General features: G+C 42.2%; 2 protein-coding genes and 1 pseudogene across 6 annotated transcripts; 1 reads left to right on the top strand and 2 right to left on the bottom strand.

Moving 5' to 3' along the window:
* The first annotated feature begins 571 nt into the window (after nucleotides 1-571).
* On the top strand, nucleotides 572-18,990 carry mkrn2 (makorin, ring finger protein, 2). 3 transcript variants are annotated; one of them, XM_070895362.1, is made up of 8 exons: nucleotides 572-697; nucleotides 2,374-2,502; nucleotides 4,576-4,754; nucleotides 8,907-9,247; nucleotides 10,555-10,769; nucleotides 12,680-12,790; nucleotides 15,711-15,855; nucleotides 16,763-18,990. In XM_070895362.1, the coding sequence occupies exons 1-8, from the start codon at nucleotides 669-671 to the stop codon at nucleotides 16,943-16,945; spliced, it is 1,332 nt and encodes a 443-aa protein (XP_070751463.1). In that variant the 5' UTR covers nucleotides 572-668; the 3' UTR covers nucleotides 16,946-18,990. The 3 variants fall into 3 exon arrangements, with proteins under 3 accessions (XP_070751463.1, XP_070751460.1, XP_070751462.1); XM_070895359.1 differs by having other exon boundaries at nucleotides 601-686; XM_070895361.1 differs by lacking the exon at nucleotides 572-697 and adding an exon at nucleotides 1,235-1,614.
* A 10,121-nt stretch (nucleotides 18,991-29,111) lies between these two features.
* LOC139277208 (RAF proto-oncogene serine/threonine-protein kinase-like) lies at nucleotides 29,112-100,979 on the bottom strand. 3 transcript variants are annotated; one of them, XM_070895356.1, is made up of 17 exons: nucleotides 100,785-100,979; nucleotides 83,906-84,131; nucleotides 76,401-76,522; nucleotides 72,151-72,253; nucleotides 71,911-72,059; nucleotides 69,779-69,904; nucleotides 69,520-69,673; nucleotides 61,321-61,348; nucleotides 59,128-59,255; nucleotides 57,555-57,672; nucleotides 51,661-51,745; nucleotides 49,217-49,432; nucleotides 43,211-43,257; nucleotides 37,659-37,777; nucleotides 34,558-34,689; nucleotides 32,611-32,745; nucleotides 29,112-29,918 (listed from the first exon to the last, which is right to left on the bottom strand). In XM_070895356.1, the coding sequence occupies exons 2-17, from the start codon at nucleotides 84,107-84,109 to the stop codon at nucleotides 29,778-29,780; spliced, it is 2,007 nt and encodes a 668-aa protein (XP_070751457.1). In that variant the 5' UTR covers nucleotides 84,110-84,131; nucleotides 100,785-100,979; the 3' UTR covers nucleotides 29,112-29,777. The 3 variants fall into 3 exon arrangements, with proteins under 3 accessions (XP_070751457.1, XP_070751459.1, XP_070751458.1); XM_070895358.1 differs by having other exon boundaries at nucleotides 49,217-49,393; XM_070895357.1 differs by lacking the exon at nucleotides 100,785-100,979 and adding an exon at nucleotides 96,600-96,722.
* On the bottom strand, nucleotides 40,811-41,049 carry LOC139277776 (U2 spliceosomal RNA; annotated as a pseudogene).
* Nucleotides 100,980-121,896: the final 20,917 nt, after the last annotated feature.

Genomic DNA, 121,896 nt, shown 5'->3' with positions numbered 1-121,896 from the left:
CCCATATGCTTTTTAAACTGATTTCTCAACCTGCCCTGCCACCTTCAATGATTTATGCACATATACCCCCAGGCCTCTCTGTTCATGCACCTCCTTTAGAATTGTAGCCTTTAGTTTATATTGCCTCTTCTCATTCTTCCTACCAAAATATATTACTTCGCACTTTTCTGCATTAAATTTCATCTGCCATGTGTCCACCCATTTCACCAGCCTGTGTATGCCTTCTTGAAGTCTATCCCTACCCTCCTCACTGTTCACTCTACTTCCTAGTTCCAAAGTAGAAGGGGATGGTAATGGGACCAGTAAAGAAACAGAAAGATGAGTCTAAAGGAGGTGTCAATGGGAATGGCAGAATCATCAACAGCTGCCATGTGCAGAAATAGGGCCAGAACTATTTTGGTGCTGGTGCCAGGTGGGCTGGGTCACGTGAGCTGGGGCCGTGACGTCAGACGACCATGACTTCCTGGTTATGAAATAAACAAGCGCCCCCACCCCGGCGCGGCCGGTACTGCAGGCGGGCTGGCTGAGCCCCGGAACCGTGTGTCAGTCCGTGCTGCGGTGGGTACGCGGGTTTAGACGGACGGACAGGAAATTGGTGGTTGGGGAGAGCGAGCGCGAGAGAGAGAGAGAGGGTGGGGGAACGAAGAGGATGTAGGACTGGCGGCGGGATGATGAGTACTAAACAGGTGACGTGCAGGTACTGAGCCTTTTAATCCTGTCCCTGCGGGCGGGCGGGTTATGGCGATCCGGGGCGATAGGGTTTCAGGGGAGCAGAGGCTGGCGGCCCTGAGCCCGGGGAGGGGGAGGCGGGAGACTGAGGGCCAGGCCTTCACCCCCCGCTTTCAGCACCCAACAAACTCCCTCAGCACAAAGGAGCGGACCGCCGGCGGCCCCGGCTCCCTGTTTGACCGTCTGCTGTCAGATTTGCGATTTTAAAACCTGTGTGTGTGTGTTGGGGATTAAATATTAAGACCTTTCATTGTTCAATCTCCTCATTCTGTTTTTTAAAAAAAACTTTTTCCTGGCTTATTGAATGTATTTTCAAACTGCTGTTACTGCCAGTTGCAGCTCAAACTCATCAACTTCTAAAGCCATCGTGGTCTTTGTTTCTGTGCTGAAGGACTTTAGGTTTTACTTGTGGGACGATTGCCTGTGTTCTGATGCGTCACGAACTTGCACCCACCGTCTTTGCCCTAGACACCTGGAATTGGATTGGCGGCAAGATCTTCCACACAAAAACCAGTTTGCAATCTCAGCGTCTCGTTCAACTCCTGAGCTGAGCTGCTGATCTGGTATCCAGTCCGCCACAAAGGCTGCCTGCTTCCACCTCCGTAACATTCGCCTACTTCTGCCCCTGTCTCAGTCCATCTGTTGCTGAAACTCTCATCCATACCTTTGTCGCCCCCAGACTCAACTATTCCAAAGTTCTTCTCTGGAATTACCCCTTTACCCCTTGTGTCTTCACTCTATTTAATCCAAGGCCCTCCTTGAAACCTATCCCTTTCACCAAACTTTGAGTCACTCCTATTATCTCCTTTGATTAGGTGTCCATCTTTTTCATCATGACACTTTGAAGCACAATTGGGACGTTGTTTTATGTTAAACTATATAAATGTAAGTTGTTTTACAATTTAGGTTATGACACACCTCTTTTGGTTCTGTGTTGTACATCCAGTGTGGTATCTTGCAGTGATGAGTATTTTGACTATATTTGTCATTGTGTTGGAGAGATCTTCATATATTTTATACAAAGTCTATGTTGGACAGCCTTTGCACAGCAGTTTTTTAAGTTTAAAAGACAACTGAAGGCCATAGGTTAAGAATACAGTACGCTGTCTCCTTTAATAACATTTGATTATCAGCTGACCTGCAGTATACAGTGGACACCCCCTAACGTTAACATTTCTGTAACAGTTTGTAGCTGTTATGGATTCCTAGTATCCCAACTAAGTATAGCTGCCAACTATTTTGTGGGGGTTGTAATCGAAGGTCAACACCTTTTTATAAAACAATATGCTTGGGGATCAATGAGTGAGAAATTTGAGACAGCATTTTATAAAATGTAAATTAACATGAGTTGGAGCAGATTACATAACATTTGTTTTTTTCATGTGTATGAATGCTTTTGTAAAATATAAAATCACACTGGTGGTTAGTGTAGTGATGTTGGCATAGCTATTTCTGGATGCCCTTTTTTGTTTTTATTTGTAGAATATTGTATATGCTTTGCTTTGTTCCCTCCTCCTTTCAGGTAATTCTATAAACAATGTTGTACAGTATAACCTATTTGATGTCTCAAACATTGTGGATGTCTTATGTGTTTATATTAACAGAAGTAAAATGGTCTAAACCCTTTTCAATAATTCTGTTTAGATATTTTATGCATGGGGTCTGTCGTGAAGGGAGCCGGTGTATGTTTTCCCATGATTTGTCTACAAGCAAGCCATCTACAATCTGTAAATTCTACCAGAAAGGACAGTGTGCCTACGGGGATCACTGCAGGTAGGGTTACAGTGATTTAGTTTTTTTCACGAATACTGTGCTACTGCTACTAAATGGTTTTGGGAAGTGAATTGTTGGGTTATACAGTTTTAAGGGACAAGCGTGTCAGACTCATGATCTCTATTGTAAATTCAAAGCTAGCCAAAATTATTTGCCTGTGAAAACAAAGATCTTGTGCACTCTTTGTTTACTCTCTTTCCCACAAAATTAATGCTTACATCTGAATACATTATATAATTTTCTGTTCGTGCATTTCCTTGCTCTGATGCGTAACCTGCTTATTTCTGCCTTCTGTTAATCCTTTTTTTGACTCAATTTTTTTCCTCATGTATTAACAACAGCAACATTCTTGGGTGATGATATGAGACTTTAGTACCAAAAACAGTGCATGTTCAGTGAGTTCCTGAATCTTTTTTGGGTTTCAATAAAAAAGTTCATAGTATTAGTTTTCTTAAGGAAGTACAAGCTGAGTTTGTTGCTGGCTAGTTGTGAGCAGTAAAACCCTATCTAGTTCCAGTTAAAGTAAACCATTACGCACACATGGCACCCAAAATCATGCCTATCTCCATTATGTCTTGTGGTTGCTGAAGGTACAAATGATCAGTTTGAGTCGAGCCTGCCTGCTCTGACAAAATGATATGAATCCTAGCTCAGTAGTGGAGGTAACCAAAACAAAAATTATGAATATAAACTATTATTTTACTTTAAAGTGTTGCAAAAAGTTCTGTGAAATGCCAGATGTTATTACTTGGTGTAGCAGACTGCAAAATCTTGTTAAATGCAAGCACATTTTAACCACCTTAATTTATTCAGCTCTTTGCAGACCCGTTAGCTGTTAGCGGAATAAAATGGCCTCACTAGTTTTGTTCTTTTGTTTGCCTTTTCTAGCAAGTATATGCTGGTGAGGCAGTTTTGTGGTGTGTGCATATAGGGGGAATTCTAACTCCTTCTACTCGGCAGAAACCAGGGGGGACACGAGTTTAAAATCCAAATGGTGGACTTACAGCTCTTTGCCATAGAGGAAGTGCAAAGAAGGTTCACCAGACTGATTCCTTAGTGGGGGGGGGGGGGGATTGACCTATGAGAAGAGATTGAGTAGATTAAGCTTATATTCTCTAGAGTTTAGAAGAATGAGGGGTAATCTCATTGAAACATATAAAATTCTTACAGGGCTTGACAGGGTAGATGCAGGGAGGTTGTTTCCTCTGGCTGGGGAGTCTAGAATCAGGGTCACAGTCTCAGAATAAGGGGTCGGCCATTTAGGACTGAGATGAGGAGCAACTTCTTCACTCAGAGGGTGGTGAATCTTTGGAATTCTCTACCCCTGCTGTGGAGGCTCAGTCTTTGAGTATATTCAAGACAGCGATCGATAGATTTTTGAATATTAAGGGAATTGAAGGATATGGAGATAGTGCAGGAAAGTGGAGTTGAGGTAGCAGTTCAGTCATGATCTTATTAAATGGCGGAGCAGGCTCGAGGGGCCGAATGGCCTACTCCTGCTCCTGATTCGTATGTTCCTGCCCCACAGCCATTTCAATGCGGCTGCTTTATTGGGTGTTTGAGGTCCCGCCCCAAACTCGGGCAGGAACCTCAAGAATAAATGTAACTCTGGGTCCGATAATATAACTTGGACTCTGTTTAAAATTTTTGACTGCATACTGAGCAGAGTGGTCCTCTGGGCCCCACAAAGAAAGTTTAGGCTGCAGCCGCCCCGGTCTGACCTGCAAAAGTCTCCCGACGCCCCCATTCCCGTCCCGACTTGCTTGACTGCTGGTCTCGGGGTCACCAAATCTTTGCAGCTCCAAAGCTGATGAACTGCCACTGGATACCCAATTCAAGCGGGGAGAGCGGCAGATGTTAATGAAAATCCGGCTGTTAAGATTGACCTGACCTCCTGCTGCAGTTTCCGGGTGGACAGTCCACCTGCCCCGCTGGCATTTTGCCTGGGAGTTAAAATTCCCCTGATATTTGGGCTGAACTTAAAAGGCTATGCTGTTCATCAGGAGGATTCATGGTGTGATGATGCATTGTGGATAGTGTCTAACTATAGTCTTTTTATTCTCCGTTGATAAGATATGACCATGTGAAACTTCCTGGATCCAGAGCAGTGGGACCAGTGATCTCTAGAGTCACGTGTACACCTGTCGTTCATGATGCAATTGCTGAGCCTACCGTTGCAGAACAGACTGTGCCCGTCAAAGTTACTGAACCTGGAAGATGTAAAAAGAAAACGCTCGAATTAAAAGACCGAGGTGTGTTAAAAATGGGGCAGTGTCTTGGCCCTGTGCCCATTTTCATTAATGAGCTTCTTGTTCCACTATGTTTTGAGATTTTCCTACCCAAAACCATACGTACCTCCCAAAATGAGATACGCACAGATGTCTTTTCTTTTTTCCTTTTGGCACATATAGTGAAATCTGAGAGGCTGTAGAAAATCTATTCCTTGTTCTCTATTCCCTCTGCTCTTTGGAAATTGCTCTTTCATCTATTACACTGGTTATTGTGTGAAACTCCATATTTTGAAAAGTTTCCTAAAGACTCTCCTCATTGACTGTATTTTCAGCTCCACCCCCATGTTGTCTTTTTAAATTTTCGGCGACAACATCCGAAAACATGATCTTGACCAACTCTACTTCACCACAGCGACTCTCGACCCCTTCAACTGCCTCTGATTTGTCAGACTGCTTGGTCCGATATCCAGTCTTGAATGAGCTGAAATTTTCTTCATTTAAACAATGAGAAGTCCGAAGACCGCCACTGATTCCATTCCCCTCCCAGGCTACTGTCTCGGGCTGAACCAGACTGTTTGTAACCTCGGTGTCCTATTTGATCCTGAGCTGAGCTTCCGACTCCATATTCTCCATCACAAAGACCACCTATATCCACCTCCGTAACATTGCTTGTCTCCGCCCCACCTCAGCTTATCTGTTGCTGAAACCTTCCATGCTTTTGCAACCTCCAGACTCAACTATTCCAATGCTCTCTCTCACCTTCCACTTTGCATAAACTTGAGCTCATCCAAAACTGCTGCCTGTATTCTAACCTGCATCAAGTCCCGTTCACCCTTCACCCCTGTGCTCACTGAACTACATTGGCTCCTGGTCCACCAATGCCTTGATTTTAACATTCTCATCCTAGTGATCAAATCCCTCCTTGGCATCATCCCTCCCTATCTCTGCAACCTCCTCCAGCCCAACAACCCTCCAAGAACTCTGGACACTTGTGCATCCCCGTCTCTTCGTCCTATCGTCGGAGGTCATTCTTTCTAGGACCTAAGCTCTAGAATTGCCTTCATAGAATGATAGAAATTTACAGCACGGAAGGAGGTCATTTCAGCCCATCGTGTCCTCGCCGGCCAACAGAGTTATCCAGCCTAATCCCACTTTCCAGCTCTTGGTCCTTCAAGTGCACATCCACGTACTTTTTAAATGTAGTGAGGATTTCTGCCTCTACTACCTTTTCAGGCAGCAACTTCCAGACACTTCCCCCCCCCCCCCCCCCCCACCCTCTGGGTGAAGAAGTTTCCCCTTCAATTCCCTCTAAACTTTCTACCAATTACTTTAAATTTATGCCCCTGGCTGTTGACCCCTTTGCTAAGGGAAATATGTCCGTCCTATCTACTCTATCTAGGCCCATCATAATTTTATACACCTCAATAAGGTCTCCCCTTAGCCTCCTCTGTTCTAAAGAAAACAACCCCAGCCTATGCAATCACATCTTTTCTGTAATGTGATGACCAGAACTGCACAGAGTATTTTAACTGTGGCCTAACTAGTATTTAATACAGCTCAAGCATATCCTCCCTGCTCTTGTATTCTATGCCTCGGCTAATAAAAGCAAGTGTTCTGTATGCCTTCTTAACCATCTTATCTACCTGGCTTGCTACCTTCAGGGATTTGATGACATGCACTCCAAGGTCCCTTTGTTCCTCCACACTTCTCAGTGTATTCCCTTGCCTTGTTAGACCTCCCCAAATACATTTCCTCACACTTCTCTGGACTGAATTCCATTTGCCACTGTGCTGCGCACCTGACCAGTTCATTGATATCTTCCTGCAGTCTACAGCTTTCTTCTTCATTATCAACCACACAGCCAATTTTAGTATCATCTGCAAACTTCTTAATCATACCCCCTACATTTGAGTCGAAATCATTGCTATATACCACAAAAAGCAAGGGACCTAGTACTGAGCCCTGCAGAACCCCACTGGAAACAGCCTTCCAGCCATCAACCAATTACCTTTTGCTTCCTGCCTCTGAGTCAATTTTGGATCCAACTTGCCACTTTGCCCTGTATCCCATGGCCTTTTACTTTCGTGACCATTCTGCCATGTGGGACCTTATCAAAAGCCTTGCTAAAATCCATATACATAGATCAAACGTACTACCCTCATTGACCTTCCTTGTTACCTCCTTCTTAAACCTCTCCATCTCTCGCCCTCTCTCCTTTAAGACCCACTTTAAAACTTGCCTCTTCAACCAAGTCACCTACCTTAATATCTCCTCCTTTGGCTTGGTATCAATTTTTGTCCTATTACATTCCTGTGAAGCAGCTTGGGACGTTTCACTACACTAAAGGTGCTGTATGAAAAAAGGGGAAGAAAAATAAAACAAAACTAGATTATTCAAACTATTTGGTCTGAATAGTGTAGTATGATACTTGACCAGTTCTAAAAATAGTAGTACATTTGCACAGTACTGCTCCAATGTATCTTGGATGATATTTAGTATTTCAGTGTTGCACTAGTTACTGCAAATTGGGCAGTTAATTGGGAATGACAGCTAGTCCTTTAGTTCCAATAGTGTAAATTTATTTTTCTGAAATTTGATTTCATGATGTAAATTTTCTGAAGTGCTTTAATGGCTGCAAGTACAAAGCAAAATCTAAGATTTTGACTAAGATTTGTTTGCCTGCAAGGGTACTGCCAACTCCAGGTTTGTTGCTGAATCTTGAAATGGGATACGTTTAGGTTGTTGCAAGACTCATTTCCATCCACTAGAGTGAGCTAGAGCTTGTGTTGGGCACCTGCATTGCTTTCTTTTTATGCATATGGAGAACTACTAACTCTTGATCATTTGTTAAAATATTCCTCTGTACTGACAAACAATATGGATATAATAACAAAATATGAAGTTGATAATACACCACTCTTCTGGACCATACGGTATCTTGGTTGTGTGCTGCACAGCTTGCATCCACCAAGAGAACGGACAAAAATGTGGGCTGAGGGTTCCTGTGCAGAGGAAATTGTGGGGGTTTCCCTGCGCTAGCTTAAGAACTTTGTGGTGCGATGCTACTACAGAACCAGTATGCATTTTATTTTATGTTTTCCATCCAATTACTCGTGTCCAGTAGTTCTCCAGTCTTCATGCAGAACCGTGTTACCGTTGCAACAAACTGTACTTGCACGAGAAAATGAAAAGCAGCACAAACAGTTCATACTTCTTCCATCCATGCAAATAGATTGTTTTTGTTTGTTATTAGCAGTGGCCGAATTTTAAATGTGCAAATTTTGTGAAAAAATGGCATAAAAGACTTTTTAAATAGTTATGAACTGGCAGAATTTATATTATTCAGAGGAAAAGTTAAATTGGAGCAACGCTGATTATTATTGCCCGTTAACTTATTGTCTACCCAATATATTCTTTATTTGTTTTATGGGGGCGATGAGACGAAGGGGGTGGGTGAGGAAATAGTTTAGCATATCTCTGAATGAGAATGCAATCGCTCTGATTTTAAAAACTGCAAAATATAAGGAATATATTTTATTTGGTGTGCTGCTTAAATCAATTTTTGTCAACTTTTGTGCCGTGACCTCTGAAAACAGAAGATGAACAGAACTATCTTCTCACCATGCAGTGAAACCATGCAAGCTTCTTTTCAGCTGTATTCGTATGCTTCCCTGTTAGTAAAATAAACTAATTTATTGACCTGTAGTGTAGCCATAGGACCTTAAGTGGGATGTGGATGGTCAATGCTGCACCTGGCTTTTGTATTTGTTCTATCCTGTGCCCCATATTCTGACTTTTCTTGCTTATAGACTATAACTTAAACTGAATGGTTACTTGCAGCTAACCCACACATATAATCTAATCCTTTGTTACCTACAGTTGTCATTCTTGCACTATTTTGCAATCCCCAGAATGCCTGCTCATCCAATTCTGCATCTCATCTGTTATTGTGCAAATCTCTTTGATCAAGGTTTCAGCTTAATCCCATTAATGTATGCCTGCAATTTGCCTTTACATTTCTTCCTTTGTTTATAAGCTCAGTTAGAGGGGTTGGGGAGGAGACCTTGAGGGTAGTGACCATTTCTATATTCCATAATGTCTGTTAAGCATGATCCTGTAACTTTTAAATGCATTTCATGCTGCAACTTTTTTTGGGCTTATTCTTCTCTTTAGACCTTTGCAACCGAACAGCAGAAAAATCTAAATTGTTTCCTTTCCCACCATCTTACTGCAACACTACAAAGACTGCATCGCCTTTCTCTGACTCAGCAAAGTTTGCTTATGAAGATGTCCAAGTGAAGCCACCGTCGTATTTGGACGCAGTTCGCAGTGGACTGGATGTTTCCGCATCAGTAGGCAGTAATCATTCTGTACAGCAGCTGTGCCCTTTTGCAGCAGCTGGTGAATGTCATTATGGTGACAGCTGTTTATACCTTCATGGGGATGTGTGTGAAGTGTGTGGACTGCAAGTACTGCATCCAACTGACCTTGAGCAACGTAAAGCACATGAGCAGGCAAGTGTAGGTCAAAGTAATGTGCCTTTCAATGGCCTGCATTTACCTTGGTACTGTTTAACCTGTTTGTATCTTACATGTTCAGTAGCTGCAGCCTGCTGCAGTTATTGCCAATTTATTTTAATTAATTCAGCTTTAAATTATGTGAAGTGATAGAATTTTCCTTTGATCTTCATCATGAAATAAAACTGCTGAAATTTCATCCTAAAGCATTGCTAAAAAATATCTTGGATTAACATTCACACCTCCCTTTTCTTAGGATTATTTTGCAGTGATTTAAAAAAAATGTTTTACTGCTTGTTTCTCATCCTAATTGATGCAAAAATGGTGTGTCTAATGAGTATTATATATATATATTGTTACATATAGCACACATTTCCTGTAATACTTTCCCCATCACAGTTTGTTGATAAGAGCTCAATTGTTAGAAAACAACATATTCACCAACCCACTGAGCAAAACCACAGAGGGTCTGCTAGTTTATTACAAATTGAGAAGAAAGAAAAAAATTGACCTCCAGACATCCCAAAGCATTTTACAGCCAATTAAATACTTTTGAAATGTAGATCTAATGCAATGCAGGGAAACACTGCAACCAATTTGCACACAGCAAGGTCCCACAAACAGCAATGAGATGACCACAAAATATGTTTTTAGTGATGTTGGTTGAGGGATAATATTGGCCAGGACATCAGGAGAACTCCTTGTTCGAATAGTGCCATAGGATCTTTTACATCCCCATAAAGGGCAGAAAGCCTCAGCTTAGCGTGCTACAGTGCAAGTGTCAGCCTAGGTTATGTGCTCAGGTTTTTGAAGTGGGACTTGATCCTTCAACCTTCTGAGTCAGAGATGAGAATGCTACCACTGAGCCTAGGCTGACACCTAAAATTGTGTTGAAATATTTATGTTTGTATACTGTAGTTAAAATGTATATTGCTTACAAAATAGTTTTTAGTTTAACCAACTTTGACTAATAATCTTGCAACACTGAGCCCATCACTGACTCATGGTTGAAAGGCTAGTGAGGTGATACCGAGTCCGGCGGTAACTTCTTCCCCCACAGTTCCCCCCTATTGTTCTCCACGTTCCTGCTTCTGCTCGATATATAGCTTTCTTGATGTTTTATTACAAATAAAATATCAATTAACACAGAGGCATGAACTCCCTGAAAATTTTGCCATATGTAGAAAACCCACTGAGCTGTCACCAGATAACAATGTTATTATGTCTTTTGTTTGAATAAATGTATCCAGTTTGCTTGGAATATGTGTCCTATAAATACTGACTGTTGTCTTTGTTTCAATCAGATGTGTCTCATTGCTTTTGAGCAAGACATGGAGAAAGCCTTTGCTGTACAAAAGAGTCAAGATAAAGTCTGTAACATTTGTATGGAGATAGTCTATGATAAAATGATACCATCCGAGAGAAGATTTGGAATTCTTTCTGACTGCATTCACCCGTATTGTCTGTCCTGCATTAGACAGTGGCGATGTGCAAAGCAGTTTGAGAATAAAATAATCAAGTGAGTGTAACTGGTTTTATGGGTCAATAAGTGACAACTTTTCAATATTGATAAATATAAATCACAATCATTTTTATGGTCTGCAAAACAAGTGGCCAGCAATGTTAATGATGCTTTTTGAACAGATACAAACATTGGTAAGGTGGAGAGTTTTTCTTGAATATGCCAAGGTATTTGGCATTTATGTTGCATGCATTTTGGGAGAGAAATCCCAGCAAAAACAGAAAAAAAAAAATCAACCTTTCTTTAAACTGGGCCAGCCTAATTTATTATGTACTGTTTACATATGAAATTGGATACCTTGCAGCGAGGCCTTTGATGACTAGCATTGCATATATGCATGTGAGAAAAGTTTCTGTTGGCCAAGTTGGATATCCATTCGAGCTCTTTTATTAAAAAAAATATAGTATTTCAGTCCATAGTTATGCATCCTAAACATTGGTCTGAGGTTATTAACCATTATTGGTGTGGAGGAAGGTTAAGTTGTTGAGGCACTGTATCAAAGAGACACTCATTTCTACCAGAGATTCTGCTTGTACTATTTGGGAAAGCATAGGCAGGTTGACATTTGCTTTGTACTGGGTAATCAATGCCCTGTACTAGCTAGTCATAATATTGGATCCATTGATATGGGAAGAACTAATTTTTTTTGAGTACAAAATGGAGAAGTTTGTTGGAGCTAATGGCGTTTCCTGTTCTTAAAAATGTAATGTTAGATGCCATGATCCATTGAAACTTTTAAACTATGTGGATGGCACATAGATGAAATTCTGCCCCCCGCCCCCCCTTCCCTTGATGATCTAATGGATAACAGTACAGCCCATGTCTAACACTAAGTGATCAGGGCCAGAAGGTTTCTGGTTTGATTACATGTCTGTATTGAGCCAGAGTATCAGTTGGTGAGCTACAATTAGCTCTAGTGCTTCTGGACTAGAGGGGGAAAGCAGCCATGGATTCAGAGTTATACAATCAAAGGGTTCCGATAAGTCTATGAAATGTGAGGTCAAAGCAGTTTATGCATATCCTCTGGACCCTGAGATTGAATTACCCTTTAATGTGCTCTAACGTGATTTGTTTGTCTCCACTGTAGAGTTTTTTTGAAAATAAATCTTTTGCTGTTCAACCTCAGAGAATGGCAACAATATATTTTGACAGGAAATTACTGATTGGTGTGTTGCGCCATAATGCAAAGGTTTCCAAACTTTCTTTTTGCTGACTTCCCCCTCCCCCCCCCTCCCCTTTTAGAGATTCATGTTCCATTCATGCCCCTCTCCCTTATTCTAAGAATCAATTTTTAGTAGTCCCCAAGAAAATGTCAGAGTTCAATATTATTGGTTTCAAAAACAGGAAAAAATTGAGACGATCAAAATGCTCACCCTGCCTCCAGTCATATAGGGACAGTGTACCTCAAATAGCCAACTACTTCAAGGATCTCTATTCTCATACAGCAGTTAGGAGATGCTCCAGAAATGTCTTTCACTGTAACTAATGTGATCAAACAGATTAGCCATGATCTTATTGAATGGTGGAGCAGGCTCGAGGGGCCAAATGGCCTACTCCTGCTCTTATTTCTTATGTTCTAATGTAGCCTTGCATAGCGAGATGAGATGCATTATGGGGAAATCTCTGCACAGAATGTTCGAGATCCCACAGACTGCTAGGAGCGGACATTGAACTAATCAGAACTGCTTCTGGCGGCCTTACAATCTCCTCAATTCAACCGTGAATAAAGCCTGTGCTATATTATGTGTATGTATGTCCAATTAGGATATTAGGAATGCATTTATAAATTGAATCTGCCAATTCCTTCAATCATCCATTTAGGTTTATGATTGATAAAGCATTTTATATGTTGCATATACCAATGTTCTATTTAAAATCTCTTAATTTAAAAAAAATCGTTGTCATAGGTCCTGCCCTGAGTGTCGAGTCGTGTCTGAATTTGTGATCCCTAGTGCTTACTGGGTGGAGGAAAAAGAGGAAAAGGACCAGCTCATTGAAGCATTCAAGCAGGGAATGAGGTGAGGAGTTCTTTATGAAATGGGTTATTAAATTACCACTAGTGGAGATTGTCTACAATCAGAATGAAGATGGTTAATGAAAAGTTAAATTAATCTAAATTAAATCCTGTTAGAGTCAAATCATTCTGTCCACCGGTTGTCTGGCAGAGTTTCGTATTTTTACAACTAGAGGGATGTGCATGTGGCTTGACATGTGACCCTTCTGTTGAACCAGCTCTTGATTTACAGAAAAAATAGGTTATAAGCACCTTTGGGTCAGAAGACATTCATTATTTTTTTTAATATCCAAACTGTACTCGCTAAGATTAGGTTTCTCTACTTTATTTTCCTTACCTAGCCAGTCCAACTTGGGGATCTTGTTGATGCTAGGCATCAGCAGTGAGAGAAAGCAAAGATTGGGAGATGGTGTTACCCCAGCATCCACATAGCAAATGGAAGCCCTCGGTTAGTTTCAACAGAGCACATTGACTTTATGCATATGCATGCTGGGAAAACCTTGCTTCAGAACTCACTGTGTCTTGCTGCAGTAGTACTGAATTCTGACACCAGTAGCAGAGCTGATGTGAACAGGCATGGAATCACTTGGAACCTGCTAAAGGTTGGAGGTGAGGGGGAACTGGGCCGCGGAGTGCACTATGAGTGGCATTGCCTAGGCTTTCATTTCCTTGGTAAATTTGGTCCATTTGCTTGAAGACTCGCTATGTAACTGAGCTTCTGCTGTAGATCATGTCCATGTTGGAAATTGTTCAAAGGAGATTTTTTTTAACATTTATGGTTAATAAATTTATCCACTCATGGGTATCTTGCTGGTGTTTAAGTGGTGTCACAAAACTTTGTTTTGCTTTTGTACAGTAAATCAAAGTTGTGCGGAAAACACAAAATGAAAGTTATCTTACTGATCTTAAATACACAAACAAAATCAACAATGGACAGATTGGTAAGAGTAGACAATGATTATTTTTTAATTAAAGCCTGGAATAGCTTCATATATGGTTTACTGATGTGTGTGGGGCTCGATATTGTGGTAACATCAGACACTTTTTGAAAATTCGTACAATTGAGTCCAGGCATAAATAAGATTGTGTAGGCAAACAACTGTGTTGAAGACGGTAAGTTCAGGTGCATGGCAAGTGTTTTGTCCTTGTCCTGATGGCATGTTAGCTTAACGCAATATCTCTTGTCCACTGCCGAGTGTAAGAGGGGCAATCCTTGTTGGAGCTAACACAAGAAATTCAGTAGTATCAAAAATCCAAAGAGGTCTCACTCATCCATCCTCCTGAATTTCTGTTGAAAGGAGGATACAAGGACACGTGCATTCATGAGGCTAAATCAGAAAGTACAAGTTTATAATTAAACGTTCAAGAAACTTGTTGAAACCAATATAGCACTTGTTCGATTTCATGCTCAATTTTCCAACAGAGTGAAGGTGAAACCAAAAATTGTAACCTTGCAGGTTTTTATTCCCACCAATTTTCTCCCCTCCTTCCTGAAGGCATTGGCTGTTTTAACCAATGGTGACTTAAATTTCATTTAGAGCTGTCGTAAAAACAGCCAAGGGAGTTTAAAAGGTGCACAAGACTGTCTATAAATAGATCTACAAAAGGTCATTGATAACTTGTGGGAAAATACACAAAGTCTATGATGTAAATTCAAACAAAGGCCGTTACAGTATATTGCTGTTTTCCCCAAAGGGGGCAAGTTTGTGACAAGTAATTTTAATTGTTAATCTCAATTGTAGAGTATGATTAGGTTTCAGTATGTGAAATTATAGATGGAATATATATTAAAAGTATTAATTTGCTCCAAATAGTTTTTTTTCTGTTTTGAATTTACATCAAGGTTTATATTTTCAGTAGAATATATTCAGACAGATAATTACCTTATATGGCATGTGAACTGTATTCTTTCTATAAAAAAAAATAAACTCCCATGTCTTTATAGTGTAATGCAACAGCAAAAATTGTTTTGTTAAAGATTTTGCACACCAACTTGTATTTTAATGAGTGTAAATTGAGGAATGATAATAAAGTGAGTGCTCTGCTTGTAACCATCTCAAATTATGAGAATGTTTGTCTGTCATGGACAGTAATGTAAAATGTTGATTAATTTTCATCATACTTCCAAGTCATTTTTCAATTTTAAGTCTAAGATACAGACCAGTGTTGTCTTATGTTTCTGTAAATACTGAAGATTTGCAATAATTTTAAAATGCTACTTTAGTTAATAAGAGGTTGGGATGAATCCAATGCTTGTGTTTATATTACATGTATTTATCTTTGGCGCACACAAACCGTATCTCTGCCCTCACCACGTCTTGTTCTAAGAATACACAGCACTTCGGGTGAAATAGCAGCTGCTCTTTTTAAAAAAACATATGGCTTTCTTGAGGCAAGTTTACTGGTCACAGCTTTCAGAGTCATTGGCTTTTTACTTCCTGTTACACTTTTGTAATGTGTATGATGGTCCCACTTTTCAAATTCTTCCTGTATCTCAGTATCCAAATAGGTCAAATTCATGAGGCAACTGTATTTACTATAACTGGCACCTCTTGCTATGCCATCTAGTGCAGCTGAAGAGGAAGTAAAAACTGTACCATAATGTTTACATGATGTATAAATTAGTATTATATTCAGATTTATATTGATCTCATACATGGGTGTCATTAAGAGTAAACATTAAATAGAACAACAGGGTGTTCAGAAATACAAAATGGTTAACAATGATAGAATAATTACTGATAATTCCACACGTGTAGAGTATTGCAAATGTCCGCTCTGGAGCCTCGAATAGTGTAGCTGGAATGAAGTGCAGTTATAAAATGTACTTTGTTTTGTCTAAAGCTGGATTATCAAATGCAGCAGTAGATGTGGATTAAAGGTATATTCTTCCTTTCTAATTTTTTTCTATTGTCACTTAACAGTAAGAAGGCTTGTAAATACTTTGACAAGGGGAAAGGGTCCTGTCCGTTTGGTGGAAAGTGCCTTTACCTTCACGCTTACCCTGATGGAACGATGGCAGAGCCTGAGCAGCCAAGAAAACAGCTCAGTTCTGAAGGCAATGTGAGGGTAAATAATCTTAAGTACCAGATATTTCATCATGATATGTTGGTTAACTATCAGTGTTCCTCCTCGGGGTGTTGAAAAGCAGCAGATGGTGAGCATTATCTGGGACCCTTGATGCCACACTGACGGTACAAATTTTGGATGTACTTATTTAAGGTAACGATTAAATTTGAATATTCTGAATGGCCACCTATAGATGGGTAGCCCACCTACCCACAGAAACAGAAAAGTGTGTCAACTTCTTAATGTTAATTTTACACTGATTTTGAAATCTCAAATTGCACGGTGCACCTGGTTTGTAGCTTTTTGATTATTTTAAAATGTAATATTCAAGTTAAATTCAAGCCTCTCTACCTCTCGTTCCTCCTTTTAAGACTCTCCTTAAAACTTACCTCTTTAACCAAACTTTTGGTCACCTCCCGTCATTTCTTCTTATGTGGCTCGGTGTCAAATTTATCTGTTTTGCCTTCTAACACTGCTGTGAAGCGCCTTGGGATGTTTTACTACGTTAAAGGTGCTATATAAATAAAAGTAGTTGTTGTTATCCTGAAAACCAGTTACATTTGCCTGCAATTGACAATGGTTGGCTATGACTCTCTGTAATTTGTGAAAGTAGCAGAATTCATTTTTTTTAACCTAATTCATTACTTTGAGAACAAATTGCATCCATTTCAGTCAAAGCAGATATTGGGCATTGTCCCTGGCAAGTTAGGATGATCCTCCAAAGATTTAGTGAACTTTGTACGATGTAATTATATGAACTTATTCCCTGGGTAAAAAAGAACTCAACACTACCTGCTTCTTAATATTTTTGCAATAAAAATAGTTCATAACTAGTCTACAATTATATATTTTAGAATAGGTTCCAGAAAAATTACAATGCTGCATTTGTTTTTTTTTAACCCTGCAGTTCCTTCACTCGGTGCGACTGTGGGATTTTATTGAAGAGCGGGAGCACAGGGATATTCCCCAGCATACAGGTGAAGATGAAATGGCAGAGCTTGGAGATCTCTTCATGCATCTTTCAGGAGCAGATGAGCGCACTGCATCCAGTGAGAGTCCGGCTGATCAGCCTGTTTCTGTAGTGTTATAAGATGCTATAAACTAAATTACAGCTTACTTCTGCTGAAACACGTAACTGATTCACCTAAACATGGAAGCTTGGTTCAAAATTATGTTTGAACTAGAACTGCTATATATTGGGAACAAATAGTACAATGAAACTGGTTGAATCAGGACTGTATTTTGCAGGGTTCACTGTATTTAATTGTAAACTTTTGATTTATTTATGAATTCTGAACACTTTTTTAAAGTCACTGCAGAGCGCACTACTCCATATACAGTTCACAGCCCTTTTTTGGTATTAGAGATTTTCTTCTAGCTGTAATTTTAAAAGGAAAAGATGTATGAAACTGTTGAGATATTACTTGTAGTTAATTGCCTTGGTAGAGTATACATTAGTAATAAAGCTTCTTCTGTACCTTGAGTCCACAACAGAAGTTGCAGAATCTATTCATTTCAGAATAAGATCCCCTCACTTTTCACTCATTCCCTAGGTTGGTGGACTATGTATCAGTGCTTCTCTGAAGTGGCCTCAGGAGAGCACTGGAATAGTCTGGGATGGATTCACCTTGTCTTCTCTCTTTCCTCCCCTCCACCACCGCCCCCCCCCCCCCCCCCCCCCAAAATGAGGTACCTAACGTCTGAGTTCTAGAATGTTGCCTGGTAACAGCGTAAGAGTATACACCCACCTCCATCAAAATGTTTATCTTTCCCTTCCCCAGAAAGCAGATGGGTAAGCTGCTGCCAGGCCACTGTTTTGGGCCATCCTTTAACCAGCTACCAGGAATTGCATGAGAGCAGCCCAAAGTGACTGAACCATGTGTTACCTCTTTCCCCGGCTCTCTCACTGATCAAGGTTGTGAATCCATCTCATTTTAAACCAAACTGCTGTGCAACAAAAGTACGTTTTGGCATTACTGCAAATGTTAGCTGTGAAAAATGTTATGAATTGTCTTTTCTTTTTAAAAATTATAATGACAGCTGGAAGAAAACTAAAATATATTATACCATAGATCATACCAAGATCCCAAAGTTGGAAGCATTTTTAAAATAAAATAGCAAACTTCTTTTTATTATTTCTATTTTACTAAGTATTTTCATTGAGCCGTGCTTGGGTGAAACTAAAATCTGAGCAACACAGCAGTCAGTCTCCCTGAATGAAAATAGATGAGAGGTTAGTGTTATCAGTAAGGTTCACTTCATGTGTTAAGATTGCTAGTTAATAAATCTGGGAAATGATGGGCTAAATTTTGTAACCACTCAGTCCCTGAAAATGCAGGACAGATGTTGTCAAAGTTGAAAAACTGTGTATTAATCATGTCAAATCTGTAAAGATGTGGTTTGGTGCAGTATGATAAAAAAAAAAATCAGTAAAAGGTATCCCGGGAATGCAAATAGAATTGTATTCACACTTACTTAGTATTATTCCAGTCACTTTTTCTTCAGTTGCTAACCAGACTATTTTGATGTGATCGGCAGCCCATCTCGAGGAGGGGACAAACCCCTAATCCTGCTTTCCCACGCTACCTACCAACTTAATACAGGGTGACTATCCTGGACACGTTCATAAACCTCCCAAAATGTGTGTTGGGAGGGAGGAGGAACAAGAGACTAAAATAATTATTCTACAAGCCAAATTTATTTGATGGTAGCATTTGTATTTTGTTGTGAAAGTGCAAACTAACTCGAGTGTCACATATGTGAACTGTAGCGGAGTCATATCAGAATAGGGACTTGTCAAACAATTGTGAATGTCTGGGTTAGTCATTAACTACACAGCTTGAATGTTACAACACAAGTCCTTTTAAGTCTGCACTGTTTTGTAAAATGCATTAAATGAAATGGGGGGAAAAATAGTATTCTAATACTGAAACTTTCACCATCTCTTACTGGTGCTATTATTTCCCCCCCAAAAAGGTATTTCAGTATCTACCATAGCAAACTCAAAATGGTTATGGATTCTGAGTTCTATTGTACCTACTAGATATTGGGTAAAGTTCAGTATTTACAACTGCTTGTCTTCTCCATTGTGTAGTAGTGCTGCTTTGAATAAAAGTTTCCTATGGTAGAGAAGAAGCGTGTCTGCTCTTTGGTTTAAGAAAGAAACATTGCATTTTTATAATGTCGGTTACAGCCGCAGGACATCCCACAGTGCTTCACAACCAATTCAATACTTTTGTAAGGAGGGAATTCTGAGACCTGCCACGGGGCAGTAAGGGTCCAGGGGAAGAATTTAACTCCCTGTTCTCGCTCACCATTTTGCCAGGGTCCTTGGAAGAGGTGGCCTGGATGACCACCTGAAGCAAGCGCATAGCTAATTTAGGTGCTTTAATTGGGGTTCTGACATCAATGGGCTCCCAAATATCATTTTAGGACTTAACTGGGCATCAGTCTGCCCACTATCAACTGGCAGTCCAGCAGAAGAGCTCAAAGGCAAGCACTCAATTACTTTTGTGCGGCCAGGAGGAGTAGGAATGCTTTCCACACGCACACACACACACCCTGCCCCACCCTTTTCCAGGCCCGGATGCTGGCTGGGTTATCCAATTTTGTAGTGTTTCGGAACCAACGGGCTGCCCCAGGTTGCTTTTTTTCTGTCGGCCCTGTGTTAACAACGCCCAGCCCTCAAAAGGGTTTGGGACTCCAGTTAGCACCATTCAGCAGGCATCCCTAAATACCAAGTCAACCAGCTGCCCAACAATGAGAGAAAATTTACCCCATTAGTCAGTTGTAGGAAAACACGGCAGCTTAGAATACGCGGCAGCTCAGCAAAGTCCCGCAATCAACAATGAGAACTGACCAGATGAGCCATTCTCACTGACATTGGTTGAGGGATAAATGTTGGGCAGGCCACTGGGTAAATTCACCAGTTCTTCAAATAGTGCCTGTATCCAAAAGACGGAACCTCTTAACTGTGCAGCACTCTCTGTGCTACACTGAAGTGCCAGCCCACATTGTGTTTGAACCCACAACTTTCCTAACTCTGGGGAAAGAATGCCATTGCTGAACCACGACTGACGCTTATTAAAAGTTAACACTAGCAAAACATTTACATGTTTCTAGTGGCATCTGCATCTCTTCCCCTCCTCCTAATGTATGGCACCAAATAAACACTCATAGAATCATAGAAATTTACAGCACGGAAGGAGGCCATTTCGGCCCATCGTGTCCGTGCCGGCCTAATCCCACTTTCCAGCTCTTGGTTCGTAGCCCTGCAGGTTATGACACTTTAGGTGCACATCTAAGTATTTTTTAAATGTGAGGGTTTCTGCCTCTTTCAGGCAGTGAGTTCTAGCCACCCACCACCCTCTGGGTGAAGACATTTCTCCTCGTATCTCCTCTTAAACCTCCCCACAATGACTTTAAATCTATGCCCCCTGGTTGTTAACCCCCTCTGCCAAGGGAAACAGGTCTATCCACTGTATCCAGGCCCCTCTTAATTTAATATACCTCAATCAGGTCTCCACTCCGCCTCTGTTCCAAAGAAAACAACCCTAGCCTATCCAATCTTTCCTCATGGCTAAAATTCTCCAGTCCAGGCAACTTCCTCGTAAGTCTTCTCTGTACCATCTCTAGTGCAATCACATCTTTCCTGTAATGTGGTGACCAGAACTGTACTGTACTCCAGCTGCAGCCTAACTAATGTTCTATGCAGTTCAAGCATAACCTCGCTTGTATTTCATGTCTTGACTAATAAAGGCAAGTATTCCATATGCCTTCTTAACCACCTTATCTACCTGGCCTGCTACCTTCAGAGATCTGTGGACCTACACTCCAAGGTCCCTTTGTTCCTCGACATTTTTCAGTGTTGTACCATTTAATGTGTATTCCATTGCCTTATTAGACCTCCCCAAATACATTACCTCACTTACCCGGTTTGCATTCCATTTGCCACTGTTCTGCCCATCTGACCAGTACATTGATATCTTCCTGCAGTCTGCAGCTTCTTTATCAACCACATAGCCTATTTTAGTGTCATTTGCAAACTTCTTAATCATACCCCCAACATTCAAGTCCAAGTCACTGATATATACCATAAAAAGCAAGAGACCCAGCACTGAGCCTTGCAGAACCCCACTGGATACAGCCTTCCAGACACACAAACACCCATCAACGATTATCCTTTGCTTCCTGCCTCCGTGCCAATTTTGGATCCAACTTGCTATTTTGCCCTGGATCCCATGGGATTTTACTTTTTTAACTAGTCTGCCATATGGGACCTTATCAAAAGCTTTGTTAAAATCCATATACACAACATATGCACTGCCTTCATCGACCTTCCTCTCAAAATTCAATCAAGTTAGTCAGGCATGGCCTTCCCTTAACAAATCCCCATGCTGACTGACCTTGTTTAATCTATGTCATTCCAAATGAAGATTTCTTCTGTCCCTCAGGATTTTTTCCAGTAATTTTCCCACCACTGAGGTTAGGCTGACTGGTCTGTAATTACCCGGTCTATCCCTTTCTCCCTTTTTAAGCAAAGGTACAACATTAGCAGTCATCCAGTCCTCTGGCACTACGCCTGTAGCCAGAGAGGATTGGAAAATGATGATCAGAGCCTCTGCTTTTCCTCTTTTCCTCCTCAACAGCCTGGGATACATTTCATCCAGGCCTGGGGATTTATCCACTTTCAAAGCTGCTAAGCCCCTTAATACTTCCTCTTTCAATGTTTATCTCATCTAATATTTCACAGCCCTCCTCACTGCAAAGCCTGCATCGCCCCTCTCGTGAAAACAGATGCAAAGTTTTCAGTAAGAATCATACCCATGACTTCTGCTGCCACACAGATTTCTTTTATGGTCTTTACTAGGTCCCACTCTTTCGCTCGTTATCCTCTTAATGTATTTATAAAACATCTTTGGGTTTCCCCTGATTTTACTTTCCAACATTCTTTTATGCTCTCTCTCTGCTTTCCTGAGCTTTTTTAATTGCACCCCTGCACTTCTTATACTCCTAGAGTTTCTATAGTATTGAGTTCTCGGTATCTGTCATAAGCTTCCCTTTTCTTTCTTACCCTGTATGTCCCTTGACATCCAGGGGGCTCTAGATTTGTTAGCCCCACCCTTTTTTTTAAAAGAGAGAACATACTTGCTCTGTACCCTCAGGCTCTCCTTGAATGCCTCCCACTACTCTGACACTAATTTACCATCAAGTAGCCATTTACATTCCACCTTGGCCAAATCTCAGCTCAGCAAAATTGCCTTTACCCCAATTGAGAACTTTTATTCTTGGTCCACCTTTGTCCTTTTCCATAACTACCCTAAATCTTACTGAATTATGATCACTGGCACCAAAATGCTCTCCCACTGATACCTCATCCACCTGCCTCTCTTCATTCCCCAAAAACAAGTCCAGAACCGCCCCCTCCTTTGTTGGGCTTGTTACATACTGGCTAAAGACGTTCTCCTGAATGCATTTTAGGAATTTCGCACCCTCTACCATTCGCACTGCTTTTTTCCCAGTTAATATTGGGGTAGTCAATATCCCCCACTATTACAGCTCTAGTTTTTGCACTTCGCAGCAATTTGCCCACTTATTAGTTCTATCTCCCTCTGACTGTTTGGGGGGGGGGGGGGGGGGTCTATAGTACACTCCCAGTAGTGTAATAGCCCCTTTTTTGTTCTTCAATTCAACCTATATGGCCTCATTTGATGACCCCTCTAACATATCATCCTTTCTCACAGCTGTAATTGTTTCTTTAATTAATACTGCGACCCACCTCCTTTTTTACCCCCCTCTCTATTCCGTCTGAAAACCCTGTAACCAGGAATGTTGAGCTGCCATACCTGCCCTTCTTTCAGTCATGTCTCAGTAATAGCTATAATATCGTACTCAAGTGTCTATCTGTGCTCTCAGCTCATCTGCCTTATTCCCTATACTCCTTGCACTGACTTATATACCATTTAGTGGTGCCAAACTCCCTTGTCTATTTTCCAGCCCTTGTTTCCTCTGTCTTCCAAGTTCACTTTCTACATTTCTGCTGCCCAATTCTAGCTTTGCTTCTCCCCACTGAATCTATTCTGCAGTTCCCATCCCTCTGACAAGCTTGTCTAAACCCTCCTCAATAGCACTAGCAAACCCTCCCATGAGGATACTGGTCCCTGCCCTGTTGAGGTGCAACCCGTCTGGCTTGTACAAGTCCCACCTCCCCTAGAAACGGTCCCAATGCCTCAGGAATCTAAAGCCCTTCCGTCTGCACCATCTCTCCCGCCATTCATTCATCTTCTCTATCCTATTTCTGTACTCACTAGCATGTGGCACCGGCAGTAACCCGGAGATTACTACCTTTTTGAGGTCCTGATTTTTAACCTCTCTCCTAGCTCCCTAAACTCTGCCTGCAGGATCTCATCCCTCTTTCTACCTATGTCATCGGTACCGATATGAACCACGACCTCTGGTTGTTCACCCTCTCCCCCCAGAATGTCTTGTAGCTGCTCTGTGACATCCTTGACCCTGGCACCATAGCACTCAACACGTTTCATCCCATGGGAGATAGGCAGGTCTCCTGCAGCATTGCTCATGGTGACTAGTGGATACTTTTTTTTTTAAATCAGGTGCGAGAAACTTAATGGAAGGGTATGGTATAGCAAAGAGTTGGTTATAGTAAGCAGAGACAGTGGCTAAGCAGATCATGTTGGAAAGTGGGTGACAGTAAGTAGATTGAGATGGAGGAAGGATAAAACTAAACAATGTTTAGGTTGGGAGGAGGCTGGCAGAGTTGCATGAACAGTGGGAAAAGAGGGAAAGGGAAGAGCAGAAGTGGGGTCTGAATGGCTGGAGAGAAACAGCAAGGAAAGTTGGTAACAAGAGAATTGGGCATTTGGTTAGAAAAGGAGTAGTTGGATATGCAGGAAGGAGATAGGAAGAGAAATGAGTGGGGAAGAAGGGAGAGCTTGGTACAATGCAGATGGTAGGAAGTAGAGTTGGAAGATATGGGAGCAGGGGGGAGAGAGGCAGCTATGTAGGGTAAATAAAGGAAACCAATATTGCCATTTGGAATGTACAAATTGTCCCATCAATTGAAAATATGTCAACACAGGAACCAAAATGACTTAGTCCAAAAAAAAGTTGGGATTCCAATCTGCAGCCTGAACAGCAATTAAACTCCCACTTCACCCAGTACATGCTGAACAGATAATACACTTTACAGACTTCAGTCTCATCTTAATGGCAGATAATACATTGGCATTACATGATATAATGCTCCTGACCTTATGAAACAGTACACAATCCAAATTAATGGCAATGACAGAGGAAATCGGCTTGTCTGTAGGTGTCACACTTTGGTGTCCATCACACACTTTCTATGCAAATATCAGTCTCAAACTGTCACCTGATTGGCACAAACTTCATAATCAGAAAAAGGACAAATAATCAGAAATCGAACTGAGGAAAATCTACCAATCCTGAACAGATTAGAAACTGATCCAATAAAGTCCTGCATTTTTCCCCATTAATTTTTTCCATCTGCTGGCATTTCACAATGTTGCCCGATCCCCTGGTTATCCAATTAAATCTCTCACCTATTATATCCTGCCAATTTGACTTATCGATGCAAACTCTTATGAATAATGATTTGCTAATAAATTGTTGACTCATTTTCCAAAGTTATGAAGGGAAAAAAAATACAGACAAATGGCTTATTTCGACTCATTGCCATCACTTCGTCTCAACAACTATTGCTGACGGGGACTTTAACAATCCTGTAGTGCAACGTGCACCTTGAGTTGGTAGACATGAAACAATATTTAAGCACATCACACATGGACTTCACTGACTAATGGTGATGAGATCCCAGGAAAAACAATGTATCCAGCCATAAATAGGATGCCTGCTAAATACACAATCATGCCCAATTTTTCCTACTCTCCACCTCACTCAAGTTTTTCCCCCATTTCTGATGATTCATCATGGGGCTCAGTATCACAGGGGCCAGCTGCCCTACAAGACTCACTATTTTTTTTGCGTACAAGGCCAGTGCAGGTCCTTCATTCTCCCATTAAAAGTAAAATAAAGCCACTCACACAAAGCTGTCCTGACGGTGCAGCTAGTTTAGACTGTGATTATTTGCACCATACAGCCCAGAAAGTTCCCAACTTTGATACCCAGTGTGGAGAACCAGCTGATCTCAGCCAGGACAGCGGTAGCAGTACAAGAATGGCTTCTGCATACCTGCAGAAAGAAGAAAGTAGGATAGGATTCCCACTCCCGATGGAATTGTGTGTATGTGGACATTGGTGAGAAATGATCAGGCTCAGCTGTAATGCCACTGCAATCGACTAGTTACTGACACTCATTGTGTCAGTTCACACATGAAGATAGGAAAAGAGTAGGCCATTCAGCCCCTCGAGCCTGTTCTGCCATTCAATGAGATCATGGTCTCATGAGATCTTAACTCCATCCACCTGCCTTGGCTCCATATCCCATAATACCCTTGGCTAGCAAAAATCTATCGATCTCAGATTTAAAATTATTAATTGAGCTAGGATCTACTACATTTTGTGGTAGAGTTCGACACTTCTACCACCTTTTGCATGAAGAAGTGTTTTCTAACTTCTCCCCTGAATGAACGGGCTCTGATTTTAAGGTTATGTCCCCTTGTCCTAGACTCTCCCATCAGTGGAAAAAGTTTCTCTCTATTTACCCCATCAATTCTTTTCAAAATCCCCAAAACCTCAATCAAATCACCCATTAACCTTCGATATTCCATTCAATACAAGCCTAGTTATCTAATGTGTCCTCAATTTAACCCTTGGAGCTGTGTTAACAATCTGGTGAATTTGCATTGCGCTCCTTCCAAGGCCAATATATCCATTCTAAGGTGTGGTGCCCAGTGCTCCAAATGGGGTCTAGCTGTAGCAAAACTTCCTCCCCTTTATATTCTAGCCCTCTAGTGATAAAGGCTAACATTCCATTATTTTTTGTATCTGGCCACTACATTTTAGTTATCTGTATACATGGACCCCTGAATCTCTTTGGACCTCCACTGTTCCTAGCTTTTCGCCATTTAACAAACAGATCTATCCTTTTTTGGTCCAAAATGGATGACTTTACACTTACCTGCATTGAAAACCATCTACCACAGTTTTGCCCACTCATTTAATCTATCAATATCTCTTTGTAATTTTATGCTCCCGTCTATACTACTTACTAAGCCACCAATCTTTGTGTCATCAGCAAACTTGGATTATATGGTTCTCTATTGTGTTATCCAACTCATTAATATAGTGTATAGATATGGCCCCAGCGCAGAGCCAATGCGATTACATACCCATTATCTCTACTTTCGATCTTCTACCGCCTAACCAATCTCCTAACCAGCTCAATAATTTACTTTCAATTCTAGCTAACAGTCTCTTATGTGGAACCTTATCAAATGTCTTCTGGAAGTCCATATAAACTGCATCCATAGACATTTCCCTATCTACAGCCTTAGTTACTTCCTCAATAGATTCTATTAGGTTCGTTAGACATGGCATGAATCTACCCGTTACAAATCCATGTTGGCTCTCTCTAATCAACTCAAATTTCTCTTAAGTGCTCAGTCACTCTGTCCTACATAAGAACTTAAGAAATAGGAACAGGAGTCTTTAATTAGATTGTAATAACTTCCCCACCACAGGTATTAGACAACTAGGTCTAACATTTTCTAGTTTCTCTCTCAAATAATGGAGCTATATTTGCAATTTTCCAATCTAAAAAGGGACAATTCCTAAATCGAGAGTTTTGGAAGATTATGGCTAAAGCATCTGCAATTTTCTCGCTTCCTTCCTTTAAAATCCTGGGGTGGAAACCATCAGGTCCTGGGGATTTGTCAGTTTTTAGTGTTATTATTTTTTCTAATTCCGTTTTCTTGCAGTTTAGTGAGTTCCAGTCCTTGATTCATTATTAGTTTCCTTGGAATACCAGATATATTACCTGCATTGTTTTTTTTAAGAAAAGGTCCCACATTACCGATGACTATCCTTTATCTTCAAATATAACTATAAAAAATGTGTTAATCTTCGCAAGTTTCTTTTTGCATTCCTTTTTGCTGCTCTTACTATCTTTTTCGACCTTTGCTGTTTGTTATATCTCTCCCAGTACCCCGGATCTACACTATTCTTTGCACTTTTGTATGCTCTTTCCTTTAGTTTTATGTAACCTCTCACCTCTTTTGTCGACCATGGCTGTTTTATTTGGTAAGCAGAGCTTTTGCCCCTTAGGGGTATATACTGGTCCTGTCTTAAGCTAAATTCTTTTTTGAACCCCTCCCACTGTATTAACCGATAACAGTTTTGTCCACTTTGCAGTGGTCAGTCTCTGTCTCATCCCGTTAAAAGTTAGCTGTAAAAAAATCTAGAATTTTAGTAGGTGGGTTACATTTCTCCTTTTCAAACCTAACATTGAATTTAATTACATTATGATCGCTGTTAAATAAATGTTCCCTTACGATTAGATTATTAACCAAGTCTGGCTCATTACTCATTACTACATCTAGTTAGCCTGCCCTCTTGTTGGTTCGAGAACATATTGCTCCAGAAAATTTTCATGAATGCACTCAAGAAATTCAATACCTTTCTGACTTGAGCTATTCTGCTCTTCCCAATCTATATGAGAATTAAAGTCTCCATTAAAACAACTCTGCTTTTGTACAAGCTTCTCTAATCTCTGAATATATTCTGCCACTTCATTGCTGCTATTAAGAGGCCTGTAGGCAACTTCCATTATAAGAGACTGACAGGTACAGAGTGAAATCCACATTCACACACTTGAATAAAACACACATTCACATAACAGCAACTGACAGGAGGAAAACCCACATACACATCCTATAGACTGACATTCACAGAATAAAACCCACACTCACATACCATAGACTGATGGATACAGAGTAAAACCCACACTCGCATACCATGGAGAGTTGTTGATGCCAGTTCATTGGATATATTCAAGAGTGAGTTAGATATGGCCCTTACGGCTAAAGGGATCAAGGGGTATGGAAAGAAAGCAGGAAAGGGGTACTGAGGTGAATGATCAGACATGATCTTATTGAATGGTGGTGCAGGCTCGAAGGGCCAAATGTTTCTATGCAAGTCCTCTCTTATTCCTCAATTCTAACCGGAGTCTCTGCTGATTGCTTTCCCTTACCTATATCCTCTCTTACTGATGTTGTAGTAGGATCTTCAAATCAATAAGGCTACCCCTCCTGCTCTTCCAGTTTATCCCTATCCTTTCTAAAGACCTTATAACCTCTGAAATATTTAACTCCCATCATGACCGGCTTGCAACCATGTCACAGTAATGGCCACGTCATACCTTCTCAGCTGTATTTGAGCCTCTAATTCACTCAATTTATTTATTGTACTCTGTGTCTTAGTATATAAAAACTCTTATTTGAGCAACAGACCATAACCTGTCCTGCCCTGATGCAGTATTCCTCAAACTGTTTAAATTAACTTTTTTTTTTAATTTGTCATTCCTGCTGTAAGAACATAAGAATTAGGAGCAGGAGCAGAGCATACGGCCTCTCGAGCCTGCTCCACCATTCAGTAAGATCGTGGCTGATCTTCCACCTCAACTCCACTTTCCCACTTGATCTCCATATCCTTTGATTCCCCTAGGGTAACTACTTTAGTTTCATTTTAAGTATTCCCTTCATCTGGAGTATCTATATCATTGTGCTGAATTCTGCTCTTACCCCTTTTTAAAAATCTTTAAACTATAATTGTTACTATTGTTTCTGACTGAGTCCTCCCCCCCCCCCCCCACAATTATTAGTTTTAATTCTTTATACCACCCCAGAATGACCATACAGGCAATCAACGGCCGTCAAACTGTGCTCCATCAAGAAGTTAACACCATTAGGAAAGGAGGGTAGGAGAGGATTTGGCACAAAGAGGAAAATCACCTGATATTTTTATAATCCATCTTACGAAATGTAAGTGAACTAACAGACATAAGTTTCAGCCTACTGGCTAAACTGGAATTGCAGAAAATGAATATAAATGATTGCAACCAGTTGCATCAGGCTTGTGGTTTCTATTGGACATTTTTATACTATTCCTTTGGAGTAATTAATAATACATCCATAGCCTTATGGCATTTTAATGCACAAGAAAATAAGCAGTTAAATTCTGTAATTACATTTTTCAATTACCTAATGTTCTGAAGTGATAGACCAATCTAAAAAACTGCATATAGTTCTGTATAAAATGCTAATTTTAAACTTATTTTATTAAAATACATGGGACTGACAACAATTCTACAGGTTTCCAATGGAATACCATGTTATCCCCACTCAATAGCAAAAAACCCCATAAAATTGAAACAATAAAACTCCCAATTATTTATAACCACTTCAACACGCTTGTTGTATCATACTGACTCACAGTTTACCTCATTAGTCCACCTTTAACCCTCACATTTACTAAGTCATGGTGCATGTTTGCTTTAGAAATGTCTTCTTTGATAAGCAAGTTGCTTGGTGATTGGATCATCATGTAGCATGCTGTATTATGGTTCTCAATAAATATCCATCTCCAATTCAGCCATTTTGCAGCAGCACACAGTCTGAAGCCTGGTGATAAGCACAGAAGGCAGGCAGCGTGGGCATAATAGGACTGCCACACAAGAGTCCAGGGCGTACAAGTCAGTTGTTTTTCCATCTCTAGAAAAGGCTTCATGAAATTTACCAGGAATCCACACATTACATGAAATGGATGCACTTTTTACCTGACTATAGTTACTACCATTAAATCTGATCAACAGCAGCTTTCAGGATTGATTGCAAGTGAACGTGTGCTGCATATTATTCACCTGCCTGCACCACCCAAAGAAACATAATTGCACAGCTTTCTCCATTGTTCTTGACTCGAGATCAGTTAGCAAGCAACCACTCTCGTTGATGTTAGGGTTAAAGGATTCAAGTCTTCAGTGTGTGCAGCTCGATGTAGAGAGGGTTCTGAGGCACTACGGTGGATTTTGGGTAATGAATGTTGCAACAGTTCAACGGAAGATAAAATCTGTAACAATTTCAGAAAGGAGGACATTTAAAATAAAAATAGGCAAAATGAAGCTAATACAAGCATTTTATGTAATTTAAATTACAAGTACGGCAATTCAAGTTATATGAAATGATGATTGGGAACTTTTATCCATTCAAATCTAATCCATAACAACAGGATTTAATTGTATTCTTTTTTGTAATAACTTTTTAAGAAAGCCTTTTGCAATATCAGAATGCTGCAGGAGTATTTTATCTATTCAATTCTTCAATAGAAATGCAGTATTCTCTTTGTAACTCAATTACAAACAAATCCTGAAAGTACATCTCTCAGTTCTATGTCTAGATGCTATTAATCATCTCCTGCATTTATTTTATTCTGCATCTAGAATTCCATATGATCACATAAACTGAAACGTGAGCCTTCAGATTCCTAATACAGTCAATCATTCCAGCCTACTATGGGAATGTAATTTACTGGTAGAAATGGGAGCCTTGTGCCTCAAGGCTAATTGTACTCATCTCCTGCAAAGCTCAGAGTGAGTTTGTTTCTCTAACATTACTTCCAAATCAAAGCCAAATCAAAATGTTCTGTACATGTAAAATTTACAGCAGATTGAACCAAAAATATAATATCCAAAAATGCGTTTTAAATTTAAATTCAACTAGTAGAGGTCCATAACTTCAAATTAAATTAGTTCATAAATGGGCATTGCAATGAGATAATTATTTTATTGCAGCACTGGTCATACAATACTATAAAATGGATAGGGTTGAGTACTCATTTTTAAAGCAGTAATCATCATTCTTCAAAAGAAGTTATATAACATTACAAGTAAAGTTATCTATATAATTGTGTGGATAGGAGGGAGAAGAATCGCAAAAGAGCCACATGACCTTAAGAGATTTCAGGCAATCAACATGCCTCACTTTATCTCATCTATTACTGTATACCACTTAATATTTTATACATCGCAATGAAATCTTCTCACTAACTTCTCTACAGACTGTAAAGCTTCAGCATATCTTGAGATGTATAGATTACTAGTAGATATCCTGAATACTATTATGATAAATGTGAGCTCAAGTGCTTTAATGTCACTAGGACCTTCATCTTCCAACTAATAAGAGAGGAATATGATTCACTAGAAATGCACACATAATAACTCAGACATTTGAGAAACCAAAGTTTTGGTTGCACCGCACTTATGATTTTGAAATCAGTCCTTCAGCACTCTTTCTAATCCTATCTGACATTTAGCCCAGTAAAGAAACAATGCAGCGGGAGGGTGCACTGAACATATGCTCAGTTTGTCAGTGCATAATCTTTAAAAAAAAGTCATGACCTCTGGCCTAAACACACAAGGTAATTCTTTCCTTCTACTTTTACGATATAAATATGTCTGGCTCCTGCAGGATCATTACAGTTAGAGGACAAGGATAGACATTGATGTGGGCAGAGTAAGGAATCTGAAGTCACTACTAGGAACCAGTGGAGGTGGATGCTGTTGGTAACTTCTTTCAAGAGTCCTGGGATCATGCATCATAAAAAGGTGTTTAGAACCCCTTTTCCAGTCCCCAAAGAAATAAGAGACCCTTGCCATGAAATCACTGGTTCCTGCAAATGCTCTGAGGACTATGTGGGAACTTGGCTATTGTTTAAAACATGGTAAGAGGAAGTCTTAACTTTGTTGCATCAAATGCTAAAAATACCACCAATGGCAGTTGAGAGGGCAAAGATACACAACCAAGTGAGTTAGCCTAAGATCACCTCAAAAGTGGACCACATTCCCACATTGCTGCCATAAGATATTTGCAATTGCAATCAAACTACCTAAAAATAACTTTATGGAGCATGTTTGCCTGATGGGTATGCAACTGGTCGTGCTAGCAAAGCACATTTTAGTGGCATTTCCCCAGTACGCCTGGTAGTTGCTATGTAAGCTTCTATAATTTGCTCATGACATGCCACACTCTTTTCCAAGTCCAGCAGCAGACTCCTACAAGATATTGAATTGCATGGGCCCTGCTCAGATGATTTCCTAATCACAAAATGAATACAGATGATAAAGACCATTCAGCTCATCTCAGTTCTTTCATTCAAAAACCTAAATTTCTCCCAAATCATGTCATCCAATAGGCTCTTGAATAACTTGTGTATACCTCCACTACTCGTTCTCGAAGTCTATTCAGAGTGTTGAACACCTTTTGCAGAACTTCTTTCTGTATTAGTCCTTCACCTGTACTCTTGTTCTACAGTCTTGGGTTACTTTGAAGTAAAGCTCTGCATTTATCTTTTTTATACCACGTAATAAACTATACTTTATAACATTTCTTTCACTAGCTTTTATTCAAGACTAAGAGATTAAATTTCTTTAATCTCATGGCTAATTTCTCAGGGCTCACTCAGTCCTGTGATTCTGGGACTCTTCTCTGAACTGCCTCCAAATGTTCCAAGTTTCTCTTGTGTCTTAGTGACCAGAACTGGACACAGTACTCAAGGTCGCACCAGAGCACCAGTTTTAATTTGTGATACGTATGCTGCTGATTTGGTGATATAGTTTAGTTTGTGAAAAGCACACACGATATCAGTTCACAACCTGTCAAGGTTGTCTCTGGAACCAATACAAAATTTTTAAAAATAACCTGCATCCCATTGCTTGGTTTATCAGCAGTAAATCAGCAGACTCCCTTACCATCTTTGATCTTACCTGAGGAAAGAGGGGTCGATCATCCTTGTTCCTGTTCAAACAGTTTGCTACAAGTCTCTTCATTGCTTTTGGGCAATTTTTGTAGAGTTTACTGAGGTCAGGTGTTAAAAAACCTCGGCCCACCATGAAAATAATCTAATCACAGAAAGACAAAGGCAAATGCTAATTTGAATGTGTTTTACAAATGGATGAAAACATGTGAAATGTTTATCAAAAGTGTAGGAAATATGCTTTTTAGTGTGTTTACATAAACTGGTGGGAGGGTGGAACCCTCTTACTGTCATTTCAATTTGCCAGCCCAAAAAAAGTGACAGTAAACAGGAAGTAACAACAGAGCTTTGTTCCAACATGATAACAGTTTACCAGAGAAATCTTTCACATAGATCACTTCAAAAATGAAATGCCCATGAACTGTCAAATACATTCAATGCAGACTGATACAATTCTGTACAGTAATTTATTTAGAGAGAATAATAATATAGAATTTACAGCTTCTGGAGTGTATAAAGCTCCTCGGGACGTTTTACTACGTTAAAGGTGCTATATAAATGCAAGTTGTTGCTTTGAAGCTCCGTCAAGTGACAGAGGTATGCAGATGCAGGAGTGACTGCCTCACACCACTGACACCCAAATAAGGCGTGTGCAGCATACATAGCAAATTGTATATATATATTACAGATTGGATTTATAGCATTACAAAATTGGAGTCTTGAATTTGGAAAATCAAAATAGTTCATATCATCACTATGAAATTAAATGTTTTCAAGTAAAAGGTAAAACAGATAGATTTCTAGTGCGTGAAACACCATGTGTAGTACTAAACCACAAAGCTTGGGAGATCCCAGTATCATTTCTCAATCTGTGCTGAGTTAGGTTATTTCAGTCAAGGCTGCAATTGGGATTCTACATTAGCCTCAATGCCCCAGGGCGGGAGCCCACTAAACCTCAGCTTCTGATCACGGTTTGTGGACTCTTGCTGGGAAATGCAGTGTTAACAGGATCAGGCTCAGCTGTGAGGCTCTCCACAATTTAGTAGTCTCCGGTTCATACATGAAGAATGGCTACGGTATGGCTGTAAAACTGTACACCCCATCACAAATAAAATAAAATCCACGACATATGCACCGCAAAGTGTAGGGCATTGTTGTTGCAGATCAACATAAGAACATAAGAATTAGGAACAGGAGTAGGCCATCGAGCCCCTCGAGCCTGCTCCGCCATTCAAAAAGATCGTGGCTGATCTGGTCGTGGACTCAGCTCCACTTATCCGCCCGCTCCCCATAACCCTTAATTCCCTTATTGGTTAAAAATCTATCTATCTGTGATTTGAATACATTCAATGAGCTAGCCTCAACTGCTTCCCTGGGCAGAGAATTCCACAGATTCACAACCCTCTGGGAGAAGAAATTCCTTCTCAACTCGGTTTTAAATTGGCTCCCCCGTATTTTGAGGCTGTGCCCCCTAGTTCTAGTCTCCCCGACCAGTGGAAACAACCTCTCTGCCTCTATCTTGTCTATCCCTTTCATTATTTTAAATGTTTCTATAAGATCACCCCTCATCCTTCTAAACTCCAACAAGTAAAGACCCAGTCTACTCAATCCCTCAAAGACCCAGTCTACTCAATCTACTCAAACCCAGATCCCTGCAGAACAATTACCCAGTTTCAGTTGGTTCATCATAAAGGTGGAACGTTGTTACTTGGGGAGAAGAGAAAGGAAAAATGAATAAATCTGCAGCCAAATCAGTCTGGACAACCACTATGCACCATCTGGTTGCACAGTAGCATTATCCGGTTACATAGTAGCATGATCAGAGGTGCAGAATAAGTCACTGGTCTGCAGTAGTGTGTGACAAAGGGAAAAATAATAGGAGGCCAAGGACGTAGTGAATACCAAGTGCTAGTTCATTTATAAAAAGTTACATACTTGGAACATATTGCCTTCTTACCTGATCTCGGTTATTTACGTGGGAGTATGGCAGCTCTCCTGTCATTAGTTCAAATAGCACAACACCATATGAATAGACATCAGATTGAAAACTATACGGATTAACTTCCTCCATTCGGATGACCTCGGGTGCCTAGAAAAACAGTTCCATACAATAAGTCACACTGCCCAGTGAAGGACTGGGCTCCCTTGCTGTTGAACTATTGAGGGTTTCATATGTTTCTGAAAAAAACAAGCTGTAGAAAATATTCTTTCATGCAAACTGTGTAAAATCATGACGTTTAAGATGGGCAGATGTGGAACCATATACAGCATGAGTCAGTGTCTTTCGAGGAGAGGAAGGAAGAAAAGGGGAAATACTACAAAAGAATCTAGGCTGTTTATGGCCTCTCTAGTCTGAACAGTAGACAAGGAATGGTCAGTCTATGGGGAGAATTCTGGCCAATCTTGTCTAGAAATGGCTAACCAGAACAGACTGACTAGCATGGTTTAAATCTTTTCCATACTCTCAACTAAAGGAGACTGTAGCTCAATCTCAATTCAGTCTCGCATTCATGCTTTCTTTCTTTAGGAATGAATCTCTGCTCTTTTCCTCTCCTCCCCCAACAACCCCCACCCATACACAGGCTGAACAAACCAGCTGGGATCAAATTACTTTTCACATCACTCAAACACACCAAGCAACATTATTGAAGGTTACGTAGAATTACTTAGAATCTCCAGCACAGTAACAGACCATTCTGCCGAACTAGCCTATGCTGGTGTTTGTACTCCACATGAACCTCCTCCCACTCTAATAACCTCTTCCCACTTTGCTCCCATATCCCTCTATTCTATTCTCCACCATGTATGCATGGAGCCTCCCCTTAAATGCATTAATGCTATCTTTCAACCATTCCAGTTGGCTGTGCGTTCCACATTCCCACCACTCTGTGTAAAAACATTCTTCCTAAATTCTTTATCTGTTTATCTTCTATTATGCCCCTTGTTCTGGACTCACCCAAAAGTAGAAAGTTTCTCCCCGTCCACCATATCAAATCCCTTCCTAATTTTAAAGACCGTGATCAGATCTCCTCTCAGTCTTCCCTTTTCCACAGAAAAGCTCCAGTCTGCTCAATCTTTCTTGATCGTTGCATCCTCACAATTATGATAATATTCTTGTAAATCTTTTCTGCACATTCTCCAGTGTTTCAATACCTCTTTTGTAGAATGGAGACCCAGATCTGCACACAGCACTGAGGTCTAATTACGGTTCGATACAAATTTAACATTACCTCCCTGCTTTTGCAACTTATTCCTCCAGAAATGACCCCAGTACTTTGCACGCCTTATCAACTTGCGATGCTACTTTTAGCAATGTATGTATGTATCTGTAATCCCAGATCGCTTTGCTCCTCAACATCTCCTACCCCATTTTACTTCTTACCTTCTAAGAAATAAGTGGCCTCCTTATACTTCTTAGCACAATAAAGTGTTCCATTTTGGTAAGAGGAAAAGGAGGCCATTTATATGGTATGCATGACGATGTTTACAAGCTGGAATATTCTATTTGAAGAGAACATAGCTGCAGAGAAAAAAAATCTAGAATGCAACATGTCAAAGAGTTTTGTTTTATATTCACTGTATAAACTGCTTCCCGTTTTAGAACAATTAACATACTTCGTTACATTTTCCATTTTTTTGTGCAACATTAACCAGCACCCCACACTCCTACTGGTGTAGGAAAGCTACATCTTTGCATTTTGAAACATCAAAATTGCCTGTGCCCGAAAATACAGAATTTTAAATAGCCCATCAGGAATGGGCAAAAATGATTAGTCTGATTAAGATTTCTGCTCATCTTATGACAACATAGTCATGTCTCAATCTCTAATGATATTTCCAAAGATATTTTGACAGTATTGTCAATTTATACTTTAATTTAGAAGTAGATTGACACTAATTGAAAGTAATTTTGAAAAAACTAGTGACCTTTGGATAAGATAGAAGCCAAGTGCAAAAGTGAATGCTCGCTATTCAGACAAATATAGCAGTGTGCATGAAAACACCAAATTAATGGAGTGCATTCTTATCAGTGCTGAACACAAGGCCAGGTGGCAGAGATCCCAGTTTCTTGGCTATTTGATCCTTTCCTAACTGGAACAGGATAGTGGCAGATATATCAGAAGAATCAGCAACAAGTATGTGCAAAAGTAAATCTATTATTTAAAACTAAATCGTACAGGTAGAAAATTTATTTTGGAAGATCATCCGACAAATTGAAAAGCCTGGGATAATATCACTCTGGTTATTTTTAAAGTGGCATTTGCTGCAGGTAACTCAGAAAAGGCAGGAACAAACAAACTGGTTTGGGGGCTGCCTGAACGGATATAGAAATGCTATAACTAAATGTTCAGTGTGAAGTCCATCTCTATTTTCAGTGCATTTAGGAAATATTAATTGAGGGAGATAAAACATCAAAGTAGATTGCAAGTAAGAGACGGGGAAAATAAACAAACAGCATCATAACTCTAAAGTCAAAGAAAGCAAATTAAGTTTATAGGATGCTAAAAGACATGTAAAAATTTTAATCACATTTCTTTGATATACACAAGTTGTTGCTATTTAAGCAGCATTTACAGCGTTCCCAATTATTCAAGGACAGAGTCAGAGGTTAGAACAAACCACAGAATAACAAAGAATCCATTTGGATACAATCACCAATAAATTGTAAATATGCAGGAATTTATCTACAAAAGTTCTACATTTAAGTCCAAGTTTGGAGACAGGCTGGTTGACTGTAGTTCAGAAACTGCTCTAAGATCATGAGTAGAGCATTTTATGATGCAGTGATTATGTATTATTGACAAGAGACAACACTTGAACCTTGTTATTCCCTTGCTTAATAGTCAAAATATTTGAGGCAGACTTGGTCTTTCACTTCCTGAATGAAGGCATACAAGTTTAGGAGTCTCAGGTTATGGATCTGTTTAATATGGCCTTTGGATAAGAATGAAGCCTATTTAACAAAACTGTACAGTTTATATTTACCTTAACTACTACAATTAAACTTAGCTTTCAAAGTTAAGCACTCTAAACAACCAAAAGTGCCCAATTCCTCACCATCCAAAGAATGGATCCTGTTGGCTGTCCTACTTGTTGGGAGCCACTCCACCGAGATTTCACAGTTGCTAAGCCAAAATCTCCAATCTTCACGGTGAGGCCTTCATGAAGAAAGATGTCTGAGCATCTGTTAAGGAGAACCTCTGTTGATTGCGGCAGTGTACTACCCCAGAAAGGAAAGCGGTTCCCAGTAACTTCTATCCAAATACTGAGAACCAGTTAAGCTTCTGTTTAAATTCCTTCTTTTACTTCACAGTGCAGCATGTTTTTTTTTCCCCAGAAGGACCGTTTAATAATAGATACTGGATTTCTACAAATTTTACATTTATCCTTCATTACAATGGAGTGTCTAAGGGGGCATCCAAAATTATTTTACACCAAAAGAAAATAATGCTCCACGTGCCCACCTTAGATAGAACGTATCTGACAAGATGATCAATTTTCAGGAATTTTTCCTGTATGTTTTTGGAGAGTGCAAGAAACACAGTGCAGCAAAGACACTTGGTTGTACAGGGCATTTATAAGGTTACCAATTGTCAAAGGAGATTCCCTTACTTTGCTTATATTCTTAGCCAACAATGTCAATGAAACAACTATAAAACAGCACAGATTTTCTTTTCTAGCCACTTAATAGCAGTGCAACATCTAAAAGCACATTTAGTCCTGTTTAAATGTTAGCTCACCATCCATTAACATCTCTCCCCCGTATTAATTAATGGTCCAATTTAGACACTGAAATGTTAACTGCCAATCAATCAGTTTAAAATGTGGCAGCCTCCATCTGATAACAAGCTGATCTTCCAGCTATATTGCTGCCAGTTGTCTGGAATGTTTCACAAAACCATACTGCAACAATAAAGTTTTGTTGTTCTTTTTCTGTAGACAGTGATTCCATTTCTTCAACAGCAAATCTAAAGCCACAAATCTGTGGCAGAGATGGGCACAACCCTGGACACCACAAAAACACAGTTGTATTTGAAATCATTTAACACCCAAAAATTAGTCACAAGAATACAAGAGCTATTGAGTTAGAAACATAGAAATCCACAATGCAGGGGGCCATTTCGGCCCATTGTGTCCATGCCGGCCGACAAAGAGTCACACAGCGCTCGGTCAGCAGCCCTGAAGGTTACATGTAAACCTATGAACAATGGCGGACAGGTAAAGAGCATCAGGCCCAACCAGTCCGCCCCACACAAATGCGACACACCTTGCATCAAAACATTCTACACACCACCACCAGAGCCATGAGATTTCCTGGGAGAGGCAAAAAAAGATAAAAACTCAGGCGAATTGGGGAAAAAAAATCTGGGAACATTTTTCTCCGACCCATCCAGGTGATCGAAACTAGTCCAGGAGCTCACCTTGGCCATATTCGATTCCCTGCAGTACTTACGATCGTATTTGTGCCAGCCAAGAGGTTATCCAGTCTAATTCCAATTACCAGCTCTAAGTCCGTAACCCTTCAGGTTACGGCACTTTAAGTGCCCATCCAAGCACCTGTTTAAAGTGGTGAGGGTTTCTGCATCCGCCACCCTTCTAGGCAGTGAGTTCCAGACCTCCACAACCCTCTGCGTGAAGAAATCTCCCCTCAAATCCCCTCTGAACCTTCCACCAACCACCTTAAAACTATGCCCCCTTGTAATAGACCCCTCCACCAAGGGAAATAGGCCCTTGCTATCCACAATATCCAAGCCCCTCAATATTTTATACAACTCAATGAGGTCTCCTCTCAACCTACTCTATTCCAAGAAGAACAAATCCAACCTAGCCAACCTGTTCTCATAGCTAAGATTTTCCATTCCAGGCAGCATCCTAGAAAATCTCCTCTGCACCCTCTCTAGTGCAATCATGTCCTTCCTATAATACGACAACCAGAACTGCATGCAGTACTCCAGCTGTGGCCTAACCAGAGTATTATACAATTTAAGCATAACCTCCCTGCTCTTGTATTCTATGCCTCGGCCAATAAAGGCAAGCATTCCGTATGCCTTCTTAACCACCTTATCCACCTGGCCTGCTACTTTCAGGGATCTGTGGACAAGCATTCCAAGGTCCCTTTGTTCATCTACACTATTAAGTGGCCTACCGCTTAATGCGTATACCCTTTCCTTATTAGCCCTCCCAAAGTGCATTACCTCACACTTCTCTGAATTAAATTCCATTTGCCACTGCTCTGCCCACCTGACCAGTTAGTAAGATTACAAGACTTTTGTACTACCTAAATAAACACCTTCCTGTCTTGAAATAAATAATTACTCTCTATGGGCTCAATTTTCCACAATTATGTGTGCCGTTTTTTTGGCGTGCACTGTTTTTTTTGGGAGTATATTAAAATCTCCAAGTTTCCCCATAGTTTCAGCGCCAGCGTAATCAGGTTCGTTTTTTTTAGGCTGCGATTTTTTTTTAACCTCATTGGGGGCGTAACCTGCCACCCACACCAATTCTGGCTATTTATGCAAGTTAGGCCAACTACGATTTTTCTTAAGACGGCGTATGTGTCCACCTTCTGGGCAGTTAACAAAATCAGCGCAGATAAGATCCAGTTCCACAGCCGGGACAGCAGCAGCAGAGAGTGAGAGAGAGAGTAATTATAACTTCTTTTACTTACGGGTTCTGTAACAATCTCCTTTTTGACTTTAATCTCGAATTACTTTAATCTGGGGCTTTTGGTCTAGCCTGTCCACCCTTTTGGCCTGGGCTAGGAGTGGCACCGGCTCTGGGGGGGAGGAGACCTTTTGGCGTGGGCTAGGAGCAGCACCAGCTCCCGGGGGAGGAGACCTTTTGGCCTGGGCTAGGAGCGGTATCGGCTGGGGGGGGGGCTTTCGGCCCAGGTTAGGAGCAGCAACGGCTTGGTGGGTGGGGGGGGCAAGAGGGGGGCCTTCCAATTCAGTTTACAGGATAGATTTTTGGCAAAAACTCTAATATTTTCATGTTGGTAAGCTGCAAGGTGCTTGTGCAGGTTGCTGTAAGCTGGCCAGATTGTCTCGTATGTTTCACTTTCCAGCCTCAACCCACAGTGTGCCCCTCGTTTTTTTTTTTGAAATTCGTAGCCAATCGTTCCAATTCTTTGTCAAATCACAAACGCCAGAGGTCACCTTGGGCCCATTCAAGGATCACTCTGCGCCAATACTCTTAGCCAAAAGGCCTAGAGCCACTGCACCGTTCCTGGAAGTACTGCAATACCAGGTTCGTGCCATGGAGGTGGATGGGTCAGGTCCCCCACACACCTCCGTGGAGGTGGATGGGTCAAGCCACCCCACCCACCTCCTATTTCCAAAAAAGCAAGCATATACCTTCCTGATCCAGGGAGAACCACCTTGGGGTTATGGTGGTTACTCCCCTGTCAGGTCAGTTACGCATGATCTTAGCCAAAAGGCCGAGAAGCGTGCCCCTCGTTACCCTGGCAACCCGATCTTTTTGGCGCACATCTTGGGCTCCACCCACAGAGCTGAAGGACAATGTGCGCCGGCCACATTCACAAGTTAAAATGGGGAAATTTTCAACTTTATATTTGGTGTAGCCGAGCCCAAAATAAACAGGCGTAACTCTTCAAATACACAAAAAAACGGCATTGGGGAAAATTGAGCCTCATATTAAAAATTTTACATCTACACACACTTCCTGTCAACTTTCCAATTTAAATTCCTATGTCCACAGCTACATTGAAAAATGCCTATGGTAACTTGAGAAGCTGTACTTACACCCTCTCTCCATTGGAGGCACTGCAGTCCTATTATTGGCTGGAGGCTGCAATTACATTGTGAAAAGTTTACATAGGTTGTTTCCATTATTTAATGTGGACATACGAGTTTATAATGGAAATCTAAAAAAGAATTCACACCTACAGTGTAGCAGAAAAATGTATCGGAGGTGAATTTTCAGGAGCTTCTCCCGATAGTTCACTGTAAATTACAAGAACAGAAAAATGATTCCATATAATACACAATGGGGGTGAATTTCTAGGGGAGTTCTTCCACTTGTCTACTGTAACCACGAAAACCCAGAGAAACAACGTAAATGCCGTTTTTCCATGGTTTCCACTGCTCATCAATAAAGGAATCTATAAAACAGGATACATCCCCAAATTATAACCCCAGCCTTCCCATTTGTGAGCACATCTGAACATGCAAACATCTTAAAACTGTTAATGAACATAAAATAGAAATCTTATTTTGAACTCGTTGTCAGCAAGGTGAGGAGAAAAATGGCGGATTAAAGATATTTGGAGATTTAACTGACTGAGTTTCTGGGTTCATAGATTCTCTTGATTCAGCATAGTTGCAGGTGAATCTGGATAGTTACATAGCTGTGACTGATACCAGAGTATGTTGCAGCAAGTGTGACAGACAGGAGCCATGAATTATTGAACCATTTTAATGTATAATAATATAGATATAGATAGAGACAATACAGTAAAAATATATAGCCTGCATCTGGCACACTCTGGATGTCACATTTTATTACAGATTCAAAGCAATCTTAAAAAGAAATAGATAGGACAACCAGGCATTTTATCATTGAGTTTTCTGATCTGTAGTCTGAAATTTACTCGTACCTGCCAAGCAACAAGTTTTCTACACCAAACAGCAATTGAACTCTAAATAACCTCAAACTGTGTTTGAATAACAGCAATCAAATGTTGCAACCTAACACAGGCCCACCTCAACAGCAGAATAATACATTATGCATCACATCATATAACATTCCTGTTCTTATAAAACAGCAATACAACCTAACTTGTGAACAATGCTATAAGAGATCCGCTAGTCTTATCTAAATCTCAAAATATTTAACCATAATTTTCTTAAGTATCCTCGTGCCTAAATGTAGCAGCATGCTGTCGTTCCATATGTTAACCAAAATTTACCCCATCCACCTTGGTGATCAACCACTGTTCCCAATAGAAATCACTCAGCTCATCATATTTTGTGCATACATGCCATGTCTCATATTTCAACCAAGCTCTGTGTAGTCTCACAAATTTAAAACAGTCATACAATCGATGCTGTCTCTACAGCACACACAACATTCATGAGCTTTCCCCCATGGAGTGAACAATGTTTCACCTATTGCCTTGCAACACACTTGAAAGGCAGGACGCAAGGTTCACTAATTATATACTGATTAGCCACTCACCATGAAACTGCTTAACTTGTCAGCACAGAGATGCAAATCAATTGCACTGGATTCCTGTAAGACAACACAGGAGCTCAGCATGCAACTTTGTTTTCACCTATAAACCATCTCAAATTGATATGGCTCTTGGAATCTGCATCTTCCTATTGGTTGGCTTAGTTGTCCACTGTGAAATGAGGAGAATGCATACCAGTGAGTTGGGTGAGAAAGCAGCACACTGCAGGAAGCTGAGCTGCAAATAAAATAAACCGATCCGTGTGGCTAGGGATGTAAATTCCATTACTTTTAGTAATCTCTATCTGGCAAATCTCATGCTTGGCACTCAGCAAAATTTGGCATTTATTTCTGCTGTGTATCATCCTGCTGAATCACTAAAAATAAACAAGGGTTAAAGATCAAATAAAAAAGGATACTGTTTGATTTCATGTCTCTATGGATAATATTCTTTGCATGTAAATAACTGTAAAAGAAGCAAACCACAGTCAGGCTATTCTGTTCAGGCTCAGTGATGTTTCTGGTCATTAATGCAGCTTTTTCTCTCTAAGCAAATACATTTAATTAAAAATCTAAACCAGTTTTGCCTTTCACATTACTACTGTGTACAGCATTGCAGGTGTCGTCTCTGGAAGAACATTCAATAACCTGACCAGATCATGCGGTACTGGTCTGCAGTCCGGGGGCAAAGAGTTGGCACTCAGTACCGCCTCGCTTTACATGGCACGAGTAACTTTCTTGGTAGGTTTCCTGCTACAGATGCTGAGCACTATGTCTCCCCTCTGCTGTGTTTCATCGAGGAGGGTTTGCAGGTTGGACTCTGAAATTGTGGCATCTTCTTCTGTGCCTTTGTGCTTGGCTCTTATCCTTTCTTTGGCTGTCTGACAGATTCTCCGGTGTTGGATATTCTTGTAAATTGCCACAAAATAATCATGAGACATACAGTTAAGCTAGCTAACAACCAAGTGACTGAGTCGAGCACAGTTCCTAACTCAGCTGCTGCTCTCTCAGCCTGCAATCTTCAGGTCGAACAGATTTTTTTTAAATAAAAGGGGTGCACTCTAATTTCCATACATCCCTGGAGATTGCTTCCATTTTACATAAGTTTGACTCCAAAAGATATGCAAATGAGCTGTCCCAGGATTTTCTGATGTAAATATCATTCTCGTCTATCCTTGGGCACAAGTCACTTTCCACTGGTGTAACAGTGTAACTCACCACATGGAATTCTTAGGCTAACTTTACCTAGGATCTGTGAAGCAATTTCAGTCACTTGAAGCAATTTCAGTTTTTAAAAAAAAGCTCAACAACTATGTGAACATTTTTAAGGGACTCGATAGATGAAGCCATTTTTTTAAACTTTAAGTACCATTCATTTAAATAAGGATTTCTAAAGATCAGGCCAATAATTACAAAGTTACAGCACAGGGCTCTTTGTTTTATCTTTTATTATAGGCACTTTTACATTTGAGTTAGGAGTCCCAGGAGAGTGAGCCATAATTCCATGCACTCTTCTCCCATATTGACCATTCTTTTGCAGTTGCTCAAAACTTTGGTTCATTTGAGCTGACAACCTGCAATTAATGAGTAGAAAACAATAGAAATCGGATTTAATGTGAGATCCAACAGCAACTTGTGAGAATGTGGGTTTCCAACATTGTCTGGTCTCTAGAGGTTCCCTGCTTTATATTAGAGGATAGCCATCAAAGGCAAGAGTACAATTGACAGCATTCATCCAATGTACAAATGCATTAACATTCACAGTTGGACTTTTTCCAGAGACACAATTTCCTTACCGACAATGACAATTAACCATTGTATTAGAGCAGATCTCCAGTCATCCTGGTTCAACCCTTGCCACTGGATAAAGGCCGAGCTCTGTCAAGCCTGTGTGGTGGCTGATGTGCAATGGTCACCACACGTTAAAAAAAATCCATGCACAGGCATCTTCCACCCCCTCAATTGGAGTTCACGACTGGAACATCGGATCCTTCATTGAAACATCTATGAACTCTTGTGGAAGCAAGTCATCCTCGTTCGAGGGAACGCCTGTGATGATGATTATTTATTCATTCAATTCCAATAATATTGAACAACAGGGCCTGTTTACCCTGTTCTGTTTCTTGAACAGTGGCAGATAGAGACTGCTATAAATGATCAGCAAAGTAGATAATTCATCTGTGTGATGAAATCTTCAGTATGAAAAACTAACATTTCGACCCATGGTTCACAAGCTGTGGCACAATTCTTTTCCAGGGGTATATGGAGAGGTTAAGAAAAAAAGTAGGCAGCTACAGGTATTAGCAATAGCAGAGTGCAGATTATGAGTATTCACACGAAAAGTGCTCTCTGCTAGCATTGATCAGTTTACGACTCTAGCGTTCTGTTTTCTTAAACCAGTGCCATTTCTTACTTGGCCCACACCATCTGTTTATATACAAAATAAAACAATTGAATCCAGAAAGGGCATAGTCTTTTACTTTCTATTGTCACAACATTTTTCAATCAGGCAACTAATTCCATGACCCCTACTCTTCTTTAAAAGTCTCACGAGCTTCCCCGGGAGCTCTCTGTTTATCTAATGAGTCATATGGAAAGGACCCAAGTTCCATCATAAACATTAGCCTCCTACTTGCTGACATAGATTTAAAAAATTCTTTAGATCAATCGTACTGGTTCTATTGTTTTCTTTTTTATTTATTCATTTACGGGATGTGGGCATCGCTGGCAAGGCCAACATTTATTGTCCACCCCTAATTGCCCTCGAGAGGGTGGTAGTGAGCTGCCTACTTGAACCGCTGCAATCCATATGTTGAAGATATTCCCACAGTGCTGTTTGGGAGGGAGTTCCAGGATTTTGACCCAGCGATGATGAAGGAATGATGATCTATTTCCAGGTCAGGATCGTGTGTGACTTGGAAGTGGTGGAGTTCCCATATGCCTGCTGCCGTTGTCCTTCTTGGTGCAAGAGGTAGTAGGTTTGGGAAGCGCTGTCGAAGAAGCCTTGGCGAGTTTCTGCAGTGCATACTGCAGACATAGTGATAGAGGGAGCTATCACAGTTGGTGATACAGGGAGTGACTGTTTAAGGTGGTGGATGGGGTGCCAATCAAGCAGGCTGTTTTGTCCTGGATAGTGTCAAGCTTCGAGAGTTATTTGGACCTGCACTCATCCACGCAATTGGAGAATATTCCATCATACACATGATTTGTGTCTTGTAGGTGGTGGACATGCTTTAGGGAGTCAGATGGTTAGTCACTCGCCGCAGAATACCCAACCTGCTCTTGTAGCCACTGTATTAAGTTTCTGGTCAACGCTGACCCGCAGGATGATGATGGTGAGGGATTCGACAATGGTAATGCCATTGAATGTCATGGGGATATGGTTAGACTCTCTCTTATTGGAGATGGTCATTGCCTGGTACTTGTATGACACGAATGTCACTTGCCACTTCTCAGTCCAAGTCTGGATGCCGTTCATGTCTTGTTGCATGTGGGCATGGACTGCTTCATTATCTGAGGAGTTGCGAATGGAACTGAACGCTGTGCAATCATCAGCGAACATCCCCACTTCTGATCTTATGTTGGAGGGAAGGTCATTGATGCATTAGCTGAAGATGGTTGGGCCTAGGACACTGAGGAACTCCTGCAGCGATGTCCTGGGGCTGAGATAATTAGCTTCCAACAACGACAATCATCTTCCTTTGTACTAGGTATGACTCCATCCAGTCAAGAGTTTGCCCCTGATTTCCATTGACTTCAATGTTTCTAGGGCTTCTTAGTGTCACTCTCAGTCAAATGCTGCCTTGAGGTCAAGGGCAGTCACTCTCACTTCACCTCTGGAATTCAGCTCTTTTGTCCATGTTTAGACCAAGGCTGTAATGATGTCTGGAATGGAGTAGTCCCAGTAATGAGGTTATTGGTGAGCTTTGGTGATGATTGAGCATAGGCTGATGGGACAGGATTAGATTTGTCCTGCTTTTTGTGGACAGAACATACATGGATAATTTTCCACTTTGTTGGGTGGATGCCAGTGTATAGCTGTACACTAGAGGCACGGCTAGTTCTGGAGCATAAGTCTTCAGCACTACAGCCGGGATGTTGTCGGGGACCATAGTCTTTGCTGCATTCAGTGCGCTCAGCCTTTTCTGAATATCACAGAGTGAATCGAATTGGCTGAAGACTGACTTCTGTGATGGGAGGGACCTCAGGAGGAGGCCATGATGGATCATCCACTCAGCATTTCTGGCTGAAGATGGTTGCGAACACTTCAGCTTTGTCTTTGCACTCACGTGCTCATCGCCATCATTGTTGAGGATGAGGATTTTCATGGAGCCTCCTCCTCCCTTAACTTGTTTAATTGTCCATTACAATTCACGACTGGATGTGGCAGAACTGCAGAGCTTTGATCTGATCTGATGGTTGTGGGATCGTTTAGTTCTGTCCATAACCTGCTGCTTCTGCTGTTTAGCATACATATAAACCTGTGTTGTACCCTGACCAGGTTGGCACCTCATTTTCAGGTACGCCTGCTGTTGCACCTGGCATGCTCTTCCACACTCCTCATTGAACCAGGGTTGGTCACCTGGCTTGATGATAATGGTAGTGTGAGCCATGAGGTTACAGATTGGTGATGGAATACAATTCTGATGGCCCACAGCACCTCATGGATGCCCGGGCTATGAGCTGTTAGATTTGTCCTGAACCTAACCCATTTAAGGATAGGTTCAGAACAGATGGAGGGAGTCCTCAATGTGAAGACGGGAGCTTGGGCCCAAGTTTCCACAAGAAAAAAAACGGGCGCCCCTCCGAGCTGGGAGCCCGTTTTTCGCGCCTAAAACGGCGCCTAAAAAAATCCTCGGTATTCTCCACCTACTTACAGGTCCTCTGGCACTCGGCGCAGCCAGCACGAGCTGTGGGGGGGGGCGGAGCCAGGTCCTGGCGCTGAAAACAGTGCCGGGACCTCTGCACATGCGCGCCACAGTCGGCACGCAAGTGCAGTAGCTCCAGGCGCCGAACTGTGTGGGAGGGGCCCGAAGCACGCAGCCCCTAGCCCCTAGCCCTGGCCCAATGGCCTCACTGGGGCTGCGTGAATGAGGCTCCTCCCACGGCCAGCTCCTGCTCCCCCCCCGGACCAGACCCGACACTCGCTCCCCCCCCCCGCCGACCCGACCCGACCAGACCCCCGCTCCCCCCCCCCCCCCGCCGACCAGACCCGACACCCGCTCCCCCCCCCGCCCCGAGACCCGCTCCCCCCCGCCCCGACCGAGACCCGACACCCGCTCCGACCCGAGACCCGCTCCCCGACCCGAGCCCCGACCAGACACCCGCTTCCCCCCCCCCGACCTGACACCCGCTCCCCCCCCCGACCCAACACCCGCTCCCCCCCTCTTTCCCCCCGACCCCCCCCCCTTCGCCCCCGACCCCTCCCCCCTCCCCCTCTTTCTCCCTCCCCCTCTCTCTCTCCCTCCCCCTCTCTCTCTCTCTCTCTCTCCCTCCCCCTCTCTCTCCCTCTCTCCCTCCCCCTCTCTCTCAGCGGCACGAACAGCTGCAGAATTCTCCCTGGCTGAAGCACTTTCACACAGGTAGGAAGATGGTTTATTTAATCTTTTCTTGGCTTATAAATGTTTATTCAGGTTGGATTTATTTGTATAATATTTGTAGAAGTATAAATAATGATTATTGTCGAATTTAATGAGTTCCCTTCCCGCCCACCTCGTTCTGGACGCCTAATTTGTAACCTGCGCCTGATTTTTTAATGTGTAGAACAGGTTTTTTCAGTTCTACAAAAATCTTCACTGGCGCCATTTTCCTTTAGTTTGGAGTACATTTTCACTGTGGAAACTTTCAAATCAGGCGTCAGTGGCCGGACACGCCCCCTTTTGAAGAAAAAATTCTGTTCTAAACTAGAACTGTTCTACCTGACTAGAACTGCAGAAAAAAAAATGTGGAGAATTGCGATTTCTAAAATAGTCCGTTCTCCACCAGTTGCTCCTAAAAATCAGGCGCGAATCATGTGGAAACTTGGGCCCTTTGTCTCCACAAGCCGCAGATTGTCTGTAAAGATCCTAAAGCGCCTGATCCAACAACCGGTATAAAAGGGATTCAAACCCGAGATCATAGACTCAAGCAGACAGGTTGCCTTGGACTCCTGCACTGCTTGCTGTCCATTCAGATCAAACTCAGTTATTACTACTTAATGCAATGCGTACAATCGGGGCTGCAGATGCCAGTACATTTTTACTCACAGGAAGAAAAAGTAGTTATAAAAGAATAGGAGAATCCTGGCTACAAGTATCATTAATTCTCTAAAGAGTTAGACGTGGATCTAAACTACAGCACAACAGAGTTTTTACTTAAATGAACACAACAGGATCAGAAGTAATGGCACTATACCACGATACTGATTTTTATGAAGTTGTACTCACTCCATTCCTTGGGCGGCCTGACGAGCAATGTCAATCAACTGAAACATCTCCAGCTTTATGTCCTGCACATGTAAGTGTTGATAGAGGCTGTTGCCTTCACACCACTGGGTGACAATAGCTAAGTTAAACTTAGTCATGTAGCCCATAAATAACAAGATATTTACATGCCGTGTCTTTCTGCAAGAAGAAAACAGATCACTATCTGAAAAGCACCTGCTGTAAAAAAAAGTGACTGATGCTGAATACATATTTTTAAACATTTTATATTTTTCTCTTCGTCAATTTCCTCCCCTCTCTCCGCTCCTGAAGGTGCTGACTAATTGCTAGGTTGAATCGGTGATAGACACCCACACACTTCACCCAAGTGAGCATACGGACATGTGAACCTTGATAGTATCTGAAGGCTACTTGATCAAAGTTTGATTCCGATATCTACACATCGCCCTTCTAGTTGGGATACTGGATAGCAATCCTAAAAGGTACAACGAGCAATGACGTGATGTGACAGCTAGAGTAAATAGGGTGTTGAGGTGCATTCATAGGACAATTCAATATAATATAAGGCATACTATTTTGTCCTTAGTCAGGCTGCACTTGGAATACTGTGTCCAGTTTTGGTCTCCTCACATGGTGGTGATATTGAGACTTTGGAAAGGGTGGAGAGGAAGGCCACGATACTGATTCCCAATATAAAGCATCATAGTTATCAAGATAGGCTAAAAGAGTTTAGATGGTGAAGGGAGTAGGTTGTGTTCCAGCTTCAAGTTTGTTCCAATTAAATAGGTTAGGGAGGACCGGGGTCACAATGTTTAAGTTGTGTAAGGTCAGATCTAGGTTAAATGTCAGGAGGTGGTTCTTTTCCCAGAGAATAGTGGACCTCGGGAACAGGCTGCTGTCTCATGCCGTGGACACAGACTCACTGAATTCCTTCAAGTGAGAGCTGAACATGTTTCTGGTTGGGGTGGACATCACCTCTTACAAAAGGTAGGTACTTCAGAGAATTCAGGGCCAGAGTGATCTCCTGGACTAGATTTAATTGCCTAGATAGGTCGGTGAGGAAATTCCAATATTCCCCCCCTCCCCATTTGGCCTGGGTTTTTTAATCTGTTTTTTTGCCTCTCCCAGGGTAGGGTGGGGTGTGTATATATTGTGATACACAGGTATCGCTATTGTGTGAGATAGGCTGGATGGACCAAAGGGTCTTTACCAATCCATCATTGTTCATATATTCATAATTTTCTCCTCCTGAACCAGTGGTGCTGAGGTCAACTGTAGCACCCATACAGTTGCGCTGGCTGAGATCGACTAAGATAATGCAGATTGCCTGAAAACTTCTTGGTCGCTATGGCTCACCGATTGACTTGGATAAACTCACTGAGCCATCAAGGACTTTTAAATATCAACAACATTAATTTATATAGTGCATTTTAACATAGAAAAACGTCACAAGACATTTCAGAGGCGTAATCAGAAAAAAATGGGCACAAACTCAAAGAAGGAGATTTTGTCCAAAAGCTTACTCAAAGAGTTTTTAGGCGGAGAAGGAGAGGGAGATGGACAGGCAGAAAGGTTTAAGGAGGGAACTGCACAGCCTGGGGCCTAGACGGCAGAAGGTATGGACATCAATGGTGAAGCGAAGGGAGGAGAGCATGTGCAAAAGGCCAAAATAAAAGGAATGGTGAGTTCGGTGGACTGGAGGAGGTATCAAGGATAGGGAGGGGAAAGGCCACAAAGAGATTTAAACATGAGAATGAGAATTTTAAATTGGTTTCATTGGGGGACTCGGAACCAATGCAGGTCCGCAAATTCAGTATTTTGGATGAGCTGAAGTTTACAGAACGTGTAAAATGGGAGGCTTGCCATCTGCCTAGGCACTACGCTCTGGAATTCCCACCCTAAACATCTCTTCCTCTCTCTCCTTCTTTAATATGTCCCTTAAAACCTACCTCTTTGACCAACCTTTGGGTTACCTGTCCTAATATCTCCTTAGGTGACGGTGTCAAATTAATCACTCCTGTGAGGCGCCTTGGGATGTTTTACCATGTTAAAGGCACTATACAAATGCATGTTGTTGTTGTTGTGGTATGTGGCAACATGGTTAGCTCCTCCTCGCTTCCATTTTTCCATCGTCGATAGGCAAAGCCCTAAACTGTTCAGTGAATAACCTACCAAGAACTATGAACCAAGTGTTTCTGTTGCAGTCTTGAAGAAAAATAAATATTTGCATTTATGTTGCGACTTATAATGTCATCAGTGCTTTGCACAATGAACCACTTGTGGAGCTCAGTGATTTTTTTATGCAAGCAAAAATGAAACCGCTCTGCGCTGGCAACATCTCATAAACAGCAATGAGACAAATGACCAGTTAATCTTCACTTCTGGTGGTACTAATCAAGGGAGGAATACTGGCCAAGATACTGGGAGAAACTCCCTACTTTTCTTACCTTAGTACCTGAACTTCATTCCGAAAGGCCTGGAGTTGTTCTGGTGTTGGATCAGTCACCTTTAGAATCTTTACAGCTACATCACCTGAAATACCAAGTTCACAAGCACTTCCATCAGTTACACAACAGAGGAGTCAGTCAGGTTGTCCTGATCTGTGGCTTGTGACTTCCATTATGTGTCATCATGATACCAGGGCTGGAGTGTGCATTAGACTAAGAGAGATCTCTCGCTTCTCCATTGGCGACTCAGCGTTACAATTTTTTCCAAATGCTTCTACTCTATCTACAGCCACCGGGCCAAAATAGTAATACCACAAATAAAGCAGCTACTGTCTTGACCAAACAATGCACATTTTAAACAAACTGATTACCCTGCCCATTACTTAGTCTCTGATTTTAAAACCTAGTCTTAAGCTACAGTGTTATTATGCCATGGCATATAATCATTACTTTAAAAGACATTGATCACCTAGATGGAAATCGTAGTACAAATCTAATACAAGACGGAGTATGTAACATTAACCTCACCTCATAGCACTTCAGCTTATTAACATTTTGTTAATAAAATCCCCTTTAGGTTCTGTAACTTCCTTGATGACAAAATAAATTGGATTAGAAATGAACAAATTGGAGAATTGATTGATCAAATTTAATTTTAAGATTTGGCATTTTTTCCCCACACCAAGGAAAGATCCACAAACAGTCAGAATAATAGTCCTGTGGAGCTATGGACAAATACAATTGTCTGAGGCTGTGTTAAGCGTTATGTAAGATAAAGAAAGAACATTAAATAAAAATCTGCAATCATTTTACTTCAACGTCAGTCCTATGATTTGAATTAAAGTATAAGAAAACTCTTCAAAAAAAAAATCAGATTTCTCTTATTTTGTGCCTTCCAGACACTGCTATATACTTTGGCTCTCCCAGTGATGTGAGCAAATCATCAAAGTGAGACTCACCCTCAGGCTCTTTAACAGTAATACATTCTGTGCCAGATCGAAAATAAAAATTTCAAGACTAGAATTGCCCATTTTCTTTAGAATCTGCTATAAACAGTCTTGGTTGCTCTTTGCTTTGTTCTCACTTATAAGAGAAGGGTTTTGGCAGAAACCATATGTATTTTCCTCAGATGCAGCTTGTAAGGAAGAGTAAATAGCCTGAATACCTCAGCAATACTGAAGAAATAGTAGAGGAAGCATCAAGAGCACAACAGCAACATTTCTGGTGACAGTAGAGGACATAACAAGTGAAATGGACTGCATAAGAATTGAGGAAGAAAATACATTCTACTTTGACACCTGCCTGTGCTGTATTTCTCTTATATTTTACAAAATAAACAGGTTAGTGGAATGGACAGACAGGTACATTTCAATGTGGATAAGTTTATGGTATGAATACATTTCGGGAGGGAAAACAATAAATAAGAGTATACGCTTAATGGAAAGATGCTGAAGGGGTTTCCTGAAACTGCGAGTTAGGTAAAGACATAAAACGTCAAACAACATTCTGGGTTTTGGAAATAGGGGCCAAGAGAACAAGAGCAAAGCGGTAACAGTAAGATTACACAAGGCAATGGCTACGCCACAGTTGGAAAACTGTGTGAAGTTTACTAAAAGAACATTAAAGCCATAGAGTGTACAAAACAGATTCATGGGATGATACCAGGGATGGGAAAAGTATAGGCTGAGATTTTTCAGGGGCAAAAAGACATTTTTGACCGTGGGTCGGGAACCTGCCGTCAAGCTGCCACCACTGGCCTTTCCCAGATTTTGGATCTGTCAGGATTGAACAGACCAGACATGCAGTGGCGGCGGATATAATTTCGGTCATTATGACCTTGTTAAGAGCCTATTAAAAGGAATTTTGAGCTGAACTTACCATTTTACCAGTTTGTCCACAGGATATACGGTGCTCGGGGATCATGTCAGGTGTAAGGACTTCGGGAGTTCTGTGACCAGGAATTCATGTCTTTCCTCAACAGCTGCAATTGTGTTATAAAAGCTCCCTTCTCGCAGCTGTTTACTTTCCAAAGATCAAAAGCTGTTGCTTTCTGCATTTGGAAGGCACTTTTGAGCTTTATGCAAGCTGCATGTGTTTGGAGCAAACTCTCTATCCAGTGTCACCTCATTGGAATAACCTCTCTCACCATTGACAGATCTCAAGTTTACCTGCCATCTATTTACTTTAGCTTCTGTGCCCTGGAAACTCTCTCACCTTGGTCCTCAGAATCCCACCATAATCAGCCCCAACACCAGCAGCACTAGGCACACCAGCAGCACCAACATTCTCCGCAATCAACTGATGCTGCACAGGACACAGGGCATCAGCACCCGACCACATTGCTGCCCTGGAGGCCAGGGATGGCCACACCATTTACTTCACTTGACACTGTACACCCTGGCTGCCACATGATGTGCCAGGCTGGCACCACCCTACAACACCATAAAACATCCCTACAATGACAAAGCCATTCCTTTCACTCTCATCACTATTGCGGAGGGTACCGTTATGTCTCACCATTCACTGCAACTCAGTAAATCACTTCCAAAGGTGCACACAAATCTGTCCAAGAAGGCAACGTGTTGAAAATAAAGATTTCAATGTTTGACAACACATTAACAGAAACGTTACATGAACATTGTCTAAAACAACCAAATGCCTACCCTTGTGTGTTGTTAGTTGGTATGAGTGGACAAGGGTGAGTGTGAGGTGTGGCTAGTGAGATGGGGAAGTGATAATGTAGACAGAGCGGGATGGGTGGAGGTACAAAGTAAGTTGGTGTAAGGATGTGCAGGAGTAGGGTCGGGAAGACAGAGTGATGGGGATGTGTTGAGTGGCATAGCAGGGTGAGGTTGAGTGTTGCTTTGCAGTAACGTTTTGAGATAATTGAAAGGTTTGCGCTACTGAAGCCTATTCCTCCTGATGATATCCCTGCGTGTGTCCTCCTGTGCAATCAGGCTGGGGAGGGCTCCTTCGCTCATTGGAAGGGAAGAGAACCTCCCTGTGTGCTGTGTCTCCCTCCATAGGAGTGCAGCTGTGTATCCTTGTGCAGTGTTTGCAGCACCTCAATGCTGTAGAACACTGACAGCACAACTGTCAAAATCAATTTGCACATGATCCCTTTAAGGAAACCGGCTGATGACACGTCATCAAATGACATCAGACCCGCTTCCTTCAATTGGCCAGCAAACACGCTTGGTGACTTAACAAGCCCAATTTGCGCAAAATCATTTCACAGAGCGGGCTGGAGCCAGCAGCGAGAACGGGACCCGCCACATTTGGGGAGTCAATGATGAGGGGATCATCAATTAAAATTGGTCACTAAGAGAAAGGATACAGAAGAATTTCTTCAGCAGAGTTGTAGCTGAAGCAGAGACCAACACATCTTTTAAGAGAATAAATATTGGAAGCAGAGCAAGGTACAAGGCTAGGGAGAGAGAGCAGGGATTGGTTTTTGATTGCTTCAGCAAGGAACCAGCACAAACATAATGGGCCAGTGGCCTTCTACCATGTTGTAAACCTCTATGGTAGCTTTTAAGCAGTTCCAATTCAAAGCCACAAATGAAACTGTGAAGCTGCAATACTGGAAGGAAGGAAGAGGAGATGCAACTCCAGTTAGCCTGGCTTTCAGTACAGTTTAGTGCCCAGCTCTAACTCTGGAGCAGTTTTTCATTTTCACATTTAAGTAAAGCTGTGTGTGACCTGCTATATTTCCATTACGACAGTTTCGCAAACTTCCTCAGCTAATCAGACTAAACAAACCATTCATTATCATCAACAGTATAAATAACCAGTCAGGAGGCAGGCCAATTCACCCACAATCTTCAACACCCACCCATTGCGGTCAGTGCAGCAATTCCAAATCATATTCTCTCCAGTAAACCACAAGCAGGGCACTGTGTGAACAGCCAATGTGCAGATCTGTTTATTTATTAAAACTGTTCAGAGGGCAATTGAGTTGAACTTTAAATACTGGTTTTATAACACCTATATAAATGCCAAAAAACATTCACCATTTTAATTAAGTTTTTCAGTTGCTTTAGGCAGTAGCACCAGGTTTTAAAAGCCAAAGTGGAGACATACAGCACACGAGTAATATATCACACAGTAAATGTGGTCTTAGGAGCTACTGAGAGGACCATTACCCAACAATTGTTACGCAGGACCCATATATGTAGCATGCAGGTTAAGGGTCAAATACGACATGAACCAGTGCCAACCTCGCTCGACTAATGGCTTCTTTAAAAAAAATACATTAATCAAGTGTAAAATTCTCACATAAACATGATTTTAAGATTCAGCTCTGGAGAGTGGCCAATTTGTTACTTAAACTAAATCTTTTAATAACTTTAATTTTCAGTATTTTTCTTCCTTAGCACAATATACCATTCACCATCACTTTCTCCCCTCAATGAGAGGATGGGAGAGACAAACAATTCTCAGGCCTCATCTACTTCCATTGGGTACCACCCAATTGGGTGCTATGATGTACAAATGAGTTTCCTGGCCTGGTATATCCTTCAGTTTCCCTGCTCTCTTTAGGAGGAAATAGTGGTGGTGAAGGAGGTGACGGCTCACCACCACCTTCTCTTGGCAACCAGGGTTGGGCAATAAATGGCAGCCATGCCAGCAAAGCCCACTTCCCGAGAGTGAGTAAAAAAAAATTATGCACCTTATTCAGAGAGGCCACAGATTGGCTTATGGAAAAAATGTGATAAAAGTCCCACTGCTGTAGTAGTGGGTGCTTTACCATGCTGGGGCTGAGGCACTTTGTTGGGCGAAAGCGGAGGGAGTTCTGCATGGTTATGCTCCAGCGGTCCTGTGCAGCCAGTGAGCTGGCTTTTGAATTGGAAAAAAAACACACATGCGCGGACTTTTCAATGGGCCCCTTTAACAGGCTGCGCAGCACAGAAAAAAATTACAGGGAACATTGCCTGAGAGTGCTTTCAGTGGCTGAAATTTTCCAACACTAATATTCTTCACTCTGATCAACACATAAAATCCAGTGGAAACAAAAATGTTAAAAAGTTATCCTTGGAAGCACTGGTTGCTTCATGAAACATTTTCCACCCAGATAATATAGCTACAGGATTGCAAATCAGATGGATTTCTTTCCAGAATTACATAAATGATAAATAAAAATTAATTCCAGCATCCAACATCAGTCCGAAGCATCGTGGATGTGCACTTGAAGTACTGTAACCTACAAGACTACAGACCAAGAGCTGGAAAGTGGGATTAGGCTGGATAGCTCTTAGTCAGCCGGCATGGACATGATGGGCCAAATGACCTCCTTCTGTGCTGTAAATTTCTATGATTCTATGATTGTTACTGGACTAGTAATCCAGAGGCCTGGACTAATGATCCAAAGACACGAGTTCAAATCCCACCACGGCAGCTGGGGCATTGAAATTCAGTTAATTAATAAAAATGGAATAAAAAGTTAGTATCAGTAATAGTGACCATGAAATAGTGACCGGATTGTTGTAAAAGCCTATCAGGTTCACTAATGTCCTTTAGGGAAGGGAACCTGCTGTCCTTACCTGGTCTAGTCTACATGTGACTTCAGACCCACAGCAATGTAGTTGACTCTTAAATGCACTCTGAAATAGCTTAGCAAATCACTCAGTTGTACAAGGAAGCAGTTCAAGAAGACAGCACCTTCTCAAGGGCAATTAGGGATGGGCAATCAATGCTGGCCTTGCCAACGATGCCCACATCCCATGAACGAATAAAAACAAAATTAATCACTATTCAAGGCAGTTCAATTTGGGTCACTTATTACATTTTCCTGCTACCTGTACTCAACAATGCAGGCTTTTTTTAAGGAAAAAAACTACATTACATTTAGATAGTGGATGGAAATAAATAAATAAAATAAATCAGCTTCTTACCATGCCATTTTCCTTTAAATACAGTTCCAAAGGATCCAGAGCCTATTCTCTTCAATAATACAACTTCCTCCCCTTTTATTTCCCAGTAGTAACTGGAATCTCTTTGAACACGTGCTCGCTGTAACAGACAGTATAGTGTTCAAATCAACTGTACAACTCTTAGAAGATATCAACATGTTTAAACATTCTGAAAAATATTAATTTTAGAAATATTAATCATTCAAGCCTCTAAAATCTTCCTGATGGAAATGACTAATTTATCACAAATCTTACTCCACTAACTCTTTGGAATGCATTTAGGGCTCAATTCTCCGAGCTGCTCGAATACAATTCAGTAAGCAAAGTAATGGGCAACAGGTTTTTTGTTAAGGGCTCCCTCCCCCATGCAATTCCACATCCAATCTGCTGAGTTAGCAGTTCTCAGCTGGGGTGCCAGAGTTGAGCTGGACAATTGGCCTCAGCATTCCTGGGTTAAGGAAAAGAAGCAAGGATTCTCACTTCTGGTTACTCCCCAGAGATTACTGCTGGAGTGTGAATGTGAGTGCGTGCATTAGGGTTGGGTTTAGCTGCGATGCCCCTCATGATCAAGCCGCCTGCAAACTTTCACTGCCGAAGCTCACACATGAATAACAGCCACTTGGGTAAAATAAGAGGGTGATCATGGAACCATACTCCGGGAAGAGGTAACATTTTCAACAGGAGATGCAGGGGAAAGATCAAATTTAACAGGAAAAACAATTAAAAATCAAGTATATTATTACACATCATCTATGTTTAAAAAAAAAGCTATTCTCTCGTCTCTTAGATGCCCCACCACCAACCTCCACTCACTGGTTGAGATAACAAGCAATCTCCTCCCAAGCCTTTGCCTATGCTGCCCTGTGTGTGAAAGTTGTTATTTCCTCTGGTTTCCTGTCCCACCGTGAGGGAATATGTTTAACACCTCCCTGGTTGTTGAAACAGATTTCCAGTTAGGGGAGGTAGATTTGCCCTGGCTTTGTGTTCACTTCATCTTTCCACAGGAGACATGGAGAACACATTGCAATACATAGCATCTTCTTTTTATTAAATTAATAAAATGCCAATTTAAAAAAAAATAGGATTAAAAGCATTTTCCAATCCAATGATGTCAGTAATACAATTATAAACACAAATTATAAATTTTCCTCCTCCCAGATTGGTCACCAAAGACTAGTAAGATGTGCTCCAAGCAATGTTTTTCATATAATTGACTCTATACATTATGCAATGAGAATAAAAAGATCTGTGACTGATAATGACGGCCTAGATTCAGGATGACAGGTGAAGAAATGAATTCAAATACAAATTTGGAGAGGGTATTTTTTGGATTTACAGGGAGAAGGTCTTTTGAAGTACCTGTACTAAAAAAAACTTTTATTAAAAAAAGTGCAGCTTTTCGACACTTCTATTCTGGTGAATTATGTCAATTGAAATGCAGTCACCTATATACATTATGCTACAAGCACTGTGAAAGGGCTCCAAATCCAGAATCTTAAGCAGTATGGTTCTGCATACGGTAAAACTTAGGTTTCACCAGTTTACTTCTACTTACAATCTTCTTTATTCCTTCATTTGTCGCTGATGGTCTTCTATCTCTGGGAGTTTGAACTGGAGACTTTTGCTTAGATTCACGTGTTGGACTCAAGCTGGGTGGACTATTCGACAGTGTTGATGAAGGAGCTAAATAAAATAACGTAGCGTCAGTTTACTGTTACTATTGGGCTTCAGTTTTTAGAAACAGTTTTCAACTGACCCAAAAGTTATTTTGAATTTGTGTTCTTGAAAGTTTGAAGTACTGTAAAATCTGCTATAAAAACAGCTGAAATTTGTATGCCAGGTGGCAATGTGCACATGAGTGTATTAGTGCATCAGTTCTCAAACCCACACTCGTCAGTTGTCTAATAACCAATTACTGATTAAACTACTTGTAGGGGAGAGGATAATTGGGTCTCTCTGGGGTCCAGTTGACGCAAAGATGACATGCTGATGATGGGAAATTAGAACTGAGTCAAGCCTCTTTAGCAAACTCAGCCACTCAATACCTGAACCAGACAAGTGCACAGTAGTCCAGGGCACTGATGTTTGATTAGATACTCTGGCCCATTGACGACTTGGAAGAAGGGACCGAGTGTAACGTAACCAAGTTTGCTGACGATACAAAGACGGGAGGAAAATCAATGTATGTGGAGGATACACAAAATCTGCAAAAGGACATAGACAGGCTAAGTGAGTGGGCAAAAATTTGGCAGATGGAGTATAATGTTGGAAAGTGTGAGGTCATGCACTTTGGCAGAAAAAAAATCAAAGAGCAAGTTATTGTTTAAATGGAGAAAGATTGCAAAGTGCTGCAGTACAGTGGGACCTGGGGGTAATTGTGCATGAAACACAAAAGGTTAGTATGCAGGTACAGCAAGTGATCAGGAAGGCCAATGGTATCTTGGCCTTTATTGCAAAGGGGATGGAGTAGAAAAGCAGAGAAGTCTTGCTACAGTTGTACAGGGTATTGGTGAGGCCATACCTGGAATACTGCGTGCAGTTTCGGTTTCCATATTTACAAAAGAATATTCTTGCTTTGGAAGCAGTTCAGAGAAGGTTCACAAGGTTGATTCCAGAGATGAGGGGGTTGACTTATGAGGAAAGGTTGAGTAGGTTGGGCCTCTTCTCATTGAAATTCAGAAGAATGAGAGGTGATCTTATCGAAACGTATAAGATTATGAGGGGGCTTGACAAGGTGGATGCAGAGAGGATGTTTCCACTGATAGGGGAGACTAGAACTAGAGGGCAAAATCTTAGAATAAGGGGCCACCCATTAAAAACAGAGATGAGGAGAAATTTCTTCTCAGAGAGTTGTGGATCTGTGGAATTCACTGCCTCAGACAGCTGTGAAAGCTGGGACAGTGAATAAATTTAAGACAGAAATAGACAGTTTCTTAAGCAATAAGGGAATAAGGGGTTATAGAGAGCGGGCAGGGAAGTGGACCGGAGTCCATGATCGGATCAGCCATCATCGTATTGAATGGCGGAGCAGGCTCGAGGGGCCGTATGGCCTTCGCTTGTTCCTATTTCTTATGTTTTTATATATTAATGGAACCTCGAAAGGTCAGACCTGTCAGATGGGGGCTGAGTTTCACCTCATTTGGATCCAAATAACCCTATATATCAATGCTCCAACAGTGGGGTGGCCCTATACAGGAAGAAATAGGAACTTTTTCAGTTAAACTACAGGAGTACCCCTGTGCATACATGGGGGTCCTTAAGCCTTAGCCATTTCCAATGTGCACCTAAACTCTCTGGATTTAACAAAGTCAGGTGTGTCACTACAGGGAGACAGTGCACACTTAAATGACAGGCAACCAGAAACTTTACCCAAGAATGTTTCAGTAGCTTGGTTTGGAGACTATGCACAGAGATGATTTCCATTTATGTCAGACACCCAGCTGACCAAAATTTTAAAATTACAACTGATATAAATCTGAATTAAGGTAAAAATGCACTGAATAGTATAATACATAAATGGAAATGGTACATCAATTAACAGTCAGCAAGCACAATGATGGTGCAATAAACTAGCATAACACATCGTATGTGACTAGTTTAGCACTCTTGCTGGGGGGGTGGGGGCGGAGTCTGTGTCACTCTTGCATGTCTCCTAACAGCATGTTGCCATAGGGTCACTTGCCCTCCAACCTTGCTGGAAATCAGACAGTATGTTATCAGGAAGAATAAAAAACAATAATCAAATTACCTCTTGAAGTGTAACTTCTTATTGCACCCTGCAAAAGTAAATAAATATATATATTATTTCTGAATATCCATCACCACAAATATATAATGAATTGGGGAAACTTGATTAATCAGCGCCATTTGTTTATGAGAGCAGGTAAAGTGGCAGTAGCTATCTTCATTCAAATGAAGAAAAATCAGATGTAGTTATTTCAAGCCACAGCGGATAAAAATGGAGGGATGGAGCAACATAATAAGCTAAATTAGTAAATCTACAATTTGTCTTAAATTGGGGGAAACTCGAAAGGAAGAAGCAGGCTGCAGCAGTGAGGATTCTGAAAATGTGTCAGCCAAACCAAAACTTCTCCAAGTGAACTAGTGGGTTATAATTATTGCCATTCTCAGTTGCCAACCAAGAATGTAACAAAGCAGATATTACAGTTCTGAACTGATACAGGTTGAACCTTCCTTATCCAGAACTCCCTTATCCAGAACCACCCCTCGTCCAGAACCATTCCTGGCCACCGGGTGGAGCATGCGCAGGACTCCGACATGAACAAATTGAAGTCCTTTCTCGTTGCTGACTCCCGCAATTGCTGGCCTGACCCAGTGATCCACTGCCCCCCCACCATGATCTCTCTGCCGCACTCCCAGCCCCAAGCCAGCCAGCCAGCCCAGATATCCCCTTGCTCAGTACCTGTACCATCCAATTTAATGTGACCACCCCTCGTCCGGAAAAATCCCGTTTCCAGGCCAGGTCTGAGGATTCTGGGTAAGGGAGGTTCAACCTGTACAAGACTTCATTCTGAAAACATGAAGCACAATGAGACCATCTACTAAACACTAACATTCAATCAGATGTTGCTCTCACTATTCAATCAACATTGGGGAAGGATTGTGCTGGTCACTGAGTGCAGCAACATAGGAATGCATTCACAAAATGTGTTTACACTGTTACAATACTGATCTAACCACATTGTGTATATTTTCTACTGAGTATGAACTGCTTGTTAATAGCAACGTTGTAGTGCATCTCATTACAGTTCCCATCCTTTAAATAGCAGTGCTGACCTTGGTATCTTCCTGTTCCTCAAAAATCTTTATCAGCATCCATGGCATTCACCAAATTCTCTCCAGGTGGCATTTGAAGTAGGATATCCACATCACCCGACACTGCCTCTTTGATTAATAACATTGTTTTGCTAGGATACTGTCCACGTCACATTCAACAGCTGTGGCAGGGATGGGTACCAGATGTGGAATCAGACTGGATTGAGATCAAGTCCAAAGGACTAGGCACAAGTATCTTGAAGATTAATATGTAAAATACCGAATGAGCTTTCTGCTGGTGTTACTTCTGGCTTATATGTTGCTGGGTTACATAACATTAAGTACACTAACTTACTCAATTACTTATTTTGAACGTTCTTAGAACATGAACTGCAAACTGAAGGTGGCTTTAAGTACTAACAACTGATCCTATTAAATAAATGCCACACAGTGGGGATCTCCTGTTTGTTCAGTGTTCCCATTATTCTTGAGTTAGAATAGTGGGATCTTTAGTGGTAAAAGATAGTCTCCAAATCCTCCACACAATCAGTTATAGTGTCACCTGGATTCAAAAGCGTTAAACTCATCACATAAGAGGTGTCCAAATGATGTGTGCTGCTGACAACTATTCTTTTTCTGACACACCAAATGGTTTTACCACCTATGCTTGTGAAAGGTGATGCTGTTACAAAATCAATTGTTGCTTGGTCCCAACTGTTCATAGGCAGCAGAATCAGATGTAGCATCCAGCTAGCAACATAGAAACTTGCTTGGTATGCTTGTCAATATCATAACGGTTAATCCCGGTGAAATCATTAAACCTTTTTTGAAACAGTGTTGCAGTTCTTGGGATAGTGTAGGTTTGTACAGATTGCCTCTGTCACCTCACTCCATACTGCCTGAATCACCAAGAGAAACTGAACAAAAATTCAATTTTTGTCACAACATAGAAAGGGCATCCACCATGCATTAGTTGCCTCTTCCCAATTTTCAACTACCTACTGCTCTGTGCCAGTATCGAGCCACTCTAAAAATTAAAAAGACAGTTACACTGAACTGTAAATTTTCTAGAAATATATTTTCATTCATGGGATGTGGGGAAATCGCTGGCATGGTCAGCATTTTATTGCCCAACCCTAATTGCTCTCGAGACGATGGTGTGAGCTGCCTTCTTGAACAGCTGCAGTCCACGTGGTGAAGGTACTCCCACAGTGCTGTTAGGTAGAGAGTTCCTATGCTTCAAAAAGACAATGTTGTTACAAAACACTATAGTTTTGACCGAGCAACGATGAAGGAACGATATATTTCAAGATCAGGTGGGCTGTTTTGTCCTAGATGATGTCGAGCTCCTTGAGTGTTGTTGGAGCTGCACTCATCCAGGCAAGTGGAGAGTATTCCATCACACTCCTGACTTGTGCCGTGTAGGTGGAGGAAAGGTTTTGGGGGAATCAGGAGGTGAGACACCCGTCGCAGAATATCCTGCCTCTGATCCGCTCTTGTAGCCACAGCATTTATGTGGCTGGTCCAGTTAAGTTGCTGGTCAATGGTGACCCCCAAGATGTTGATACTGGGAAATTCAACGATGGTCATGACATTGAATGTCAAGGTGAGGCGGTCAGACTCTTGTTGGAGATGGTCTTGCCTGGCACTTATTTGCCGTGAATGTTACTTGGCACTTATCAGCCCAAGCCTGAATATTGTCCAGGTCTTGCTGCATGTGGGCACGGACAGTTTCATTATCTGAGGAATTGCGAATGGTGCAATCAGCGAACATCCCCACTCATTGATGAAGCAGTTGAAGATAGTTGGGCCGAGGTCACTGCCCTGAGGAACTCCTGCAGCAATGTTCTGGGACTGTGATTATGGTCCTCCAACAACCAAAACCATCTTTGTTTGTGCTAGGTATGACTTCAGTCAGCGTTTTCTCCTGATCCCCATTGATTTCAATTTTACTAGGGCTCCTTGGTGCCACACTCGGTCAAATGCAGGCTTAATGTCAAGGGCAGTCACTCTCACCTCAGCTCTGGAATGCATCTCTTTTGTCCAGGTTTGGACCAAGGCTGTAATGAAGTCTGTAGCCGAGTGATCCTGCGGAATCCAAGCTGGGCATCGGTGACCATTATTGGTAAGTGTTGTGTGACAGCACTGTTGACAACCTTCCATCATTTACTGATGTTTGAGAGTAGGCTGATGGGGCGGTAATTGGCTGGATTGGATTTGTCCTGATTTTTGTGGACAGGATATATCTGGGCAATTTTCCACATCATCAGGTAGATGTCAGCGTTGTAGCTGTACTAGAACAGCTTGGCTAGAGGTACGGCTAGTTCTGGAGCACCAGCCTTCAGCACTACAGCTGGGATGTTGTCGGGACCATCGTCTTTGCTGTATCCAGTGCACTCAGACATTTCGTGATATCACGTGGAGTGAATCAAATTGGCTGAATCATCCACTCGGCACTTCTGGCTGAAGATGATTGCGAATACTTCAGCCTTCTCTTTTACATTCACATGCTGAGCTCCACGATCATTGAGGATGGGGATGTTCATGGAGCCTCTTCCTTCCGTTCGTTATTTAATTGTCGCCCACTATTCACGACTAGATGTGGCAGGACTGCAGGGCTTTGATCTGGTCTGTTGGTTGTGGGATCGCTTAGCTCTGTCTATAACATGCTGCTTCCTCTGTTTAGCATGCATGTAGTCCTATGTGTATAACTTCAACAGGTTGCCACCTCATTTTTAGGTACGCCTGGTACTGCTTGCGGCATGCTCTTCTACACTCTTCATTGAACTAGGGCGGATTGCCTGGCTTGATGGTAATGGTAGAATGAGTGATATGCTGGGCCATGAGGTTACAGATTGTGGTGGAATACAATTCTGCTGCTGCTGATGGCCCACAGCGCCTCATGGATGCGAGTTTTGAGCTGCTAGATCTGTTCTGAATCTATCCCATTTAGTATAGTGGTAGTGCCACACAACACGATAGAGGGTGTGCTCAGTGTGAAGACGGGAATTTGTCTCCACAAGGACTGTGCGGTGGTCATCCCTACAAATACTGTTATGGACAGCTGCATCTGGGATGGGTAGAATGGGGAGATAAGGTCAAATAAGTTTTTCCTTTGTGTTGATTCTCTCACCACCTGCTGCTGGCCCAGTCTGGCAGCTATGTCCTTCAGGACTTGACCAGCTCAGTCAGTGGTGGTGCTACCGAGCCACTCTTGGTGATGGACATTGAAGTCCCCCACCCAGAGTACATTCTGTACCCTTGCTACCCACAGTGCTTCTGCAATATGGGCCTGACTTTGTGGGTTCTTTGTCAAAAGATAGTAACACAGTACATTAGTAATATTAACTTGTTCATGTGGTTTATGTTTGCAACTCAAAATTGAATGAGCATCTTAGCTAAAAATGGGACCTATGACAACACCATAAATGGCAAATCTAAACACTAGACAGGAGCAATGAACAATCTGTTTGTTTGAGCTCCTATAATTTTGAAAGCACATCTTGTGAGCAGTCCGCAACAAATTTCCTGGAATAACTTGCAAGTTCGGAGAAGGTTTTGGTGAGTGCTAGCCAGCCACAAAACAATCTAATTTTATCCTCCTTCACTGGCATCTCCTTCATTGAAACCACAAACCTTGAAAACAGAACACTATTTTTGTCAAAATTCCCACTTCTCAAATTTTCCATAGAATGTTAGCTCTCAGAATTTCAGGACGACTATTGGGTGCCAATTGTGGTCTTTCATTATTTTACTCTACAATAAAATTGCAGACAAGTACAGAACACCAGGAACCACTAATTATCAAATTCAAGTGGCAGATAAATCTGTATCAAACATGACGATCATAAATTTGTAGAATCCATAGTAATGAGAACGGTTATGAAAACATTCTCTGAACAACAGCTAACATCACAGATCATTTTTCAAGACAATTTTAACTCCATGTAATCAATTAACTAAACAATCTAAAGGAATACCAAGATAAATATTATTTTAGTGGTAATTTTATTTAATTCCTTACCTACATCCAGAACAATTTCTCTTTTCTCTTCACAAACAAGACTGAACTAGAAATGGAGGTTCTTTGGCCCCAAGTTTCCACATGATTTGCTCCTGATTTTTAGGAGCAACTGGTGGAGAACGGAGTATCTTAGAAATCGCAATTCTCCACATTTAAGTTTTCTGCAGTTCTAGTCATGTAAAACAGTTTCACTTTCGAACAGAATATTTTTTTCAAAAGGGGGCGTGTCCAGCCACTGACGTCTGATTTGAAAGTTTCCACAGTGAAAACGTACTCCAAACTAACTTAGAATGGAGCAAGTGAAGATTTTTGTAGGCCTGAAAAAACCTTGTCTACACATTAAAAAATCAGGCGCAGGTTACAAATTAGGCGTCCAGAACAAGGTGGGAGGGGGGAAGGGAAGTCATTACATTCTACAATAAATCCTTAGTTATACTTATACAAATATTATACAAATAATTCCAACCTGAATAAAAATTTATAAGCAAAGAAAAGATTAAATAAACCATGTTCCTACCTGTGTGAAAGTGCTTCAGGCAGTGAGAAGGCTGCAGGAAGCCTCACAAGTTGAGGCAGCCGTTCCCGACGGCAGCGGGGGGGGAGGCAGTGAGGAGGCAGCCGTTCCCGACGGCAGGGGGCGGGGGGAGGGGGGAGGAGGCAGGGAGAAGGCTGCAGGAAGCCTCACAAGTTGAGGCAGCCATTCCCGACGGCAGCGGGGGGGGAGGCAGTGAGGAGGCAGCCGTTCCCGACGGCAGGGGGCGGGGGGAGGGGGGAGGAGGCAGTGAGAAGGCTGCAGGAAGCCTCAGAAGTTGAGGCAGCCATTTCCGACGGCAGGGGGGGGCTGCCTCAACTTCTGAGGCTTCCTGCAGCCTTCTCACTGCTGCAAGAAGCCTCAGTGCTGATCATGGAAGGGCAATGTGCTTTTATTAAAAAATGTTAAAAATTGAACAGCTACAAAGAACTACAAAAATGGCCGAGTGCCAATGTTTCCTTCACACTGCGCGTGCGCGAACACTCCAACGCGCACGCGCAGGGTTGCCGGCACGAAAAAAACTCATTTAAATGGTACCCGCCCCCTACTACTTACAAAATCGGCGCGAGTGGTAGGCTCCGCCCCCTGGGCACTGCGCCAAGCTGACATCGAGCTGCAAAGTGCTCGAGAATAGCGCGTTTTTTTTCAGGCGCCGTTTTCGGCGCGAAAAACGGGCACCCAGCTCGGAAGGGCGCCTGTTTTGCCGCGTGTGGAAACTTGGGGCCATAGTTTCTGGTCATCAGGGAGACCTGATGCATAGCCTCAGTATCTTCTTAACTTTACCAAAAAGAAAACTGAAACAATCTCCAGGAATTATTTTGCTGAAATGGCTTGGTGATTGTGAATGAACGAAACAGGATAATCTTTGCCCAAAGAATGGCGGATCTACCGCAGATGGCAATATGCCACGACAATCAAAAATAAAATTGCTATAAAAATTATTTTGTGCTACTGCAATTTTGTTATGCTGCACAAGGTGTTCAAAACATCTCATCTGATCAGGGTCACAATGCAAACATTTTATGTAAATACTAAAGAACGACTTGTATTTATATAGCACCTTTCACAACCACCGGACATCTCAAAGCTCTTTACAATGTACTTTTGGAATGTAGCCACTGTTGAAGTATGGGAAACGTGGCAGCCAATTTATGCACAGTAATCTCCCACAAACAGCAATGTGATAATGACCAGATAATCTGTTTTTGTTATATTGATTGAGGAATAAATATTAGCCAGGACAACGGGGCTAACTCCCCTGCACTTCTTCAAAATAGTGTCATGGGATCTTTTACGTCCACTTGAGAGAGGAGATGGGGCCTCGTTTTAACATCCCATCTGAAAGACGGCACCTCCTGGAGTGGGACTTGAACCCACAACCTTCTGACTCAGAGGCGACTGTGACCCACTGAGCCACAGCTGACACATACTGATAGGGGGGGGGGATTATTTTGGCCAAGGGATGAAAACAGATGCTAAATCGGTGCTGTGTTCATAAGAAATACCTGTTTGAAAATTCGGATTCAGCACGCAATATTTGGGCTAATTGATGATCATGATTTGAACATGTCTGCAGTCGCTAACCAGATACCTGCAGGTTTAGCACTCAAGTGCTGAGTAGACACAATTTTCGTTGAGCAGTATATGTGGGCTCTTCGCACCCATTTCCACTGAAGATGCAGAGTGCTCTGGCTGGCACATAACAGCAAGTTGCAGGTTGGCACAGGCACCGAGGGAGAGCGCGCGCAGGTTATCGGTTGCGGCACTGGAGGTCCTGGTGGAGGAGGTCCAAATCAAGGGGGGCCCGTAGCAAGGTGCCAATGACCAAACTCTCCCTTTCTCCTGGTGACTCATAAGGTGTCGAATAAGGTGGAGTACCACTGCATTTACTCTTTTTAGGTGGTCCTCAGTGAATTTCCAGAATAAATGTTGCTCGAGTCTTGATAAAGTGTCCCAGAAAGTCGCCCGAGGTGTTTCAGAGGTCCTCTTCACAGCTCCAGCAGCAATGACCATGAAATGGTGAGTTTATCCCTTTAAGTAGAGCTTGAAATCAACATCGACGCCGTATTTACTCCCAAACAACTGATTGCTGTTAAGAAAGGGCGTTAGTTGAAGCACTACCCATGAAAATGTTGTGCAGCCTCTTTGATGAGTGCGAGTAGCCATTTTAAATGGTAATCAGCTGTTTAGCTAGCCTTGGGGCGGCTGTTCCCAGCGCTGGCTTCAACTTCTTTACCAAGATGGCGCCTTGTGTGAAACCAGTGTTTCAGCTCAAGACCCCACCTTGACCACCTCTTTATCGCCTAAAGTATTCAGTGAAACTCAGCGCAAACATTCAAAATGTGACAGTACAGTGTGCAAAATTTACCAAAAAAAAATAGGGATAGCAATTTAAAAAAATAAAGTGGATTCTATAGAAAAAAGCATAACTATAATGAAAGTACTAATATATGATGTGTGCAAAACTATCGAAAATGGCAAATAAAAATTAAATCCACTAGCCACAGCCAAAAGTAGCCAACAAATGTCTGTGCGTTCTGAGCAGCTGCACGCTCTTAAGCACATACAAGTTCAGGGGTTTCTGTCAAAGCAACTGAGAACAAGCATCATTTTACCTCGATAATGCTATTATCAATCGGCATGTTGGTGCTGGACATGTGAACATTGGGAGTAGATGAAGACCTTTGCCGCTGGCAGAGCTGACCTTCTGTGGACGAGAAAGGCGTGGGACAGTTGAAGGCATGAGAGGTGGAATGCCTGTACTGCAAGCTGAAAAGAAGAGGGAAAAAAGCACAGGCCATGAATAGTGAAAGAAGCAGACAACAAACTGTTATGGAAATTCTTCTTCGAAATTAGTTTATGCTTCCAACTTACCTCTCAGGAAGTCGTGAAAAAGACTCACGTACACGGCGTGTAGTCATTTGCGTAATAGATGCCACTACCCCATCACTGTTAGAAGGTGAGAACAGTCTGGAGTATGGCGTGGCTGCGTGATAAGCTCTGACAGAAAATGGAAAAGGAAATGAGCTAGCATGTTGAATATTCAGTGCAAAAATTACTTAAAATTTCTCATTTATGTACTGAAATTATTTTGCAAAATAAAAAAGCATCCTTGAACATAGAATAAATAACAAAATTACCATCTATTTTGGGGGGGGAAATCATTTTCTTATTTCAAATGAAACAAAACAAAGTATTTCCAACAAGGAGAGAAGATGAGTTAAAAATAGCAGCCTTTTGAGATAAAGTCATGTCATGAACTGGAAGGGACCAAAGCAGTGGGTAGTAAAGCACTTTTATTTGGAACATGAGTTTGCAGTATGTTTAAAAACTAATCGAAATCTGCAACCTCAACTCTTCCATCTCTCTTCTATGGTTAAAGAGTACATTGGTCAGCTGCAGGAGGATTAGGGGTGGGATAATCACTCAAGTGTCAACCAAAGTGTTGTGTTGACAGGCTGTGTGGTATAGGCTGTTCCTTTCCACCCTTCCGCCAAATGGGAGCTGTACAAGGCAACCAATTGGGAAAGAAAAGACTTGTATTTCTTTAGCACTTTTCATGACCTCAGAACATACCAAATGCTTTACAGCCAATTAAGTACTTTTGAAGTGCAGTCATTTTTGTAATGTAGGAAACAGGCAGCCAATTTGCACATAGCAATTTCCCACAAACAACAATATGATGATGACCAAATAATCTGTTTTTTTATGCTGTTGAATGAGGGATAAATATTGGACAGGACACCGGGGATAAATCCCCTGCACTTCTTCAAAATAGTGCCATGGTATCTTTTACGTCCACCAAAGAGCAGACGGGGCATCAGTTTAAGGTCTCATCTGAAAGACGGCACCTCCAACAGGGCAGCACTCCCTCAGTACTGCACTGGAGTATCAGCCTGGATTTTTGTGCTCAAGTCTCCGGAGTTGTATTTGAACCCACAACTTGCTGACTCCGAGGCGAGAGTGCAACCCACTGAGCCACAGCTGACACAGGGAAGAGAAGGAGCAGACAAAAAGGGGAAAAAAAATTACGATAAATCATTCTAATACAACTGGTACCATAGTGACTTGCTAACCTCACCAGCCAAAAATAATTTATATTATTCAAATAGCTAACCAGTTACTGTACTATGACAAAGATCAACAAGTTAGTAAATTAAATTTACAGGACCACAGAATACATGAAACCTGAACACCCTTCCGAAATGTCCTGAATTCAGGTACCAATGGCTCAGTAAGTGTGCAGTTGAACCATGGAGACTAGAATGTCCCAGGTTTCATCCCCAATCTGTGCTGATCTAAGCCTGAACAATCCTGTTGGGTTATTATTCGCTTCATTGACTCTAGGATAGGAAGAGGGAAAATGGTCAAGGTTTCTTCTCCTGCTTGTTATTCAGAGACCCCCCCACTGAAAGTGCATATGTGTGCATATTGGGTGACGACAGAATTGAGTTCAGCTATAATGTCCCCACCATCTAATAGCCTGGGACACTTATCGTCAAAGCTCAAACATGAATAATCACTACTTGGCCAAGGTACTGGAGGATAATCGATTCCCACTAAACTGTACCCTGACAGCGAATCAGAACCTTCAGAAGGAGGAGAAGGGAAAGGAGGGTAGGGGAGAATATTTGTGAACGGGTGAAAGAAATGTTCTGTTCACAACTCAGCTGTAATGGCAGAAGATTTCAATGGGAACTAACAAGTTCAAGCAGCTGGACAGCTGCCTTTAGCAAACATTCTAGCTCAACCGGGAGTAGTAACTTAAGGGTTTTGTCCTGTAAAGCTCTTTAATGGTCATAATGAATAAACTCTACCACTATAATACACTTTTAAATCAATTATTACCATTGAGATTATACCGTGGTCTCAAGCACAGTCTACATCCAGAGACATGACCAATGCCACCATCCCCCTACGTGTGCTTTCAAAATGCTCAATAGCATTCCTGCTATTCTTTCAAATTCAAAACCAACTAAACATATTACAAAAGTTCTCGAAAGTACCTAACGTTACTCCAGTCGATACACATGGTAGGGACTTTGGTGCTACAGTGCTCATGGAACTTGTAGCCGCAGGTCTGACACCGAAAGCCATTCAAAAGAAACTTCTGACAGATATCACAGAACGCCAACTTCAAAAAGGTTTTGCGAACCTTTGAATGAGATAACATGAGAATGGTTTAAAAATGGTAAATCTATTAAAGGGTGTGCAAACTGAATTCAAAAGTAAGCCAAAGTACTTACAAAATTGTGAGTAGTTAGGGGGAGGTGGTCCAGAACCTCAACCACCAGCTCTTCACCAATCAACGAGGTAGCATCTGTGGTCCAATCTATACGGTACTTTGGGCTACAGATGGAACAAGGGATATCAAATTTAATTTTTTTTTTAAATTGAGGTGGAACTCCCTCTTTCTCAGATATTTTTCTTCCCTACCCACACACCTTCAGCAGCGGAGTGAGCATGTGCACAGCTGACCTACTCCTAAACCTTCAATAATGTTACCGCAGGTTTCTGTGCTGGGGCCCCAGCTGTTTACACTGTACATTAATGATTTAGACGAGGGGATTAAATGTAGTATCTCCAAATTTGCGGATGACACTAAGTTGGGTGGCAGTGTGAGCTGCGAGGAGGATGCTATGAGGCTGCAGAGTGACTTGGATAGGTTAGGTGAGTGGGCAAATGCATGGCAGATGAAGTATAATGTGGATAAATGTGAGATTATCCACTTTGGTGGTAAAAACAGAGAGACAGACTATTATCTGAATGGTGACAGATTAGGAAAAGGGGAGGTGCAACGGGACCTGGGTGTCATAGTACATCATTCATTGAAGGATGGCATGCAGGTACAGCAGGCGGTTAAGAAAGCAAATGGCATGTTGGCCTTCATAGCGAGGGGATTTGACTACAGGAGCAGGGAGGTGTTACTACAGTTGTACAGGGCCTTGATGAGGTCACACCTAGAGTATTGTGTACAGTTTTGGTTTAGACAGGTTAGATGCAGGAAGAATGTTCCCGATGTTGGGGAAGTCCAGAACCAGAGGTCACAGTCTAAGGATAAGGGGTAAGCCATTTAGGACCGAGATGAGGAGAAACTTCTTCACCCAGAGAGTGGTGAACCTGTGGAATTCTCTACCACAAAGTTGTTGAGGCCAATTCACTAACTATATTCAAAAAGGAGTTAGATGTAGTCCTTACTACTAGGGGATCAAGGGGTATGGCAAGAGAGCAGGAATGGGGTACTGAAGTTGCATGTTCAGCCATGAACTCATTGAATGGCGGTGCAGGCTTGAAGGGTCGAATGGCCTACTCCTGCACCTATTTTCTATGTTTCTATGTAAACCAGCCGCCAGGAGCTGCAGAGATCTCGCTGGCTCTCCCTTCTGCATTTCACTCCTTTTGTTGGAAAATGCTCGCCATCTACAAGTCATGGAGCACTAAATGTACAAACCCACAGCTCACCATTTTGTAGCACTGTGCATTAATGTTCCAACACACTGCACCACCATCTACAATATCAAAAAGAACTACTGAAAGCATTATACCATGGAGCAGAAGGTCGCTGTGGAAAACCTAAATCTTTTGATGTCAAGAATTCTTAAGTCATTTCCATGGTAAAACTTTGAAAATGGATTTTCCATAAGTTTCTGCACTTGGTTGAACACAATTTAAAAGTCTGACTCTCGTATTATACAAGGCTCCCAGGAGGATCCTGGATTATCCCTGTGCCGCAGGGGAAAAACCCAATGGCAACTCTCCAAATAGACAATGAAGGAGTGCAGTCAGGAAGCCCACTCATCGAGGATGAGAACTGGCAACGGTGAACTGGCAACTTCCTTGATATGTCAGGAGAATTGTAAGGCAGGATTTTACCTTTGTGAGCTGTGCTGAATGCGTATCACGAAGCCTCATTGCTTAAATCCATGTTCCCATTAACTCGCACAATTTTAGGGTTACGATTTAAGGATTTATCTACCAATGAAGCAGCAGTACCTACTAAAAGCAACCCTTTCCAAACTTTCAGGCTCACAAAATTGACATAGGACAAACCACCAAAGAAGAAATAAGTACAAATAGGACAGAGCTGCTGGGCTTCAAAGACAGGATTGCCAGGGTTTGGAGGTTGCATGTAGCCCTTTTGTAAGGTATAGAATAGGTATCCAGGAAATTAATCTCTGCTAGCTTTCTGCAAAAATAAATCATTTGCTGATCTCCAGAAAGTCAGTACCAGTGAGTGGTCAATAATCTTGAATATACTATTTATTGTCGGAGGTGTCTCAGTTTTTAATCACAATGCTGGTGGTAAAATTGTGCTTTTTTAAAAATCGGCATTTTAATCATATATTAATTTCTAGCATGCATTTCCATCATGCTTCTTGCTTATAGTCAAGTATGGGCAAATTTCTTGCATCTACTGGCTCATTCACAACTTATTTATTTTAAATGAACAGTAGCAAACAGGAATCACAGCTATGCTTGACGCTATGTTACAATTAATCTTTACTGTTTATTATTTGACCATCTTCTTTAAAGCTTCTGTGCAAGACTGATCTCCCCTGCAGTTCCCATCAGTTGTTCACCACTAAGTCATCATCATAGGCAGTCCCTCGGAATCGAGGAAGACTTGCTTTCAATGTGTGCACACCTCACTTCCAGTAATCTGCCCACGTTATGCTCTTGTGGACTACACAACTTCAAATCCCTGCTCTTAGCCGTTTCAGCCTCCGTTGCTTCCCACTCTACTCCGTGTGTTTATCCCTCATCTGCCGCTCACCCAACACTAGTATTTCACTCTGCCATCCCACTTCAACCTCTGCCATTGTCACTTCCTGCTCCACAATTAATTAAATACACAGCAGATAAATCTGGCAGATGGACGGTTTCTGGTAATACGATGCCAAGTTATGCAAGTAACTAATTTGCACTGAACTGAATTGCAGATTAGTTACAAATCACAACCCTTTAGTACAAAAGTTTAACTTTCTGCATTTTCTCCTAGTTCAAAATCAATGTACACCAGTACAAAATAAATTACTTCAATTCTGAATTAATTTAGCTTTTCCTTGTCAACCTTAAACATCATATGCTCTACTGCCTTCATTACATAATACAATGTGTGTTACATGAATTTGCTCCTTCCATTATGAAACCACATATCCTTCAACTAGCACTAATTGCATACATAAACATACAATCTGTCAAATAGATAACAAGTCACTAACCAGTTTCTTAATTAATATGAGAGATCAACACATCATAGAAAAAATTATCTATTTGTCTATCACTTGATTTAACTTAGAGCAGTGGTTGTTTCTACAAATTATGACATTTAAATATACCCAGGCTCCGGGTTGCAAATACTACTGATATTACAGTAGATTCTTCAGGAACATTATAGAACAGCACAAGTGTCTTTCATTTTTAGCATAATGAAAAATTTTGTTTCTTAGAATCGGCATACAATTGTCCTGTCGAGAGCAGGAAACGGCCAGAACTAGTGTTCCTCAAGGGGAAGCAAGTCAGGAATGAAGAAAATACCTGTACATTATATATAGCACTTTCTGGGCTCAGAATGAGCATAATTGATATTACTGAGAATCCTTCCCCCTTCCCAATCAGTAATTCTCTCCATCCCCCTTCTGCCCGCCCCACCACACCCTCAATAAGGCCCAACCTTCCCATTTAACACAATGCTGCAGGCCCACCAGATTCTCCAATTCCCTCAAAACAGCAAGATGCCCATCAGTTTTCACACAGGCAGCTTGCCAATTAAATTAAAATGAGGCCTCATTATCAAAATGATTCAGGCTTCTTGCCAATAACCAGTCTAAAATAGGGGGCCATATTTTTAGTGGCATGCTACCAGTCAAATACATTCATGGTAGAAATCTACTGCATATGACAGCAAGTAATTGCAATTCATGTCATTTAAAAACACTTCTGTCAACATTTTTTGCAGAATTATTTGATATTAAAGACCTCTATAAAACATGCAGCTTTTTGCCTTACTGTAGTGGAATCCTTTTACATTCATTCCTCAGGCTGGGATCAAGAACTACACAGCTATGTTTATTACAGGAAGAAAAAATTGGAACTGAATATTGGCACCCTTAATATGCTATCAATGTATAATGTAGATTTCATTGTACTATTGAAGAACATAACAAACCAGTCAGCTATTATTCATACAAAAGCAAAATACTGCGGATGCAGGTAATCTGAAATAAAAACCGAAAATGCTAGAAACACTCAGCAGGTCAGGCAGCATCTGTGGAGAGAAAGAGAGTTAACATTTCAGGTCAATAACCTTTCGTCAGAACTGGTCATAGAGTTAACATTTCAGATCGATGACCAGTTCTGACGAAAGGTCATTGACCTGAAATGTTAACTCTATTTCTCTAACCACAGACGCTGCCTAACCTGCTGAATATTTCCAGCATTTGCTGTTTTTACTTCAGCTATTATTCATGGTAACTGAACAGACAAATGTTCTTACCATCCTTGTGGTAGCCATCCTTGTGGCAGCCTGAAGACTGCACAGCAATCTGGCTGAAGACCTCGGACTTTCAGAGCCTTTTTGAGACTGTCCTGTACAGTCATGCCTGGTCGCACACTCACCTGCAGTAGCACATAAAGGACAACAGGTCAGGTATGCAGAGTGCTGCGTTTACATATTAACTTATGCCAGCTATTTTTAAAGAATATTTTTCACTTAAGGTTGATTATGTAATTTGTACTTAACTGTCCTTACTGGAGCAAAAAGTGGGTTGGGGGCAGGGAATCTAATGTCACCAGCCCACAAAATTTGCAACACCCAAATGCTATTGGCCATTTTACCTGCACTTCCCCGTTCAGGGAATTTTGTATTTTAGTTTTTCCTGTTCATCCACACCTTCTAGAATTAGTTACAATTTTGCTTCAGACGTTTCTCCCCACTGCCCCCCCCCCACCAACTTGACAAGTGTTGCGAAGTATTCAAGAGAAACCTAAAGAATATATATATATTTAAATGGACAATAAGATAGTCAGTATATTTTATTCAGTCTGCCGTAAAGAGTCTTACTCATTAATATGGGCGTCGATCTGGGTGTGGCTCACAAAACTAGTTACTGGCCTGGTGCATGAATAGAGCATTCGGAAGCAATTAACTGTTCCGAAAGGATTAAGTACAAGCTCTCATAAATCACCTTCTGCAAATGCATAAAATTTAAATTATTCTTTTATCCACCAATAAGAGTCTGTATAACTCTCTAGCAGCCAGGTCTGGACAGAACTTTCTGAATACCAAATACCATAGCAACATGAATGTACTTGCTTCCATTCTCATTTGAAGCAATACCAAGCATGCAGGACAAGCATACAAAGATTAAACTGTTGTCATAGTGACTATCAGACAGCCCTGTTGCCATTGTCACTGCTTCAATGACAGAATATTTATTGCAGCCAATTACAATCAAAATAACGATTCCTTATTAGGAACTCGTAAGCAGTGCAATGTATGTGTTTACTCATGTTAAATACATTTTTGCTTAGATTAGAGACTTGCCAACTTTCACACTCCTCTATTGACTGACTTTTCAGTTATGTGATTTCTTGCACGCCTGTCGTTGTACCAAAGGTGTGCCTGAACTATAAAGTCTGTCATGAATTTTTATTGCTTTAGCTGTAATTTGCTCAGTTGTTGGAAGCATTGGGTGTCTGGGCAAATCGGGCTGAAAAGGTGTGAAAAAAAACACTACTGAGCAAAAAAAAACGTAATCAATAAACAGTTACAATTATTCTGTAAACAGACACTAGATATAAAATGGTTTAGAAGCTTGATTTCCAGTCACAATTGTGTGAAATTCACTCCAATATGAAGTTGACTGTACTATAGATCATGTGCCACTGGCTACACAAGTGGTCTATGTAACATAATGGCTTGACAGTCATAATCAAAACAGCATTAAAGAATGTTTCTTTGGGGAGTAAAGGGAAAACAGACCAAACAATCTGTTTCTAGCACTACTTCATATCTTGCTCACATCCTAAAAGGGACTCGAAGGCAATTCATAAAAATACCTATTTTTGAACTAAAGAGGAAAGTGTACCCAACAAATCACAATCCACTTGCAATGCATTTTTTCCTCCAAGTAGCTTACTTTATTTTAATTTAGAGCTCTGTTATTATCAATTTTAAATTCAATCCATTCTCCCTCAATGACAATATTGTTTGAAGAAAAATGAAATAATCCCATTGCACCTTGCCAAATCTGTCATTGCCAGGTGTGGGACGTGTTCTGATGTAATCTACCGTCTTGGAAAATTGCTAGACTGCTTCTATACTATGCATGCCAAATGTCAAATAACAAATTTCCACACTTGGGCCAGTAATCAAACTATGACTCTTAGCAAATATAACATGCAACAGAAGCATTACTTTCAAATAATTTTGTCCTCCTAAATTTACCAAATAAATCATTGATATTTAGATTTTCTAGAGGCAAGTTACTCAAACAGTGAACTGGAAGAGCAATTAAAAATTAAACTGAGATTCAGATTAATTTGACCTTTGCTATGCAGTTTTAATGATAGGAACAGTTAAGTGTTTTCAACAGCGTATTTCTGCCACGATGAACCTATATTGACTCAAGTAAATGAAAAAGACAAAGCAATAAAGTCAGTGATGAACAGCTAATCATGAATACATCTACTTACAGTAAAAGGAAATCCAGCACTGTACTGGATTCTGTTAAATGCCTCATTAAAAATGAATCTCTGAATGCTTACTCATTTTCTCTCTTAAAGGTGCGAAGTCATCCTTGTGTGATACTCGAGCTTAGAGAAGAAAAATCTCTTGATGAAGTAATTTTTCCTCCGGGCTGCCTTCAAAGTCATTCAAAGATCAAATAATCAGTGGTACAATTACATTCTACGTTCCACCATTTTTGTTTATGCCCTATTCTTTAATAAGTTGCATGTCCATGAGATGGGATACCTGTTATATATGTAAATCTGTAAATACCTTGTTTAACCACCAGAGGGCTCATCCCCTGGAGTCCCAAGGGATCCCACAATCCCTTGGGAGCACCTGTACATAAGGAGGCCTCACAAGCTGGAGAGGCACTCTGGAGACCTGTAATAAAGGACTACGGTCACACTTTACTTTGAGCTCACAGTATCTGGTCAGACTCTTTATTCAACACATAACAACTGGCGATGAGATACAGATGACGAACCCCACCACAACGATGCAGAAGACAGTGGGCATCCTGGAGAAATTTTCGGAGGGAGATGATTGGGAAACCTTCGTGGAGCGACTCGACCAATACTTCGTGGCCAACGAGCTGGAAGGAGAAGCGAACACTGCCAAACGAAGGGCGATTCTCCTCACCGTTTGCGGGGCATTAACGTATGGCCTCATGAAAAATCTGCTTGCTCCAGCGAAGCCCACAGAGAAGTCATATGATGATTTGTGCACACTGGTCCGGGAGCATCTAAACCCGAAGGAAAGCGTTCTGATGGCGAGGTACCGGTTATACACGTACAAAAGGGCTGAAGGCCAGGAAGTGGCGAGCTATGTCGCCGAGCTAAGGCACCTTGCAGGACATTGTGAATTTGAAGGACATTTGGAGCACATGCTCAGGGACTTCTTTGTACTTGGCATTGGCCATGAAGTAATACTTCGCGAACTTTTGACTGTAGAGACCCCAACCTTGAGTAAAGCCATAATGATAGCCCAGGCGTTCATCGCCACAAGTGACAATACCAAACAAATCTCTCAGCACACGAGTGCTGCTACAAGTACTGTGAACAAAATAATGTTGTTTTCCAATCGTAAAGTACAGGGCAGACCTCACATGCCTGCAGCTGCACGTCCGCAGATGTCTCAGAGTCCACCATCAAGGGTGGTGAATGCAAGGCCATTAACACCTTGTTGGCGCTGCGGGGGTGATCATCGTTTCCATTCATGCCGCTTCAAAGGATACGTTTGCAAGGGCTGTGGAACAATGGGATACCTCCAACGTATGTGCAGGCGAGCCACAAACCCTGCTAATCCTGCAAACCACCATGTTGCAGAGGAGAACAGATCCACGGCGGATCACGACAAACCAGAGCCTCAGACCGAGGTATATGGGGTGCACACATTCACCACAAAGTGTCCCCCATAATGCTGAAGGTTGAATTAAATGGACCCCTGGTCTCAATGGAGCTGGACACGGGCGTGAGCCAGTCCATTATGAGCAAAAAGACTTTCGATAAATTGTGGTGCAGCAAGGCCTCAAGGCCAGTCCTGACTCCCATTCGCACCAAACTGAGAACTTACACAAAGGAACTGATTCCTGTAATCGGCAGTGCTACCGTAAAGGTCTCCCACGATGGAGCGGTGCACAAGTTACCACTCTGAGTGGTACCGGGCGATGGCCCCACGCTGCTCGGCAGGAGCTGGCTGGGGAAGATACGCTGGAACGGGGACGACGTCCGAGCGCTCTCATTCGTCGACGACACTTCGTGTGCCCAAGTCCTAAATAAGTTCCCCTCGCAGTTCGAACCAGGCATCGGGAAGTTCCAAGGAGCAAAAGTGCAGATCCACCTGATTCCGGGGGCGCGACCCATCCATCACAAGGCGAGAGCAGTACCATACATGATGAGCGAGAGGGTGGAGATCGAGCTGGACCGGCTGCAACAAGAGGGCATCATTTTGCTGATCGAATTCAATGAGTGGGCCAGTCCGATTGTTCCAGTCCTCAAGGAAGACAGCACCGTCAGAATCTGTGGTGATTACAAAGTAACTATCAATCGTTTCTCACTGCAGGATCAATACCCACTACCAAAGGCAGATGACCTATTTGTGACGCTGGCGGGAGGAAAAATGTTCATGAAGCTGGATTTGACCTCGGCCTACATGACGCGTGAGCTGGAGGAATCACCGAAAGGCCTCACCTGCATCAACACGCAAAAAGGTCTCTTAATTTACAACAGATGCCCGTTTGGGATTCGATCAGCCGCGGCGATATTCCAGAGAAACATGGGAAGCTTACTGAAGTTGGTCCCGCACACCGTGGTCTTCCAGAACAACATCTTGGTTACAGGTCGGGGCACCGTCGAGCATCTGCAGAACCTGGAGGAGGTTCTTAGTCGGCTTAATCGTGTGGGGCTCAGGTTAAAACGCTCGAAGTGCGTTTTCCTGGCGCCTGAAGTGGAGTTCCTGGGGAGAAGAATCGCGGCGGATGGCACTGATTCGAAGACGGAGGCAATCGGGAACGCACCAAGACCACAGAAGGTGACGGAGCTGCGGTCATTTCTAGGACTCCTGAACTACTTTGGTAACTTCTTACCGGATCTCAGCACACTGTTATAGCCAGTACATGCTTTACTGCGTAAAGACGACGAATGGGTATGGGATAAAAGCCAAGAAAATGCCATTGTAAAAGCTAGAAAACTGTTATGCTCAAACAAATTGCTTGTATTGTATGATCCATGTAAGCATTTGGTACTAGCATGTGACGCGTCGTCTTCTGGTGTCGGTTGTGTATTGCAACAAGCTAATAAATCTGGGAAATTACAACCGATTGCTTATGCATCCAGAAGACTGTCGAAGGCTGAGAGGGCCTACAGCATGATCGAAAAAGAAGCGTTAGCGTGTGTTTACGGGGTAAAGAAAATGCATCAATATCTGTTTGGGCTCAAATTTGAATTGGAAACCGAGCATAAGCCGCTTATATCCCTTTTTTCTGACAGTAAGGGGATAAATACCAATGCATCGGCCCGCATCCAGAGATGGGCGCTCACGTTGTCTGCATACAACTACGCCATCCGCCACAGGCCAGGCATAGAAAACTGTGCCGATGCTCTCAGTAGGCTGCCATTGCCCACCACAGGGGTGGAGATGGCACAGCCCGCAGATTTAGTTATGGTAATGAAAGCATTCGAGAGTGAGCAATCACCTGTTACCGCCCAAGCCAGGACCCCTTACTGTCCTTAGTAAAAAACTGTGTGCTCCACGGGAGTTGGTCCAATGTCCCATTAGAAATGCAGGAAGAAATAAAGCCGTACCAGCGGCGCAAAGATGAAATGTCTATACAGGCTGTCTGCCTTCTGTGGGGTAATCAGGTCGTGGTGCCCAAAAAGGGCAGGGACACTTTCATTAGTGACCTCCACAGTACCCACCCAGGCATCGTAATGATGAAAGCGATAGCCAGATCCCACGTGTGGTGGCCCGGTATCGATGCAGACTTAAGAGTCCTGCATGCACAAATGTAATACATGTTCCCAGTTAAGCAATGCACCCAGGGAGGTGCCATTAAGTTTATGGTCTTGGCCCTCCAAACCATGATCTAGGGTCCATGTCGATTATGCAGGCCTGTTCTTGGGAAAAATGTTCCTAGTGGTTGTAGATGCGTACTCCAAATGGATTGAGTGCGATATAATGTCGGCAAGCACGTCAGATGCCACCACTGAAAGCCTGCGAGCCATGTTTGCCACGCACGGCCTGCCTGATGTCCTTGTGAGTGACAATGGGCAGTGCTTCACCAGTGCTGAGTTCAAAGAGTTCATGACCCGTAATGGGATCAAACATGTCACATCTGCCCCGTTTAAACCAGCATCTAATGGTCAGGCAGAGAGTGCAAACAATCAAGCGGAGCTTGAAAAGGGTAACTGAAGGCTCACTGCAGAGTCGCCTATCCCGAGTCCTGCTTAGTTACCGCATGGGACCCCACTCGCTCACTGGGATCCCCCCCCCCCCCCCCCGCTGAACTGCTCATGAAAAGGACACTTAAGACAAGACTCTCGTTAGTCCACCCTGATCTATACGAACAGGTAGAGAGCAGGCGGCTTCAACAGAATACATATCATGATCGCGCAAATGTCACGCGAAATTGAGATTAATGATCCTGTATTTTTGTTGAACTATGGACAAGGTCCCAAGTGGCTTCCCGGCACTGTCTTGGCCAAAGAGGGGAGTAGGGTGTTTCTGGTCAAACTTTCAAATGGACTCACCTACCGGAAACACTTGGATCAAACCAAACTCAGATTCACAGAGTATCCAGAGCAATCCACAATAGACTCTATCTTTTTTGACCCTCCAACACACACACACACACACACGTGGCAACCGACCCAGCGGTTGACCTACCGGAAACACTTGGATCAAACCAAACTCAGATTCACAGAGTATCCTGAGCAATCCACAATAGACTCTACCTTTTTTGACCCTCCAACACACACACACACGTGGCAACCGACCCAGCGGTTGACCACGAAGCAGAACCCATCACCCGCAGCAGCCCGGCAGGACTCATCACGCCAGGCTGCACAGCAGCCCAGCGAGGGCCCAACAAACGACTCACCAAAACCAGCATTTGCACCGAGACAATCAACCAGGGAAAGGAAGGCCCCAGATATCGACTCACATTGTAAATAGTTACACTATTGACTTTGGGGGGGGGGGGGGGCGGGGGGGCGGAGTGTCGTTATATATGTAAACACCTTGTTTAACCACCAGAGGGCTCATCCCTGGAGTCCCAAGGGATCCCACAATCCCTTGGGAGCACCTGTGCATAAGGAGGACTCACAGGCTGAAGAGGCACTGTGGAGACCTGTAATAAAGGACTAAAGTCACAGTTTACTTTGAGCTCACAGTATCTGGTCAGACTCTTTATTCAATACAGAACAATACCCATCTACCGGTCCTGAGTTCAACCTTCATACTAAATCTAGTACCACTCTGGCCACGAGCCAAGTAGTCAGCAGCTTGAGCTACGCATTCACATTTTAATTTTCCAAGACAAGTACTAAATGAAAGCATTTGTGTAACACTATCCAATCCTCATCTTCCCAGCACTGCGAGATCATATTACTTTGCGGATACTTTGATGAAAAGGTACTACAGAAGTTGCACCACATACAAAATAAAAAAGTTACTTAAAAACAATTACCTCTTTACAGAAAACCTAAAATTCAAAAGGAAGCAAAACTTTTCATGTTATTTGGCTTTGCAGTAATGGAACATAAATTTACCACTGTACGCTGCTTGTTTGGCAAGTAAACTCGAATAGTGCCCCCTGCTTTGTAAGCATCTGCCAATTTCCCATCCTCAGATTCCCGACGATATGCAAAGTGATGGGCAAAGGTGGGGGAAACAGATGTAGAAACATCATGGAAAACATCTTGTGGACTGAAACCATTACTGATGGACTTCCAGAATCCCAGATTATACTCCATTTTGATCAGACAGGGAGGAGATCTGCAAGCAAAGCAAACACAAATTAAACACAGAGTGATTCTCTGATTCTATACAGGCTTGCCTCAGTATTCAACATTCATCAAACATCTGAACACACCCACAACAATGAGGTTTGACATAGTGATGCAACAAAGAACTAGAGCCTGCGAGCTTCAATTGTTCCAGTTGGCTTTAGAGCAAGAATGACTGTTTTGAAGTCCTGATTCCAAATTCTGCCAACCCACAGATATTGATTTTCCAGATTCTTCTGAAAATGGCTCCCCCAACTTACTAAAGCCTCACAGCCTACAATCACAAAATGGGAGTCAAACTGCAGGCACTGCAGTACTCCAGAACTAGTTCGAGGCTGCGAAATACATGTCAGTTTTAAATTCTGCTTGCTCAGTGCCTTTGGCAACTAGTGAACCCTTTGATCTAGCTGGCACCAAGCTACATATAGCATAGAAATGAAAACAAATCTTTAAAAAAACCAAAGCAAATCAACCACAACATTCACAGCAAGCATCATGAAAGTTTACAGAAAACTGCAGAGATTTTGAACTACAGTGTGGTTGCTGCTGCAGTATTCATTGACCTTGATCAGACATAGCGTGCTGTTCTCAATCAAGTTCTTTTAGCAGATTACGATGATTCGAGGCAATGTACTGAATTCACTCAACAGAATTTTTTTCTTAAAAATAGTAAAACACGCACACTAACCACTGCATATTGTACCAGCTCTCCCCTACCTGTAACCATAAACTACCTAACAGATGAAGATTAGATCACGGACATCAGTATACAGTTTGGTTCAATGCCAGCCATTATGTTGAAGGAAATTATCCATCTCAATGTCAGAAGCTACATTGCTTTGCTTTAATGCAAAGGCAATTCTTGTCATACAGCCAGCATGTCCATGGAAGTACCTTATACAAGAGTGCCACAAGATGTACTGCAAGATTTCTCTGAATAACATTACAGTGAAACATTTTCTTGACAGGCAGTGCTACTTAAACAATTCATTTCAGCTCTTTGATGGCTTAGTTTTCAGTGTAGAACTAAGGCACAAAAAGCATGGAAGGTCCCAAATCCAATTCCCATTCTATGCTGAATTAGCTGATCACTTCCGGAGTCTGTGGTGGAGGTCCTACAATATTCCTCAACATTCCTGGGTTAGGAAGGGGGCGGAGGGAATCAGTCCCCTCCTAGTCACAATCCACTATTGGAAAATGTATAATTGTGGACACTGGTTAAGGACAGTATCAGACTGTGGCGCTCCTCACAGTGGAACACCTCACGGATGAAGAATGGTCACTTGGGTGAGAAACCATTAGCTGCTCGGTACTTGTGGTTCTGTACCCATTGGGAGACAACATCTTATAACAGGATTTAAAAAAATATAAACTTTACACTGTTAGCTGAGCTGTGCCAGGCAAGAAAAAATATTTGCCCCCAATTCCTTTGTACTCGACAAGAGAAAAGCTACCAGGCTCCCACCCCTGATTGCATAGGGATCCCTAGCGAGAGTGTGCACATGTTGACAGGATTGGGCTAAGTTGTGATAGCTTCCACAATAAAATAGCCCACATGAGAACAGTACCCAAGACCCAATCTCCAGTCGTCTTGGTTAACCCTTGCCGCTGGATCAAGACCTAGCTCTGTCAAGCCCGTGTGCAATGGCCACCCTACGTTAAAAGAATCCACACACGGGCATCTTCCACCCTTCAATATGTGGTTCGGGACCTGCAATATTAGGTCCCTCATTGAAACACCTGTGAACTCATCCCTTTTTGGTATGGAAACGGGTCATCCTCGATACGAGGGACTGCCTAATACTAATACCCAAGACACAACACTAGTATACAGTATTCAATGATCCAAGCACATACTTATCCTCCCTGAGTAACATCATTAACCCTAAAGCATCAGTCAAAGCACTTATCACAATAATCACTATCTTGACATTCTGGTTTATTTCGCGAGGGCAGCAGTGAGCTCAGAAACAGGTGTTTGTTTACAGGGATTTGTACAACATTGACTTGATTTCGATGGCAGCAGGACATCAAAAAAAGTTTATTTTTGGCTCCAGATCAAGCAGACTGAAAGAATGTGAAAGCGGCTTCAACCTGGTCCACAACTCCATGCTTACATTCAAGTTAAAATGACAGGGATAAGCAATAAATGCTGGCCTTGCCAGTGATGCGCACGTCCTGTGAATGAACAAATAAAAATAAGTTTATTTTTTCTCTCTTTGATGCTTGATCACTACAGAATCAATTGCGATTTAAAGCCCAGTTTACCCATAGAAACACAGGAACAATAGGCCAATCAAACCCTGAAGCATGTTCCACCATTCAATGAGATCATGGCTGTTCTGTGCCTGTACTCCATTTATGGACCTTTTCTTCATATCCCTTGATATCCTTAGCGAACAAAAACCTATTGATCTGGAAGATTTTAATTTACCCACTATCCACAGTCTTTCAGGGGGAGAGTTACAGATTTTTATTACCCTTTGTGTGTGAAAAAGTGCTTCTTGATTTCACTCCTAAATGGCCTAGCTCTAATTTGAAAATCATGCCCTGTTGTTCTGGACACCCAGGCCAGAGAAAATATCCTATAGAATCCCTTAAACATTTTAAGCACATTCATTCGATCACCTTCTAAATTCAAGGGAATAGTAACCAACTTTATAGAACCTGTCTTTATAACTTAATCCTTTAAGACCTGGCACCAATTTGGCAAATTTGCACTGCATCCCCACCAAGGCCTGAGGTTCTGTGCCCGAACCAGAAAGCAATACTCCAGATGGGGTGTGATTATAGTTTTGTAGAACTGAAGCATCACTTCCTTGCTTTTGAATTCCAAACCATCAAGATAAAGGCCAACAGTCCATTAGCCAGTTGGATTACTTTTTGCACCTGTGCACTAGCTTTGAGTGATTTGTGTACATGGACACCTCAATCCCTTTGTTCCTCCACAGCTCCTAATCTCTCACCATTTAGAACATATTCTGACTTGTCTTTCTCTGATCCAAAATGGATAACCTCACACTTCCCGGCATTGAACTCCATCTGCCAGCCGTCGGCCATGGCTCAGTGATTGCAATCTCGCCTGAGTCTGTGGCTTCAAGTCCCACTCCAGAGACTGGAGCATAAAATCTAGGCTGACACTCATTGCAGTACTGAGGAAGTGCTGTACTGTCAAAGGTGCCATCTTTCGGATGAGATGTTAAACCGAGGCCCTGACTGACGTTTCGGGTGACATAAAAGAACTCATCATTCTTTTCAAAGATGAACAGGGGAGTTCTCTCTGGTATCCTGGCCATAATTATCCTACAACCAACATCAGTAAAACTATTATTTAGATAGGATTACATAGGATAGCTGGTCATTATTACACTGCTGTTTGTGGGACCAGTGTATGTGCAAATTGAGTGCCACGTTTCCTACATTACAACAGTGACTAGATTACAAAAATACTTCATTGGTTATAAAGCACTTTGGGATGTCCCGAGTTTGTGAAAGACAAAATATAAATGGAAGTTCTTTATTTTGCTATAGTTTTGTCTCCTGCTCCCAACCACACAACTTATTGTGCTTCTACAGACTTGTCATCCACAAACTTGGATATATAAATCTCCATTCCTTCATCCAAGTCATTAATATACATGGTGAAAAGCCGAGGTCTCATTACATATCCCTGGAGAACACACTTGTTATATCCTGCCAATCAGAGTACATTCCTTTTATCACTACTCGGTCTCCTACCAATTACCAATCATGTCACAAAGGTTACCACCAATTCTGTGCGCTTTCATATGGGATAATGATCTCTTGTGCAGAACCTTATCAAGTACCTTCATATTTCTTCATTGCTTATCCAAACTTTATTTAAATGCTGGTGGCAGTCTATTAAAAAAAACTAAGTTAACAAAACAAAGTTAACCAGTTTCCCAATATCATCTTTAAGTTTACATGATACAACTACTGTACAACAAAAAATGACATTTCTCCAAGCAGCAGACAGCATAATCACTGAAACATTCCTCTCCCCCATGTTTTCCCCCTTCTCTCCTGAAGGGTACAATTCCAACAATCCTGCAGACCTTGCCTTTCATGCATGTCTAGGCACAGTTGGTCAGCTATTCAAGTTAGGGGCTCATTATACCCAAGCTTTAACTTTTCTTTATCGGCTGTCTACAAATGTAATCCAAGGCAGTTGACTGCTATGTTGTTACCCCACTAGCAAATGTACATGTATAGTCATTGGGTGAGGACAGGAGTGACCAAAAATCTGATGCCCTTCACAGTCGAGCAGCCTGGCTGACAGACTTGTACCCCAGCAAAGGTCAGTGCTCCAGAAGGTGAGAAAATATGTATTTACATTTAAGGAATTATTATTAAAACACATAAGTATAATTTCTAATTGTGCCAATTTCACTCCAGATTATCTTTCAGAAAACACTTCATTAAAGAGTTCAATTCCATTTTAAAAGTACTTGTTGTAGAGTGTCAGATGTGACTCAGTGGGTGGAACTCTTGCCGGAGTTTGAAAGTTGTGGGTTCAAGTCCCATTCCAAAGAATTGAGCACGAAAATCTAGGCTGACACTCCAGTGCGTGCAGAGGGAGTGCTGCACTGTCAGAGATACTGTCTTTCGGATGAGATGTTCAACTGATGCTCCCTCGGGTGGACTGAAAAGATCCCATGGCACTATTTCGAAGAAGAGCAGGGAAGTTATCCCCAGTATCCTAGCTAAGATTTATCCTTCAATCAAAATCACAAAAAAAAACAGATTATCCGGTCATTATCACATTAATGTTTGTAGAAGCTTGCTGTGTGCAAATTGGGGCCACATTTCCTACATTACAACAATGACTACAAAAGTACTTAATTGGCTGTAATTGGCTTTGGGACGTCCGGTGGTCGTGAAAGGCACTATATAAACGCAAGTCTTTCTTTCTTTCAGAGGGGTGGCATGCTTTAAATGATGCAGAGAATTTTATTTATCTCGAATAGCTGAGAGCTAGACAATCCCATTCATAAAAGCCAAGAGGGGAACTGGTTTATAAAACTAATATCAACACTAACTAATCCCAGAACACTTGATGTTGACACTGGGTTAGGAAACAATGTTCCATTGCTTTATACAACATAGTCACTAAATAAATACGGTTTTACTTATTCAAGATCAATATTGTATAAATTGTGTATGCAAGGCTTAATGATGTAAAGGTGCAAATACTGGTTTCAAAGCTGTATTTCCAAGCATTTTTTTAAAGAAATTGACTGACTCACCCATATAAGAGACATCCAAAACAAAGCACAGTTGATGCACATTTAGTTTTTAAAGCAGCAAAATGGAAAAAGAAAGCAATTGTTTTTTTTACTTCTGGGCTTCTTGCACCCTGGTCTTTGAACCAAAACAAGTGAACATCAGAAAAAACTGTTCTTTTTAGTAAGTGACACAGGACAGATTACATGTCCTGGACTACATCTGTAATCAGTGTGGGCTAGATCGCACAGCTTTAGTGGGAACATTTGTTTCTGTAAAGTCAGCAGAGTGCAACTGCAAACGTAGGATAATAGTAGATATTTTTCTTGTTTGATAGGAAGATTTGTTTTAAGCAAAACAAAAATGTGGGTGTAGTGAATGTAGCTTTAACAAACACATCAGTGTATGCAGTAATCCGTTCTAGTAGATCCATGTCTATGATGGAATGCATGTAATATTAAAACATCTGGAAAAAATGACAAGAGTTTTAAAACCAAGCTTATTTATTTTTTAAATCGAAGGACTGAGTTTATCATGTTTTATGCTCATCTCTTAATTTACAGGACTGCTTCATGTCATCTGCATTTAATATGGCTATGAAAGCTGAACAGATGTAACATTTAAACAGTTTACATTCCTTAGATTGTAGATGTCTCTTTAGCGTGCTATCAAGCAATTTCCCAAATTCATCAGTGTGCTTACATTACCGGCACTGCACAGTTCTAATCCATTAAGAGGTCAGAAGCTCTCGTGTTGGAGCATTTATTGAATCCTAAGCTAATTTGTGCATTTTGTTTTATTTATGCAACAACAAAATTCCAAAATCTGAATTTCCAAACAGGAATTACAAAAAACACAAAGCATTTTGATGATTGTGTAGTTCAAGTAGTTATAAGAGCATCTGTATTTATGCCAGTGTATATTTGCTATTTTAAGAAAATTCTAAAATTTGGGTAAAAAGAACATTGGATAATGATGGGTAGTCTGTATGGTGAAACATGGAAAAATATATCATCAATTGTTAACTGACAATGTAAATTCTTCTCACCTCCTAATCTAACTGCATCACACTCAATAAAATGTCATGATATCACATTCTCAAAAATGAGAGATTTGTTTCAAAGACTAGACAACATGACCAGTTAGTTCTCTATGATTGAATGAGATCAACTATTAGCTGCAATCAGTCAACACAGATTGGCCAATGTAAGCCTACCTTACAGAATTAGGGAAATTGCAGCTCTGATGACATTGGAGCAAAATTACCTAACCAGTCAAATACAAATAAAATAAAAAGAATGCACTATTTTCACCCATGATTTGTTTGAAATACATCATGTGACATTTAATATAAAGATCACAAACAGGAGTGCTTTTCTTCTTTATAACAATCTTAAAAATTTCTTTGCAGAAATAAAAATTGCAGTTGTTTTTTTTGGAGCCAAAGCAAAGGATTCCATACTTAACTGTGACCCTTTGTTGTTTTCAAAATATACATATTTAGTAACATACTCTATGAAATTATTTTCCTGCAAAAAAATTTTATAATCTTAATGATAAACAATTAAAGTTGCACTGCAAACCATATTCTTGCAACAACAAAAAATGCATCTCGATTTTAACTTGCAAAACATACATATGCCTACAGTTACCATGAGGTTAAAATGGGCTGTAGGTAATTCAAATGCCAAAATCCTCTTCCAAAACAAACACAAAAGAAATGAATGTGTTAAAGCTAATCTGTGGCACCATTCAGCGTCCATAAAAGTACACTGTACAGTGTGGGCTTAAGACAGGCATTCAGTTTCATTTTGTCCCAAGATTACTGCAATACATTTAAAATGAAAAAATATGGCAAGTGGAACTTGGCCTACTCTAGGGCTGTATTAGTCCCCCCCCCCCCGCAATGATAGCCATTTATAGAAACACTGAATACACAACCAAAATATTTTATTTAGATGTGCAAGAAGACTTCACTTCATGGTGCTCTTACGTCAGAGAACCATACATTAAAATATATAGTGTTTAGTTAGTCTAGAATTAGTTTTAGACTCTGAGGATTACTTCATACAGTAAAACTACAGTACTGTTTTTGGAACCATGTTAAAAGTGCTGACTGTAACAAAAACTGGGTTGTATTACGTGCCCTGCTCCTGGCAATGTGGTCTCTTGGAATCATGCCAAGGACATTCCCCTGTTGAAAGTCTGGTCGGCACTGTACTAACAGGGCTTGTGCAAAATGGTACACCGACAGATTATATTCATTAAGTAAACAGTTCAAACTAATTTATAACTTAAGAATAGATTGTATCCACACTCTGGAGCCATGGTTATATACTATTCAGTAATCTATTAATTTTAAATTAAGACAAAATTAGGACTAGAGGATATATGTTTAAAATCAATCAGTGAAAAGTACATTTAAAAGTTATACAAGGAAGAACTTCTTTACTCAAAGAGTGATAACTAGTCTAGGTAGTAAAGATAAAAATATTAGGGATGTTTAAATCAAAGCTGTAATGGAAGAGTTAAGATTACCAAGCTTCAATGGGCAAGTTTTCTCATCCTTGGGCTTAAAGTTCTTAGACTGATTTTTTAAATTTAACTAATTAAATGAAAGTGTGAAGTGATGCATTTTGGTAGAAAGAATGAGGAAAGGACATATAAACTAAATGGTACAATCCTAAAGGTGGTGCACAAACAGAGAGACCTGGGGGTATGCATGCATAAATCATTGAAGGTGGCAGGGCAGGTTGATAAAGCAGTTAAAAAGGCTTACAGAATCCCAGGCTTCATAAATAGAGGCATAGAGTACAAAAGTGTGGAAATTGTGATAAACCTGTAGAAAACACTGGTTCGGCCTCAACTGGAGTATGTGTTCAATTCTGGGCACCACATTTTAGGAAGTATGTGAAGGCCTTAGAGAAGGTGCAGAAAAGATTTATGAGAATGATTCCAGGAATGAGGGACTTCGGTTAGGTTGGTAGACTGGAGAAGCTGGGGTTATTCTCCTTGGAGCAGAGAAGGTTGGGCAGAGATTTGATAGAGGTGTTCGAAATCATGAGGTGTCTGGACAGAGTAGATAGAGAGAAACTGTTTCCACTGGCAGAAGGGTCGGGAACCAGAGGACACAGATTTAAGGTGACTGGCAAAAGAACCAAAGGCGATATAAGAAAAAACTTTTTTTTAAACACAGCGAGTGTTTATGATCTGGAATGCCCTGCCTGAAAGGGTGGTGGAGGCAGACTCAATTTTATCTTTCAAAAGGGAGTTGGATAAGTATCTGAAGGAAAAAAAAATCACAAGGCTATGGGGAAAGGGCAGGGGGTGGAACTAGCTGAGGGTCGGCGTGGGCTTGATGGGCCGAATGGCCTTCTTCCGTGCTGTAACCATTCTATGATTCTATGATAGTGAACGATTGCTTACATTGATCCAATGCCTAAAGCAAGGACTGCACACAAACTTCAACTTCATCTAATCCTGGAAAGAAATGTTCCCAACAATATCTTCTAGCAAACAGTTTATGAATGATTGATTACAAGGCACAAGATATTTCAGATTTATGAAATACCAGTTCTCCCGTTAAGTGATTCATTCACCCGCAATAATTATCACATTTCATGTGAATTCAGAGCAATGAAAAAAAATGTTATACCATATGGGGTATGTAACTGAAGGCTAATGGGTCCATGAATCAAATGTTTGTTGGTATTGGCAAGATTGTCAGTTTAGGATATTTTCTACCCTTCTTTATTCAAGAGATTGGGTAGGTGAACTGCTCCCAGAGTTCTGCTCAGTGCCTCATCACAACAACATTGCGGAGATCAGTCATAGAGTTATCTTTTAAAACTTTTGTAAAGTTAGGACCATTTCAATTGAGGTTAAAGTTTGGAGTGACCAAAATATTTTTTCTACAAAATAATCTGGATTTAGAAGTCAATTGAATGTCTGGCAGTGCAAACGAACTTATATTAACTTGCGGGCGAGTCACTATCAAAAAAAGTGTAGTTTTTCGATCTGCTCAATGGAGCTCTTTCTTGGTACAACGTCAACTTTAAACATTTCCATTTTCAGTTGATATTAGAATTTAACATGAGCCAAATCAATTCTCAACAGGGCTCTGCATGGTATTCAATGCCAGTTAATCTAATGTAGGGATTGCTCTGGCCATTCTCCAATTTGCAAATTACTAATGCTGGGCTTTATGTGGCTAAATATATTTACAAATGGATAAAAAGCTGGTGAAAAAAAGCACTGTGTCACAACATCACAGTACTATGACATCTGAACTTCAAATGTAATACCTTCACTGACCATCTAGTTTTATGGCCTATTAATATTTTTTTCAGGTAGCTGTTGCTCAGTAATGGGTAGTCATCCTATATACGCTGTGATCTAGTTCTCCAAATTTAAAAAAGAACCTGATCTTCGTCTTCATCTGCAAATCAATGCCTACAATTTTTTTAAAGCTGATCAATCTTTTAAATCCTTCAAGATGCAAATATTTGAAAATCATAACATATATTCTGCTGAAAAATTTCTAATGCTAGTTGTAATTTTGAATTACCTGCATATAAATGTCTGGAACTGCAGGATCTCTCTTAATTTACTGAACTATATGAATTAACTCCAAATAACTCAGCAGAAAAATATAAGTAGTGCTTCATCATCTTTCTCAACCCTAGCACTGACTGTCGTCAGATTGCTTGTCCGACATCCAGTCCTGGATGAGCTGAAATTTCCTCCAATTAAGATTGGGAACACCAAAGTCATTGTCGTCCTCATGTTCAAATCCCTCCATGACCTTGCCGCTTCCCAGTCCTGTAACCTCCTCCAGACCTATAATCCTGCGAGAACTCGGTGTTCCTCCAATTCTGGCCTCTTGTCTTGGCAGTCATGCTTTCAGCTATCTAGGCTCTAAGCTCTGGAATTCCCTCCCTAAACCTCTCCTCCTTTCAAAACCTTCTTAAAACCTACTTCTTTGGCCAAGCTTTTTGTCACCTATCCTAATGTTTCCTTCTTTGGCTCCGTGTCAATTTTTGTCTGATAATGTTCGCATGAAAAGCCTTGGGTCGTTTACTAAGTTAAAGGCACTATATTAATGCAAGTTGTTATTAAGTTCCACAGAAGGTTTAGGTTTGATACTTTGTACTGAGTAGCCAATCTCAGGGTGGCAGTGGTGGTGAGTAGCATCCCAGGCTAGGTAAGTGGGGGAAAAAAGCCAAGCTGAGCTTCTGTTGGAAATTTGAGTGTCATTATAATTTGATAGTCAAGTAATTTACCATCAGTATTTATTGGTTAAGCTCACATATCAAGAATAGCCACTTGGGCAAAGTACTAGAGTCACCGCTTTCAAGAAAGAAAGGATAAGAGGTGAGAAAAAATATGAATAAATGTCCTATTTTGATGCATAAATATTAATTCAGTTCTAGGGGTAATCTACATCTCAGCTTTCATTATAATTATGATCCCTCCCTTAGTGTCTCAACAAATGTATCCAGTAAGTAACTGAACCACACAGACCACAAAAGTCTAAGGTTCGAACCTGGAACTATGCCAAGTTAGCTGATCTCAATCAGGGTGATGGTTGGAGGAGGGGGCTACAACTGCCCTCAGCACTCCTGGGTTAGGGAAGGGAAATGAACCATAGCACCCACTCTGAAATTTGTGTGCACATGTTTGGAGTGGATTACAGTAAATACAGCTTCAGGCTCAGTTGTGATGTCCCCAGAGTTGAGGAGCCTACTAATAGTCACTGCTGAGGCTCATGTGAATAATGGTAGGGAATGTGCAACATTCTTGTTAAATTTAGAAAGTAAATTTCAAGTGAAGTATTCCCGATACCTTGGTAGAACTACCATTTTTAGTGTTGCCGAGCTGCAGCTGAATGTGCCAACCCATTTGCAGTCTGACCCAGTTTCAAGGGCTCACCATCATGTCTGTTATTCTAGCTGGCTAGGTTGAAGTGCATGTGATAAACGGTAAACAAAAACAAACTTAAAATAAACCTTCTATAATAGAAACCTTCCACTCTTTTAAAGAGGTACAAAAATTACACAGTATAATTCAGTGAAAACGATAGAGATAATGCTGAACAGTCAACTTCACTTGGCACAAGTCATTGAAAACATGTAACAAAACATTTCCAATCTTATCCTGCAACCATGCTTTACCTCCTCTGCATGTGCTTTTAGAGAATCTTTCTGTTCTTGTATCAGTATTACAAGAAAAGGCTGCAAATGTACTCAGCAAAAAACAAATTCAGAACAACACAAAATGAAATGTTAGGAAGCTTACTTCTTTAGCAATGTTCTATATACGTCATCTTCATCTACAGAGAATAAAAATCATAGAATCTTACAGCACAGAAGGAGGTCATTCAGCCAGTCATGCCTGTGCCGGCTCTTTGAAAGAGCCATCCAATTTAGTCCCACATCCTAGCATTTTCCCCATAATCTTTCAAACTAGTTCTCTTCAAGTACATGTCCAACTGCCTTTTGAATCTTCCGATGGAATCTGATTCCACCACCTTTTCAGGTAGTGTGTTCCAGATCTTAACAATCCTCCATGTGAAAAGATTTCTCCTCACTTGCCCTCTAGTTTTTTTGCCAATTATTTTAAATCCATGACCTCTGATTATCAACCCACTTTCCAGAGAAAACCGTTTCTCCCTATTTGCTCAATCAAAACCCCTCAGAAGCATTCTACAATTAGCAAAAATGCCTATTGTCCAATGGGCTGTTTGTACAAACACATTAAATAAATCGGAACAGCTCATCATTAGAAGATACACCTACATATGAGGGAAATCTATTCTTGGTAATTGGATTTTTAACAGTACTGACATCTACTCTCAAGGTAGCTCATCCGAAGCCAAAATTCAGCCAGTAAACAGCAATTTAAGTTAGATGATTAATAAACAGAACAGTGCAATAAAAAGTTAGGAAATTTAAACAAACAATGCTGAGGTTTAAAACAGACTTCATAAACATATATCCAGGACTTTAAAACAGGAGGTTTTTAATTTCAATTGTATCCCATCTAAATCAAGAATCAAAACCTCACTTTTTCAGCAATGCTTTTTTTCCTCCCTTATCCCCAAGGTAGTTTCCTTTGTCCCCAAGCTGAACATTGAAAGTGTTGAAAAACTGTAGTTATCTTCACAACTTCCACAAGCTGCATTTGGACTGTTTGAGTAAAAAGGAAAACTTACATTTATATAGCCCCTTTCATGACCCCAGGACATCCCAAACTGTTTTACAGCCAATGAAGTACTTTTGAAGTGTAGCCACTGTTCTAATGCAAGTACAGCGTGAGCAACAACCTCTGGTGATTGTGGCACCGCTTCTGCCTCGTCTCCCAGCACAAATGGACACACACAAACACACACACACACACAATCAGATGGGCAATGCCTTCGTGTACTGGTAATATGCAATCTTGAAAGAACTCGTTCTTAGCACTCATGGTTCCATTAGAGTTACAACAAGTATCCTCTCATCCTGTCCCCAATCTTCCCTACACACAACACATACTTAAATTTATAAAGCATTAACAAAATAAAAAACTGTTCACTTTTATTTCTATGCAACAACCAGGGCAGGAACAATATGCACAAGTTCAACAACAACTTGCATTTGGTACATTTAACATAGTAAAACATTCCAAGGCACTTCACAGGAGCATAATCAGACAAACACTGACACTGAGCAAAATAATGTATCAGGACAGGTGACAAAAACCTTGGTCAAAGAAGTAGGTTTTAAGGAGGGTCTTAAAGGAGGAGAGAGGTGTGGCGAGGCGGAGAGGTTTAGGGAGGGAATTCCAAAGTTTAGGGCCTAAAGGTACGGCCGCCAATAGTGGGGTCAAGGAAGTAGGGATGGACAAGAGGCCTGAGTTGGAGTAACCCAGGAGTTCTCAGAGGGTTATAAGGCTGGACGAGGTTAGAGATAGAGAACGGTGAGGCAATGGAAGGATTTGAGCATGAGAATGAGAATTTTAAAACGGAGGTGTTTGGGGACAGGGAGCCAATGTAGGTAAGTGAACACAGGGGTGATGGTGAACGGGACTTAGTGCGAGTTAGGATACGAGAAGCAGAGTTTTGGATGAGCTTAAGTTTGAGGGTGGAAGATGGGAGCATGTAACTTGGAAACTGCAGATTCGTTACTGTAATTTCAGAATCACCTCAAAACACCCTTAGCGTGATAATTACATACAAAGGAGCAGAAGTGAAAAAAAGAACTTCTCTCTGAAAACAGAACTTCGCAACACAGTGGTGGTTGAAAGTCACTATATTATACACAATATGCTTTGAACTATTGACATGTGACACCATATACTGTACAGCACTAAAAATATACCACCATCACATGCCAAACTGGTCAAGCAATACCGACAGAACCATTACTTTTACTATCAGTTATAAATGGAAATAAAATGACTTAACAACATAGAGTTCAAATTTGGTAAGAATCACAATCATGTGCTACATTTCCCATTGTGCTCCCTGTAAAAATGTACTGATAGTCAATCCTGAAATCCTATGTTAAATGCACTCTGATTTCAGCAGAGCCTGGCAATCATGATCTTAAGTTATTCACTAAATTATTTACTACAGATCTATATTGCTTATATACACTCAATCTCGGATGCAGCACCCAGAGCCCATTTTCCCACCTGCGTTAAGGCCAAATTTCCGAAGAATTAATTTTACGACTTTCATCCTCCTCTTCAAATTCTTAAGTAACTTAGCTGCTCCTTTCCTCTGATCTCCTCCAGCAGCTAATCCCTGCGCATACCCTCTGCTACTTGTCTATTTATTCTTCCCCACCATTGCTCGCTGCTCCTTCAGCCACTATGGCCTTGCCCTCTGAAACTCCCTCCATTGCTACTTCTCTTCCTCCCTTAAAACATTCCTTTTTGTGTTTCTTTTACCTCTTGACTTCCATCTCTTTCTCCCTTCTGCTTGGTGTCCTCTTGATTATTCACCACCCAATAAAATGCTCCAAGATGCTTCCCTGTGTATAAGTGCTATTTAAATCTAAGCTGTTGTTGGTCTATAGCTAGAATCACAATTAGGCGACTAACAAATTTAGACAGGCGACAACACAGCCTACTAGCCTAAAAGATGAATTTACACATTGGAGTATTTTTTGAACTTACAGAATGCTATTTGTTTTGAATATGCAGTAGTTACTATACATGGTAAAAGAAACACTTCCACAAAATTCCAAATTCCAGCATTGCTTACTTATGTGTCAGTACCTAGATAACAGTCTCTCCCAGTACGATCTTATTTCTGTATAGACAAATGACCTACCCAAGGCTATAACAACACAAACAGTGACTGCTGTTCACAATCGTTATTCACAGAACAGTTGCTGAATGCAAATTTGTGTAACTCCTATTCATAAGGTTACACAAAGAAATGCCAGTCTTTGTGCAGTTCCATTCGCACATATTTAAGCAAGGATAGCATCAGGATTTTAGTCAGTTGCAAAAATATGCATAACAGCCTGCTTGCCCAGATCAACTGTACAAAAGACACTAGATCTTCTTTATAAGGTTCTCTAATATTTCCTGGTCTGATATAGAATGGTTGTTTATAGTTCAATCACAAGTAAAATATCCCATTTACAAAATGCTTCTTTGTACAATTCCATAGAGTGTTGGGAGGGGGAGGGGTAGGTCCATTGTATATACAATATTCCCACCCCCATTTAGAAAAGTGCCCTCTGGGGATCATTACAGGCAAAAACTGGAATCTTCAATGGGATAGTCACATGACACCATATTTTTCAGTGCTACCTCCTGGGTGAGTCACTAGACAGATACATGCATCAACAGATACCCTATATAATTCCAAAAACTGACGGCCAAGGACACTTTAGGGTCATTGCTGGAAGATCTGTATTTTAGCATTTCCAGTATTCAAAAAAGTTTTTTTCCCCTCAATCCAAGGCTTTGTCAGTAAAATCCACCTACTCCTATGCATGTTTCAATTAATATTTTTGCTGTACTACCTTCACACCGATAGTTTACATCTTCAGTTGTTTTACAGTCCATACACAAATATAAATGTGTGCCGATTGGAAGCAGATGTTCTGCAAGTACTAGTTGCCAGTTATCAACACACCACCTTAAAGCATGAATATATTTACATGTTATTTTAAAGGAAAACATACTAAGATGGCTGCAGCAGTAAATAGCAATGATTCAAAAATATTTTGCTTTAAATTGTCATTGCTGACAGGGAACGAATTATAGCAATGCTTTCATTGGTAGAGAGATCTATAAATCACCAACATATGAGTTACAGAGGGCTTTTACACAAATAGAAAGTCAACTGTAACCCTTTCACTGGTGTGTTTTGCTTATTCTATGGGCCTGGCTGAATTATAAAAACATCCTTCAATGAAACTTAGAAATGCTTCGGTTGTTTCAAGGCGGTCTGGCTCCTCCTGCGATAACATCAAAAGTATTATACCGTACTGCCTCTATCATATCTGTGTGATCCAGGAAAGATCACTAGTTAATTATTAATCACTATGAAAGGATCTGTACTTCTCGAACTTGTTGCCAAAATGGATGTTTGCACTTTTAGAAACCTCATGCCATCTCTAGCCTAAAGACTTGGGTGGAGATTCACGACTCCCAAGCTCCTCGCCCGTGTGATTTCGGACACGCGTGACTGCTTCTTGAGTCGCACACGTGTGAATTCTCAATCTTCTGCGACCACTCAAACAACTAGCCACAAAACAGATAGTGATCGGCTCCCCACAGTGTCAACCATGGAGCGCAGTCACTGGCGGGTTTTGAGCCGAATCAAGCTCGGGTAAAATGTGTTGACGGTATTACTGATATCAACACATCGATCGGTTCCACTCAAACCCAGTATTTTTCTCCCCTCAAACAAACATTCTCATTTTAGTCCCACCGCATTGAACTTGAATAAAGAAAATTCCGTCTGAGGAATTAGCAACATCACAGACCAGGACACTTCTGCGAGTTTGAGAGAGAGAATGAAGGATAAAGAAGCCAAACCCTCTGCGTTATAGGAGGCTGCACGGCCGCTTGGATTCTCGGATGTGTGCACTATTTTTACAAGGCTCCAATATAATGGTCGCTGCGAGTGCCGCCAAGGGAGAAATGGCCTGACGCCACTGATCCTTTCGGGTCTGCAGAAATTCGGGGGGAGGGAGGGTTGGTGGAAGAAAACAAAAAGATACTAAAGGCACCAACCTACCGAGATTTAAAACTCGACGCATCGGGCCCTTCTGCCGCGGCAACAAAAAAAAGCCCTCGAACAGGGACACACAACACACACACACAAAAATAAATAACACAAGATGAACAAACTGCAGCTTTAATCCTTTCCCAATCCACAAATGGCACTCACGCTTTCAACGAAAGCAGTCCGCTCGCTGCCCCTTTAACCCGCGACAAAACCGGGTAAATGTTTTTTTTTAGCGCAGATCCATTGCGCCCGGTTGGAAATCCGAAAGTTGGCCAAGTAACTTTCTAAAGTTGACCTCCGCCATAACTAGGCGAAAAAGTTGTCGCCCGGTGACATCATCATATTCCCCACTTGAACTGCTCACACACACTGCCAACTGTTGCGATCGCAACTCTTTCACATTGCACTCTGCATGGGATGCTGGGAGAAAATGTTAGTGATTCAAACTTATTTTTCAAATATCTATATTTAAAAAGAAAATGCTCATTTCGAACCGTTTGTGTGAATTGCTGCGATTGCACGATGCACAGTCGCCTTTCTGCATTCGGTGCAAATACCTGCACCGACACACACACACACACACAAGAATTCGAATCACACGAAGCCTTGAGCTTTTTCAACATTGCAAGAAGCTGCTGATCTTTATGCTAGTGGTGTTCACAGGCCATGGGAATTATGCATTTGTTTTTCGTGGGGGAGGTATAACTCTTTTAATTGCACCCTTAAGGAGACAACAAAAGTGCCCCCTTTTTAGAGGGGCACACAAACAGTAAATCTAATCATACCAAAGGAAATTTAACAAATTAAATCATAATATTATTCAGGAGAGGTGTAGTGTTTAACAGGTTAATTTAAGAAGTTAAAGTTTTCTATTTCTTCCTCCAGTGTTGAGAGACTAGCGCCCTGATGACGCCAGACTGTTGAAATAAGATCTTGATGGTCCAGAATTACAGCCACGATCAGCATGTTACTGGGGCACAAGGACAGTACACTGCAAATAGCAAGTGAAATTCCACCGAGGTCATTTGACCAACCCTGCCTGTTAGCTGCCACCGCAGCACTACAGAATTAGGGCGTGTTTATACTGTAGCTGCCCGAGTCCCCCACTTTCACAAAACATTTAACACGACTCTATGTGTACGTTTATAAATGTGCAAAGGGGCCAATTGATCAGCTGAACAGGTTTTAAAACATTGTACATAAAGTACTGCAGATGCTGAAAATCTGAAACAAAAACAGAAAATGCTGGAAAACACTCAATCGGTCAGTCAGCATGTGTGGAGAGAACAGACAAGTTGTTTCAGGTAAAATCCCTACCTGTTCTAATTTGCTGAGTGTTTCCAGAATTGTCTACCTTTTAAAAGCAGTTTCACACCATGTGATGTGAGCCTGGTTACTCTTGGGGTATCACACTGCTCCCTTCTAGAGCCAGGTTGAGACCAAACTTTGGAATTATGCTGGTGCTCTTGTGTCGCTGCTTATTTAAAATTAAATTACTCCATTACTGTTCCCCTAACGTTGAAGATAATACTTCCAATGTATTATCTAAACATAAATATATATCCTCAATTTCAAGGAATGCTAGTCAATCTCTTGTGGAGTTCCACAAAAGCAGTCAGGACCAAGTGTAGTCTTCAGAGGAAAAGTGATTAGAGGGGAGGGGATAATTGGACCAAGTCATGCAGATGCAAGACTGGGGGGGCAGATGGATTTGGGGGGGGAGTGAGCGAGGGAGACTGGGGGATTGACGATTGGGCGGGGGGAGGGTTGAGAGGGAGACTGGGAAATGGGATGGGTGGGTCTGGGCCCCAACAATTCCTGCAGAGCCAGGAGCTGCAGCTGCAACATGCTGAGTGGAGCGGCACCGAGAGAGGAGCACATAAAATCTGTGGATAGCGAAAGATTTGTTTCGACTGATGAGTGAATGGGGAACTGGGGGCCGGCGGAGACCAATCATTTTCACTGGAAGAACCTTGGGAGAAGGGAAAAGGAAGGTTTTTGAACTGAGACCATGGGATGCTTCACCGGAAGTAGCTATTGAGACAGAGATTAGAAAATTATTTAAGAGGAATTGAGATAAGTATTTGAAAAAGAGGAGAGAGATGGTGCTGTTAAATATGGCATCGACTGGAGAGCTAGACCACACCTTGTGCAATGCAAGGGGATTCTGGCTGTACTAAAATGGTGAATATCGCAGGTTATAGGATTACTACTAGTTACAGGTAGGATATCAGGGGGTTGTACCTATTACTACCAATTCCCTATAGACTATCAGTGAGCTATTGTATTACTGTTGGTTATGAGGTTAATCTGAGTGTTACCAGTATTACTATTAGTGGTGCAATTTCAGTGAGTTACTATTAGTTACTGGTGGAATGAAAGTTCTTCACACCTCTGGTTTTCTCCCTGTGAATCCCTCTCCCACCCTCAATTTCCCCTCTGGTTCTCGGAACTTCTCATATAACAGCTGCTGGCGCAAAACAGTGAGCAAGATACTAAACTACAGGGGAGCCAACCTTTATAAGATAGATACAATAACATTTGCAGATGTCACATGATCAGGCATCATGTGGCCAGGCGTTGCATGATCAAATCTCTAGGAATAACTCCAATCAGAGTTAGCAGCCCTATACATAGGTAATTTCCCTTATAAACGTGGATTTAGAATTTATAAGGGGAAAAGTTGGCAAAAGTGTGTTCTGTTTGGTTGTTGCCACATTCTCATTTATATCTCACTTAATTTTTTTGGTTTGAAATACAACTTTGCATTTTTATTCTAAGATTTAATAAGAAAGTGTAGAAAATTCAAATCATTCTAATAATCATGATCAACAAAACATTTAAGCACAATTTTAGAATCAGCATTGGACTCCTGTCTCAAGCCTGTGCCTTTCCCTCTGGAGTCCACCAAGAATCTGTCCTTGCTTTCCTTCTCTTCTTCATCTGCATACATGACAAATAAGGTTGGTGAGCTGCAGGCACCAGTTGGTTATGATATAGTAGCAATAATGGAGACGTGGCTCAAACAAGGGCAGGAATGGGAACTTAACATTCCTGGCCACAATGTATTCAGGAGGAATAGCAAAGGAAAAAAAGATGGGGTGGGGAGTTGATGGCAGTATTGATCAAAGATACTGTTACAGCTCTGGAAAAGGATAATGTGCTTGAGGATTCAAAGACAGAATCTATTTGGATGAAGTTAAGGAATAGAAGATGAGTTGCTACACTGCTGGGTGTATGCTGGTGAACTCCAAACAGTGGGAAGGAGATGGAGCAGCATATCTGCAAGCAAATTTCAGAAAGATGTAAAGACAATAGAGTAGTGATACTGTAATCAGTGACTTCAATTATCCTAATATAGACTGGGGGAAAAAAATTATGTAAAGGTCAAGGAGGGGGAGGAATTTCTTAGATGTGTACAGGAGAACTTTCTTGATCAGTATGTTTCCAGCCAGAAGAGGAAAGAAGCAGTGCTGGATCTAGTTCTGGAGAATGAAGTGGTGCAAGTGGAGCATGTCTCAGTGGGAGAGCATTTTGGAAACTGATCACAATATCATTCGGTTTAGAACGGTTATGGAAAGGGATAAAGAACAATCAAATGTGATGATACTTAACTGGAAAAGGGCTCATTTCAATGAGTTGAAAAGGGTTCTGGCTTTGACCAGGTAGACTGGAAACAAAGATTGGTCGGTAAAACAGTAAATGAGCGATGGGAAACCTTCAAAGAAGAGTTAGTTGGGTAACAGACTAAACACATTCCTAAGTGGGGAAAGGAAGGGCATCAAAAACTGGAGTTCCCTGGATGACTAAAGATATTGAGATTAAAATTAAACAGTAAAAGGAGGCTTATGATAAATGCCATTCATAATTCAGTGGACAATCAAACAAAATACAGAGTGCAGAGGAGATCTGAAAAGGAAGTAAGAGGGCCAACGAGTATATGATTCGATGTACGAGATGAACGAGTAAAGATTAGCAGGTAACATAATTGGGACACTAAAGTCTTTTACATAAGATTATGTAGGATTATACGACACCGAAACAGGCCATTCGGCCCAACTAGTCCATGCCAGCACTTATGCTCCACTCGAGCCTCCTCCCGTCTTTCCTCATCTAAATCTATCAGCATAACCCTCTATTCCTTTCTCCTTCATATGGTTGTCTAGCCTCTCCTTAAAAGCATCTATATTATTCGCTTCAACCATATTCTCACCACTCTTTGGGTAAAGAAGTTTCTTCTGAATTCCCTATTGGATTTCTTGCTAACTATCTTATATTGATGGCCTCCAGTTATGCTCTTCCCCACAGGTGGAAACATTCTCTCTGTATCCACTCTATCAAAACCTTTCATAATTTTAAAGACCTCTATTAGGTCAACCCTCAGCCTTCTTTTTTCAAGAAAAGAGACCCAGCCTGTTCATCCTTTCCTGATATGTATACCCTCACATTTCTGGTATCATTCTTGTAAATCTTCTCTGCACCCTCTCCAGTGCCTCCACATCCTTTTTATAATAGGGCGACCAGAACTGTACGCAGTACTCCAAGTGTAGTCTAATCAAGGTTCGATACAGGTTTAGCATAACTTCCCTACTTTTCAATTCTATACCTCTAGAAATAACCTCTAGTGCTTGGTTTGCTTTTTTTTACGGCCTTGCTAACCTGTATCTAAACTTTTAGTGACTTGTGTATTTGTTCCTCTACCCCACCTAGACTGGCACCCTGCAAGTAATAAGTTACCTCCCTATTCTTCCTATCAAAATGTAATACCTCACATTTATCTGTGTTGAACTTCATTTGTCAATTATATGCCCATTCTGCAAGTTTATTAATGTCCTCCTGTAATTTGTTGCAGTCCTCCTCAGTATTGGCTATGACTCCCAATTTGGTGAGACCTGCAAATTTAGAAATTGTTTTTGATTCCAAAGTCTAAATCATTAATATAAATTATCAACAACAGTGGTCCCAGCACTGATCCTTGTGGAACACCACTACCCACCTTTTACCTCTAATCTCTGCTTTCTGCCTTGAAGCCAGCTAGCTATCCATTCTGCTACTTGTCCCCTGACTCTGCATTCTCTGACCTTGTTCATCAGACTATTATGAGGTACCTTATCAAAGGCCTTTTGAAAATCTAGATAAATTACATCTACTGTATTACCATTGTCTACACCCTCTGTTACCTCTTCAAAAAATTTAATGAGGTTGGTCAAACAAGACTTTCCCTTTTGAAATCCATGCTGACTATTCATTATCATATTTTGGTTTCTAAATGTTCTTCTAAAGTCTTTTAGAAACATAAAAAGAATAAAAGGATAGTCACAGGAAGGGTCGGGCTGATTTGGGACCAAAAGGAAATCTTCTTGTGGAGACAGAATGAGGTACTAAATGAGTGCTTTGCATTTGTCTTCACAAAAGAGAATGCTGGCAATGCCACAGTAAAGAAGGAAGGGTAGAGATATTGGATAGGATAAAAATAGATAAAGAGGAGGTACTTAAAAGGTTGGCAGCAATCATAGTAGAAAAGTCACTTGGGATGCATCTAGGTTGCTAAGAGAAATAAGGGTGGATATAGCAGATGCACAATCTTGCAATCCTCCTTGGATGTGGGAGTGGTGCCACAGGAGAGCTACAAATGTTACACCCCTGTTTAAAAAAGAGAAGGATAAACCCGGCAACTACAGGCCAGTCAGCCTACTGTTGGTGGTGGGGAAACTCTCAAGAGACCATAATCCGGGACAAAATTAATTATCAGTTGGAAAAACATGGGTTAATAAATGAAAGCAAGCACGGATTTGTTAAAGACTTGATTGAGCTCTTTGTTGAAGCAACGGAGAGAGTTGATGAGGACAGTGCAGTTAATGTTATGTATATGGACTTTCAAAAGGTGTTTGATAAAGTGCCTGATATGAATCACACAGGATTGAAGGGGAAGTGGCAGCATGGATACGAAATTAACTAAGAGACAGAAAGCAGATAGAAGTGTGAACGGTTGTTTTTCAGAATGGAGGAAATATACAGTGGTGTCCCCCAGGGGTCAGTATTAGGACCACTGCTCTTTTTGATATATATATTAATGACCTGGACGTGAGTATAAAGGGCCTCATTTCACAGTTTGCTGATGACACAAAACTTGGACATGTAGTAAACAGTGAGGAGGATAGTAGCAGACCTTAGAAGGACATAGACAGACTGGTAAAATAGGCAGGCAGATGAAATTTAATGTAGAGAAGTGTAAAGTGATTCATTTTGGAAGGGAGAATGAAGAGAGATAATATAAACAAAATGGTACAATAGTAAAGGGGATGCAGGAACAGGGAGAGGGTTCACATACACAAATTTTTGTAGGTGGCAAGACAAGTTGATAAGGCTGTTATAAAAGCATATGGGATCCTTGGCTTTATAAACAGATGCAAAGCGTGCAAATGCAACAAAGTTACGCTAAATATTTATAAATCGCTGGTTAGGCCTCAGCTGGAATGTTGTGTTCAATTCTGCGCACCACAGTTTAGGAAGGATGTCAACACCTTAGAGAGAGTGCAGAGGAGATTTACTAGAATGGTACCAGGGAAGGGGGACTTCAGTTATTTGGCAGGTCGAAAGAAGCTGGGAATGTTCTCCTTTGAGCAGAGAAGGTTGAGGGGAAATTTAATAGAGGTGTTCAAAATTATGAAGGGTTTTGATAGAGTACATAAGGTGAAACTGCTTCCACTGCCAATGGGGTGGTAACCATAGGACACAGTTTTAAGGTAATTGGCAAAAGAATCAGAATTCTTATGAGCAGAATTGTTTTTTACTCAGTGGGTTATTGTGATCTGGGTTTTGATGATGTCACCCAGTTGCCCACCTTGAAGCTGTTTGGAGCGTGGGCAGGAACATCGGCAGGGCCCAAGTACAGCAGAGGAGTGGGAAGGTCGGGGCGGATGAGCGGCGAGAGATCGTGGCGGAGTTGCGGTGAATGATTGAGGCGGAGAAGCGTCGAGAGATCAAGGCAGCAATGCGGCAGATGATCGGGGCGGAGGAGCAGTGAGGGATCGTGGCTGAGATTTGGCGAGTGATCGTGGCGGAGGTGTGGCAAATGTTTGTGCGGAGGTGCGGTGAGAGATCGTGGCGGAGGTGCGACAAATGTTTTGTGGTGGAGGAGCAGTGAAAGATTGTGGCGGAGGTGCGGCGAATGTTTGTGGCGGAGGAGCGGCGAGAGATCGTGGCGGAGGTGCAGCAAATGGGGGTACGAGGCCCAGAAGAGCCGAGGACCCAGGGGCAGCATGGGCCAGCCCACACTGCGATATGTGTGCACACTCCAACTGTGCAGCAGAGCAGATCTCCAGTCGTCCTGGTTAACCCTTGCCACTGGATAAAGGCCTAGCTCTGTCAAGCCCGTATGGTGGCTGATGTGCAACAGTATCCAGTGGCAAGGGTTGAACCAGGACGACTGGAGATCTGCTCTGTTGCATGGACCTAGTGCGCACACATATCGCAGTGTGGGCAGGCCCGTGCTGCCTTTGGGCCCTCGGCTCTTCTGGGCCCCGTACCCTAATTCGCCGCACCTTCGCCCACGGTGTTCCAGGGCCCAGCGCTCCAGCTCTATTTATAACCCCGACCTGCGGTGGTGTTCTGTGTGAGATTACCACCGCAGGTCGGGGCTATAAGTAGAGCTGTAGCGCTGGGCCCTGGAACATCGTGGCCCACCCCGATCTGTGTGAGCTAAATATAACTTGAGTTACTTCAAACTGGTAGATGTTAATTCACTGGACTGCACTGCCACCTAGTGCAATGAATGTAACTTGACTGAAGTGCTCATTATAGAAATGGATGATTGCTGATTTCACAGGAAAGAGATGGCATGTTGTCAAGAGATGATTGCCCGGAATTTGCACTCTCGATGATGACGTATGCTCAGCGTACACCGTCGGAAACCTTCTAAAAGGCCCCGCATGCACTGCACATTCATTGTGAATGCACAAAAACACAGAACTTGTAATCTGTCACGGTACGCCTTGATAGATCTACCAAACCGGCTGAGAAATCACTTTTGCTGGCACATAGTTGGGCTACTGCCCAGCAAATGCCCGCAAAACTCCTAAGGCTGATAAAAGCAGGCTTAGGGCCTGCTTTCACCAGTGTAAGGGTTAATATAAATCTTAAATTGAAAATTAAAAATTAAAAATGATGCACAAACACTTAAAATTACTTTATGCAAATGTTGGCCAGATTAAAATGTTTAAAATTATTTTTCAAAAAATAAAATTTGTATTATATTTGCTGTATTGAAGGAACTTTAAAGTAAATTTGAATATTAGGGTCATCTAAATTCTTTAAGGGATTCTATTGCATGTCATTGTTGAAACCAGTGCGTTCGATATATTCAAAAGGGAGTTAGATATGGCCCTTACAGCTAAAGGGATATGGAGAGAAAGCAGGAATGGGGTACTAAAGTTGCATGATCAGCCATGATCATATTGAATGGTGGTGCAGGCTCTCAGGGCCGAATGACCTACTCCTGCACCTATTTTCTATTAGGGGATTCCATTTGGAAATGACTCTTTTCTCATTGGAGGACCTGATCCTAGGGATACAGGTGGTTTGAAAATGTCCCTGGGCCTTTATGGAGGTGTACACCTGGAGGCTCTGGACCCAAACTCTCGTCAGCTTTGCAGCCAGGAGGTAAGTTTGCAAATATTAGCTATTCCAGATTTATTTAATCAACTGAATTTAAATTCCCCAGCTGCCGTGGTGGGATTTGAACTCATGTCTCCAGATCATTTATCCAGGCCTGCTGGATTACTAATCCAGTAACATACCACTTGCTACCATTCCTCACAGAAATTGTGTATTCAACTCTTTAACATTAATCGTTAGAATGAGTTGTGTTGGCTCACAAGGCTTTTCATGTTCCTATCTTCTGATTTTTTTAATATTGGTGTGGCTTGAATAATTGTTTGTGAGCATGGATTTGTTCTGGATGGATGAGCTAAGATGGGCTGAATGACCACCTTATGATGTGATACTTTGGCCGCTGCACTTGTGCAAATTAATTATGTCCATAAGGTCCTAGGAATGATGTCATGACATCAAACCATAATTTGTTGATTCCAACTCAACACATTTATTGGCCATTGTCAGGAGCTCTAGGAACTATTGGGAGATGGGAAAACTCAGCAATGAGATCTGGGTGTCATGGTACATCAGTCATTGAAGGTTGGCATGCAGGTACAGCAGGTGGTTAAGAAAGCAAATGGCATGTTGGCCTTCATAGCGAGGGGATTTGAGTACAGGGGCAGGGAGGTGTTACTACAGTTGTACAGGGCCTTGGTGAGGCCACACCTAGAGTATTGTGTACAGTTTTGGTCTCCTAACTTGAGGAAGGACATTCTTGCTATTGAGGGAGTGCAGCGAAGGTTCACCAGACTGATTCCCGGGATGGCGGGACTGACATATCAAGAAAGACTGGATCAACTGGGCTTGTATTCACTGGAGTTCAGAAAAATGAGAGGGGATCTCATAGAAATGTTTAAAATTCTGACGGGTTTAGGCAGGTTAGATGCAGGAAGAATGTTCCCAATGTTGGGGAAGTCCAGAACCAGGGGTCACAGTCTAAGGATAAGGGGTAAGTCATTGAACAAGTACTTTGGTTCAGTATTCACTAAGGAGGACACAAACAACCTTCCGGATATAAAAGTGGTCAGAGGGTCTATTAAGGAGGAGGAACTGAGGGAAATCTTTATTAGTCGGGAAATTGTGTTGGGGAAATTGATGGGATTGAAGGCCGATAAATCCCCAGGGCCTGATGGACTGCATCCCAGAGTACTTAAGGAGGTGGCCTTGGAAATAGCGGATGCATTGACAGTCATTTTCCAACATTCCATTGACTCTGGATCAGTTCCTATCGAGTGGAGGGTAGCCAATGTAACCCCACTTTTTAAAAAAGGAGGGAGAGAGAAAGCAGGGAATTATAGACCGGTCAGCCTGACCTCAGTAGTGGGTAAAATGATGGAATCAATTATTAAGGATGTCATAGCAGCGCATTTGGAAAATGGTGACATGATAGGTCCAAGTCAGCATGGATTTGTAAAAGGGAGATCATGCTTGACAAATCTTCTGGAATTTTTTGAGGATGTTTCCAATAAAGTGGACAAAGGAGTACCAGTTGATGTGGTATATTTGGACTTTCAGAAGGCTTTCGACAAGGTCCCACACAGGAGATTAATGTGCAAAGTTAAAGCACATGGGATTGGGGGTAGTGTGCTGACGTGGATTGAGAACTGGTTGTCAGACAGGAAGCAAAGAGTAGGAGTAAATGGGTACTTTTCGGAATGGCAGGCAGTGACTAGTGGGGTACCGCAGGGTTCTGTGCTGGGGCCCCAGCTGTTTACATTATACATTAATGAATTAGACGAAGGGATTAAATGTAGTATCTCCAAATTTGCGGATGACACTAAGTTGGGTGGCAGTGTGAGCTGCGAGGAGGATGCTATGAGGCTACAGAGTGACTTGGATAGGTTAGGTGAGTGGGCAAATGCGTGGCAGATGAAGTATAATGTGGATAAATGTGAGGTTATCCACTTTGGTGGTAAAAACAGAGAGACAGACTATTATCTGAATGGTGACAGATTAGGAAAAGGGAAGGTGCAACGAGACCTGGGTGTCATGGTACATCAGTCATTGAAGGTTGGCATGCAGGTACAGCAGGCGGTTAAGAAAGCAAATGGCATGTTGGCCTTCATAGCGAGGGGATTTGAGTACAGGGGCAGGGAGGTGTTGCTACAGTTGTACAGGGCCTTGGTGAGGCCACACCTGGAGTATTGTGTACAGTTTTGGTCTCCTAACTTGAGGAAGGACATACTTGCTGTTGAGGGAGTGCAGCGAAGATTCACCAGACTGATTCCCGGGATGGTGGGACTGACCTATCAAGAAAGACTGAATCAACTGGGCTTGTATTCACTGGAGTTCAGAAGAGTGAGAGGGGACCTCATAGAAACGTTTAAAATTCTGACGGGTTTGGACAGGTTGGATGTAGGAAGAATGTTCCCAATGTTGGGGAAGTCCAGAACCAGGGGTCACAGTCTAAGGATAAGGGGTAAGCCATTTAGGACCGAGATAAGGAGAAACTTCTTCACCCAGAGAGTGGTGAACCTGTGGAATTCTCTACCACGGGAAGTAGTTGAGGCCAATTCACTAAATATATTCAAAAGGGAGTTAGATGAAGTCCTTACTACTCGGGGGATCAAGGGGTATGGCGTGAAAGCAGGAAGTGGGTACTGAAGTTTCATGTTCAGCCATGAACTCGTTGAATGGCGGTGCAGGCTAGAAGGGCTGAATGGCCTGCTCCTGCACCTATTTTCTATGTTTCTATGTTTCTATGTTTCTATTTAGGACCGAGATGAGGAGAAACTTCTTCACCCAGAGAGTGGTGAACCTGTGGAATTCTCTACCACCGAAAGTTGTTGAGGCCAATTCACTAATATATTCAAAAAGGAGGTGGATGTAGTCCTTACTACTAGGGGGATCGAGGGGTATGCCGAGAAAGCAGGAATGAGGTACTGAAGTTGCATGTTCAGCCATTAACTTATTGAATGGCGGAGCAGGTTCGAAGGGCTGAATGGCCTACTCCTGCACCTATTTTCTATGTTTCTATGTTTCTAAAAGTAGGTCTTTGCTTCTGCTGCACATATAAAACTAGGTATGGTTCTCTTCAGTATTGCTGCTTTCTGAGGGGGATCTGCTTGTTGGGGCTTACTGGGACTAACATAATATGAGTTCTCATGCATCAAGAAAGACCAGGGAGGCTCACATGTTGAAAACTGGTGGTGCAAGCCCCGCTCTAAGATCTATGCAAAATTAGCTTGTGAAGACAAGTTCGTGTTAGGTAACACTTACACTCCCTAAAAAGGATATTTCAATATATTTATGGTCATTTCCAGTGCAGTTCAGTGCTTGGACCCATTGTTTTGGTGACTCAGGTTAATCACTATTCCATGCATTGGAGAAGATTTTTAGAGCCTCCTCCCAGCAGGAACAGGGCGGTAGCATGCCGAAAATGGCAGTGAACCACTTACTGTCCTGTTCCTGCTCTCAGCACAGCCACTGCCATTTTCATTAGGGCTTTTTCATGGCTAACCTGGGCTGTTTCAGGCAGCAGCCAACTGTAATATGTTAATCGAGGCCTTGTGATGTACATAGGATCCCAATGCAACTTAGAGGTACCAATGGATGCACATATTGCACCTGTTGGTACCAGATGTTGATCAGCCTGCCCAGCGCACACAAAACAGCCCAGCTAAATTTTTAAAAGATTTTTGTGGGACCAAGAGAAGCTAAATCTTTCTAGCCACTGCTGGCCTGTCCGCGACCCCAACTCCAAGATTGCTTCCCCACCCTGTACGATACAACTTGTGGCTCACACCATGCCCCTCCCCACCACCAACCAGCGAGCTGCTGTGAGCGTTAATACAGCGCTCGCAGCCCACCACCAGTAACCAAACGAGGCCCGGCCCTCAAAATAGCTCAGGCTCACGCAAGGACTTAAGTTGGCAATGCGAACACTCCTCCCCTCGCCCTCCCCAAGCTATAAATCGCTATAATGCCTCCCGATGAATCACTGCTTCTGCTGCTGTCCCAAGATGTGAAGGTCATACTCACACGTTGTTTCTTCAATACAAACCTGCAAAAAAGCCTTCAAATCAACCCATTCGACATGTAGATTTCTGCTTTGCTGAGCTCAGAAAAATCAAGTTAGCTGCCGCAAAAACTGTACCATCTCTACGTCAAAAATCAAGAACGACCAAGAAAAGCAGACTCTACTAAATGGTGCGAGGGGCACGGCTGTTCACTTTCTATTGTCAAATCTACTTTTTCCGAAAGCTGTTATCAGAACAGTAAATCGAAACCTTACCAGAAAGTACACAAGAGAGGGCAAAGATGAAGAGGAAATGGATGATTTGGATGAGACTGAGGGACGAGTTGCTGAGCCGACCAGGCTGCAGCTAATGTTTGGAAAGCATTACTCACACTGCAAATCAATGGCCATCCAGACTGCCAGGGACATTCCCTACACTGGAAAACTGTGCTAATGGTAGCAAAAGCTCAGCAAACTCACATCACAGGCATTTTTGCTGCACAGAAGTGATTAAATTAAATTTCCTTTTATTTTGAACTGTTAACCAGTGTTTATTCTGTACACCTATAGTCATATTAGGAATTCTGCACAATATTTTATGTTGAAATTTCTGTGTACTTAATTTGTCAATCCATGGTTAAAAACACAGGGAGGAATTTCACCTTTGAAATAGAACAGGTTTGGACAGAAGAATGTTGGAAAATTTGGGTACTGAGTGTTATTATTGTCTCATCACCCAGACTGGAATTTCCCGACTGACATTTCCACTGGCCACTCCTTCTCCACCAGCCACTCCTTCCCTGCCTGACGCATGCAAATGGCAGCAGGGACACAATGCAAATGTACTTCTTTTCCATCCCAGTAGAAGGTGGTGGTAGGCCCAGTAACCAATGGTAAAGGTCCTATGCTCCCCCAATAGATGGAGGGTCCTTGTAGTAGCCTTCGCTCCCTCCAGTCAGCCCCAAACATTTAAACTGGAATTTTCCGGGGTGTCCATGGGCGGGATCAGTGGCGGGTTGGGTGGGAAAGTGGTTTTATTTTGACAGCAGGTTGGGAACCCGATGTCAACCCGCCGCAATGCGCCATTCCCAAAGTCAAGTCTGTCAGTGCTGAACAGACCTGACAAACAGCAGCGGGCGACCTAATTAATCCAATTATAATGTACTTACCAGACCCTTAACAGGCTTTTTCACCTTATCTTTTAACTTTAACTTCATGGCCACGGGAACCACGCTGTTTGGTGACCATGTCTGTCAACCTGAGGTGAAAGTTTAGTGGCCATTGCTCCAGCTGATTACTTGACGGCTTCAAATGTAAAGTAAAAGCTCCCACCTGACAGAGATCACTTTCCTCAGCCACAAGCTGTTCCTCACTGCATTTCCACAACAGATTCAGCAGGCTGCATGTCTTTCCACAAGTCTCCATCCAATCTCACCTCATTACTTCTCTCACCATTGACAGATTGCTGCTGTCATCTGTACTTCATGTGCCATATATTCCATCAGCATGAGTGCCCTTTATACTCTCTGACCTTGGTCCTAAGAATCGGACCACAATGAACCCCAACACCAGTAGCACCAGGCGCACCAGCAGCTCCAACAACAACACCAACCTTCTCTGCAATCACCTGATGCTACACAGGGCATCAGCACCCGAGCACATTGCTGCCCGGGAGACAAGGAATGGCTTCATCATGGCCACATTTACTTCACTTTATGCTTTACACCCTGGCTGCCACATGATGTGCCAGGTTAGCACCACGCCACACCGACACCATAAAGCATCCCTACAATGACAAAGCCGTTCCTTTCACACTCATCACCATTGTGGTGGGGCAGGGGGTGGTACTGTTATGTCTCACAATTCACTGAAACTCACTAAGCCGTTTCCAAAGGTGCACACAAATCTGTCCAAGACCAGAAAGTGTTGAAAATAAAGATTTCAATGTTTGTCAGCACATTAATAGAAACTTTACATAAACATTGGATACAACATCCAAGTGGCTATCCTTGCGTGCTGTTTGTTGGTATGATTGCTTTAGGATGAGTGTGAGGGGTGGCTAGTGAGATGGGGAAGTGATAATGTAGATAGAGAGGAATGGTTAATGTCATGTATGTAACCACAATGTAACACCACTGTATTACTGTATACACTCAACCTAGATGCACACCTTGACCACAAGGGGTGAACTTGTGGGAGACACTCCTTACCTGATCACACAGGTATAAAAAGGGAGGTCCTATGCAGGGTCATCGTCTTTGGAGTCCTGTAAATAAAGAGTTAAGGTCACGGGGTAACTTTGTCCCCAGAATGTGCCTCGTGTGATTTCATGTGTAGAGTAAGGACTTTACATTGGTGACAAGGATGGGATACGAACCCACGTGTGCAAAGCACAATGGATTAGCATTGGCAACGAGAAACGGGAATTCACGACCCACGAAAATGGGCACCGGTAGCACAGAGAAATGGTACTGTGTTGGGGAAGACTGGGACGATTTTGTCGAGAGGCTTCAGCAAAGCTTCGTTACGAAAGAATGGCTGGGGGATGCAGCGGCCGACAAGCGAAGGGTTCATCTTTTGACCGGCTGCGGACCAAAGACTTACGCGCTCATGAAGAACTTACTAGCACCTGAAAAGCCAGTGGACAAAACCTTTGAAGAACTTAGCAAATTGTTCGGGGAGCACCTCAAACCGGCGAGTAGCATACATATGGCCCGACACAGATTCTACACCCACCGACGTCGTGAAGGACAGAGCATACCGGACTTCGTGGCGGACCTCCGGCGTTTGGCCAGCCTCTAAGTTCACAGATGCCTGCAGGGGGGAGATGCTAAGGGACATCTTTATCGAGGACATCGGTCATGCGGGAATTTTCCGCAAATTAATTGAGAACAAGGATTTGACCTTGGAAGCGGTGGCGTTTATAGCTCAAACTTTCATGGCGGGGGAGGAAGAGACGTAAATAATATACACGCGCAATTCTGCCTCTAACATGGCGATGGATCAGGGAGTCAACATCATCAATGCGACTCAGAGCCCCGCAGGCAGGCAGGGGCAGTCCGACACCCCCCAGGCAGCAATAGACCCCAAAGTCGGACTTCAACAGAGACAATGGCAGGCTGAACGGACATTCACGCCATCACAGTGGACAATGCGGCCCGGGATGGGGCCATTGACACCCACTAATAGGGTACTCAAGAGCAGTCAAAGGGACAGTCAGTGTGGAATGCCTGGCCATAGTCCCTTTGTTCCCAACAATGGAACTTTAACTCATGCTGGAGGTGTGGGGAAAACACTCAGCTAGATCTTGCAGATTTCAACAGTTTGTCTGCAGGAACTGCAATCTCAGTGGCCATTTAGCTCGAATGTGCAGGAAGCCTGCAACCAGACTAAAATATGAGGTAGATGGTTCTTTGAGGCAGGATGACTTTTGGGGCAAATCGATGGACGCCGAGGTTCAGCGGGTACATGTGGCGAATATTCACAGTTCATACACCAAAATGCCACCAATGATGATGAGGGTTTTATTAAATGGTATCCCAGTACGCATGGAGCTGGACACTGGGGCCAGCCAGTCACTCATGGGCGTTCAGCAATTTGAGAAGCTATGGCCACTTAAAGCCAGTAGACCCAAATTAGCACGTATTGAGACACAATTATGGACTTACACTAAAGAAATCATTCCGGTGCTAGACAGTGCAATGTTGGCTGTCACACACAATGGGGTAGTGAATCGGCTGCCGCTCTGGATTGTCCCGGGCAATGGTCCAGCACTGTTGGGGAGGAGCTGGCTAGCCGAGATGAACTGGAAATGGGGGGATGTTCACGCAATGTCATCTGTGGAGCAAAGTTCGTGCTCACAAGTCCTACAACAATTCGATTCACTATTCCAACCTGGCGTCGGGACTTTCAAAGGCACTAAAGTAGTGATACACATCACCCCGGACGCCAGGCCAGTGCACCACAAAGCCAGAGCAGTGCCGTATGTGATGCGGGAAAAGATCGAGAGCGAATTGGACCGGCTGTTGAGAGAGGGCATCATCTCGCCTGTTGAATTCAGCGTCTGGGCGAGCCCCATCGTTCCCGTCCTAAAAGCAGATGGCTCTGTCAGGATCTGTGGCGACTACAAGGCCACCATCAATCGGGTGTCCTACAAGATCAATACCACGCTGGCAGGCGGCAAGCTGTTCACCAAGTTGGGCCTCACTTCAGCCTATATGACCCAAGAACTGGCCGACGAATCTGACCACCATCACCATGCATAAGGGACTGTTCGTTTATAACAGGTGTCCATTTGGCATTCGATCAGCGGCTGCGATTTTTCAAAGAAACATGGAAAGCCTGCTTAAATCCATTCCTGGAACGATCGTATTCCAGGACGACATCCTCATCATGGGTCGAGACACCGAGGAACACCTCCACAACCTGGAGGAGATGCTACGCTGACTGGACCAGGTAGGCCTGCGACTCAAGAAGTCTAAATGTGTGTTCTTAGCTCTTGAGGTTGAGTTTCTGGGCAGGAGGGTTGCTGCAGGCCCACCGAATCCAAAACAGAGGTGATTCGACGAGCACCCAGGCCCTGCAACACATCGGAGTTGCGTTCATTCCTGGGACTGTTGAACTATTTTGGGAACTTTCTGCCGAACTTGAGCACATTGTTGGAGCTGCTACAAGTGCTCCTGCGTAAGGGTTGCGATTGGTTTTGGGGGGACTGTCAGGAACGGGCTTTTGATCGAGCGCGAAACCTACTTTGTTCAAACAAGTTGTTGAGCCTGCACAACCCCTGTAAAATATTGGTTCTGACATGTGATGCATCGTCCTATGGGGTTGGGTGCGTGTTGCAGCAGGGCAATGCTGAGGGTCAACTACAACCTGTGGCTTATGCCTCCAGGTCGCTCTCTCAAGCAGAACGGGGATATGGGATGATCGAGAAGGAAGCGCTTGCATGTGTCTATGGTGTAAAAAAAATGCAGCAGTACCTCTTTGGTAGGAAGTTTGAATTAGAGACGGACCACAAGCCATTAACATCCCTGTTGTCAGACAGCAAGGCTATCAATGCCAACGCATCAGCTCGCATACAGCGATGGGCTCTCACGCTGGCTGCTTATGACTACTCCATCCGGCACCGGCCCGGCACTGAAAATTGCGCTGACGCACTCAGCAGGCTTCCACTGGCCACCACTGAGGGGGCAGCAGAGCAAAGCGCCGAGATGGTCATGCCTGTCGATGCCTTTAACAGCGCAGGCTCCCCCATCACAGCCCACCAGATCAAAATCTGGATAAACAAGATCCCCTCCTATCCCTGATTAAGAAATGTGTCCTGACTGGGGATTGGGCGCCAGCACACGGAGCATGCCCTGAGGAGGTCAGACCGTTCCACAGACGGATGGATGAGCTCTCCATCCAAGCCGACTGCCTACTATGGGGCAGCCGGGTAGTTATGCCCCAGAAGGGCAGGGAGGCATTCATCAGGGAACTCCACAGCGAGCACCCAAGCATTATGCTGATGAAGGCCATTGCCTGGTCACACGTTTGGTGGCCGGGAATTGATTCAGACCTGGAACACTGTGTTCGCAGGTGCATGACGTGTGCCCAGCTGGGTAATGCCCGCAGGGAGGCCCCGCTCAGCCCATGGCCCTGGCCCACCAGGCCATGGTCACGCATTCATGTTGACTACGCGGGCCCGTTCATGGGTAAGATGTTCCTTATTGTGGTAGATGCATACTCGAAATGGATAGAGTGCATCATTCTGAATTCATGCACGTCATCCACCACCGTGGAAAGCCTATGTGCGATCTTTGCAACCCATGGCTTGCCGGACATCCTGGTTAATGATAATGGCCCATGTTTCACAAGCTACGAAATCCGAGAGTTTATGTCGGGCAATGGCAGCAACCACGTCAGGACTGCGCCGTTCAAGCCGGCCTCCAATGGCCAGGCGGAACGTGCGGTCCAAATCATTAAGCAAGGTATGCTCAGGATTCAAGGACCCTCCCTACAATGCCGCCTATCGCGTCTCCTGCTGGCCTATAGATCCAGACCGCACTTGCTCACGGGGGTCCCGTCCGCAGAGCTTCTAATGAAACGGACACTCAAAACTCGGTTGTCCCTCATTCACCCAGTCCTGACCGACACAGTTGAGGGCAAGCGTAAGTCACAAAACGAGTACCATGACCGTAATTCGAGGGGGAGATGTATAGAAATAAATGATCCTGTATTCGTCCTCAATCACGCCATGGAGCCCAAATGGCTTGAGGGCACTGTAATTGACAAAGAGGAGAATCGGGTCATCGTGGTAAAACTCAACAATGGTCAGATATGCCGTAAGCATCTGGACCAAGTAAAAATAAGATTCAGCATCGACACGGAGGAACCTGAAGATCATGAGATGGAGCTCACACTACCGCCAGTGAACGAGCAACAAGAGCAATCAGAAGAATGCACAGTTCCTGCGGTCAGCCCGGACAGGCCAGAATCACCACAGGTGACAGACACTCACGTCAGTGTCCAACAACCAGAGCCCCAACTGCAGCGCTCCATGAGGGAGCGTAGACCAGCTGAAAGACTAAACCTATGATCCCAATAAGAATTTGGGGGCAGGTGATGTCATGTATGTAACCACAATGTAACATCACTGTATTACTGTATACACTCAACCTAGATGCACACCTTGACCACAAGGGGTGAACTTGTGGGAGACACTCCTTACCTGATCACACAGGTATAAAAAGGGAGGTCCCATGCAGGGTCATCGTCTTTGGAGTCCTGCAAATAAAGAGTTAAGGTCACAGAGTGACCTTGTCCCCAGAATATGCCTCGTGTGGTTTCATACTGTAGAGTAAGGACTTTACAGTTAAGGTGCAAGGTAAGTTAGTTTGATGTGCAGGAGTAGGGTAGGAAAAGCAGAGTGATGGGGATGTGATGAGAGGCACAGCAGGATGAGGTTGAGTGTGACTTTGTACTAACATTTCTTGATCTGATGAGATAATTGAAACGTTTGCGTCACTGCACACAGGTCCTCCTGACCACATCCCTACTTATGCCCTCCTATGCAACGAGGCTGTTTTGGTCTCCTGGGGAAGTGTCTTCCGCTCATCAGAAGGGAAGAGGACCTCCCTGCATAGTCATTGTCAATGTTGGTAGCACAGCAATGGTGTAGAACACTAACAGCACAAAATTCAAAAGTAAGGTGGCCATAGTCCCATTATGGAAACCGGCTGATAACGTGTCATGATGTCAACAGACCTGCTTCCTCTAATTGGGCCAGGAAACATGCTGGGCAGGCTTAGCAAGCCTTATCAACTTATTTTAGACAGCAGGATGGAGCCAGCAATGGGGCCGCGACCTGCCACCGCCCACACTGGACCCGCCGAGGTAAGGAAAATTCCGGCCTTAACTGCTAAAGGCTCAGCAAGTACAAACCCCCATACCCCCCCTAGCTGCTGCTACCTCGCCCCGATCGCCTTGAGAGAAATCATTACACATTAAAGCACATTAGGAATTTCCTTCTGGCATTGAAGTGCTAAATGTGTGAAAGTTTACAAGTGGAGAAGTAGACAAAATCAATATCTGTAATGGCTGACCCATCAAGTGATGTTCTGAAAGGAATTTAGTCAATGTCTCAGGATTAGCATTTGTGGCCTGAAGGCTTTACATAGCATAAAGGTGCTGCCAGAACTATTCAGCTTTAGGTCCATCCACATTCACTTGATTCAGCTGTATATTACCATGTCACAGAAATGAGTCAGAACTTTGTGTGGACTGAAGTGTGGAGAATGTAATGATCATTAGAGACTCGGTTGAAAGATTCCAAAAAGGCTCTAAGATTTAAAAATACTTTGTTATTTGTTGAGATAATATAAAATAGTGTATATGTTAACTATTGTATTGCTGTTTGACCCACTGTTTTCTTTTTGCTTCTGTGAATACTTAATTTTTGTAGTAAGTTTCACATAGTTATATTCAAGAAAGGTTGGAGACAAAAAGCAGGAGACTTATCATCATAAGCAGTCCCTCGCAATCAAGGAAGACTTGCTTCTACTCTTAGAATGAGTCCTTAGGTGGCTGAACAGTCCAATACAAGAGCCACAGTCCCTGCCACAGGTGGGACATACAGTCATTGAGGGTAAGGTAAGGTGGGACAGATTTGCCGCACATTCTTTCCGCTGCCTGCGCTTGTTTTCTGCATGCACTCGGCAATGAGGTTCGAGGTGCTCGTGCCCTCCCGGATGTACTTTCTCCACTTAGGGCAGTCTTTGGCCAGGAACTCCCAGATGTTGGTGGGGATGTTGCACTTTATCAGGGAGGCTTTGAGGGTGTATTTAGAACGTTTCCTCTATCCATCTTTGGCTCGTTTGCCATGAAGGAGTTCCAAGTAGAGCGCTTGCTTTGGGAGTCTTGTGTCTGGCATGCGGACAATGTGGCCTGCCCAGTGGAGCTGATCAAGTGTGGTCAGTACTTCAATGCTGGGGATGTTGGCCTGGACGAGGACACTAATGTTGGTGCATCTGTCCTCCCAGGGGATTTGTAGGATCTTGCTGAGGCATCGTTGGTGGTATTTCTCCAGTGACTTGAGGTGTCTGCTGTATATGGTCCATGTCTTTGATCCATACAGGAGGGTGGGTATTACTACAGCCCTGTAGACCATGAGCTTGGTGGTAG

The sequence above is a fragment of the Pristiophorus japonicus genome, chromosome 12, assembly GCF_044704955.1.
Source record: "Pristiophorus japonicus isolate sPriJap1 chromosome 12, sPriJap1.hap1, whole genome shotgun sequence".
Taxonomy (NCBI): Eukaryota; Metazoa; Chordata; class Chondrichthyes; family Pristiophoridae; genus Pristiophorus; species Pristiophorus japonicus.
This window is presented reverse-complemented; position numbering and strand designations above follow the sequence as displayed.

Coding starts and splice junctions, on each gene's coding strand:
- LOC139277208 (XM_070895356.1), bottom strand. CDS start 84,109: ATGGAGTATAATCTGGGATTCTGGAAGTCCATCAGTAATGGTTTCAGT. Junction 69,674..69,778: donor TTTTCACGACTTCCTGAGAG/GTAAGTTGGAAG, acceptor TCTTCTTTTCAG/CTTGCAGTACAGGCATTCCA. Junction 61,349..69,519: donor TTGATAATAGCATTATCGAG/GTAAAATGATGC, acceptor TTACTTTTGCAG/GGTGCAATAAGAAGTTACAC.
- mkrn2 (XM_070895362.1), top strand. CDS start 669: ATGATGAGTACTAAACAGGTGACGTGCAG. Junction 9,248..10,554: donor AACGTAAAGCACATGAGCAG/GCAAGTGTAGGT, acceptor TGTTTCAATCAG/ATGTGTCTCATTGCTTTTGA. Junction 12,791..15,710: donor GCATTCAAGCAGGGAATGAG/GTGAGGAGTTCT, acceptor GTCACTTAACAG/TAAGAAGGCTTGTAAATACT.